This window comes from Mesoplodon bidens (genome assembly GCF_964165515.1).
Source record: "Mesoplodon bidens genome assembly, chromosome: 14".
Taxonomy (NCBI): Eukaryota; Metazoa; Chordata; class Mammalia; order Artiodactyla; family Ziphiidae; genus Mesoplodon; species Mesoplodon bidens.
The window spans coordinates 19,621,702-19,765,880 of NC_138170.1; the positions used below are offsets into that span (position 1 = coordinate 19,621,702).

Here is a 144,179-nt window from a genome sequence, read left to right on the forward strand (position 1 = left end):
TTTCCCAAGAGTTTAACCTTTGAACTTTATCCTCTCCCTCCACCACAGCGTCCTTTCTTATTGCTACCTCATGAACCAGGTATTTCCTCTGAAAGTCACATATGTACAGTTCTTGCACAGTAGTAGTGATGATGCCATTTTTTATAGTAATAATGGGGGGAAAATGCCCAACCCGACTTCTGTTGCGGTAGAAAAAGTTTGCAGTGATGATAAAGAATGAAGGAAAGGAAGCCAACTTCTCCACTAGGGAGAAAAATTCCACTTGTTTATATTGCTAACCCTAACCCAATAAATTCTGTTTAATCTGATGACATTTCACTACAACATAGTTTTCTTTTTTCTTTAAAAACAAGAAGACAAGAGAGAAGCAATGATTATGTTTTCATTTTTAAATTATGAAATATTTGAAGTTTTTAATGGAATAAAAGTAACATACAAAGGAGTTAAGCTAAAAAACCTGCACCCTTAACTGGCCAATTCTGCTCACAGCCACTTGTCCAGAACTAGTTGGCCCCAAGCATACCACAAGGGAGGTGGTGAAATTTGGGGGGCACATACACATTTAATAAGCGTGCATTGCCTCTGCCTTGTCATCTCAGTGTGGGCCTCTTTCTGGGCCCTTTTTTCTGTTCCTGGTCTGTTTGTATATGCTCACACCAATTCTTTAATTGCTATAGCTTTATAATAAGTTTTGATATTTGCTTTATGAAGTGCCCTGATCTAATTTCCTTTCCCAATATTTAAAAAAGGCTTTTTTTGGTCCTATCTCTTCCATTTATTTAAAACCAGCCTGTAAATTTCCATAAAAACTCCTGTAGGATTAAATCATTAACTCTATTAATCAGTTTGGAGTGGATTGAAATCTTTGCGATTACTGTTTCTCTATCAATTTACTTCAGTTTTCTTTAAGGTTTTCCATTAAAGTTGTATGATATTTTTCTACAAAGGTATTGCTTGTATTTTTGCCAGATTTATTCCTAGGTCCTTACAATTTTTGTTGCTAATAAAGATTTTACATGTACAGAAATACAACTCATTTTTGGATAGTAGTCTTATAACCAAGAGAGTAATCTTATTTATTGCTTGAAAAATTGGAGGGCTTCCCTTGTGGCGCAGTGGTAGAGAGTCCGCCTGCCGATGCAGGGGACATGGATTCATGCCTTGGTCCAGGAAGATCCCACATGCCGGGGAGCAGCTGGGCCTGTGAGCCATGGCCGCTGAGCCTGCTCGTCCGGAGCCTGTGCTCCGCAATGAGAGAGGCCACAACAGTGGGAGGCCCACGTACCGCAAAAAAAAAAAAAAAAAAAAAAGAAAAATTGGAGAACTCACCCAGAATACCGTTTAGGCAAAGTGTTTTCTTTGTAGAAATAGTTTAATATTGCATGGAACTATTCAGATTTTCTATTTTTTTCTCTAGTCGGTTTTGATAAATCATGTTTTTCTTGGAATTTATTCCTTTCATCTAAATTTTCAGGTTTATTGGCTTGAAGTGGTATTCTCTTGGTATTCGCTTGGTATTCTCTTATTTTTAGTTCTTGCCATATATATGTATCCCTGTTCATTCCTTCATTCCTAATAGTTTATGAAGTTTCTTTTCTTTCATCAGTATTGCTACAGGCCTGTCAATTTTATTAGTCTTTTTTTTTTTTTACCTGTGTGAGAGCCTTGCTGATCTGCTGTACTTTATTTTGCTTTCCATGTCATTAATGTCTGTTCTCAAATTTAATATTTTCTTCTTTTCCTTTCTTTAAATTTTTCTGTGTTCTTTTCCTAATTTCTTAAGTAGGGTGCTGAGCTCATTAATTTTAACCCTTTTTCTAATATATGATCTTAAAGCTAAAAATGCTCCCTTATATACTGTTAGTTTTTTATATACTGTTAGTTTTGATATGTAGTTTTTAAAAAGTATAATTTAATTTTAAATATATTCTAATTTCTGTTATTACCTTGAGTTAGGTAGAAGTGTATGTTTACATTTCCGAATATGTGTGTGTCTTTGTTATTCTCTCTAATTTAACTGCACTGTAGTAAGAGAATAGGGTCTGTGTCTGATACCAATAATTTGAAATTTGTTCTAAACTTATGGCCTAATTTCAGAGTCAATTTTAATAAATAGTACATGTGTCTTATTTTTAGTCAGCCTGAATACTTTTAATATTCTTTTACCCCTTACTGTGTTTTGATTTCCTTTCAATTGTTTAAAACGTATATATTTGCTTTATAGTCTATATTTGATCATTCAATATTTGAAGGTTTTTTTCTTTTGTCAGCCTGGTTCTCTTTTTTTTTTTTTTTTCTGTGAATGCTTAATAGCTTATGTACTTGTATGTTTTTAAATTTTTGATTGTGAAGTCATGTTTGTTTGACATCAATCAGTGGAAATTTTTTGAGGTCCATTTCTAGTGTCTTCTTCCAGGGAGTATTTACATTTCCCTCAGTCAGGAGACTTAGGACTACTTTAAATTGCCTTATGGCTTTTCAGAACATATAAAAGTGTGTAAAATCGGCTCTAACCCCTCACAAAGGTGTGCCAGGAGGCATGTATTTTCATGGGAGATGATAATTCTTTGTCAACCTTCACCTAGAGACAAGACTGAGACAACCAGTTTTCTCTGCTCTTTGTCTCTGGGATTGTCTTTTATGAGTTCATACTTCTAGAAAGTTTTTATCCTTTCTGTGTTCTATCTTTAAGTGTGAGATGCTTTTAATCTTACTCTTCATCCCATGTGGTTTAAATCTTTTTCCTCAGTCTATTAGCAGAGAGGTTCCTGAGTCCATTTGGTGGAAATCCCTGGTCACTGGCTTTTGATATAAGCCACTAAATATATCAATATTTGCATATAGGCATATAATTTATATTATATATGATTATATATATAATTTCAACCTTCTAGCATATAAAATGTTAATGATGACTGAACAAATAGTTTCTTTTCTTCCCACCTCTTTAGAAGAAAGATTTTTAAGGCAAAATCAAGCCAATATTTGTTGGCTATTTAAAGAACCAAATGTGAAGAAACAATGAAAGTAAAAGAGTTATGATGCCTATATGGACAGGGTGAGGGGGAGTTAATAATTGTCCCTGGTGATGAGAGTTAGGGGGACGTGTGAGTGTGGAGTGAGTCTGTGGGGGGAGCTGGAAGGGGGGCTCAGGTAGCCGAGTTGATTTTGTGCTGGTCCCCCGTACCCTGCTAACATTGGACATACATCTCCCACGTCCTCAGGACAGGATTCTGGCCCACATCCTGCTGTCTTTGACTGCAGGGTTCCTGAAAGCAGGGTTTTCAGAGCTGTATTCTCAGGCCAGTGCAGTACTTGACACCAGTTTGCAATAGAGGAATGTTGAACAACCACAGGGTGAAGTGCCCAGGGGACAGGTAAACTTGTTCTGAGCTGGGACAGGAGCCCGGGCTGGAGATGCAATAGCACCCGTCTTCCCGGAGGGGGAGGATTGAGGCAAAGAGGTGGGAGAAGAGCCTCACTTGACTTGGCAGGTGTGATTCCTGAGGAGTCATGGTAGCTAGAAGTTAGGAGGAAGATGAAGATTCAGAACACAGAAGAAATGTTCAGAGAGGGAGACATAAAACCAGGGTAGAAGGAGGTTGTTCTCTGAGTCAAATGTTCCCAAGGGCAAATTTTGCTTTAGGTGTATTTATGCGGCACATTGTTTTTTTAAATAAAAGAACAAAGTTAGAGATAACTAAACAATTCTATACGCCAGGCACTATTCTAAGTGCTTTACATGTATTATCTCACTTAAAATTCTCCATAACACAATGAAGAACATATAGATATTGTTGCTGTTTTGTAGATGAAAAACCAAGGCACAGAGAGGTTAAGAAACTTGGTCAGGGCCACACAGAGCTGGGCTGTTTGCCTAGAGACAGGCCTCAGAACAATAACCTCACATCCTAAACATAGGCCTGAGAAGCAAATGAATCATAGTCTCTGAATTTCGCAGAACCTCTTTCGGGTCATTTCACCCCATGCTTGCCTTACAGAACAGGGTGGTGGGTATGGGGAGAGGAGCCCTGTGGATAGCTCATGACCGTTGGTCTCCGGACTGCAGTTGGATCCTGGATTTTTCATTCCAGATAAGGGCCTTTCCTCTCTTGGTGATAGAAAGGGGAGAATATCATGAGAATAGCTTGTACAGAACCATCCCTTTAGACAAGAAGCACTCAGATTTCTTAGGTTGGCAGATGGAGGGGCATCAGAAAGAATAACTTGAAAGGAAGCATCACTTAGATCAACTTTTGGGAACATGATCAGTGAGGATTTCTCCACAGGGAGGGGTTTGGGGATGAAGTAAGGAGACTGAACTGACTTTTAAGGAGAAATATTTCTTACAAAAGAACAGGGTTTGGGCTTCCCTGGTGGCGCAGTGGTTGGGAGTCCGCCTGCCGATGCAGGGGACGCGGGTTTGTGCCCCGGTCCGGGAAGATCCCACATGCCACGGAACAGCTGGGCCCGTGAGCCATGGCCGCTGAGCCTGCGCGTCCGGAGCCTGTGCTCCACAACGGGAGAGGCCACAGCAGTGAGAGGCCTGCCTACCGCAAAAAAAAAAAAAAAAAAAAGAACAGGGTTTGACATTGAGTAAAAAACTGAGTACAGCCTCACGAGCCCTTTGTTAACCCATAACTATGTTTATAGACCTTTTTATTTTTATGATTTCTATAATTGAAACAATATTTGCAGTAAGCTGGAAAATTAATGTGTTTTTTGCTCATGAAATCTTCATCTAGGAGGATATAGGTCTAATAAACATGGGAAATGATGCTTTCTGGCTGCACACACACACACACACACACATACATGCACACCTTCCAACGCATTTGATGATAAAGGCTGTTAAATTTAAGTGAATCAACATGCTCTGTTGATTTCCTTGCACTGGATGCAGTGGTGTTTGTGGGCCATTTGAGCGTCAGCTACAGAAGGAGCAGGAGCACCTGACTGTTCTGTCTGTAGTCACTGAGTCTGTAGTGTCATATTCTGTAGATTTTTAGAGTTTCTATTAGAAAGAATGCATACCTTTGGTAAAACATCTATAGCATGCAGAAAAATATAACAAAGAAATCAACCCTGTATTATCAACAGTTCCTTCCTTTCCAAACAACCACTGTGAGTGCCAGGGACGTGTTATCCATCCAGACTTTTATTTTTTATTTTTAAATTTTTTCTTTATTTTTTATTTAAGTATAGTTAATTTACAATGTTGTGTTAGTTTCAAATGTACAGCAAAGTGATTCAGTTATACATGTGTGTGTGTGTCTATATATATATACACACACACATATATATTATTTTTCAGATTCTTTTCCATTATAGTTTATTATAAAATACTGAGTAGAGTTCTCTGTGCTATACAGTAGGTCCTTTTTGGTTATCTATTTTATATATAGTAGTGTGTGTATGTTAATCCCAAACTCATAATTTATCCCTCCCCCCATTTCCTCTCATCCAGACTTTTAAAATGTAGTGTGTGGATACAGTCTTTTTTCTTTTTAAATGTAAAATGAAAGCAAGAGTCAAGACTGTGAAAAAGGGGTAATGTGTCAGAATAGGAGGTGATATGCAGTACCTGGCACTAAAAATGATAGTTATAAAAGCCATGTAATAGCATAAAAAACCACTTATGATGTAATGTTAAATCAGAAGAGATTACAAAGACATATGTACCTAGAAAAAAAAAGAGTAGATGGAAATATTCCAAAATGCCAACAATGATGGGAATTTGGCTGCTAGATCATGAAGAATGTTTAAGTCTTTTCTTTTTTCCTTCTTATCTTCTGTATCATAGTTATATTTTTCATAACAAAATATTTTAAAAATCTGTACTAATTGGAATGTTTTGAACCTTCCTACAAACTTAGTGACACTAGTTAACTTGTGTCAAAGAACAACCAAAGACAGTGTTTTCATGTAAAATTTAATGGCACAGTAAGTTGGGCACATTTATTAGGCTGTTACTCATATTTAGAACTTGACACATAGTAAATATATCATCTTACCTTATTAAAAAACAATGACTTGCTCATTCACTGAAAGAGCTGAAAACCTCACCCAAAGTTCACAGATATATACAGTGAGGCACTGTGAATAGAGTAACCAAGAAATGTGTTGAAGTTTGAAGATCTGAATTCTAGTTGTGGATTTGTCCCCACTGGCCCTGGTTTCCTGTTTCAACATCTCTGGGGTAGGGTCTACGGTAGGGTCCCTTGGCCTGATGGCTTCCAGGTGTACAGATATCAATCCCCTCGACCTATGGGCAGGGTGGAGGGCTTGGCTGGTCTTCTCTGGCCAGGAGCAACCCTTGTTCTCATTTTCTCTGAGTGCCATGGTGGGAGAACATTTGGAAAACATTGCTCTGGAGGACAATCTCGAGAGTGACAGCCCTCCTTGTATGAGAAGTTATGCTTCTACCAGGGCAGCTGAATTCGCAGTCTCCCATCACACTTAGGGTTCACAGAGGACATCTTAGTCAGTTGAGACCCTAACATTTGTTTGGTTTTGTCCTCCACCCATGCTTTTGCTTTTTGTGTGCCTTGTCCTGTACTTACAAAATGAGGTTTGGGAAGTAAGAATAGGACTTGAGATTTGTCTCTGTTACATTTCCTATTGTTAGATTTGGCCATGACTCCATCCTCATGGGATCTTTTGGGATCCTGATTTGCTCACTCCGTGAATTCAAAGCCCATTTTAAGTGCTGGTCTCCCATCACGTGGTGAGCTGTGCCCTCGTGTTGTAGAACTCACTCTGCAGCTCCCAATTCCCTTCCCAATCTCTGGCTTGGGTTTGTGGCCCTGTGTTGTCTTGCACTTGTGACCCCTGGAAATATTACCACTTCCACACTCTTTGGGGTTTTTTTGCCCATGCTCACTTGGTAATTTTTTTTGGCTTCAGATTTCTGTTTTGCTTTTTAATCCTGAATTTGCTTTTTTTGGCAGAGGGGGGGAATATATCCCTTCCAACCACCCTTACCTCCTCTACTCTTGACTTGCTGCAGCCGGAGGGTGACCGTAAACTTGTCCACATCCATCCTAGCTGCCACTTTCCTGGGAAGGACCAAGTATGGCACCCGAGGTTGTCCACTGGTGACCACTCTTCACATTAACCCATTTGTCATGGAGTATGGGCGTTTAGGAAAGTGTGTTCTTCATCTTGCTCACAAGAAAGAGGTTTGAAATGTGTGTTCTTCATCTTGCTCACAAGAAAGAGGTTTGTAATGTGTGTTCTTCATCTTGCTCACAAGAAAGAGGTTTGAAATGTGTGTTCTTCATCTTGCTCACAAGAAAGAGGTTTGAAATGCTTTCATGAAATCCTGATTCATTAAATTCGCAGTATTCTGCCTAATCTCCACCTCTCTAACCCCATCAAATACAAGATTAAATGAGCTTCACCAGACTTGGTTCATTCTTAGTCACTTCGTGCTTTCTCTTAGTGATCATGGCTTCATTAAGTGCTAAAGACGATCGCTGTAATAATTCATCTAGAATCTTTCCTGTTCACTAATCTGTGCTTGCACAACCCCTCAGACCCAGTGATGGATGTGGGAGCTGTCTGGAGGTAGGCAGTATTAAGGGTTAAGTATTAAGTATTCTCCTAAGAGGCTTGGTAGGAAGCTGGAAGACAGAGTGTGACTTAGTGGTCTGGGAGAGTCATTCATGGAGATGATCTGTTTATGTGTCATTGCCTGGAACAGAAGTGAAATCAGCCAGATCCTCCCGGGGCATAACTACAAAGGTCACAAAGCAGCCGTTGTGTATAGCCTTCAGCTGAAAGGGACAAGGGTTAAACTAACAAAATGTGCCCTGGGAGGCGCACTTCAGAGAACATTTAGATCAGTGCTCCTCAAGCTTTACCGCTCACACAGTCACGTGGGGACTCTTATTAAAATGCTGATTCTGATTCAGTCGTTCTGGGGTGGGGCCTGAGAGTCTGCATTTCTAGTGCATTCCTTGATGATGTCTCTGGACTGTGGCCACACTTTGTGTAGCAAGGATTTAGATTATACTGTATTTCTTTCCAGATGGTAGAAACTGAAGTGCAGAGAGGCGAAGTGGTTTCCCCAAAGCCACATCCATGAAGTTAGAGCAGCCTCTTTCATCCAGGCCTCCTGGGGCCCAGGTCAGTGTCTAACTACAAAATTAATTACCAGATTGCTGGACCTAGTAAAGCAGGGTTTACCACCCTTTCTTAAGGACCCGTAGTATGTGGCAGGACAGGCAAGGTCAGATTCCAGGTATGGACATGCTTGCCTGAAGGCACACACATGCATACATATGCACATGCATGCACACACATGCACACACACGTATGTGCTTTGCATTCTTTCTCATTGATTATGATGTGTAGGAAACACATGGATTAAGGAAACACATGGAGAAATGGGTTACAGTCACATTAAAGATATTCTTAAATGCAGATCCATTCTGAATGTGTAAACTTTTCCATAAAAATATTACAGAAAAATATATGAGTTATTTCTGACCTATTAAGTATAAATACGGATGTTCCGGAGTTCTGCAAAGACCATGTCGCTGATAAAATCACGTCATAATGACGTCTTCTGAGAGTTTCCATGGTAAAAGCTACGGGCTTGGCTCAGTGAGTGCTGTGCTCCAGACTTTGTAAAGGATCTTGGAGTTTGGAGATTTTCCATGAACTTCTGGTACTGAATTTTTATTGCCAAGTCTGACTATTTGTTTTCCCTGAACTCTGTCGGTGGGGGGACTAAGCAACTGACAAAACCCAGGCAGGAGTGTGTGTATGTGTGTGTGTGTGTGTCTCCTTGTTGAGAAGCGGGAAGGAGGAAGGGAGACGTTGTCTGGAGTGGAAAAGAGGGTCAGAAAAATCCTGGAAACAAAATCTTTCCTCTCCACTAAATGTTCAGGTAAAGATAAACTGATTAGGGAAAACAAACTCCTATTTTGGGGCAAATACCTAGGATGGGTTAAACCTGCTAGTGTCTTGTCCATGGCCTCCCTGTCAACTGGGTAGTAAGTTTCTTGGGGACAAAAGCTGGGTCTTCCTGATCTTTTGTTGTTGTTCTTCTTCCAAAGAGCATTGAGAGGGTCTTGCCTTCAGTGGAAGCCAGAAGCATCTCTTCAGTGAAATATCATTCACCTTCCAGCATTAGTAGCACCTGGCCAGCAACGTGGGAGGTGCTAGTGTGTTTCTAAGGTTCTAACAGCTCAGATCAGCAAGGCTGCCCCTGGAGCTGGGGGTGGATTAGGCTCCAGAGGCCTCTGCTACTCCACATTGGAGGAAGGGTGGAAAGTTCCCCCAGCCCCCGACCTTAGAGGGTATCTCAGCTTTTTCAGTGAGGTTATGTCTTTAGCAGTCTGTTGACGCACCAGATGGCCTAGGCCTGAATAGTCACATGATAGGTAGGTTAAAAATGTCAGCAAAACCTCTACAGGAATGTTGCCTTAACTTTAAGACCATTCTGCTTATACTTAATGTTGGAAGTCCTGTCTACCGCTCAGGTGGAAACATTTGATCTCGCAATTAAAGCTCATTAGTCTACCAATTAGTCACAGCTACTTGTAATCATTTAGCATGGGAAAACATTCTGGGAGGCCCTCTGGAAAGGATACCGAGAAGGGTGAAGAAATTGCGGCGCTCTCCCTGAGTACATACTCCCTGTTCACAAATATTGATAAGTAGCACAGGTCCCTGGAAAGACTCAAAGAGCAAGGCCAGGTTGGGCTCCACCCGGGCTCCACCCTGCCCGGCTGAGGGAATCTTGGGGAAAGTACTTACCTTTTCCATGCCTTAATTGCCTTATCTGTAAAATGGGCTTAAAGGACTTAAAGTTCCTGGAAAAAATGCCTGATACATAAGTGCCCACCCTTGCTGTCTCTGTTATTATCATGGAGAGAAGACTTGGATTCAGGGCAGGGAGCATCACCCCAGGATGCAGTAGGGGGTATGTATGAGTGAACTGTGGTGAAGACCGGAAGTGCGGGGAGGGGGACGAAGAGGAGGGGGAGTGTTGTGCGTGTTGTGACATCACGTTCAAGAGGAGAAGGGGAGGGCTTCCCTGGTGGCGCAGTGGTTGTGAGTCCGCCTGCCGATGCAGGGGACGCGGGTTCGTGCCGCGGTCCGGGAAGATCCCACATGCCGCGGAGCGACTGGGCCAGTGAGCCATGGCCGCGTACACACACACACACAAAAAAAAAAAAGAGGAGAAGGGGAGACGGGGCAGGGTGGTGGCTGCAGAGCACGTGCAAACACAGGTTTGAAAGTTGTCTTCGGGAGAGAGTGGTGGCCCATCCAGGTTGGCGCGGGGGGTTCTTTTAAAGGGCAGTGGGACAAGGCGGAAAGGTATGCGAAGGTAGCTGCGGGAAGGCCTTGGGTGCCAGGAGAGGAGCTTTGGCCATTTTGGTCCTTGCGCTGCAGACTTTTGAGTACAGCTCTGATAGGCGGGGCCCGTGCTGTGTTGAGAACATGAATCTGGATGCCGGGCACAGGAGGGGCCGTGAGAGAGAAACAGAAGAGGGATTCAGCAGCACAGTCTCTTGGGGATGGATCAGGCCGCCGCCAGTGGAAGCCAGAAGCTCTGGCTACATTTCCCCGAATCCTCCCTGCCCTGATGGATTTTGAGCCCAGGGGTGACCCTTGGGTTTCCTCGCCTCCAGGATGCTGAGAAGAGATCCCTGCAGTGTTCCCAGGGCACATGGCAGGGGCGGTGGGCATAGTAGGAAGAGGCCCTGTGTCTGAAACATGCAAAGACCTGAATGAAGGGTCCTGCAGCATCGCTGGGAACTCCCATCTGTGGATGTCATTACAAGAGGCTTGGGAGGTTCGTAGAAGAGGGAGGGCATAGGAGACCCCAGGCCTGAGGACTGGTCCAGATTCTGATGACAGGAACTGTGACAGACGAGATGTCTGTGGGCCAACCTTGCCCACGTTTATGGCTCAGTCATTTGAGAAGAGAGACACAGCCTGTGAACTGTTAGGAGTGAATGCTCAGTGGAGAGTGTGGTATTTCGAAAGGGCTTGGCACGTTTTCTGAATGCTTCTGGCTGCCTGCCGGGCTCAGAGTTTCCTGTTTCTAGTTCCCCACATGTGTCACAGCTGAGGATTAAAGCCCTAAGAGGCATCACCGGAGCCCACTTTCTCCTTTCTCTCAGCCTCTGCACAGTTGGGTCTCCTGACAAGCTGTGAGGCATCCCTCTCCTATGTAGAGACCAGACCGAAAGCTGTTTGGGAAAGAAAAGCGCAATTAGCAACTCCATCCAGGGCTGACTTCTAAATGCACTTTTGTTTTTAATAACCACTGTCAACTCAGCGGGCTCCATCCAGGGACAGAAACCCTGCGGGCTGACCCTGACCTACCACCTCCCTTGGGGCCAGCCGTTCCCAAAGCCTCCAACCATAAGGAAAGGGGACGGTAAGATGATTGCTTTGCACTTTGGTTTTCATTTCTGTATTTTTTCCCCTCCTTTTCCCTTTGTTTACTTATACACTGATGAAGTATTTAAGAGGGGCAAATGGAATCTGATAAAATTGACAGTGTCATGCTGTTTGTTGAGACAAGATTTGAAGGATTTCTTGGAGTTATGCGGCTCTGTAGGCATATTTAACTCTAAGTGTGTCTGGAGCCCTATTAAAAGCTCACCTATGATTACATATGTTTTATTCCATGGAAGATTAACTATGAAATATGCGGGAGATATATTTTATGACTACATACTACCTATAAGCCATCAATAGTTATGTGTCTTTTGGTAAATCACGAGGTTTAACTGAAGGGTATTGTAAAGTTCTTTTAAAATGCTGTAGTAGATGTTAGAATTAAGACATTTAATGACTTTCCTTTATGCTTCTACAGTTCTAGAGGGGCATAACCTGGGCCTGTGTTTGGCTGAAGGCATTGCATTGCTACAAACAGATATCACCGATTGCATTTAAAATTATAATATATTGTATTAGCAAGATTTGTGCATGCTTCCTTCCATAAGAGCTTACAATGGAATCTTTTTTTTTTAACATCTTTATTGGAGTATAATTGCTTTACAATGATGTGTTAGTTTCTGCTATATAACAAAGTGAATCAGCTATACGTATACATATGTCCCCATATCCCCTTACTCTTGTGTCTCCCTCCCACCCTCCCTATCCCACCCCTCGGTCACAAAGCACCGAGCTGCTATGCAGCTGCTTCCCACGAGCTAGCTATTTTACATTTGGTAGTGTATATATGTCCATGCCACTTTCTCACTTTGTCCTAGCTTACCCTTCCCCCTCCCCATGTCCTCAAGTCCATTCTCTAGTAGATCTGTGTCTTTATTCCTGTCCTGCCCCTAGGGTCCTCAGAATCTCTCTTTTTTTTTTTTTTTTTTTTTAGATTCCATATATATGTGTTAGCATACGGTATTTGTTTTTCTCTTTCTGACTTATTTCACTCTGTATGACAGACTCTAGGTCCATCCACCTCACCACAAATAACTCAATTTCATTTCTTTTTATGGCTGAGTAATATACCATTGTATATATGTGCCACATCTTCTTTATCCATTCATCTGTTGATGGACACTTAGGTTACTTCCATGTCCTAGCTATTGTAAATAAAGCTGCAATGAACATTGTGGTACATGACTCTTTCTGAATTATGGTTTTTCTCAGGGTATATGTCCAGTAGTGGGATTGCTGGGTCATATGGTAGTTCTATTTGTAGTTTTTTAAGGAACCTCCATACTGTTCTCCATAGTGGCTCTATCAATTTACATTCCCACCAACAGTGCAAGGGGGTTCCTTTTTCTCCACACCCTCTCCAGCATTTATTGTTTCTAGATTTTTTGATGATGGCCATTTTGATTGGTGTGAGGTGATACCTCATTGTATTCTTGATTTGCATTTCTCTAATGATTAGTGATGTTGAGCATCCTTTCATGTGTTTGTTGGCAATCTGTATATCTTCTTTGGAGAAATGTCTATTTAGTTCTTCTGCCCATTTTTGGATTGGGTTGTTTGTTTTTTTGCTATTGAAGCTGCATGAGCTGCTTGTATATTTTGGAGATAAATCCTTCATCAGTTCCTTCATTTGCAAATATTTTCTCCCATTCTGAGGATTGTCTTTTCGTCTTGTTTGTGTTTTCCTTTGCTGTGCAAAAGCTTTTAAGTTTCATTAGGTCCCATTTATTTTTGTTTTTATTTCCATTTCTCTAGGAGGTGGGTCAAAAAATATTTTGCTGTGATTTATGTCATAGAGTGTTCTGCCTATGTTTTCCTCTAAGAGTTTGATAGTGTCTGGCCTTACATTTAGGTCTTTAATCCATTTTGAGTTTATTTTTGTGTATGGTGTTAGGGAGTGTTCTAATTCATTCTTTTATAGGTAGCTGTCCAGTTTTCCCAGCACCACTTACTGGAGGCTGTCTTTTCTCCATTGTATATTCTTGCCTCCTTTATCAAAAATAAGGTGACCATATGTGCGTGGGTTTATCTCTGGGCTTTCTATCCTGTTCCATTGATCTATATTTCTGTTTTTGTGCCAGTACCATACTGTCTTGATTACTGTAGGTTTGTAGTATAGTCTGAAGTCCAGGAGCCTGATTCCTCCAGCTCCATTATTCGTTCTCAAGATTGCTTTGGCTATTCGGGGTCTTTTGTGTTTCCATACAAATTGTGAAATTGTTTTTGTAGTTCTGTTAAAAATGCCAGTGGTAGTTTGATAGGGATTGCATTGAATCTGTAGATTGCTTTGGGTAGTAGAGTCATTTTCACAATGTTGATTCTTCCAATCCAAGAACATGGTATTTCTCTCCATCTGTTTGTATCATCTTTAATTTCTTTCATCAGTGTCTTATATTTTGTCTCCTTGGGTAGGTTTATTCCTAGGTATTTTATTCTTTTTGTTGCAGTGATAAATGGGAGTGTTTCCTTAATTTCTCTTTCAGATTTTTCATCATTAGTGTATAGGAATGCAGGAGATTTCTGTGCATTAATTTTGTATCCTGCTACTTTACCAAATTCATTGATTAGCTCTAGTAGTTTTCTGGTAGCATCTTTAGCATTCTCTATGCATAGTATCATGTCATCTGCAAACAGTGACAGCTTTAATTCTTCTTTTCTGATTTGGATTCCTTTTATTTCTTTTTCTTCTCTGATTGCTGTGGCTAAAACTTCCAAAATTATGTTGAATAATAGTGGTGAGAGTGGGCACCTTGTCTTGTTCCTGATCTTAGAGGGAATGGTTTCGGTTTTTCACCACTGAGAATGATGTTGGCTGTGGGTTTGTCATATAAGGCCTTTATTATGTTGAGGTAGGTTCCCTGTACGCCTACTTTCTGGAGGGTTTTTATCATAAATGGGTGTTGAATTTTGTCGAAAGCTTAAACCATTAGCCAGACTCATCAAGAAAAAAAGGGAGAAGACTCAAATCAATAGAATTAGAAATGAAAAAGGAGAAGTAACAACTGACACTGCAGAAATACAAAGGATCATGAGAGATTACTACAAGCAACTATATGCCAGTAAAATGGACAACGTGGAAGAAATGAACAAATTTTTAGAAAAGCACAACCTTTTGAGACTGAACCAGGAAGAAACAGAAAATATAAACAGACCAATCATAAGCACTGAAATTGAGACTGTGATTAAAAATCTTCCAACAAACAAAAGCCCAGGACCAGATGGCTTCAGAGGCAAATTCTATCAAACATTTAGAGAATAGCTAACACCTATCCTTCTCAAACTCTTCCAAAATATAGCAGAGGGAGGAACACTCCCAAACTCATTCTACAAGGCCACCATCAGCCTGATACCAAAACCAGACAAAGATGTCACAGAAAAAGAAAACTACAGGCCAATATCACTGATGAACATAGATGCAAAAGTCCTCAACAAAATACTAGCAAAGAGAATCCAACAGCACATTTAAAGGACCATATACCATGATCAAGTGGGATTTATCCCAGGGATGCAAGGATTCTTCAATATAAACAAATCAATCAATGTGATACACCGTATTAACAAATTGAAGGAGAAAACCATATGATCATCTCAGTAGATACAATGAACCCTTAAAAGCTTGAGCATGGTTGTTGTTGTTGTTGTTGCTGTTTGTTTTTATTTTTATTGGGCTCTGGAAACTTGGTCCCTTTGCTGGGCCTAGGGAATCACTCAGACACTAGGACTGGCCATCACCCCCAGAGCAGAGGCCTGTATAGCTCAGGGAGTCCTGGTCAGCCATCACTGTTTTCAGCATGCTTTTTCAGTGGCTTTGAAAATGTTACATCTGGAGTTGCAAGGAAGACTGTAGGCTCTCAGGGTTTGGACACCCTTGACCTCTATATGTCCTATAATAATGTTGTTGTGTGAAACAATAAGAAAATGGGACAGAATCTGAGATATTAAAGAAAGGAAGGAAGAAAACAAAAATGAGGTTAAGCATTCAATTCAATTCAACTTCAAACTTCCTCTTGCTCTTATGCCAAATGTGACTTTGCACTGTGGGTGTGAGGGTGTGAAGGGCTGGATGGTGGGAAGGACATTTCAAAAGGTGCAGCAAGTGACTAGCTGGTTTGGTGAATCACATGTCCACCCACAGGCGACTGGAGGTCACCATGTGTGTGCTGGGGGCCGGGGGGAAATCTGTGCTCACTGGAAAAGTGGGATAGTTGTGGAAAGGGAGGAGACATACCATCTGGAAGGAGTAGGGACACTTCTCGAGATGAATTTGATGTTCCTAATAGTGGTGATGAATTTTATTTTATTTTTAAAAATTTATTTAAAAATGTATTTTTTAGAGTTTCTTCAACATTTATTCCAATTTGCTTTATATTATTATACTTCTAATAGTTTTTCACAGTTACTTAAATTTAAAAGTTAACTTATAAATTAGTGCATTTTATTTTTAAAAAAATTTTTATTGGAGGGCTTCCCTGGTGGCGCAGTGGTTGAGAGTCCACCTGCCGATGCAGGGGACACGGGTTTGTGCCCCGGTCCGGGAAGATCCCACATGCCGCAGAGCGGCTGGGCCTGTGAGCCATGGCCGCTGAGCCTGCGCATCTGGAGCCTGTGCTCTGCAGCGGGAGAGGCCGCAACAGTGAGAGGCCCACGTACTGCAAAAAAAAAAAAAAAAAAAAAAAATTTATTGGAGTATAGTTGATTTAATGTTGTGTTAGTTTCAGGTGTACAGCAGAGTGAATCAGTTATACATGTATCCACTCTTTTTTAGATTCTTTCCCATATAGGTCATTACAGTATTGAGTAGAGTTCCCTGTGCTATACAGTAGGTTCTTCTTATCTATTTTATATATAGTCGTGTGTATATGTCAATCCCAGTCTCCCAACTTATCCTTCTCCCCTCCTTCCCCCCAGTAACCTTAAGTTTGTTTTCTACATCTGTGGCTCTATTTCTGCTTTGTAAATAAGTTCATTTGTTACCTTTTTTTAGATTACACATATAAGTGATATCATATGATAAAAAAGTATTTTTTATTGAAGTATTGTTGATTTAGAATGTTTCAGGTGTACAGCAAAGTGGTTCAGTTATACACATATATCTATTCTTTTTAAGATTCTTTTCCATTATTGGTTATTATAAGATATCCGGTATAGTTCTCTGTGCTATACAGTAGGACCTTGTTGATTATCTATTTTATATATAGTAGTGTGTATCTGTTAATCCCAAATTCCCAGTTTATCTCTCCCCCCCCTTTCCTCTTTGGTAACCATAAGGTTTTTTTCTATGTAAGTATATTTCTGTTTTGTAAATAAGCTCATTTGTATCATTTTTTTAAGATTCCACATATAAGTGATATCATATAATATTTGTCTTTCTCTATCTGACTTTACAGATAATCTCTAGGTCCATCCATGTTGCTGCAAATGGCATTATTTCATTCTTTTTTATGGCTAAGTAATATTCCATTGTATAAATATGCCACATCTTCTTTATCCATTCATCGGTCCACAAGTAGTGATGAATTCTGAAAGATGCTTTTGGCCTGTCTCTACCCAACATTCAGTTTTTTAAAAAATTTATTTTATTTATTTATTAGTTTTGGCTGCATTAGGTCTTCGTTGCTGTGCACAGGCTTTCTCTAGTTGCGGCAAGCGGGGGCTACTCTTTGGTGCACTGAGCAGGCTTCTCATTGCGGTGGCTTCTCTTGTTGTGGAACATGGGCTGTAGGCGCGTGGGCTTCAGTAGTTGTGGCGCGTGGGCTTCAGTAGTTGTGGCTCGCGGGCTCTAGGGCGCAGGCTCAGTAGTTGTGGCACGTGGGCTTAGTTGCTTCGCGGCATGTGGGATCCTTCCAGACCAGGGCTCGAACCCGTGTCCCCTGCATTGGCAGGCGGACTCCCAACCACTGCACCACCAGGGAAGTCCCAACATTCAGTTTTTAATCTTTAACGTACAAACCCTTTTGGGCACTGTTAACTTGCTGAGGAGAGAAACTCCACAGGCGAGGTCATGGAGTGGCTGTGATCCACTTCTAAAATATAGCAATTATACTCCAATAAAGATGTAAAAAAAAAAAAAGTACACAGACAGCACATGCTCATGGTCAAAAATAAAATTAAAAAAGAATACATAGAGATAAATGAAAAAGGTGAAACATAAAACCTAACATTGTGAGATAAATACTGTTAGTATTTTGGTGGGTATGGTTTCCTCTGAACACATTTACATTTTTGATAAAACATGCTTGTACTGTACATGATGTTTTATCACCTGCTTTTCCCTTTCAGCAATATGCTGTGAGTGTTTTGCCATGCTAATGTATTTCTTCCTACAAAAGCTTTTTAATCACATTACACAGATGACTTGTTAAATCATGTTGGTATATTTGATTTTTTCTTTTCTATTATTAGCATTCCCCAAACTAACATTCTTATAGGGAAACCTATGCATCTCTTCCTGATTATTTCCTTGGAATAAAATCCCAGAGGTCAAAGGGCACGAGCATATTTGAAGCTCTTGCTTCTGTTACTAAATTTTTCTAGGAAAGTACTAGTCATGTATACTCCCTCCAGCACTGTATGGACACCCTTTTCTCACACTTTCACCAACATTGGGTTTTTCACCTTTTTTTTTTTTCTAAAGTGTACTAATCTGATAACTGGCCAAGAGTATTCTGTTGTCTTAATTTGCTTCAAGGACACTTTTTGTGAAACCTTCTGGCTTCCCATTCTGCCCCTTTGGGTTCAGCTTCTTGTCTTTTTTTGGTTACATTATCAAACCAATCCTCTCTCACAGTAACTTTTGCCAACCTAATTTCTGAGGGCTTTGACCTCATTTGATGTCTCTCAGCAAGTCTGCCCAGAGTGTGTGGGAGTCAAATACTTTTGCTGACTTTTTATTTACCGTTTGAACAACTGAGGGCAAACCTCAGTCTTTATGATTTTATCTCCTTTTATCTCTACAATTTAGAGGTAAGGACTGACTTTCCACTCCACCACATGATCCTACTGGGAAGATAAAGAGAAAAGCTAGAGGAATGTTCTTTAAATAGAAAGAAAGTAAAAATACCAAATGGTACTATTACTAGTGTTAATATGAAGTTTACTTATAGCCTCACCTTATAGAGTATCTAGTTTTGGGAGAGCTGCGTGCTGACATTTTGACAATGTCTTCTAATTCTAAACTTGGAAGGTTGTGCGTGTTACAACATGTTTCTTGGTTCCTAGATTCAGTAGCTCATGGACATACTTTAGATTAAAAACAGGATTTATTTTGTTGCTTATTTATCTCACCTGCACATGGGATAATATGCCATTCTTCTCATATTGCATTTTCACCATCCACTTGCTTTACTCTGATCCCCAGTGAGAGCTTCTGAAAGGTAGGGGCTGGTTTTATGTGTTTCTCTCTCTCCTGGGCCTGGTTTGGGGTCTGACACCCTGTGAGGGCTTGATGGACGTTTCTCGCATGAGTCAGTGGAAGGGAGCTAGGAATGTTTTTACCCAACTCTGCAGGGAAATGAATATCCCCAAAGGAATTACAGAGGATTTAAAAATGGAGCTTTATCTGGGACATATTGTTTTCTTGGTTTAGTTTAGTGTGGGTTGGTTTCTGTTTCTACTGAGTAAGACTTTAAAGCTCTTAATGGATGTTAAGCAAATGAATACAAACCCAGGGTAGAATCAGGAAAACGGAGATCGCAGCTTTTGTAAGTGCAAACCCCATGGACTTGGCATGTATGGAAAGCTTTGCAGGAGGTACAGAGTTTTACTCTGACCCTCAGCTCAGTGGTCGGTTGTTAAAATTGGGATCAAATGAACATTTAGCAATGGTTTGAACCTGGTATTGAATAAGTAATGATGATGGCAAATAACCAATAGAGCACTTTCTACATGTGAGACCTGGTTCTAAATGCCCTGTGTACGAGGTAGTCTTTATTATTATCTTACTTTGCAGACTAAGAAATGTAAGTGCAGGGACACGATTTGCCTACAGTCACATCAGTACTTAGTGCACGACTGGGATTCATGACACGGTCTCATTCTAGGGAGAATAAATGAATAAAAACACATAGCTTGCATGCTTTTGAATAGATAACGCACAGTTTAAAAGGCTTTAAAAAGGTTATTCAGTGAAGTCTTTCCCTCTTTCTCACCAATAGGTTGATAGTTAATAGTTTCTTCCACCTCTTTGACACTGTATTAGTCAGGGTCTCTTTCTGGAGAACCAATAGGAGATTGATATATATGTAGATATGTAGGTATCGATATAGCTGTATCAATCTCCTCTTGGTTATATATGTGTCTATCTGTCTATATGTATCTATCTAGGAATAGACTTATTATAAGGTGTGGATTGACTTATGCCATCATGGAGGCTTGAGAAGTCCCAGGATCTGCCGTCTACAAGCTGTAGACCAAGGAAAGCAGATGGTGTAGTTAGAAGGTTGAGAGTTAGAGAGCAGTGGTGTAGACACCTGTCTAGTCTGAAGGCCTAAGAACCAGGAGTGCCAAGGGCAAGAGAAGATCGACATCCTCACTCAAGTTGTCAGGCAGAGTTAATTCAACCTTCCTCTGCCTTTTTGCTCTATTTAGGCCCCCAGAGGATTGGGTGGAGCCCATCCACACTGGGGAGGGCCATTTGCTTTACTCAGTTCACCAATTCAGGTGCTAATCTCTTCCAGACACAGACACACCAGCTATCTGGGCATCCCACGGTCCAGTTCAGTTGACACATAAAATTAATCATCACACATGCCAATGATGTACACTCATCTGTACCTGGTTCCAAATCTGCATCTAACAAGCTGCTTTTTAACCTTTTGCTGACTAATAACTTGTTTGCAGTCTTTTGCTATTACAGCCAATGTTGCAATGAATAACAAACAGCCATGCCTGTGTCATTTTGCAGAAGTGCTAGCAAGCGTATTTGTTGGCTAAATTCCTGGAAGTGGCACTGCTGGGTCAGAGGCTTGTGTGCATTTGTGATTTGCCCACCCACCTCCCATCAGGTTATAACAGTTAACACCTCTGCCAGGAATGTTTGAGAAAATGTTTCTCCACACGTCTGCCGACACAGTATGCTAGCAAACTGTGTTTTTGTTGTTGTTGTTTTAGCTTTGGTGGTCTTATAGGGGGAAGAGGTTAACTCAGTGTGTTTTCGAATTTTTCATATCTCATATCATAGCTGAGGGGTTTTTTTAGACTATTTTTTATTTTTTAAATTTTTATTGGAATGTAGTTGATTTACCATGTTGTCTTAGTTTCAGGTGTACAGCAAGGTGAATCAGTTATACATATACATATATCCACTCTTTTTTATATTCTTTGCCCATATAGGTCATTGCAGAGTATTGAGAAGAGTTCCCTGTGCTATAGAGTAGGTCCTTATTAGTTATCTATTTTATATATAGTAATATGTATATGTCAAGCCCAATCTCCTAATTTATCCACTCCCCCTTATCTCCTGGTAACCATAAGTTTGTTTTCTACATCCATGACACTACTTCTGTCCTGTAAATAAGTTCATTTGTACCCTTTTTTTAAGATTCCACATATAAACGATATCATATGTTTGTCTTTCTGTGTCTGACTTACTTCACTCAGTATGACAATCTCTAGGTCCATCCATGTTGCTGCAAATGGCAATATTCCATTCTTTTTTATGGCTGAGTAATATTCCATTGTATACATGTACCACATCTTCTTTATCCATTCCTCTGTTGATGGACATTTAGGTTGCTTCCATGTCCTGGCTATTGTAAATAATGCTGCAATGAACACTGGGGTGCGTGTATCTTTTTTTTGTGTGTGCGGGACGCAGGCCTCTCACTGTTGTGGCTTCTCCCGTTGCAGAGCACAGGCTCCAGACATGCAGGCCCAGTGGCCCTGGCTCGGGCCCAGCCGCTCTGCGGCATGTGGGATCTTCCTGGACCGGAGCACGAACCCGTGTCCCCTGCATTGGCAGGCGGACTCTCAACCACTGTGCCACCAGGGAAGACCCACGTGTATCTTTTTGAATTATGGTTTTCTCCTGGTATATGCCCAGGAGTGGGATTGCTGGGTCATATGGTAGTTCTACTTAGACTTTATTTTTTAAGAGCAGTTTTAAGTTTACAGCAAAATTGAGAGGAAGGTACGGAGATTTCCCATATACCCCCTGCCCCACACGTGTATAACCTGCTCCATTAACAGTATGCCTCCCTCCCCAGAGGGATACATTTGGTACAACTGATGAACCTACACTGACACGTCATTATCACCCAAAGTCCGTAGTTTACCTTAGGGTTCACTCTTGGTGTGGTACATTCTATGTGTTTAGACAAATATAGAATGACGTGTATGCATCATTATAGTATCATACAGAGTATTTTCACTGCCCTAAAAGTCCTCTGTGCTCTGCCTGTTCATCCCTCCTCCCACCCGCCCCCTGGCAACTACCGATCTTTTTATTGTCTCTATAATTTCACCTCTTCAAAATGTCATATGCTTGGAATCATACATTATGCAGCCTTTTCGGATTGGCTTCTTTTGCTTAGTATTATGCATTGAAGGTTTCATCATGTCTTATCATGGCTTGATAGCTCATTTCTCTTTAGCACTGAATAATATTCCATTGTCTGGATGGACCACTGGTGATTTATCCATTCCCTTACTGAATGGTATCTTGGTTGCTTCTAAGTTTTGACAGTTATTAATAAAGCTTCTATAAACATCCATGTGCAGGTTTTTGTGTGGATATAAGTTTTTGACTCCTTTGGGTACATACCAAGGAGAGTGATTGGAGGATCGTACTGTAAGAGTATGTTTAGTTTGGTGAGAAACTGTCAGACTGTCTTCCAAAGTGGCTGCACTGTTTTGCACCTCCTCCAGCAGTGAATGAGGGTCCCTGGTGCCCCACATCTTTGACAGCACCTGCCATCAGTGTTGTGGATTTTGGCCATTCTAATAGGTGTGTAGTGGCATTGAGATTGTTTTAAAACCAGCTGTGATCATGACAATTGTTTTTGGAGCCTCATGGGTGTCCAGCCTTGGGATGCTGCAGTAGGGCCGGGCACACAGAGGGGCCGGGCAGTAGCCCGAGTCCAGTGTGTGATGAGCATCGTGAAAGACACAGACGTTTGCTGAGACAGTGGCTAAGGGGCTGAGTCTACATTACCTGGTGACGGGGGGTCCTTGTGAGGAGGCGTGAGGTCTGAGGCAAAGGGCACAGCGGCATGTGAGCCCTGTGGGGGGGGCAGGAGAATGGGGCCAGATCACGGTGGTGTAGACAGAGATGGGACCAGATCACGGTGGCGTAGACAGAGACGGGGCCATGGTAAGGAGCCTGGGTTTTATTCTGAACTTCCCAGTCACAGGCTGGGGAGATGGTGCCAGAGTGTGTACAGTCTTACCTCCCAGACCACGAGTGCTCACCTGTGTGATATTAGAGAAGCCCAATCCCTGTGCCCAAGCACTGGGGGACGTCGTTGTATTTACCATGAGAGATGTGGCAGGGCGGACATTTCCACAGGGCTGGCACGCAGGACACTGTGCTGTCTCGCCTAGCCCTGGATTCCTGGGTGTGTGACAAGCGACAGGTGCTTTGCCTGAACGTGGCCGTGGAGACATTCCACAGGCACGCACTCTGCCTCTCCCAGGAATGAAACTAGGTGTACAAAGGGCGTTCTCGCCCATCCCCTCACGCTTTGCTAAATTAACTGAGGGTTTTGAGAAATGATTCATGAGTGTCCAGTCCGGGCTGAGCCCTGTGCTCGGTGCTTCCAGTGTCGAGAGGAGGAGGAGGAGGTGGAGGAGGTCGGGAAAACACAGAGGAAGAAAGTGAGCAGCAGCTTCTTACTTTCTTACTTACAGTTTCGAGACAGAATTAATGTCAGTGATCAAAAGGCAGGCAGAGGGGCAGCAAAGAGGCCCAGCCACTTCTGGTTCCAGATGAGAACTCCGGCCTTGCAGACCACTGCAGGGGCCTGTTTGGTGCTGGGGAGTCCATGGAGCTGGAGCTTCTCTTATATCCTTCTCTGGAGGTGCAGGTAGGGTGTTCCTTCTATCTTTAGAGGTGAAGAATCAAGAGCTTTCCTCAAGGCCACGGGGTGGGCCAAGGGTGGAGCTGGGACTAGCCCCTGATTCTGAGCTCTCTGAGGATGCTCTCCAAGCATCCCCAAATAGAGCAAAATTCGTCAGCCTCATCGTTGGGGAAGGCCTGGAGGAGAGGCTCTCTCTCTGCCCCGTATCCTCTTTCACTTTGGCCCTTCTGGTTCCATTATTATGGGGCTGCTTGGCTTCCGAGCCTGTAGCATTGGCAGGGCCCTGCAGAAGGGCTGGACCACACCCTCACGTGACTGATGGTTAAGGCTCTAAGCCCAGAGGTGCTTCTGTCTTGTGAAGAAACACAGGGGACTGAGGTCAAGTATTGTTGGTTGGGCTCTCAGGCCCCTATCTAGGGCACAACTGGTGATTTGTGACCAGAGCAGCGTGGGGATTAGCGTGCGTGTGCGTGTGTGTGTAGGTGGTGTGTCTGGATGAAGGCTTCGGGACCTGCTGGCCCAGAAGACGTGTTCAGGGATGCAGGTTTCCATGGAGATAGGACCACCTGGGCAGGAAGTGGGACAGCTGTGAGATCAGTTAACACCTCAGCTAGCTTTGCTTCCTGGTCCAGGGAGAAGAGAGCAGGGTTTGCTCCGGAGGAGAAGGGACTCCACAGATGAGTTCCAGATGCTCAACTTAGACAGAGGGGCCCAATCCAGCACAACATGGGGTGGGGTTGGGACTTGTCTAGTGATAATGATAAGGAGGTAAAAGGGGCAGCAAAGGAATACTTACAAGGCAGCCAAAGGAATACTTACAAGGCAGCCAAAGGAATACTTACAAAGGAAAAGTCCAGAAACATATTTATAAAACTTGAATGGCATCTGTGCTAACTGTAATTAAAATAAATATTTTAGGATTCATATATTTTAGGCTCTTGGTTTTCCGATATCGGTGTTCAGTGTGTTCATGGCAATGACTAAAACGTCAGTGAGAATATTAGCGAGTTTGATGTCTGAAGGCTTCAGACATTCTCCGAATCAATGAACAATTGAATAATCATGTTGCTATAGAACTAGGTGATGGCGTGATTGTGTCTTTTGTGGAGTTTTGCCTTTTTTATCATTTGAGGGGAAATTATTGGAAGTGGACACACTTATACATTATCCTCTTTTTTCTGAAGATGCTGAACTTCTTGGCTGAGGTAAGCAGTGTTGGTGTTTTTGACTGTATCCACTCAGCCACTTACACCAACAATATAGTCCAACATGGCTGCAAACCCAACACATTCCACAGCCATGGGTATGACCCCAGAGGTTGATGTGGTTTCCCTCATTCAATTCCTGGACTTAGTGAGAGGGCAGAACTTGACTGGAAATCGTGGGACGACTTTTCTCAGACCATTTATTACCTGGATTTCGATTGCTGGCTCTTTGACCTCTTGGCTCTGGGCAGATCTGCCGCCATCCTGAATGAACCAGGGTCAGCTGTCATCTGGCTCCTCCTGGCGACGTCTGGGTGCTTTACAGACATTACCTGTGCTCTGTACACAGGTCTTACTGTTTTCAATTTGTCCCAAAGGAAGATGAAGGCCAGAGGTAGCAGATTTAGGCAGGTACCATCTCCAGATGGTGGCAGATGAATGACAGAGTCAGGATTGGAACCTGGGTCAGTTGGGCTCCCAAACCTCTTCACGTTTCATTGTGCTGATATGATAACGGGACCCAAAGAAGGGAAGTGCTAGTCGATGAATAATTCTTTCTGAGATGTATTTGAACTCATATTTGTATGAGTGCTGAAGCTTTCAGAGTTCGTTCACGTGGGGAACATGATTAAGGCTCCCTTCTACCATTTCTTATGGGAATTTATCATCCAAGCTGGCACATGTTACCTGTAAGCTAGTTTTTAAAGAAGGCATTATGTACAAGGGTTATTTTCTAGCCTCTGAAATGGTCTGTAGATAATATTTAAGCTACAACCAATACAATACATATTATAAAGTAAAAATTCAACTATAACAGGAACTCAACAGATATTTCTCTGGAAGGATTAAACATACTCTGCCTGAAATAGGTGGGAGGAACCTGGTTTCACAGATTGTATCATCTCTCTGTTAATGAATCTGTACATCAATAAAAGAACAGATAACAAATGTTAATGAGTATGTGGAGAAAAGGGAACCTTTGTGCACTGTTGGTGGGAAAGTAAATTGGTGTAGCCACTTTGGAAAACAGTATGGAGGTTCCTCAAAAAATTAAAAATAGAACTACCATATGATCCAGCAATTCCACTTCTGGATATATATCCAAAGGAAATGAAATCAGTATCTTAAAGAGATACCTACACTTCCATGTTCATTGCAGCATTATTCATAATAGCCAAGATATGGAAATAATCTAAGTGTTTGTCAACAGATGAATGGATAAAGAAGATGTGGTACATACTGGACATACAATAGAATGCTATTCAGCCATGAGAAAGGAAACCCTGCCTTTTGCAAGAACATGGAAGAAGCTTCAGGGTATTAAGCTAAGTGAGATAAGCCAGACAGAGGAAGACAAATACTGTACGATATCACTTATATGTGGAATCAAAAAAAGCTGAACTCAGAGAAACAGAGAGTAGAGTGGCGTTTGCAGGGGCTGGGGAGTGAGGGAAATGGGGAGATGTTGGTCAAAAGGTACAAACTTCCAGTTATAAGAATAACAAGTTTGGGGATCTAATGTTCAGCATGGTGATTGTAGCTAATATATTGTATTACATACTTGAAAGTCACTAAGAGTAGATCTTAAATGTTCTCACCACAAAAAAAGAAGTGGTAATTATGTGATGGGATGGAGGTGTTAGCTAACACTATGGTGGTCATATCTGACAGTATAAAAATATATCAAATCAACACGTTGTACACCTTAAACTTACACAATGTTATATGTCAATTATATTTCAATTAAGCTGGGAAACAAACAAACAAAACAATAACCTGTTAAGCAATAGGCAGAAAGTCACAGCATTTCTTTCCTGGGGAGAAAATATATGATTCTAGTCAGGGGTGATAGAATGGGTACTTTGACTTGTTGATTTAAAAAATCTCATGTGATACTTGCCATGACAACCTCTTTTGAACAAATTTCCCTCAAGGTTTAAGCACTTCACTAGACTATCGCAGTGGTTTACTGAGCTGACTCACAGGGAGAAGGAGAGGTTACATTTTTGCTATTGTAATAATGTGGGAAATTACACCCCACATCACTCAGCACACTTGAATATTTCTCATCAACCTCAAATTCTGAGATTTATTTAACTGCAAGATCAGAGTTCTAGATTTTCTTTCCCAGTTGAAATGTTTAAGAAATTTAGGTAATGTGACATAGTATATAAAAACTAGGTTCATAGGAAAGTGAAAAATGCTGGGAGGGTGGCGGAGGAGGGGTGGTGGAGACAGACACTTCCTTTAGTCTGGAACTGATGTCTGGATCATGAATTATTGTTCCAGGGAAACCTGCTGTGTGTGAATAAACCCCTGAAGTTGGACTCTCTTCCTCTGCCTGGCCCCTGTTGGCCCAGTTGGTGTAGAAAATGGTGTTGCTGCATTAGGGGACCCACTCAGCTACGTACAAATATCTACTGACTATGATCACCCTCTGTGATCTAGGCCAGCCTTTGTCCATCTTGATTGCACGATGGAATCACCTGGGGAGCCTTAAGAACTACCTGTACCTGGGCCCCACCCCCCAGACGTTCTGATGGCATAGGTCTGAGATGTAGCAGACCTGGGCAGAAGGATTTTTAAAAAACTCTCCGGGTGCGAGTGTTATAATGTGGCCTGAGAATCACTGACCCGGTAAATAGACAGCCATAATTTACCCAAGTCAACAAGAAGCTGGCTAGAAGGAGGCTGTCCTGAGTGATTGTGAAATCCCTCTGCTGAGGTAATTTAGGTCCATTTCCCAGAAAACTTTGTTCCTGAACATGGTCACAGGTTCTCTGTCCCGTCCGTGTGGTTTGAATTTTCTAAGGGACAGTGGGCGTAAGTAGTGTAAATGGAGCCGCTTTCATTTATTCGGCAAAGATTTAAACATCTGCTCTGCTCAAGCTATGGTCAGTAAGGGAAAGAGCTTACCTTTCAGCATGTGATGAGTATCAGGGAGAGAAGAACTCAGCCATACGGAGTCCGGGGTGCTGGTGCCACCAGGGACAGGGAGGTGAAGCCAAGGGCTCAGAGGAGGTGGAGATAGTCACCCATTTCCCCTGGTTGGAGGGGTGGGAAAACTCTAGAATGCCCTCTGAAAGGAGCATACAGTATTGAGGATGGGCCTGGAAGGAGAAGGAGGAAGAAGGCTAACAGTCTGGGCAGAGGGAATGAGGGAACAGTGGAGAAACTGGCAAGGAGACTGCTTTTGTGATTTGACCTCAGCCAAGAAGCATCAAGGCAAGGCGGGGACCTTGTCAGAAAGATGGAGTCAGGGAGGCAAGGCAGGTCTGGAATGAGAGCCAGTGGTCTGGGCTTCATCCAGGGGAGTGGGAGCCCTGCGGGGGTGGGTTCTGACTGCCAAAGCCCAAGCAAAGGGCAAGTAGGGGCTGGCCTAGCACTCTTTATCCAGCTAATCTGGATGCTTTAGAAGAAAAGTCTGTGTTGGTCTAACCATCTCATTTGACAAAGTGGGAAAAACACCCACGTAGGTTCCACACGTCAGTTTCATGTCCACAGAGTGGGTGGGTTATTGCATTAGGGTGGTTCAGACCTTTCCTGATTGCTGCCTTATTCACCTCTCCTTTTCTCTAGCTTTGAGCACTACTTCCTTTATTCTTCTGCAGACCTCCTTCTGAGGGGGAAAATTGAAGAGCCTCCCACACATATAATCTTGTTGTCTCAAGTAGTGACAGTGAAACTCTGAGTAGAAAAAGATTCTCTGGTCATTAAGAGGCCTGATGGTTCACACGGTATTTTCTTCATTCTTGGCCACATTGACTCTTAAGTAAATATGGTAACTGCTTGTTTAAAAATTCTTTTCACAATACAATAATAACATTGAAAGGTCAGCAAGTTTTTGGCACAGATGGCCAACATACTTCTGCCAGTGATGTTTCTGGATTAATTTTATTGCTTCTAAATGTTCTTCAATGCATTTTGAGAATTTTATTTATAAGAAAGTGCTGTTAGTGGTTCTGTCTAAAAGGGGAGAGGAGGGAGAGCGATTTCCCTATAATTGAGATCACTTTGTCTAAGTTTGATTTTGAATTATCTCCGAGATAGAACAGATTGGTGGTTACCAGAGGCAGGGGGTGGGGAGGGGTGAAATGGGTGAAGGGGTCAAAATGTGCAAAGTTCCAGTTATAAAATAAATAAGTCCTAGGATGTAATATACAGCATGATAACCATAGTTAAGAATATTGCCTTAGATATTTGAAAGTTGCTAAGAGGTTAGATCTTGTAAGTTCTTATCACAGGAAAAGACATTTGTAACTGTGGGTGGTGACGGTTGTTCACTAGACTTATTGTGATCATTTCAAAGTATATACAAATATCCAATCATTATGTTGTACACCGGAAACTAACATGTCAATCATATTTCAGTTTAAGGGGTATTTATTTGCATTGTGTTGGACACATTAGAGGATTCCTCCCCTCCCCTCCAGCGCGCGCGCACACACACACGCGCGCACACACACACACACACACACACACACAGAAGGAGGATGCTTATGGTCCTGAAAACTCTCGGGTTCCCTTTTTCTCCCATTGGCAGAAAAGGGTGAAATCACATTAGCAGACTTGCTATGCTGGGTCCTAGTGTTTTCTGTATGACAAGGCTAACATTCTTCTAGATAAACTTTGCATGTCTATAGTTTCTCAGTTCTGCTTCTTACTGTTCTCACATTAATTCATAACCCCATTGCAATAAGTGTTTGACCTAGTTTGAAAGAATCTGGTCGTAAAGGAGGAAGGAAAAAGTCACTTCTTAAAGGTAAGACTTATTTATGTGTGAATCTTGGATGTGTGACAGAGTCGGGAGGTAAGATATTGAAAGGTCTTAGTTTTCGATATTGGGCAGTGTTGTCTCATATCTGCACCTTTTCTCATCAAACCGCAGGTCCAGTTTTGGACTGGGAAGGCGTCCTTACTCCAGGCTTGAAACTGTAACACATCCCCTACCTACCTTAGGGGACCAAAAATAGCAGCACAAAGCACCTACTATGTGCCAACTACAGCAATAGGCACTTTACCTGTATGTTTACCATCCTGGCCAGGTGGGCTCTGGTTTCCCCATGTGACAGATGGGGAACTGAGGCTGACGAAGCACCATTGGAATGGGTAGAGCTGGAGGCACCTTGAGCCTCTCCTGTCTGTGAGTTAATGTTGCTCGTGGCATCCCCGGCACATGCATTAGTGGCACCCCTGGCACATGCATTAGTGGCATCCCCGGCACACACATTTGTGGCTTAGCTCTTCTGTTGACATTGCAAAGTAAAGTGCCTGCATATGTTACTGTTAGTTGCCTCCAACTCTCAGATCTTTGAACAGCTGTCAACGTTTCACTTGAGCCACTTCTGCACTCACAGAGCCACCTTTGATTCTCCATCCTAACTTTCACCTGGCATGTTCCCTGCTTCTTTCTTTGTTTAGGTGAATCTCACCTTGTTCCAGAAAGGACTTGTTGCTCGTTTAAATGTTTGTCCAAGTCTCTATGGCCCCTTGGGGATGTGTGATATGGGTTTCTAGGAAATAACGCTTGTGTGCAGGGGACACTACTGGGCAGAAAACATTTACTCTGAGCACTTGAGTTTCAAGAGTTAATCTCATTTATTCAGACCTTGAAAAAGTGCTAAAACTGCTACCTCCTGGGAGATTTTCATTACAATCATGGTAAAGAATATGTTTGGAAAGTATCAAGGAAAGAAACATATATATATATATATATATATATTCTTTTAAAACTATACAATATATACTATATATATGTGTGTATACACACACACACACGCACATATCCTTTTAAAATTGTTCAAAATAAGTATACAGCTCAGCTGGGACCAAAGAAATGTTTATCAGAGGGTAATGGTAAAAGCTGTAACTTCGTGCCATAGTGAGATTGGAACTTTCTTTCAATAACTCAAGAATATCTAGTTAAAACATAAGCTCCTTACTGCACTTCAAAGATATGCCTTTGACCACAGAGGGTTTTTCCTCTCAAAACACTTAGTGCGGTCATGCAAAACTGGGATATTCACTACGGAAGCCAAACTGCACGTCCTTTGATCCGCTGAAAGTTAGAAAATAAATTTCATGCTGTCGGCAGGTTATTGTTTTAAACTTCACTGCATCATACTAACTTCTGGAAAGGAAACCCCGATGACACGGTTGCACGATGTGACTATAACCTTTACTGAAGCGCCAGGTGTTGAGAGACACACAGGTACACCTGGTGCCTGGTGGCCTTCTCGGCCCTGCAGGAACAGAGTCTAGAGCATCTTAAAGAAATTACATCGTGAGAGCAGACCCCGAGCTCTTGATTGTAGGCAACTCTCATGGTCCTAAATCCCTCCTCAGAGCCTGCGGGGGGCGCCTGCGGGAACTTGGGACCCCCAAGAGTTGTCCTGAAGTGTCTCAACTGGGACCTCCCCCCCCCCCCCCCGCCCTGCCACCCCACCCAGGTCTTAAGGCTTTCGTTCCTTTCACCACCTCCATGTGGTCATATTTTGCCTGGTTGGTTGGCCCCATCCGCCTGCATCTCTGTCCTGGGGGCTTTAATGTGAAAACATTTCAGCACGGAGACTTGGATGCATGTGTTGGGTCAGCATGTGTGTTGTGTGTGGCAGGTGTTGTGTTTGCTGTGTGTATGTTTTGTGTATGTTGTGTGAGTGTGTGGTTTTGTGTGTTTTGTGTATGTGGTATGTTGTGTGACTTTTCTGTGTGTGTTGTGTGAGGGTGTATTGTTTGAGCGTGCGTTGTTTGTCGTATGTGTATATTTTCTGTGTGTGCTGTGTAGGCCGTGTGGGCTTTGTGAATGTCTTGTGTGTTGTGTGAGTGCCCAGTGCCAGGCATGCATTTCACTGGGTGCTTGTTAAACATTTGTTAAATGAAGGAAAGGACACAGTTCTTGCCCCGTGAAGCCCATAGTGCAGACTCACAGGCTGGGCTGCCAGGTCCTCGAGGACACGGCCTACCTTGTGTTCATCTTTCTGTCCTCAGGGTCCTTCAGAGGGAGGCGACGTTGGCATACACAAGTGTAGGGGCGCTGGGGGAGATGGATATTGTGTAACTGGACACAGTTTTGCTCTCAGGCCCGGACTCCTTGAGGCAGACACTTATTTTCCAGGTTCGTGTCTCACATCCCATGGAAATCCCTTCTTTATTATGGTCACAGTTTACTGTTGGTTCACCCCCTGCACAACGTAGGCTCCATGGTAGGGCTTTTGCCTGATTCGTTCTCGGATCCATCCCAAGTACCTAGAACACTGCCCGGCAGGTAGTATGTGCTCCATAAATATTTACTGAATGAATACATGCCAGGATTAACGAGTTCCAGCATGCTTGGTCCAGGTCAAGGTTTTTAGCCCAGGGCAGGTATGACTATGTCTGTCACCGAATTTATTTTAAATCTCAGTAACTCTTGGGACCTGGCCTTTCAGGGCAACGCCCCTGGCTGCCAGGGGTCCTCTCCCTTACGTTGGTATGGCATCTGCAGGGATTGTGGAGAGGTCCCAGCCTGCCCCCCTCAAGGGGAGATGCCTCATCCTGCCGGGTCAGGCGGTAGCCCCTGTCCTTGGGTCCTTGTGGCTTCCTGTGCCCTGTGTGTCAGCTGTGGTGTGACAGGTCTCACCGGGTGTGGGCCATGAAGCTGCTCGGTGCCAACAGCCATGGGCCTTGCCATTGCGCCAGATGTGAGGCTCCTGGACTCCAGCTTCCTGGTCCCCGGAGCTCTTGGTGGCTTCTCCCACTCTGCTGGTGCCTCTGGGCTCTGGGATCCTTCTGTGCCTGGCTGGAAGCCGGGTCTCACTCTGCGCCCACCTTTCTGGGGCAATTGCCACCTCCCGGGCTCCCTCCGGGGAGGAAGCCACGAGCCCAGTGACCATAGGTTTCTACCCCCGCTTCCAGACTTGACCATCAGAGCTAAGCTCTTGCTTCCTCCTTTTTCTCTTTCTGCAGGCTCTTCCCATCAGCCACAGGCCGTGCCCTCCTGGGCCGGGTGGAAGGCCTCCCTGTCCTAGTCCAGCCCAGCTCCCTCTCTGGTGTGTGGGTCCACTCTTCCTGTCTGACTCTTGAGAAGTAAAGCCCAGTTTGAGGAGCTCCAGATAAATCCCTCTTGTCTCTCGGCAAAGCCTGGCACATTTTCCACCACATTTTAAGATACATCTTGCAATAGATGACAGGTCATAGTTACTTGTCAGCATTTTTTTTTTTTCCTTTCCCACTGCACCTATTACAATTAAGGACACTTGGCTTAGGCTATTGTCTGGCCATGGACTTAAACTCTACTCTGGCGTATTAAGACAAGCAATACCTTCTTTGTTCTAGCCTCCGTCTTCTTCTCCCCAAGGTAATGGATGCCTCTCCTTCAAAGGTAGGAAGCTACCAGGCAACCAGAAACAATTAAAGGGTGACCCAGAAAGAATATACATTGTTGAATACTTTCAAGAAATATAATTCCCAGTACATAAGATCGCCCTTTTAATCAGTATAAATGGCATTCCACCACCTTCATGCAATAGGCTGGCTTCCATGCTATATCCTGGAATACAGCTCAAGAGAGAAAAGAGCCTGAGGCTGCCATGGAGCAAGACATACGGACTCCTGGACAAATGCAACAGTGCCCACCCCGGCTATGCACCAGTCACAGCCACTGAGAAGTGCTGATGCAGAGTGGGGATGAAGGTCCCCAAGACGGATGCCATTAAACACTGGACCCATCCTTCTGTCTGATTCCTTGATCATTAAGAACAATTCCGATGCTATTGTGGTTTCCCACTGTGTCCTTCCTGGAAGAAGAAAACGTGCTGTCAGTAAATAATAATAGCTTGTCCCTTTGGAAGTTATAGGTTTTATTTTCAGCTAAATAGTCAGAGTTCCTTTCTGGACTGACACATCTGCCTCACAAGAACAGTATGTGTGTGAAACACCACCAAACCTGAATTCCTGAGTCTGTACAATGAGAGCCAGGCCCGAGGGCCCAGTGGATCCAGAGGTGAAGGCCATCGTTCAGGACACTTTGGGGTTAGCTGGATGTCCTTTTTAGGAACAGGTTAACCTCAAACAGTGCCTTTCTTTGAAAACTTCTATACTTAGGTCAGAGCTTTCTGTGTCAGTTCTTTCTCTGTCTCTGTCTCTCTCTCTCTCTCACACACACACACACACACACACACACACGATAACGAATGAGTGGACATGAAGTAGAGAGGGACCAAATTGTGTAATAACAACCAAATCTGAGAAAAAGTTCACTGTGAAGAGTGAGATGCGCTCGGGTGGATGTTGGTGATAACAAGCGATAGGATTTCGCAATGGCAAGACCCATGAGCTTGTTGAAATGATCTGCCTTTGCTCAAGCAAAACAGAGAGAAATTGTAGCCAACCTTCGGGGCTGCCACCTGGCTTCCGCAACAGCCTGGGCGGTTGCCTGGCAGAGCCTGAGGAGTCTTTCTCTCTTCTTATTTCCACTTCTTGCTTCTCTCTTTCTATGAAAACTGCCTTTCTTTGCATCTCTGGTTCATATAGAGGAAAACATAGCCGCCCCGCATGTCCCAGATGAATTTCTAAGCAGAATAGCACCTTCTTTGTTTTGGCTCCAACCGTGACTCATAGGATGTGTGTTTCAGGTTGGATGTAAAATTCTGGGGAGAGAGAAAGTGAATGCTCTAGCTTTGGGCCTAGCAAACGCTCTTGGCCCAGCCAGCCATGGCCCAGGGTATCATCCCTTCATCCCTAGGCCCACATCTATAGACGGGAAGTGGCGGAACAGGGAAGTTGGTTCCCTTACCTGAGAAATAGGGGTACACTGTACACTGAGTAGACACCAACCCAAAGACATTATATAAATGGAGCAAGGCTGAATGCGGCCTTGAGTTAAGTATTCAAATACATTCAGTCTGTTTCCTTAAGGTGACATTGCATTCCAATCCAAGGCGTGTTGATTCAGAGGATTACTTAGTAAAATGCCAAATTTCATCACTCAAAGACATTTAACCTCAGACGTTCCAATGCCGTGCTATGCTTATTATATGTAAAATTGTATTTATATCTTATTGGGAAAAGCATCATCAGCCCCACTTTGAGAAGCAAGGTGAGTTTTCTCATAAATGCATTTAGCTTTTTCGGAATGAAGTATTCCCAGAATTCTAGGCTTAAAACAAATTTGAGTAAATCAGAGCAGAAGATACCATAAATATTAATGGTAAATGAAAAGGCTGGGGGGAATACTTATGAATTATATCAATACTTTACATATATACAATGATAAAATGTTACAGTTTAAAATAAGGTACATTGATACAGTTGCAAGAAAATATAAAAATACAGGTAGTATCTCATATGGGTCTTTCTTGGTGGACGGAGAGCAAGGAATGAGACTTGGAAGAGACTGTAGAGGGAGATGAAGAATAAGAAGGAGAGGAAAAGGGGGCAAAGGATGGAAAGAGGAAGGGGGAGGGGAAAGTCCATCTAAGTAAAGCACTCAGATGGCAACGCCCACAACTGAGGCAGGAGAAGTTTAGCTGAGGATGGAGAGGAAGATGGCAGAATGGCCACCCTTATAGCTTTGGAGGATGATGACTGGGAGGATATCCTGGAGACTCCTTCTCGGCTACTCCCCAGCCATCTAGAACCCACTGATCATTTAGCAGGTGCCATCTTTTCTCTGTAGAGCAACTTGGTAGGAAAACCACACTAGAGGATTTTCTCTTGCAACTTCCCTCATTACCTCTGCATGAAGAATAATTCTCAGCTGGGATCTAGTCTGGTACAAACAATATCTCCTTTCCCCCTTGGTCAGAGGTCTTGGTAACCTTATTATTGTTTCTTGGACCGAGGGCTTCCCCAGGAATTGAAGGGAAGAGTTTCTGAGGTACGTTGAGAGCAGTCACATTTAGCAGCCAGTGTGGCACACAGGTGAGGGGTAGGAGGAAGGGAGATGCTTAAAAAGGAGAAGCACTAAACGTTAAGAGCTTCTAGCCCCACTGTGGCACTTACTGCCCAGCAGGGTCAGCCAGTGTGGTTATGTCAAGCCCTCCTTGTGGTCTTGACTGTAAACTGTCAGAGTTCACATTAATAAAACCAAGTTCTAAAAAGAAAGCTCACACTCTCTGTGCTTCAAAAGGAAAGCTGAGCAAAGCTGAGAGGGTCTCCTGGGGGCCCGTCCATGAAAATAGATCTCTTTTGTGATGCTTGAGACACTACAAGCATCTGGTTTGTACTGGAAGACTGGTTTGAATTTGAACTGGTTCTACTGGAAGACATTTAGGTCACAAACCTGGATGACGAATGGGATCAAGTCAAGGGTAAACAAACCAACAACAAGGATGAGCCAAAAAAAATAGTCTTTTCTCCTCCAACTAGTAGCTTTGTTCTGAGAGATGAGTTAAGAGGTTTATAACCATTTTTAAAAATTGAAGTATCATTAATTTACAATATTGTGTTAGTTTCAGGTATACAGCAAAGTGATTCATTTATACATATATATCTCTTCTTTTCCATTATGTGTTATTAGAAGATACTGAATATAGTTCCCTGGACTATACAGTAGGACCTTGTTTATTTATTTTATATATAGAAGTGTATATATGTTAATCCCAACCTCCTAATTTATACCCCCACCCCTTCCCACTATCCCCTTTGGAAACCATGAGTTTCTTTTCTATGTCTGAGTCTGTTTCTATTTTGTAAATAAGTTTATTGTATCAATTTTTTTATATTCCACATATAAATGATATCACATGATTTTTGTCTTTGTCTTACTTCACTTGGTACGGTAATCTCTAGGTCCGTCCATATTGCTGAAAATGGCACTATTTCATTCTTTTTTTATGCCTGAGTGGTGGCTTTGTTTTCAGGGATGAGTTAAGAGGTTTGGATCAGTGGTTCTTGGCTTCAACAGACTTAATGCTCTTTTCCTTAATGCATTTCTTTCTTTCTTTCTCTTTTTTTTTTTTACAACTTTATTGGAGTATAATTGCTTAACAATGGTGTGTTAGTTTCTGCTTTATAACAAAGTGAATCAGTTATACATATACATATGTTCCCATATCCCCTCCCTCTTGTGTCTCCCTCCCACCCTCCCTATCCCACCCCTACAGACGGTCACAAAGCACCGAGCTGATCTCCCTGTGCTATGCGGCTGCTTCCCACTAGCTATCTACCTTACGTTTGGTAGTGTATATATGTCCGTGCCTCTCTTTCGCTTTGTCACAGCTTACCCTTCCCCCTCCCCATATCCTCAAGTCCATTCTCTAGTAGGTCTGTGTCCTTATTCCTGTCTTACCCCTAGGTTCTCATGACATTTTTTTTCTTCTTAAATTCCATGTATATGTGTTAGCATACGGTATTTGTCTTTTTCTTTCTGACTTCACTTGTATGACAGACTCTAGATCCATCCACCTTATTAAAAATAGCTCAGTTTCATTTCTTTTTATGGCTGAGTAATATTCCATTGTATATATGTGCCACATGTTCTTTATCCATTCATCCGATGATGGACACGTAGGTTGTTTCCATCTCCGGGCTATTGTAAATAGGGCTGCAATGAACATTTTGGTACATGACTCTTTTTGAATTATGGTTTTCTCAGGGTATATGCCCAGTAGTGGGATTGCTGGGTCATATGGTAGTTCTATTTGTAGTTTTTTAAGGAACCTCCATACTGTTCTCCATAGTAGCTGTACCAATTCACATCCCCACCAGCAGTGCAAGAGTGTTCCCTTTTTTCCACACCCTCTCCAGCATTTATTGTTTGTAGATTTTTTGGTGATGGCCATTGTGACTGGTGTGAGATGATATCTCATTGTAGTTTTGATTTGCATTTCTCTAATGAGTAAAGATGTTGAGCATCCTTTCATGTGTTTGTTGGCAGTCTGTATATCTTCTGTGGAGAAATGTCTATATAGGTCTTCTGCCCATTTTTGGATTGGGTTGTTTGTTTTCTTGCTATTGAGCTGCATGAGCTGCTTATAAATTTTGGAGATTAATCCTTTGTCAGTTGCTTCATTTGCAAATATTTTCTCCCATTCTGAGGATTGTCTTTTGATCTTGTTTATGGTTCCCTTTGCTGTGCAAAAGCTTTGAAGTTTCATTAGGTCCCATTTGTTTATTTTTGTTTTTATTTCCATTTCTCTAGGAAGTGGGTCAAAAAGGATCTTGCTGTGATTTATGTCATAGAGTGTTCTGCCTATGTTTTCCTCTAAGAGTTTGATAGTTTCTGGCCTTACATTTAGGTCTTTAATCCATTTTGAGCTTATTTTTGTGTATGGTGTTAGGGAGTGATCTAATCTCATACTTTTACATGTACCTGTCTGGTTTTCCCAGCACCACTTATTGAATAGGCTGTCCTTTCTCCACTGTACATTCCTGCCTCCTTTATCAAATATAAGGTGACCATATTGCGTGGGTTTATCTCTGGGCTTTCTATCCTGTTCCACTGATCTATCTTTCTGTTTTTGCACCACTACCATACTGTCTTGATTACTGTAGCTTTGTAGTATAGTCTGAAGCCAGGGAGCCTGATTCCTCCAGTTCCATTTTTCGTTCTCAAGATTGCTTTGGCTATTCGGGGTCTTTTGTGTTTCCATACAAATTGTGAAATTTTTTGTTCTAGTTCTGTGAAAAAGGCCAGTAGTAGTTTGATAGGGATTGCATTGAATCTGTAGATTGCTTTGGGTACTAGAGTCATTTTCACAATGTTGATTCTTCCAATCCAAGAACATGGTATATCTCTCCATCTATTTGTGTCATCTTTAATTTCTTTCATCAGTGTCTTATAATTTTCTGCATACATGTCTTTTGTCTCTTAGGTAGGTTTATTCCTAGATATTTTATTCTTTTTGTTGCAGTGGTAAATGGGAGTGTATTCTTGATTTCACTTTCAGATTTTTCATCATTATTATATAGAAATGCCAGAGATTTCTGTGCATTAATTTTGTACCCTGCTACTGTACCAAATTCTTTGATTAGCTCTAGTAGTTTTCTGGTTGCATCTATGGATTCTCTATGTATAGTATCATGTCATCTGCAAACAGTGACAGCTTTACTTCTTCTTTTCCAATTTGGATTCCTTTTATTTCTTTTTCTTCTCTGATTGCTGTGGCTATAACTTCCAAAACTGTGTTGAATAAGAGTGGTGAGAGTGGGCAACCTTGTCTTGTTCCTGTTCTTAGTGGAAATGATTTCAGTTTTTCACCATTGAGGACGATGTTGGCTGTGGGTTTGTCATATATGCCCTTTATTATGTTGAGGAAAGTTCCCTCTATGCCTACTTTCTGCAGGGTTTTTATCATAAATGGGTGTTGAATTTTGTCGAAAGCTTTCTCTGCATCTATTGAGATGATCATATGGTTTTTCTCCTTCAATTTATTAATATGATGTATCACGTTGATTGATTTGCATATATTGAAGAATCCTTGCATTCCTGGAATAAACCCCTCTTGATCATGGTGTATGATCCTTTTAATGTGCTGTTGGATTCTGTTAGCTTGTATTTTGTTGAGGATTTTTGCATCTATGTTTATCAGTGATATTGGCCTGTAGTTTTCTTTCTTTGTGACATCCTTGTTTGGTTTTGGTATCAAGGTGATGGTGGCCTCGTAGAATGAGTTTGGGAGTGTTCCTCCCTCTGCTATATTTTGGAATAGTTTGAGAAGGATAAGTGTTAACTCTTCTCTAAATGTTTGATAGAATTCGCCTGTGAAGCCATCTGGTCCTGGGCTTTTGTATGTTGGAAGATTTTTAATCACAGTTTCAATTTCAGTGCTTGTAATTGGTCTGTTCATATTTTCTATTTCTTCCTGATTCAGTCTTGGCAGGTTGTGCATTTCTAAGAATTTGTCCATTTCTTCCAGGTTGTCCATTTTATTGGCATAGAGTTGCTTGTAGTAATCTCTCATGATCTTTTGTATTTCTGCAGTGTCAGTTGTTACTTCTCCTTTTTCATTTCTAATTCTATTGATTTGAGTCTTCTCCCTTTTTTTCTTGATGAGTCTGGCTAATGGTTTGTCAATTTTGTTTATCTTCTCAAAGAACCAGCTTTTAGTTTTATTGATCTTTGCTATCGTTTCCTTCATTTCTTTTTCATTTATTTCTGATCTGATCTTTATGATTTCTTTCCTTCTGCTAACTTTGGGGTATTTTTGTTCTTCTTTCTCTAATTGCTTTAGGTACAAGGTTAGGTTGTTTATTCGAGATGTTTCCTGTTTCTTAAGGTGGGATTGTATTGTTATAAACTACCCTCTTAGGACTGCTTTTGCTGCATCCCATATCTTTTGGGTCGTCGTGTCTCCATTGTCATTTGTTTCTAGGTATTTTTTAATTTCCTCTTTGATTTCTTCAGTGATCACGTCATTATTAAGTACTGTATTGTTTAGCCTCCATGTGTTTGTAGTTTTTACAGATCTTTTCCTGTAATTGATATCTAGTCTCATAGCGTTGTGGTCGGAAAAGATACTTGATACAATCTCAGTTTTCTTAAATTTACCAAGGCTTAATTTGTGACCCAAGATATGATCTATCCTGGAGAATGTTCCATGAGCACTTGAGAAAAATGTGTATTCTCTTGTTTTTGGATGGAATGTCCTATAAATACCAATTAAGTCCATCTTGTTTAATGTATCATTTAAAGCTTGTGTTTCCTTATTTATTTTCATTTTGGATGATCTGTCCATTGGTGAAAGTGGGGGTGTTAAAGTCCCCTACTATGAATGTGTTACTGTCGATTTCCCCTTTTATGGCTGTTAGTATTTGCCTTATGTATTGACGAGCTCCTATGTTGGGTGCATAAATATTTACAATTGTTATATGTTCTTCTTGGATCGATCCCTTGATCATTATGTAGTGTCCTTCTTTGTCTCTTCTAGTAGTCTTTATTTTAATAAAGTCTATTTTGTCTGATATGAGAATTGCTACTGCAGCTTTCTTTTGGTTTCCATTTGCATGGAATATCTTTTTCCATCCCCTTACTTTCAATCTGTATGTGTCTCTAGGTCTGAAGTTGGTTCCTTGTAGACAGCATATATATGGGTCTTGTTTTTGTATCCATTCAGCCAGTCTGTGTCTTTTCGTTGGGAGCATTTAGTCCATTTACATTTAAGGTAATTATCGATATGTATGTTCCTATTCCCATTTTCTTAATTGTTTTGGGTTTGTTATTGTAGGTCTTTTCCTTCTGTTGTGTTTCTTTCCTAGAGGAATTCCTTGAGCATTTGTTGTAAAGGTGGTTTGGTGGTGCTGAACTCTCTCAGCTTTTGCTTGTCTGTAAATGTTTTAATTTCTCCATCAAATCTGAATGAGTTCTTTGCTGCATAGGGTAATCTTGGTTGCAGGTTTTTCTCCTTCATCACTCTAAATATGTCCTGCCAGTCCCTTCTGTCTTGCAGACTTTCTGCTGAAAGATCAGCTGTTAACCTTATGGGGATTCCCTTGTGTGTTATTTGTTGTTTTTCCCTTGCTGCTTTTAATATGTTTTCTTTGTATTTAATTTTTGACAGTTTGATTAATATGTGTCTTGGCATATTTCTCCTTGGATTTATCCTGTATGGGACTCTCTGTGCCTCCTGGACTTGATTAACTATTTCCTTTCCCATATTAGGGAAGTTTTCAACTATAATCTCTTCAAATATGTTCTCAGTCCCTTTCTTTTTCTCTTCTTCTTCTGGAACCCCTATAATTCGAATGTTGGTGCATTTAATGTTGTCCCAGAGGTCTCTGAGACTGTCCTCAATTCTTTTCATTATTTTTTATTTTTTCTGCTCTGCAGTAGTTATTTCCACTATTTTATCTTCCACGTCACTTATCCGTTCTTCTGCCTCAGTTATTCTGCTATTGATCCTATCTAGAGTATTTTAAATTTCATTTATTCTGTTGTTCATTGTTGCTTGTTTCATCTTTAGTTCTTCTAGGTCCTTGTTAACTGTTTCTTGCATTTTGTCTATTCTATTTCCAAGATTTTGGATCATCTTTACTATCATTATTCTGAATTCTTTTTCAGGTAGACTGCCTATTTCCTCTTCATTTGTTAGGTGTGGTGGGTTTTTATCCTGCTCCTTCACCTGCTGTGTGTTTTTCTGTCTTCTCATTTTGCTTATGGTACTGTGTTTGGGGTCTCCTTTTTGCAGGCTGCAGGTTCATAGTTCCCGTTGTTTTTGGTGTCTGCCTCCAGTGGCTAAGGTTGGTTCAGTGGGTTGTGTAGGCTTCCTGGTGGAGGGGACTAGTGCCTGTGTTCTGGTGGATGAGGCTGGATCTTGTCTTTCTGTTGGGAAGGTCCACGTCTGGTGGTGTGTTTTGGGGTGTCTGTGGATTTTTTATGATTTTAGGCAGCCTCTCTGCTAATGGGTGGTGTTGTGTTCCTGTGTTGCTAGTTGTTTGGCATAGGGTGGCCAGCACTGTAGCTTGCTGGTCATTGAGTGAAGCTGGGTGCTGGTGTTGAGATGGAGATCTCTGGAAGATTTTCGCCGTTTGATATTATGTGGAGCTGGGAGGTCTCTTGTGGACCAGTGTCCTGAAATTGGCTCTCCCACCTCAGAGGCACAGCACTGACTCCTGGCTGCAGCACCAAGAACCTTTCATCCACACGGCTCAGAATAAAAAGGAGAAAAAGTAGAAAGAAAGAATTAGTAGAAGTAGAAAAAAAGAAAGAAAGAAAGGAAGAAAGAAGGAAAGAAAGAAAGGAAGGAGGGAGGGAGGGAGGAGGGTGGGAAGGTAGAAAAAAGAAAGAGAGATGATAAAGTAAAATAGAATAAAGTATGATAAAATATAATAAAGTTATTAAAATAAAAATAATTATTAAAAAAAGGAGGATAGAACCCTGGGACAAATGGTGGTAGCAAAGCTATACAGACAAAATCTCATACAGAAGCATACAGATACACATTCACAAAAAGAGGAAAAGGGGAAAAAATCATAAATCTTGCTCTCAAAGTCCACCTCCTCAATTTGGGATGATTTGTTGTGTAATGGAGGGAAGGAAGGAAAGAAAGAAAGAAAGAAGATAAAGTAAAATAAAATAAAGTTATTAAAGTAAAAAATAATTATTAAGAAAAAAAAATTAAAAAAAAACGGACAGACAGAACCCTAGGACAAATGGTGGAACCAAAGCTGTACAGCCAAAATCTTACGCAGAAGCATACACATACATCCTCACAAAAAGAGGAAAAGGGGAAAAAATCATAAATCTTGCTCCCAAAGTCCACCTCCTCAATTTGGGATGATTCGTTGTCTATTCATGTACTCCACAGATGCAGGGTACATCAAGTTGATTGCGGAGCTTTAATCTGCTGCTTCTGAGGCTGCTGGGAGAGATTTCCCTTTCTCTTTGTTCTCACAGCTCCCGGGTCTCAGCTTTGGATTTGGCCCCGGCTCTGCGTGTAGGTTGCTGGAGGGCGTCTGTTCTTCGCTCAGACAGGACGGGGTTAAAGGGGCAGCTACGCTGGGGGCTGTGGCTCACTCAGGCCGGGGGAGAGGGAGGGGCACAGAGTGCGGGGCGAGCCTGCGGCGGCAGAGGCCGGCGTGACGTTGCACCAGCCCGAGGCGCGCCGTGCGCTCTCCCCGGGAAGCCGTCCCTGGATCCTGGGACCCCGGCAATGGCGGGCTGCACAGGCTCCCCGGAAGGGGGGCGTGGACAGTGACCTGCGCTCGCACACAGGCCTCTTGGCGGCGGCAGCAGCAGCCCCAGCATCCCACGCCTGTCTCTGGGGTCCGCACTTTCAGCCGTGGCTCGCGCCCATCTGTGGAGCTCCTTTAAGCAGCGCTCTTAATCCCCTCTCCTCGTGCACCAGGAAACCAAGAGGGAAGAAAAAGTCTCTTGCCTCTTCGGCAGCTCCAGACTTTTCCCCAGACTCCCTCCCAGCTACCTGTGGCGCATTAGCCCCTTCAGGCTGTGTTCATGCTGCCAGCCCCAGTCCTCTCCCTGGGATCTGACCGAAGCCCGAGCCTCGGCTCCCAGCACCGCCCACCCCAGCGGGTGAGCAGACAAGCCTCTCGAGCTGGTGAGTGCTGGTCAGCACTGATCAGCGGGACTCTCTCTGCTTTGCCCTCCGCACCCCTGGTGCTGTGCTCTCCTCTGCAGCTCGGGAGCTTTCCCCCTCCGCCACCCGCAGTCTCTGCCCATGGAGGGGCTTCTAGTGTGTGGAAACCTTTCCTCCTTCACAGCTCCCTCCCACTGGTGCAGGTTCCGTCCCTATTCTTTTGTCTCTGTTTTTCCTTTTTTCTTTTGCCCTACCCAGGTACGTGGGGAGTTTCTTGCCTTTTGGGAGGTCTGAGGTCTTCTACCAGCATTCAGTAGGTGTTCTGTAGGAGTTGTTCCACGTGTAAATGAATTTCTGGTGTATCTGTGGGGAGGAAGGTGATCTCCACATCTTACTCTTCCGCCATCTTCCCTGGAAGTCTTTTAATGCATATTTTATAACATTCTCTTTGCTAAGTTATAATGAAATTCACTGATAACATATTCTACCTATACATGACATTAGACATGTAACTATATTATACTAAGCATAATGTGAAGGAGAAATGAAAGCTATTCCATGTTCAGTTCAACATGGACATTTGTGAGCACCACTGAACAGGGAGACAAAAGCCATCAGGTGTGCAGATACGCACAGACAAGTCTGTAATGTGGCAGCTGCAAAGCCAGATGGAAATAGTCTGTCCCTCTCTGGAGCTTCAGATATCATGCGTGGTGGAGCCATCATTGACTTTTCCCATGGTGAAAAATATTTTTTTAAATTTCAGGAAGAAAAGTTTTACTTCCTCTCAATTTTCATGGTAACTGCATTTCTGCAAAATTCAATATGTAGTAAAACTGCACCAAAATACTTCCTGTTTCTATGAAAAACAGAGTTAGGTTCCAGGCTCGGATTTGACCTACATTCAGGTTTTGTGGGATGTTTGAAAATTTGGTAGGATGGGGGGCAATTTGTTGTGCAGTGCTGTCCTGGGTGTTGCAGAACCTCTAGAAGCCCCAGCTTCTGTCCACTAAACAAGGCACCCTCCCCAACACAGGCCGACCAAAGTACCTCCGCCTCCACTTAAAACTCCCCTGGGCCAATGTCCTACCTCTCTGGAGGTCTCAGAGTCTCGTAGTCATGGGTTGGAAGGGTCCTTAGTGGTCTTCTCGGCTTGTTGGTTACCAAAGGTTGGTCTGGGGAGCAGCTGGTAGCTCTTAAGACATACAGATTCCCAGGCACCACCTGTAGAGATTCCACTCAGGAGGCAGGACTCTAGAATGTCCAGGAGACTCTGGTGCACAGCCAGGTATGGGGCCTCCTGACCCAGGTATCCCTTGCTCTTATTCACGGGGTCCCCTTCCCATATCTGGGGCCAGTGGCTGCCCAGCCTGGGTTTGAAGTCTCCATGCTTCAGTAAATGGCATCAACAGAGTCGCTTCTCTTTCCAGCCCACTTGTCAGCCCAGGAGGCAAAGCCAGGATTGGAGCAGCCGGTCTGATGCACACATTCCTGCTCTGGGCTTTTGCCCGCAGCAGCCCTGGAGATGGATGACTGGTGATTCAGACTTCAGCTTTCTCTGCTCTGCTCATTCCCCCACTGAGTCAAGGGTGAGAAACACTTTGCTCCAGGTCTCCATCCTTTGAAGTCCCATTGGCTGAGTCAGCTCCCCGGCTAACTTTAGAAGGATCCAATACAGAAACGTTGTCCTAAAACTCAAGACCTGTACCTTCATGGACAGTGCCCGGTGGGACAAAACAAAGACGGCTGAAGAGTCCTATCAGGGCTGTGAAAAAGAGCTGGGCAAGGAAGACAAAGTGTTGTTAAATGGAAGGGATGAAAAATACTGAAATCAAGCACAGGAGTTTTCAAAGTGCAGAGTTAAATGATTGGTTCATTTACTCATCTTACATAATATAAAATGCATCTACTACATATCAGGCTTTCTTCTAGATAATATGACAGTGAATAAAACAGACCAAAATCCTATCTTGCGGGTGCACACATACTAGTAGAAATAGAAGGTTAATAAACAAGATCATGACAGAATATGCACAGTAAGTTAGATGGTGACATGCTGTGAAGCACCAGTAGGGACTTCAGTAGGGTAGGAACGTGTGTGCATGTGTGTATGTGTGCACGTGACATCGTATGGCTTGGGATATCTCTTTGGCAATGCGGAGGGGAATTTCTTTGACAGTGGTGATCGGGAGTTCAGTTGTGCAGGAAGAACGGGAAAGAGAGATTGCAGTTGTTAAGACAGGAAATGATTCAGGTTTGGGTAAAGCTTTTTAACAATGAGAAATGAAGAGAAACAGAACCACTTTAGCATGGCAATAATTACATTTCTGGGTTTGCGTAAGGAATGTTGAGAAACTTCTGGTTGCAAACCAACATTTTGTTTCCCTGAAGCCCTTCGCAGTCTTTGAGTACTGTTTAGATTTCGGTTCCTTAGAGTTCTTCGTGATATTGACTAAATCCACTGTCCTATCACATGGAGACCAAGCTATTTGTACATCTCACACCTGACTACTTTAGACTGGAGTATTTGTGCAGAAAAACCCTGCTTCTTAGATGTGGCTTTGATTGGTGTTTTTGGAATGAGGGCCTTATCAGCTGTGGTGTATATACTAGTGTGTATAGTCTTTTTGCCAGAAATATTGACCCACTCTTTACCAGAAATATCCCTATTCCAAAATGATATCACATTAGGAGTTTATGGCTAATAATGCTTCAGTAATATTTGCTTATTTGTATAATATTCGGTTAAAAACACTCTCAGGCATATTCATTACCTGTAAGTCTCTCAGTAACTCTGTGGTTATCAGGGCAGGAATGTTATACCCTTTCCGTAGATTCAAAGAGGCTGAGCGAGTTACCCAAGTATAGGTAATGTATGGCAAATAATGATCCTCTCTACTGTTGACTATGTATGTGTCAGACGGTGTTTAAATGCTTTGTACATATTAACTTATTCAGTCCTCACAACAGCTCAGTAAAGTGGAGACTATTTATAACATCATTTCACCATCAAGGAAACAGACACAGAGAAGCTATGACTTGCTCAGCCCCACACAGCTCAGATAAGGTGGAGCTCAGAACCACCAGTGTCTACACTCCGAACCACCAGGCTATACTCCTTTTGTTCTGGAAAGCAGATCTCCCAGCTCCTACCTATTTTAGGGAGTTTTTAACTTCACAAACAATATCACCACAGCGGTGACAGATGTTGGAGCAGTTAAGGGCAGCAGTGTGGATGGGAAAGACCATCAATTTTGGAGAGTGACCTGAGTTCCAGTTCATTTGGTTATTTTGCAGTTGGGTGAGTTCCTTAAGCTCCCTAGAATGTCTGATTCTGTCTGTAAAATAAGGGAATAGTGATACCCCTCACAGCGTGGTGAGCATTAAATGGATGTCCTATTAAAGCATCTAACTTACTGTCGGACACGTAATAGGTGCTTGTTGCTTGTACATTTCCTTCCTACATAAAGGATCATCACTAGGCTTGGGTCAGAGGAACAGTAGGGACACGGTAGTGAAGTAAACTGGAAATGGCACTGGCTATTTTGCATACCCTTTGAGAAACTCAGGGTGGGACTTGTGTAACCTAAGAGAGCAGCTCAGATCGCAGTGGTGAGTGAGGGCACGGTTCCTCATGGGTGAGGCTTAGAGGGGCTGCTGTTCAGTGAAATATCATTTAAAAGTCTGGGTAACAGGTGAAGCAGCTGGTGCGGGGGTGATTCTCCCTTCCGACCTCTTGATCTGCCCTTGGTCCTTTTTTCTGGGAAGATGCTTCCCTGAACTACATGGTGGTCTCCATAGCGCTGCCCAAGCTTTAGGTAGAACAGAAGTTCTCAACTTTTGATTTAAGGACCCCTTCACTCTTCAAAATTATTGAGAACTCTAAAGAGATTTATTTACATGGGTTAACTATTGATATTGACAGTTTTAGAAGTGAACACAAATTTTAAAATGAATTTTTATTGATCATTCAAAAATAATAACTTCATTACCTGTTAACATAAGTAACATCTCTTTTATAAAATGATTAGATTTTTAAAGCAGATAGAAAAAATAGACTTTTTTCTGACATTATTTTACATTGTTCACATTGTTCTGGAAATCTCTTTAATATCTGGGCAGGAGACAGATGAATTCTCATGTCCACATCTGCATTCAGTCTTTGAGGTATTATACATCACATAGCTTTTTGCGAGAGAATGTGTGTGGAAAAGGCACAGATCATCTTTGAGTTAGTATCAAAGTAGTTTTGACCTTACGGACCCCCTGGAAGGGTCTCAGGGACCTTTGAGAACCACTCATGTAGAATATCTTTTTCTCTTTAAACATCTTTTTTCAACATTCTTACAATTTCTTCTCAACGCCTCCCTCCTGATGCCTGTATTCAAGTGATCATGATTGATAATAATTCTTTCTTCAGCATTCTTGGGTTTGGCAAGCCTGGAGATAGTGGATTCAGAGGTCTCCCTCCTTCTCTCCCTCCTTCCCTCTCTCCTTTCCTCTTCTCTTCCCTTCCTACCCTCCTTCCTTGCTTCACAACCTGGGGAGTTTTTCTGGTGCCTCCCGACTGGTCTTTGTGCCTCTAGAACCTGACAGTTGCCAGGCTGTGTTTTGCTTGACATCATTCACAATCTACTTCCTTCCACAAAATTCTTGGTCTTGGCTGACATTTATTAATTCTGGCTTATGTTTTATAAATATTTCAAAAATGTTTCCAACCAAAAATTTTTTTGAGATGTGTAAAGAATTTGTGGCATGTTCATGGCTGAGGGTAATATCTGTGAACTTCAGAAACTATGCAGCAGAATTCTGCTGCCAGCCAAGACTGAGTCACTGGGCCTGGATTTACTTTCTCACCAGAGACAACAACGAAAAGCACTATATAAAATACATGAAACCAGAGGTTTTCAAATACTGGACATCAGCCAGTGAAGGACAGTGATCCCTGAGAGGAAAACAAATGAGGTGGACCTTATGAATGCTCTTGGTCACCAACTGAGAGAACTTTCAGGCCATGGGAGGGTGTCCAGCCAATTTCCCTGGGGAAGGGGGATCCAGGCAGAGTTCAGCCAACTTCCTGAATGGGTAAGATGGAGCTGAGAGTTGAGAGAGACCAAGGCGGCTACAGTTCACAGAAAGGGTGCCAGAGGAGAGGGAGCTGGAACAAGAGAGAACTTCAGATCTGCAGAGGGCCCCCATTAAGAATCAGCAGAGGACCGCGCACCGTTGCTCGCTCTCTGGTCCCCGCGCAGGCCCTTGGGCACCCCGTAGTTGGGCAGCAAGATCAGCCTCATCTCCAAGGCGCAGATCTGCTACGAGGGCATTCTCTACACCATCGACACGGACAGCTGTACGGTGGCGCTCGCCAAAGTGAGGTCCTTTGGTACTGGAGACCGTCCCACAGATAGGCCTGCCCCCCCTAGAGAGGAAGTTTATGAGTACATCATCTTCCGGGGAAGTGGCATCAAAGATGTTACCGAGTGTGAACCTCCGAAAGCTCAGCATGCGCTCCCTCAGGACCTGCTATTGTTCAATCTTCCCTGGGCTGGGGCTCGGCCTCCTCCTTCCAGCCACACGTGCCTTCCAGCCCCTTCCGAGGGATGCCGCCCTACAGCCAACTGGCCGCCAGCTCCCTGCTCAGCCATCAGTATGCCGCTTCCTTGGCTTTAGGAACCGGCTTTCCGGCTGTCTCAGTCAGTAAGAGCCGCACGGTGGAGCAGGCTGTCCAGACTGGTTCTCTTGATAACTTGAACACCAAAAAGCTGTTAGCTGGCAAGGGCACCATGGGGATGCAGCTCAACGGGCACTTAGCCCCGCCAAGCAGCAAGGCTACCAGCGATGTAGCTCAGCCAGCAGCTGGGCAGACTCAAGGGCAGGTGAATGACGAGAACAGAAGACCTCAGGGGAGGCCATCAGGGGACAGACGAACAAGGAATCGCTGTAGAGGGCAAAGCCGTCCAACTACCGTCAAGGAAAACACAATCAAGTTTGAAGGCGACTTTGATTTTGAGAGTGCAAATGCCCAGTTCAACCGAGAGGAGCTGGACAAAGAATTTAAGAAGAAACTGAATTTTAAAGACGACAAAGCTGAGAAAGGGGAGGAGAAGGACCTGGCGGTGGTGACCCAGAGTGACGAGGCCCCTGCTGAGGAGGACCATCTGGGGCCCAACTGCTACGATGACAAATCCAAGTCCTTATTTGACAACATTTCCTCTGAACTCAAGACCCGTTCCAGGCGGACGACGTGGGCTGAAGAGAGGAATCTCAACACGGAGACCTTCGGGGTGTCGGAAGATTTCTTCGTGGCCGTAGTTTCCGGGGTGGATTTCGAGGAGACAGGGGCAGAGGTGCAACCCGTCGTAACACGACTTCCCACAGAGCTGGGACTGGCAGGGTGTAAGGAGGCAGCTGAAGGCTCTGGCTGAAGCAGCACAGACGCCAGACTGTGTCTACGAGGACGTTGGGAAACGCTGCACTTACTGCGGGAGACATGGGTCATTTCGTTTACTGAGTTTGGAAAATTCTCATGCTACTGCTTATGTTTTGGACTGAACTGAACTTGGACATGGTCTGAGTTAGAACCACTTTTTTGGGGGGACGTGTATATGGGAAACCTCTTTGAGGTATCTTGGCCTATTTTTCCATTTTAGTTGTGCACAGCCTGATTCTAAGGTTTTGGTATTTTGCAGAAAGCTTTCTAGAGCAAAAGCGTGATCCTTGCTTTGTGACCTTTTCTGGACAGTTTTGAATTTTAACGTGGAACCAAATCCCATTTGGTAAATGCAGCAGCAAAGCGCATCTCTGTAATCCAACTGGCCGCTGGTGCTGCTGGCCTGGCACTCACTGCCACAGGTGGGGGCCTAGGAGCCAGGCGTGGCCAGCATGGGGATATGGGGGGGGTGTAGGGCATGGAAAGTGGGGTGTCCCACAGATCATGTTGTAGAAGCAAACCAGACGACCCTGACATCCCAAGCGGTGACGTCAAGGTAGAGGGCTGGCAGAGGGCTGGTGGGGTCAGGGGTGCTGGAGGTATAGGATGGGGCCCTGAACGGGAGGGAGCTGGGAGCTGTCACTTGGAGTGTGGCTTCCATAGGAATCCGGGCTGGGGGTGAGCACCCAGGACAGGCTCTTCTGCAGCATCCCTCTCCCTCCTGCCCCCTCCCTGCCAGTCCCTGACCCAGGCTAGTCAGCAGTGGACTCTGGCCGAATACTGTTCGGTGTCTCATCCACTTGGAAATGAGCCAGTCTTTTTTTTTTGCAAGGTTGGTTGACCGAGAGCTTATTTCCTCTCAATTGTAAACAGTTCTGTGTTTTTGTTTTACTGGTGGGTGGAGGGAGGGTGGGGAATATAAATTTGTTGCATGAACAAAGGGATCAGACCTTCAGTAGAAGCATGTCCCTCTGACAGGGCATCGTGGTGAGCATAAGCACCTTGGTAACTAAATCCCTTTAAGTAGGCGTAAGGGTTTTAGTTCTGTATGGATTAAGTTACTGTAAAAGCTTAGGTTTATTTTTGTAGGAATTAATGGCTAAGAATTAGAACATAGCAATGCAGCTGCTCTGTTGGAGCAATGTAAACTTGTAATTATAAACAAACATGCAAACCTTTAAGACTCTCTTCTTCTCTGCTCTGAAAATAAATAATCCTGTTGACTCTGTTTAAAAAAAAAAAAAGAGTCAGCAGAGTACCAATATGCACACGTATGTGAGGAAATTACCTGAGGCCAGAAAAAGTACCAGCCTGAAAGGATTAGATGGTGCAGAAGGCCAGGAATGATTTCTATTCCTACCAGCCAGGCTGGAAAACCTAATCTGCAGGCATTTGGTAGAGGACTAAGAAGGATCATGCTTCAGCAGTGGGGCAAGATGAACCCTAGACCCAATGCTGCTGTGCCCCTGCCTAACGAGGCACAAAGCAGCACCCCAAATCATCAAACATTTCAAATGCATCCCAGAACACAAAAATACCCAGCATCCAACAAGTCAAAATCCAGAATGTTTGGCATCCAATAAAAAAAAAATCAGGTATACAAAGAAGTAGGAAAATAATGAGGACAGAGCTCAGTCAATCAAAACCAGCTAAGAACTAACACAGGTATTAGAATTAGAAGACGAGGACCTTAAAGTTTGTTATAACTGTATTCCATATGTTCGAAGAAGTAAGTAGTGGAATGGAAGATATGAGAAAGAAAGACCCACCTCTAACTTCTAGAGATGAAAGCTACCATGGCTGAGACGAAAATATATTGGATGAGATTAATTGCAGGTTAGACACTGAAGAGGATAGATGAATACATTTAAAGACACAGCAATAGAAGCTATCAAAATGAAACAGAGGGGAAACAAACAAACAAAAGAACAGAGCATCAGTGAACTTGGAACAATTTTAAGCAGCCAAATACACATGTAACTGAAGTCCCCCAAAGGAAGGGAGTAACAGAAGAAATATTTGAAATTAATGACCGGAATGTTTCCAAATTAGATGAAAATGATAAACCCATAGACCCAAGAACCCCAACAAACACAAAGAAAAATATCAAGTTTCATCGTAACCAAATTGCTTAAAGCCAGTGATAAAGAATAAAATCTTAAAATAGCCAGAGAATAAACACACCTGCAGAGGAATGAGGACGACAAAGTGGCAGATTTCTTACAGAAACAATGCCGACTAGCAGACGTTGGAGCCTTATTTATAAAGTACTGAAAGGAAAGAAGAACCCAAAGCCCTGTCAACGTAGAATTCTATACACACTGAAAATATCTTTCAAAAACAAAGTTAAACTGTTTCGAACATAAAAGGCTGAATTCATCACCAGAAGATCTGAACTACAGAAACATTAAAGGAAATCCTTTAGGCAGAAGGAAAATGATGATAGATACAGATATGGATCTATTCAGAGGAATAAAGACCATGAGAAATGGCAATGGAATTATTACTTAAACTTCTTTAAAAGAAAATTGACTGTTTAAACAAAATAATAATAGTACAGTGCAAGGTTTATAACATATGTAAAAGCAAAATGAGTGACAAAAATAGCACAAAGGCCAGGCAGGGAGAAATGGAAATGTATCATAAAGAGAAATTTTCATCACAAAATGTCTATTTAAAAAAGCAGAGGGTTTCCCTGGTGGCTCAGTGATTGAGAATCCGCCTGCCGACACAGGGGACATGGGTTCGTGCCCCGGTCCGGGAAGGTCCCACATGCCATGGAGCGGCTGGGCCCGTGAGCCATGGCCGCTGAGCCTGCGCGTCCGGAGCCTGTGCTCCATAACGGGAGAGGCCACAACAGTGAGAGGCCCGTGTACCGCAAAAAAAAAAAAAAAAAAAGAGAAGTGTCAAATCAATAACTTCAGCCTCCACTTTCAAGAATTAGAAAAAGAAACATTACACCCAAAGAGAGCAGAAGATAAGAAATAATAAAGATCAAAGCAGAAAGCAATTAAGTAGAAAACAGAAATACAATAGAGAAAATCAATGACACTAAAAGCTAATTCTTTGAGATCAGTAAAACTGATGAACCTCTAGCCAGAATGATTAAGAATAAAAGATAGAAGACAGAAATATCAATAGCAGGAATTAGGTGATATCACTGCACTACAGTAAAAATATTAAAATGATAACAAAATATTAGGAACAAAATTATACAAAAATTATTGACACTTAGATGAAATGGACAAATTCTTTTTTTGTTTTGTTTTTTTTTTTTTTTTGCTTTTTTGCGTTACACGGGCCTCCCACTGTTGCGGCCTCTCCCGCCGCGGAGCACAGGCTCCGGACGTGCAGGCCCAGCGGCCATGGCTCACGGGCCCAGCCGCTCCGCGGCACGCGGGATCCTCCCGGACCGGGGCCCGAACCCATGTCCCCTGCATCGGCAGGCAGACTCCCAACCACTGCGCCACCAGGGAAGCCCGGACAAATTCTTTGAATGACATAAACTACCAACCTCACTCAAGAAGCAAGAGATAACTTGAATAGCCCTCTATCTATTAAAGAAATTGAATTTGCAGTTAGAAATCTTTCCACATAGAAAACTTGAGGTTTAAATAATTTCCATGGTAAATTCTACCAAACACATTAGGAAGAAATAATATCAGTTCTGCATAAACTCTTCCAAAAAATTGAAGGGGAGTAAATATTTCCCAACTCACAAGTTCGTCCCAACTCTAAGAAGCTAGTATTACTTTGGAATCAAAACCGAAGTGAGAGAGTGGCATGGACATATATACAGTACCAAATGTAAAATAGATAGCTAGTGGGAAGCAGCTGCATGGCACAGGGAGATCAGCTCGGTGCTTTGTGACCACCTAGAGGGGTGGGATAGGGAGGGTGGGAGGGAGACTCAAGAGGGAGGGGATATGGGGATATATGTATATGTATAGCTGATTCACTTTGTTATACAGCAGAAACTAACACAACATTGTAAAGCAATTATACTCCAATAAAGATGTTAAAAAATAAAAATAAAAACATCTTAAAAAAAATACCAGCACAGGAAAAGAGAGCTATAGATCAATATTCCTCATGAACACAGACATAAAAGTTTTAAACAAAATAAAATCTAATTCAACAATGTATAAAAAGGCTAACACGTCATGGCCAAGCAGGCTTTATCCCAGGAATGCAAGGTTGGCTTAGTATCGGAAAATCAAGAAATGTAATTCACCATATTAATAAAACTAAAAAAGAAAAACCATATATCATCTCAACAGATGCATAAAAAGCATTTAACAAAGTCCAATGTCTATTCCTGATAAAAATTATCCAAAAATAAGGAATACAAGTATACTTCCTCAACCTGATAAAGAGCATCTATGAAAGATCTGTAGTTAACATCATACCTGATGGTAGAATACTGAAAGCTTTCCCCTAAGATCAGGAACAAGGCAAGAGTATCCACTTTTCTCGTTTCTATTCAGCATTGTACTAAAGGATCTAAAAAGTCAAGTAAAAGAAATAAAAGGCATCCAGATTGGAAAAGAAGAAGTAAAACTATATTTGCAGATATGATGGTGGTCTATATAGAAAAGTCTATGGAATCTATTTTAAAAAGCTACTAGAACTAATAAGTGAGTTTTGTGGGCCACAAGATCAATGTACAATATCAGTTGTATTTCCATACACTAGCGATGAAGATCCAGGATTGTAATTTAAAAGCAATACCCTTTACAGTAGGATCAACAGTATGAAAACTTAGAGATAAAATAGACAAAAGACTTACAAGATCTGCATGTGAGGTGGTAGCCATGGGAGACTGTCCTTCCCTTGAGCCCACGGTGGGCGAGGCACTGCTCTTGTCTGCTGTCTCTGCTCCCTGCCCTCCCTGGCTTATGCTGCTCTCTCTGCAGAGACTTTTTCAAGATCTTTCCCAAATTACTGGCTTTTACCGGGTCTTTCAGGTACCTAGCTCACTTCTTCTATACATGGAACAGGGAAAGCAGAAAAAAGCACTTAATCCTTTTTCACCCATCACCAATTCATTCCTGAGATGCTTTCCTTTTCATGAAGCAGCATAGGGAAAGAAAACTCTCATCCCAGGAAACTTAGGGCTTTCCTCTGCATTCAAAACAGCATGCACTGGGACCCCTTCTTCCTGCTCTTAGGAAAGCCTGGATTCTAGGTGGGCACCTTCTCTCTGAGACTGTTTCTCTGTGTCACTATTCCCATGGCCAGGTTGAGTTGGGCAACACCAAGTTACTTGATAAACACATGGTTAATATGTCAAAGCAATCACTGTAAGTGATGATTATTTCTTAGAGGATAACAGAAAGGAATGAGAAAAATATAGAGTGTGGTAAGATTTTTCAATTTCATTTGCTAGCATACTTGTATTTAAAATCTTTGGCCTTTTTATTTTAAATTGAAAGGTAATCAATGTTCTGCTGCTGATTTTATGGTCCTGTGACTAGGGACTACAGTGCTGCCTCTGCTAGAATTCATTGCGGGGCAGTAGAAGTATGGGGTGATACTTGCTATAAAAACTCCTGTACACCCTCCTCCTTAGCTGGTCTGTTGACTACTTCTGACGTTCAGGGTATTGCTATGGTTGATATGAGTGTTTTGGGACAGGGAGTGGAGGGATTCCCTTCCTCCCTCACAAAATACATGGTTTTGTAGTTTTTATTTCTCTAGTAAATATAAAATCTTATATTTACTAGAGAACTTTAAAAATACTTATATTTACTAGAGAAATAAAAAAATGTAGATTGGAAATGATTATAGGCAAAGCATTATATTGACGAATGTCAAGTAGTTATAGCAGTATACAAACTGAGAACATGAACTATAGAGGGAAGGGGTGAAGAGGTGGGGTTGGGCTGAGCCATGAAAGGCAGTCTAAATGATGACCTGGTTGGTTGAGAGGAAAGACGGAGGTATGAAGAGGTTTCTTGCTCAGGTATAGATTTAAAATGAGCAGATTGTCTATTTTGGATGAAAAGCAGCTGGCCAGAGAAGGACCCCCTATTCCAGAGGTCCTGAATTGTCTAGGCTTTAGAGCAGCAATGTCCAATGGAATATTTTGCAGAGATGGGAACATTCTATGACCGTGCTGTTCAATATGGCAGCCACTAATGATGTGTGGCTACTGAGCTCCTGAAATGTGGCTAGTACATCTGGGCAACTGGATTTTTTTTTTTTTTTTTTTTTTTTGTGGTATGCGGGCCTCTCCCGTTGCGGAGCACAGGCTCCGGACGTGCAGGCTCAGCGGCCATGGCTCACGGGTCCAGCCACTCCGCGGCATGTGGGATCCTCCCGGACCGGGCACGAACCCGCATCCCCTGCATCAGCAGGCGGACTCTCATCTCAACCACTGTGCCACCAGGGAAGCCCCATGGTTACTTCTTTTACTCAAAATAGTATATGTAAAGCTAAACCTATTGGACTATCTCATAACTCTCATTTTTCCTTTATTTGCTGGTGAGACAGTCGTAATCTTAAGGAACTCTCTAATTGGGTAGTGTTCAGAGGTGATGCTGGAGAAGGGAGATAGGCGTCATTTTAATTCATAGAGACTTTGCATGCTGGGCTGACTCTACATGGTGCAGGATGGGCCATGGGGAATCATAACACATTCCTGAGTGTGGTCATTGCTTTGCCTGTCTGTTATTGTGCTACAAACTCAGTGACTTAAACAACAGTGTGTTATTATCTCTCATGGTTCTGTGGGTTGATGGGACTCAGCTGGGTGGTTCTCCTTTGGGGCCTTTCCTGTGGATGTAGTCAGAAAGCAGCTGACTAGGGTTACTGGCTTAACATCCAAGATGGCGCTCCCATGGCTGGGGTGGGTTCTGGCTGTCAGCTGGGGCTGTGGACTGGGGTGCATCCATGTGGTCTTTATGAGCCTTAGTGTTTCTAATAGTGTGGCTGTCTCGGGAGAGTAATACTTCTTACCAGGTAGCTTTGGGCACCAGGAATGAGTGCTCCAAGAGACCCAGAAAGAAGCTGAAAGGTTTTTGATGATCTTGCCTCAGAAGTCCCAGAAATTTCAATTCCACCTTATCCTATTGGTTGGTGTTGGTTAAGTCACTGATTTGGGGGGGGCCAGATTCAAGGGGAGGGAATCTGACTTCGCCCCTTAATTAGAGGAGGAATGAAGAATTTGCAGCCATCTTTAATGTACTATTATAGTGATCATATTAAAAGGAAACCACTTAGAGAAATTAAATTGGCAGTTATATTCAGGAAGTATCAAAGAGTTGAGAGGCTGCAACATGAAAATATGGATTTTGGAAGGTGCTTGGGGAAAAGGGAAAGTGACAAAATTTAGGGATGAATTACAGAAACTTGCAGGGCACCAGTGGTGGTGGGACCATGTAGAATTACCAGGAAAGACTGTTAGACTTAAAACTGTGTTTAAGGAAAGCAGTACTTTTGTTACATAGCTTGCATATGACTAAGCACAAAGGTTTCAATTGGTCCTGCTTGGATGATGTGGGAAGCTGGTAATGGCTGCCTTTTGGATGGTGATGGATGATTTGGTCATTGGTGCTTTCAGTATTATGTTTTGAAGCAACCATCAAATCAAAGACAGCTGGTATAAAAGAGAAGGCCTGCCAGTCTGGTTCTGTTAGGTTACTAACAGTTCTTGGAAGTTACTAAGTCTATCGGCCTCTGGAACTTGCTGTGCACTTTCTGTGTTAACATGGGAAAAACCAGGTACAAGGAGCCTCTGTGGTCATTTGCCTTCATTGAACAAGGTGAAAGCTGCAATTGGAACTAAGGGTTGGCAGGGCAAAATGTCTATCTCTTCTTCATAAAGGAGGTTAAGAAATAGTTTATTGTCTGTGGAAGTCTTCTGATATTTTATACTTTCTCCCCAGCTCTCCTCTCTAGTGCACACGTGGCTGTCTGATTGGTAAAGGTCTTACAAAATCAGAGGAACTTGAGCAGAAAGATGGTCACAGAAGCCCACACAAGACTGCATAGAGAACGGGAGCCTTCAGCCGATTAAAACTGCGAAGTATCACATGGAAAGAGACATAGGTTTAAAAAGTGATTATTTGGAGCTCAGTGGATGGAAAATGTGTGAAAAGAGCAAAAAACTAGGCCATAGAAGGAAGTCCATCTAGGACAGTGGTTTTTAAATCTATCTCAGGGAACGCTGTGGTTCTGTGATCAGTTACTGGCAGTTCCATAAATAACAAAAAATAGGCGTAGCCAGAGTCACGGAGGCGCGAATGTAATTAAAAAAAAAATTTCCACAGCTGAAGTCAACTTAGCTCATGAATCCTCATTTCCATCTGAGGCCAGAAGAAAATCTTGCCAATGCAGAGTTGTTTAGCCTCTGCTGGGTCAAGGCTCCATCTCTTTGGGGAAACAGCACACTCTATTCAGAATTTTCCCTCTTCAAGTGGCTTTTTTTCTCTGGACAGTAATTGGGGTTCTTCAGGGGTGGTGGAGATGGAGGTATGGACTGCTTGAGGCTCGTCCTGGCATCTGGTAGGGCTTCTGCCTGCTGGTCAATCCTCTGGACTTACAGCCCTCAGCTGAGATCCTGCTTGCCCTGCTGGTCCCCAACTGCAATGGCTCATCTCAGTCCGACTGAAGCCCCCTTGGAGGGTCTGGGACTCTGAACACTCAAGGATACACTGGACTTAGTGAGGCAGCCCGGCCCTGGGTTCGGGCAGTTCTGCTGTCGGGCTGCCCCTCGGAACAGGCCATGCTGGACCCCAGACTTTGCCATGACATGGGTGGTGTCCAGGGCTACGCCAAGGGGAGCCCAGGGATGCCTCTCTCTTCCAGGGTCCCCTCAGTCTCTTCTCTTGGGAGGAGGCTAGGGTGTCTCTTGTTTGGTGGTGGTGGAGAATGGGGGTGCTGGACCCCCTCTCAGCGACCTTCCAGGGTCAGTAAACATCAGGCGTCTCCCCTCTGCTTTCCTTCTCACCTGCTGGTTAACTCTGCTTCTTTGGGTGGGAAAAATCTTTCATTCTTGACATGACCGTATATCCTTCTGAACTCGATGGTTTATAATATAAACTCAAGGCTCAGAGTTCTCCAACACTTTGGCTTTGGGGATTCAAGGAAACAAGCACACAAATGCTCCCTCTTTAAAGCTGTCAAGCCTAGTGTGAATGTTTATAATGGACAATCCTTCAAAGCGTCATGCCTCATAGGCCATGGGGAATGTCTTGTGTTTCAGATCACCAGAGCATGCTGTACTGGTCAGTGGGGTGCTATTTCGTGTGCATTATTAGATATTCCTCCAAAGAGGGTCATGTGATCTGAGCAGCTTGACAGGTCGGGGAGAGGCTGAAAATCCTCAGGGATATGGTCTCTCTTAAGGAAGGTGGCCCAGGGTGGTAGACAGTCAGGTCTCCCAAAGGTTAAGTTTCAGAGGTGGGAGGGTAGTGAGGGACACACACTCCAGGAGGGGTCCTGAGGCTCTGGGTGTTATTTCTGTTACTCGTGCGGTTTTGTCAAACACACCTGTCATCATTTTCATGAGGTGGTCTCTGAACTGAAGCACACGCCTGCATCCAGAGCATTTGTGCGGTGCTGAGACCAGAGCAGAGAGTGATGTAGGGTGACAGTCTCCACCTCGTGAAGCCTCCAACCCAGGGTGGAGTGAGGCAGGTGGACACACCTGTTACCTAGGAAAGGAAACAGAGGGAGGAGAATGCAGGGAAGGTGGTCAGCATCGCTTTGTGATGGAGGAGATGAATTCATGGTCCCAGTAGAGCAGTGGCTATAGGTGAGAAGGTCAGGTCTTCAGATCCCATCCCTATAACGGGGGGTGTTTGAGGGTCCCACCTGGGTTTAGGGGCCCCGGTGTCTAGTGGAACAGCTGGGGTGGGGGTAGGTGGGAAGCATCAAGAACATAAAAGAAAAATACAAGGAAAGTATAATTTTTTACTTCTACATTATTGCACAAATCAATTTTTCTTTCTACTTGTGAACTATTCAAAAATCTTCATTGTATAAATAGTAAGACAGTTTATCGCTTGTGGGATAGTTCTGCGGTGTCGAACTGTGTTAGTTTTATTCACTGACACTTGGACACACTCACTGAAGTATTTTCAGGTAGAGGATACAGAGGGAGGGCATCACTGTAGGAGCTTGGATGCACATTTGTTCACAATCCTGCGTGCACGTTGGAATCATCTGGGAGGTTTAAAAACCCTGAGGTTTGGGCCTCAGTTACAGAGTTTCTGATGGGACTGATCTGAGCGTTGGGTGGTCCAGATGCCCTCAGTGATTCTAACATGTGGGCCAGGTTTAGAGAACAGCCACCTAAACAGGAATAAACTAAGAGATGGGACATGTGATGAGTTCTCATAATACTATGTCACCAGCCCCAGATGTGAGCCAGTTCCTCTGAGAAAGAGGAACCATACATGCTCTAGAACCAGCTAAAATAAAAAGTGAGAAAATGTTATCATTCTAGGTCACAGGCAGCATTAGGGCAGAGGCGCTGTTGCTGCTGTATCGTTTATGCTTTTTTTCCATCGCAGAATTATCTGGGGCAGCTGAGGCCCAGGTTATCTCAATTCTTGAGTTTCTGATGTGGATATCAAGGGATGGGTTAGGGAAAGGAGTGCCTGCCCAGCTGGAAGGGATACAGGAAGGGGTGGTGTGTTCTATTAGGAAGGAAACAATCATGATTTACTCAGTGTCTCCTGGAAGGATTGCCTAGGTGGCTTTCAAAACAAGCTGGGGTCCAGTCACTTGCTGGAGGCACGGATTGGAAGGGGAAGGGCCGCTTGGAGCCAAGCGCGCGCTGCCAGGACCCCAGCATCCTCCCCCCCCCCCCAGAGGTCTAGGTGTGACCCATTCATTGCATTCCTCTGAGTTCAAAACGAACCGGTGGGGTAAGTAGGTTTTAAGCTTAAAAGCACACGAGGTCTGGCCAAGAAGTCTGGTATCAAGACTGTACCACTTGCACTGCTGCTTGTCCATTCAGGCGCTTAACTGTAACAATAAAAGTAGCAGGTGATTCGTGTAGTATCAACTCCGCGCCTGGCCCAGGTTTACAGCATTAAATCCTTTAATAGCCCCAACCGCTGCACGAGGTAGGTGCTGTTAGGATCCCTTTTCGCAGAAGAGGAAACGGAGGTTCGCACAAGTTCCGACTCGTCCAAGTTCACAAAGCTCCGGAGGCTGGCCGCCGGTCAGGCTCGGGGACAGAAGTGTGAGTGTCGCTGGAGCCTGGGAGCCCGGCGGGTCGGAAGCTCCGTTAGAAGTCGTGCCCAGGGACCCCGCCGTGGAGAGGCGCAACCGACTGGCGAGGTCTCGGTGAGTCGCTCCATCTCAGTCCGGGGGGAGCGCGCGGCAGCCGTCCGGGGTCCCCCGCGGGGATGCCCAGGGCGGGGGAGACGGCACCGTAAGTGGCTGGCGGTCTCCCCGTCTCCTGAGTGGGGCAGGGTGGGAGCCGTCCCCGCCCCCGCGGAGCCCGAGCCGCGCCTGCGCTTCCCCGGCGAGAGGGCGGAGTCGGGTGGGGGCGCACAGCCCGGCCCCGAGCGCGGGGATGTGATTCCCGCCCGGCTCCCAGGGCGCCCCCGCCCGGCCAGCCTCTCCGCTTGCCGCCCGCGGGGCGCCCAGGTAGGAGGACGCTGGGGCGCGGGGCCGGAATTCAGGCGGGTAGGGTTTGGGTGTGGGGGTGGCCACTGTGGCTTTGGCACCTTCGCGGAGTCCCCTTTCCCTGTGCAGAGCGCAGAAAGCGTCCTTTCTGTTACTCTTGGTTGTCAGTTTGTTGTGTAAGAAGGTGATGGTAGTTTGATTTGTGGGTTTATTTTTTTTGGGGGGGGTGGTTTTGTTTTTTCTTTCTTTTTTTTTTTTTTTTTGCAGTACGCGGGGCTCTCACCGCTGCGGCCTCTCCCGTTGCGGAGCACTGGCTCCGGACGCGCAGGCTCAGTGGCCATGGCTCACGGGCCCAGCTGCTCCGCGGCATGTGGGATCTTCCTGCGCCACCAGGGAAGCCCGGGTGGGGGTTGTTTTTATTCCTGTGTGAAGCGGGAGTAAAAGTTGTTCAAATCTGTCTTTGGGGAACTTGGCAATCTTTCTGGAGGGTTGTTCTAGGGTGTGTCTGTAAATTGCTTCCAGGCGTTTTAATCGGGCCAAATTCAGCTGATTTGGGAGTGGCCCTCTTTGGGGTTTAGGGTCAAAAGTGTTGTCTTCTCGAGAAGATAAGGTAGAATTCCCTAAACACAGTGGGGAAGGGTAATTTGTAGCCCCTTCAGATGAAGGATGATGCTGGGTGGTGTAGCTATGGACACCAGGAAGACACTCATTCACAGCAGGCATGTCCAGCACTTTACAGTTTATAAGGCCCTTTACACTTTTTTTACTTCAAATCTTTTTATTTGAAAGTATTTTGTATTTGATTTGTGTTACCAACACCCTAAGTAATTTTCTAATGTAAAGACAAGTTTGAAAAGGTACATTATTACATAGGAAGGGAGCTTTAAAAAGATATGGACCAATCCTGAAAGCAGCATGGCATGGAATAGTTATTTGACACTACATAGATTAGCACTTTGTCCATTTTGTCCATATGTATTATTTATAAGGTGCCCAAAATAGAAGGTTTAAAATTAGGTTAGTAATTGTTTTAATATTTCACATTTATTCAATTAAAAAGTAGTTACATTAGATGTCTTTGTATGTGTTTAGGTACATTTGAACATCTGCATGTGTCTGGAACTATTATATGTATATATACATATGTAAAGTTCCTGACACAAACCTGAATTCTAGGTGTCAACACTCCACTTTTTAAATAGGAAGAACCCGGGGCTTGGAGGAATATAGTGCCACAGAATAATGATTCCAGTCGAGGTCTGCGGGACTCCAGAATCTACTAAACTGCACCACTTTCTTCTGCCATGCTCGGGGGTCACATCCATTCAGTGTGGTCAAACACTGTACAGTTCTTTTAGATTTACTTAAAACACAGATGTGGAAATAGGTAGAATTGGGGTCTAACTGGTGAATAGGGAGATCTCATTTCTGAGCTCACATCTAGCCAGTGGCTGGGAATCCAGTGTGGCCTCGCCTGACCCAGAGGATAGAACTGGGGGGGCACCCGGCTGCAGCCCCCAGGGGGCTTGGCTGCTCTGCCTGAAGCAGAAACCAGCACATCTGGGGCCTGCAGGTCCGCTCTCTGCTAGGAGCCTCCGGGTTTGTGCTTTTGACACGAGCCTCCTCGAAGCCCCTTTACACTTACTGCTCTTTTATCCTCCCAGCAGTCTTGTGAGAGACATGCAGTTATCACCCTCCTGCTCCAGCAGAGGAAGCAGAAGCTTAAACAGGGTGGTTAACTTGTTGGAGGGCTGGCATCCAGAAGGAGACAGAGGCCTCTGGACTCCACACCGTATGGCTTCTACTTTATGGCAGGATAGTTCCCAGTCGTCCTGCTTTCCAGGGCTTCTGGAAGGCAGATGTGCAAAATGGGACTCTGGGACCGTTAAGAAAATGAGGAGAACTACGGGTGGTGCTGGGGAAGGTGGCTACCATTTCCCCACCCAATCTGCTATGCAGCTACAGGCATCTTTTTCTCTCTGGACTCCTTTTAGTTTCTTATCTAGTATATCCTATTTAGTATTTCATTTAATATTCTGTATTCGTATCCTACCTTAAGTTTTGTGCTAGACAAAAACGTGGGGCCTTTGGGATGGGATTTGATGGAGAAGGGGTGTGGGAGCCCTGATTTATTGTGACTTGTTTGGCTGGGTGCCATTTTGCTGTGTGGAGCATCTCGGGCACCTGAACATCCTCCCTGCGGTTCCAGAAAGGATACTTGACCTGAATTCTCACGTGAACTTGGCAGAGGCAGGAGAAACCCTCCCCGTTTCTAATAGGCTCTGCGGGGCCCTTTGTGGGCTTTCTTTTATGGTTCTGAAACACGTAGCATCTTGAGTAATTCCTTCACTGTTGGTGAAACACTATTTAATTTTAGATTCACTTAACAAATGTTTATTGGATGTCTGCTGTGTGCCGGGGACTGTTCCATGTACTGATGATAGAGCAGTGAACAAGATAGATGCAAATTCCTGTCCTCTAATGGATGGGAGTCCTCTGGGTGAAGTCACAGGACATTGGAGGTCTCTCTGTGTAATGAGGTTCTTGGAAATTTGCCCCCTTGGACAAAGTGGGGGGAAACGGACTGCCCTCAGGCAGGACATTACTGGTGATACTCTGGCTCGGCCGTGGCCTTGGACCGGGACAGATGGAGAGCCTGTGACTGGGATGCATCGGTGGGAGGTGTGTCCACCTGGAAGTAGGTAGAGAGGTTGTGGAGAGAACATGTCATTGATCAAAGTGGCAAAGCTGGACAATTGCAGTGAAGCTTACCATAGCATAGCGGGTAGGGAAGCGCAGAGGTTATTATTGTTATGGTACGTGATAGACTCAATGTGAACTTGCCGCTTTGAAGGACAGAAGTCGTCAGGGGCTCTGCCCCGTGAGGCTCCCCATCTGCTGCTGTCAAGCAAGCACCTGCTTGCGTCTTCCTCCCTTGGAGATTGTCAGGTGGGCCGACAGGGTCTGCACCGTCAGCAGCTTTGCTCCCTCTCTGCACCCACCCGCCCCGTTGCCTGCCGGGGCCCCAGGCAGCGCTGCTGCAGCCTCCTGGCCGTGGCATGCAGGAGCCTGTAGAGTGATCTCCCTAAGTGTGGGAAGAGGCTGGCCTCCTCGAGGCTGCGGGTCGCCGGCATACCTTTGGATACGGCGCTTTCCCCTCTTTTATGCCTGCAGCAGAGTAACAGAGAGAATTTTTTCATTCCTACCTGTTCTGGAAAGGATTTGTAAGATGCTATGGGTTAACAATGGGAAGAAAGTAAAACAAGAATGGAGACAAAGAGGAGTCTAGAAATGTATAAAAGGTAAAGCCTGATGAACTATGTGCTTGTTTTTATTGAAGTAGAGTTGACTTACAGTAATTCAGGTGTATAGCAAAGTGATTCCGTTATTCATATATATAGATATTCTTTTTCATATTATTTCCCATGATGGGTTATTACAAGATATTGAATATTGTTCCCTGTCCTTGTTGTTTAACTCTTTTATACATAGTAGTTGTGTGTCTTGTAAGGTGACCCAAGCGGGGCTGCAGGGGTGGAGGAAAGCACAGTGCCCGTCCCTGCTGGCTCCTTGCACCCCCCGGGGCCCTCCGACTGCTGCTGGACCGGACGGCAGAGCAAACGAACGAGCATCTCGGGGTGCGCCCGGGCCCTGGTGTTTCTAAAGCCCCCAGGGTGGTTCTAATGAGTAGCCAAGGCCGACAGCGACCACACACTTCCCTGCAGGCAGTGGGAGAGGGGACACCTGGCAGAGCACAGCTGCCCGTGTCTTCGAGATGAAAAGGAAGTCCTCAGGGGATGCAAAAGCATTCCTGGTAGAGAGAAGAGGGAACTCTCTCCTGAAGGTCCCCATTTAAGAGGTACAAAGAGTGAGTTTCAGGGCATCTCTTAAGCGACCCCCACTAAAAGTGCAGTTGGGTGCATTTCACCGGGACTCAGGGTGCCGTCGATGGGGATGGAGGAGCATCTTGGCGTGCCGGGCTCTGCATCTCTTGCACCCCAAACCAGAGGACTCATGGATCCCTGAAAATACAGCCAATGGCTCCTGACCAAGAGTCAAATTAAGAGTTAGGTGCTGTCACTTTATGTTTTTATATATATTTTTAACATCTTGATTGGAGTATAATTGCTTTACAATATTGGTTAGTTTCTGCTGTATAACAAAGTGAATCGGCTATAGGCATACGTATATCCCCATATCTCCTCCCTCTTGCGTCTCCCTCCCTCCCACCCTCCCTATCCCACCCCTCCAGTTGGTCACAAAGCACCGAGCTGATCTCCCTGTGCTATGTGGCTGCTTCCCACTATCTATCTACCTTACGTTTGGTAGTGTATATATGTCCATGCCACTCTCTCACTTTGTCCCAGCTTACCCTTCCCCCTCCCCATATCCTCAAGTCCATTCTCTAGTAGGTCTGTGTCTTTATTCCTGTCTTACCCCTAGGTTCTTCATGACCTTTTTTTTCCCCTTAGATTCCATATATATGCGTTAGCATACCTAAGTGTCCATCATCGGATGAATGGATAAAGATGTGGCACATATATACAATGGAATATTACTCAGCCATAAAAAGAAACGAAACTGAGTTATTTATAGTGAGGTGGATGGACCTGGAGTGTGTCATACAGAGTGAAGTAAGTCAGAAGGAGAAAAACAAATACCATATTCTGTCACTTTAGACCAGTGCTTCTCACCTCATTCGAAACCCAATACCCCCTTTGAATGCGAATATGGTAAACACCCTTTTACAATTCCAAAATGATATAATAAAACTTACCTACAACATAATTTCCAAATAATCAATATAATAGTAGATGTAAAGAATAAGTAATTTGGGTTAAAATGGTATATTCTGGTGTGTGAATGCTTGGGCAGAGCCACACCAGGACTTGTGAGGTCAGCGGTGCTTTATGCAGACCGAGTGTGAGGACATGAGGCGCTGCCCGTGATGAGGACTGACTCCTCATCAAGGTCTAAGTGGTGGTCAAAGGCCAGTCCTCCCTCTGTTATCACAGTGGTTGCATCCCCCGGAAAATTCAGGGGGATGAAACTGTGCCAACAAAATATATTTTACCTAAGTGGAGCATGGAGTGGGGTGCTAGGCTCCCAAAGTGGTAAACAATGCTTCTGTCGCCATGAATGTCTGCAGGACCCTGGAAGTCAAGGGGGATGAGGGACAGGTCTTTGCTGGGTAGGGCTGTTCCCGATGTGTAGCATCCATTGTCTCCACCACTAAATGGCTACCCAAAGGGTCCCCTTCCCCACAGTTTCCAAAACTCCCTCAGGGGAAATGCTGGCCCCATGGAGAACCACTGCTTTCACTGCATCACTAGGTGGTAAGCGATGAAAGCGCCAACGCAGGTGTGCACCCTGAAATAGCAGGGCACTCATAGTAGCAGGTGTGAGCTGGCCGGGGGGGGGGCATGCGCGTGAACTGTCAGAGGGTCGCAGAGGAGGTGACAGAAATCAGACCGATGAGGGCTGCATGCAGCGGGGGGGTGGGGGGTGGGGTGGGTGAGTGCTCAGAGGTACCCCGGAACTTTAGGGGGGATGGAAACAGTCTATATCCCAGTGGAGGTGCTCCTTGTATATACAGTTGGCACAGTTTATGGAACTGTTTATGGAAGTTCCAGTTTATGGAACTTAAGGTTTGTTGTGTGTTTCATCATATGCATGTTTTACTTCAATTAAAAAAACCCACAGGAGTGAAAACACTGGAAGATTCTTGTAGAGACTGTCTGGTCCTCTGAGACTCACCTGTAGTCGCCACTCTGAGAAGCGGGACTGTTCTCAGCCGACCAGAAGGCAGTGCTCGGGCCATTCTGTCTCTCACAGTTGACTTTTTGCAAGTCCTGTGTGGCCGGACTCAGTTCGGAGCCTTTGGCAAGTGTCTGGGTTGGGGCTATGCTTCAGGATGAGATTCTGGAAGGGACAAGGCAGTGTGCTTAAAAGGTCACCAGGGATGGAGACCAGAGTCACTTCCATCACCGGGTCTGGTTTCTCTTGTCCAGGAGCCCAAGGAGGGCAAAGTGGAGACCTTGCCAAACTCCAGCCTAGCGGTCAAGCCTACTCCTGTCTGTAGCCCTGTGCCTTATTTTCCCCTTTGCCCTTAAAACCCACATGACACCACCAATCTGGTGGCTTTGAGCAGTGTAAGAGCTGAATAACTTAGATTTCCTAGTAACACTGGAAACCTCTGTGGCTATTTTTACTTTATCTTCATGTCCTGTACATGATACCCTTATGATAAAAAAAAAAAAAAAACAACTTTCCTTGCCCCGTTTGGGTAGATAAGTCAAATAGTTCTGTGAGCTAGGCTTTTGGACCTGTCCCCTGAGAGGAAGATCACCAACATTTCAGGGTTTTTTGGATTTTCTGAGAGGATAAGTGTTCCTTTTACCTCTGTGGTAGGAGTGGTTTTGTATGCTCAGAGTTGTGGAAAGCTTTTTCTCGGGGGAAGATCCGTGACAGCCATGCCGACCACATAGTCAGGGTTTAGGATGTCTGTGTGTTGTTCATCTCTGCAGAATGGGAACAGTCATCATGTCATGTCGGGGGCACACCGTGGCGACCCCCGGGTGGTCACACTCATGTTCTCATTCCCCGTATGGAGCCGTCCTGGGGCCCCCTCCATCCTTGGGGCATCCTTGGGGCTGGCTGCTCTGTGTGTCTGGCCTGGTGGGTGTGAGTCTGTGGGACCCCAGTGCTTCTGTTTCTCATGGTTGGGACGGAATAGAGATGACCGCGGTGCTTACGTAGGATAGCGCCTCTCCGAGTTTACCTCCAAAATGCTCCTCTTGGGAAGTGAAGAGTAGATGCTCAACCCAGCACTGCACAGTATCACCTTAAGGGATAGTTCTTTGCCTCATGTTTTATCTCTTGGAGACTTTACTTTCCTCTTCATGACATAGCCCTGTATCCTCTAATATAAAAATGATAACTCCCCCTAGAAAAGCTTCAGGAAGAATCCTTACCCCTGGAAGACGGGTTCTGAGTTCCCTGGCCGTCTGCAGCTTCCTTGGGGGAAATTTGTGGCTCTAGTTTAAAAAAACAAGGACTTGTGTAAACACAGAATTCTAAAGTATTTCCCACCATCGTGTAGTTCCCTGGCTTTATAAGTTCCGAAAACTGACATTTTTGGTCTGAATAATATCGACTGTTTTATAGGTGGTTGAATGCTTGTAACAGGTGAACATCATAATTATGAGCTTCATTTTAATACCATCATCCATTCCCTGCGCATGTTTCCACTGATTTTCTTTTTTTTTTTTTTGCGGTACGTGGGCCTCTCACTGTTGTGGCCTCTCCCGTTGCGGAGCACAGGCTCCGGACGCGCAGGCTCAGCGGCCATGGCTCACGGGCCCAGCCGCTCCGCGGCATGTGGGATCTTCCCGGACCGAGGCACGAACCCGTGTCCCCTGCATCGGCAGGCGGACTCTCAACCACTGCGCCACCAGGGAAACCCCACTGATTTTCAGTAGAACATGTGCGTGGTGACATTTCATGAGCTGAAGAACCTGCCTTACAGTCCTTGCTTTCCCCAAGGGCTCATCCACTGTCCCTTCTTAGTTATAGGTGAATTAGTTGGAGCGTCACTCTCTGAATATTTTCCCATGATGTCCGATATACATGGAGGCCACGTTGACTAATGTTTGGGATGAGAAGTTGTAGTAAATACTGCCGCCCGTGTCTTTACGCGGCGCTCAGTGTGGAGAGTGAGTAGGCATGAGGTGGAAACGTGGACAGTACCGTTAGGGTTTCCTTTTATATTTAGGAGGCAGGGCTGTGCTACTTAAGGTCCCTGGAAGAGGATGGGGCCCCCTAGTGTTGTCATGTCTCTCCTTGGGTTTCTCCAGAAACTTCCCTTAGACCTGGCAGGAGAGATCCCACCCAGGCCCTGTACTTTGGAGGGTTCTGTTCGGTTTCTCAGAGCCGGCTGCTGGCCTCGGCATGGCTAGGAGTCTGTAGGGCCAAGAGGATGGTCCAGGGGCCCAAGAGCCCTGGAATTCCCTGCCCAGATAACCTGAACTTGGATTCCAGGGCGTGTGCAACCCTCTTTCCTTGGTTGTCCACTGGGGACTCCACTGCCTGAGGGCCTCCCTGGTCTGCAGAGTGGCCAGGGCCAGACGGGAGGATGTCTGCCTGTATGCACACTCAGGGCCCTCACAGTATGGGATGGAGCTGGGGGCAGGCCGGGGAGTCAGGCTTGGAGGTTACTGTAGATAGAAACTGCTCAAGCCCCACTGGGCACTGCCCCCTGTAGACCCTGTGTGGGATGGTGCACGCAACACCCGGACCCTGGGCCCACGCAACAGTGTGTCTTCATGCGTCTGGGGTGCATCTGCTGTGCGCCACCTCAGTCCTCTGCCTGGCTTCTGTCCTGGAGGGCAAGAGTCACAGAGAGGGGGAATTCCTCAGAAACATGAAGGAAATTCCTTAGAAACAAGAAGGAAATTCCTCAAGGATAAGAAGGCCTTAACAGATGCTCTGTGGCCACAAAGTAGGAGCAAATGCCCTGCCCCGCCCTTCACTGGGGCTCTGGGACTTGTGGAAATCCCTTGGGTTCTCATGACAGCACCCCACCCCCATGTCTCTTTTCCTTTGTCTGCACTGGGTGTGGAACTTCTTGCAGTGACAGGAAGGCGCTATGGATAAAGTCAGTCCTTCCCAGAAGGGGGGCTTTGGTTGGGGCCAGTACGCTCACTGTACATTCTGATGCTTAATCTCTGTTCTTATAAATTAGCTCACGTTGAAGTTTCTTATTCTGGGTCTGGGAGGAAATTGCTCTGTGCCTCACATTTGTACTTTCACTTTGTCTTTAATAAGCCACTAGCTTTCTATGTATGTTCCGTGTACCACATAGGCATGCTGTGATGTACTAGTTTCCAAACGGTGTCACCGAAAAGCAGTGGGAGCTGTGCTTGGGGAGCTCACAAGGGCTCGCTCTTGCAGCGAGCATCGTAGAAAGTCACGCCTTGTGTTTCCACTCCACGGTGCACTGTCTTGAGCAGGCCAGGCTGCTGGAGGTGGGGCGAGTGGCCGAGGCCTGTTGACCCAGGCCCCCCACGACGGCCCTGGGTCGGGCAGTGGGGTACCTCAGTGCACTGCTGCACCCCAGCACATCAGCTGGAAGCTGCTATGGAGAGGATGTTAGCAAGTCTGGGGAACTTCACATGTAGCATAGGCATCACTGCATCGAGGCAGGAAAGGAGACCGGGCAGTGTCTCAGGGCTTGTTCGTTGATCGGGGGAATTAATCATTTTACGTGGACAGTTCACCTGAAAAATAACATAGTGGAATAATTCGGCGACTCTTTGTTGTCCATATTTTCTAAAAGGATAATTTGAATTTTATTACAAATTGATTTCAGAACTCACCATGGACGTTGCTGAGTTGCCTCTGGACACAGATGGGGGGGGTGATGTTTACCCAGCATCCCTTCTGGCATTAAAGTGCTCCTCCTCCAGTCCTGCTTCTTCTGCCCTTTCCCTCAGAGCCGCCCTGCCTTCCAGCTGCGAGCCTTTGTCCCCCGCCTTAAGAAGTGGTCCACCTTCTCCAGGATGAGTCTCAGCCGGCTCCAGCCCCCAGGGATGGTTCCCCTCGAATTTCTCTTCTCTGACTCACACGTGCACCCGTATCGCATCCACCCCGCCCTCGATTCCAGGCGTGTTTTGGTCTCTTTTTGGTCTAGTGCAGAGATGGTGGGTGGGTTCCTTCCTCCGCTCCCTCCCTTTCTCTTTCCTTCCGTCCTTTCTCCCACAAGTATTTCTTGAGCTCTTCCCTCGTGCAGGATGTGTAGGAGCGGTCCCTCCTTCCAGGAGTTCGGGAGAGGAGTGGGTGTGCCCTCTACCTTCCTCTCCTGGCCAGGTAGGATAGTCCAGCGACCAGAGGAGCCGTCCGGCGTGGCCAGAGCCCTGCGTCCCCGCGCCCACGTCTGAGGCACCCGGTGCAGAGCGCCAGGGAGAACCTGTGTGACTTGGTGCTCTTGGCTGTGGAGGAAGGGGGGTGTGCAGGGGCCCCTGGGAGAGGCTCTTGATCAGAATCCACTCAGAGCTGGTCAGAAGTCACAGGAGAAGCCGGCCAACTAGGGAGGGTCACGTCGAATGGCAGGCCCGGGAGGCATTGTGCAGGCGCTGAGGGCACACAAGGGCACAGGCCTTACAGATGCAAGAGGGGAGCCTGCCAGGAAGGTGATGGAGGAGAGGGTGGACCCCCATCCCTGGGAGTCTGGAGGGAGGGGCGGTGGGTGCGGCCACGTGCTGCAGTGCCTTCCAGTAAGATGGGGTGGGGGGTCCTTTGCGTGGAGCAACCAGGAGTGTGTGGTGGCCTGGGCTGTGCATTTCACAGGGGCCGTGAGACTTGGGGGGCAGAGGGCAGGCCATTCTGCAGTGGATGTGAAAATCCTTTTAAGAAGTTTCTGGAGCAAAGAGGAAGAGGGAAAGTGAAGTGGTTAGAGGGCTGTGGGGTGTCCTCCCCTGCAGAAGGTTTCCTGGACCTTCCAAACAAATCCGGTCCGCTTGCCCGTCCACCCCTCCCCCAGTCTGTTAATTTCTCCCAGACGTCGTCCACGGGACTGCCATCAGCTGCGGTCATTCCGGGCCACACGACTGGAGGTGGGGAGGGCCCTTTGCTGGGCCTGCACATGGGAATATCTGGGAGGCTTGTCTTTGATCTCGTGTCCTGTTATGATTCATGATGACAAGCTCTGACACCTTGATGGGATGTCCTGTACTTTCTCTTAAGTCCAAAGGGAATACCAAGGGTGGCACTTAGCACATTTAGTCTAAGCAGAATGTTTGGCGTTGAATGAGGCTGTTTTATCCACTGGGCATTAAAAGGCCTTATGCTGAGGCCTTACAAACTTCTCAGAGGCCCAAGGAAACGATTCAGACCTGAGAAAAAAATATTGCACTCCAAAACACTAAAAGGAAACTGCAAAACCAGGGAATGAATGGTGAAACGTCTAGAGGACGTCACAGTAGGGCATTCCCAGCTCAGCTTTTTAGAAGTTATCTTAAGTTATGTAATTTGGAATGCCAGTGTGTTAATATGCTTGGTGCAAAGGAAGAGTGAAGATTCTGAGGGGATGACTGTTATTAAACAGGGCCTGGAAGGTTTTCCTGGCATCTGGTGTGTTTCCCTGAGCATTATTCTCCAGGTGCGTTAAGTGGTGGGCTCCCCGAGGTGTTCCGACTCATCCCTGTGTGCAGCAAAGTGCCATGTGTGTGTGTGTTGAATCAAAACAAACTAGAGGTTGTCATATATACACTATAGATACTATGTATAAAATAGATAACTAATGAGAACCTACTGGATAGCACAGGGAACTCTACTCAGCGCTCTACGGTGACCTACATGGAAAGGAAATCCAAAAGAGGGGATATATGTTTACGTAGAGCTGATTCACTTTGCTGTACAGCAGAAACTAACACAACATTGTAAAGCAACTTTACACCAATAAAAATTAAAAAAAAATAAAACTAGGGGTTGTCAGCCTCTGTATTCTTCACCCTTGACTTGATTTTCTGAAACTGTTTTCTCAAAGGACTGTGGAACACGTGCTTTTTAAACAGGTGACTCATCTTCGTAAGCTTGTTTTGTGTTTTTGGACCCCTTGAGATCTGTGTGGTGGTCGGGGACTTGACGTTCTTTGTTTCAGCTCATGCTTGTGTGTGTATTTCCTTCCCCAGGTAGATGCGCCCCCTGAAGATGGTGACTCCTTCCTGAGGAGCAGGTCACTTCTTACAAGACAAGGCCTTCTGCACAGTTACTGGGCTGATTCACCCCAGGGGACCGCTGGCCTTTTCTCATCAACAGCTGAAGTCCTCCACCCTGTTTCAGGTAGTTCTGGACTATTTCCCATTGTATACAGAATACTTTGGTTTTGGCGGTACATTTTTCTTTGGGACATCTCCGTGGTTTTATCTGATTTCTGAAGGGGTCTGTGAACCCATTAAGAAGCACTGCTCACTTGCTTTCTCAGGGTCACCTCCCCTTCAGCTTCAGCTGTGACCATGTGACCGTGGCTCCCAGTGCAGGGCTGAGCTGCCTCAATTCCAGATCATCCCGGGTTCCATGTCCATGTCACTGAATTTCCACCTCACAATCGAATTCTTGATTTCTGTTACATGGTCTCAGGAGACCCAGGCCGGTGGTACAGTGAGTGACACCCCCAGGCATCTCCTCGGCTGTGTGGGTGCCGGAACCTGCCCTCCTCACCTGCCCTGCCCTTGCTGGTCCCACCTGAGGGAATCAGGGCTGGTGGGTCCCAGACCCCTTCTCTGGCTTGCCTCTGAGTGGGACTCAGATATGCCCCCTTCCGTCTGTCTGTCACTGCTGGCCGCTCATGCCTGCATCCCTGCTCATCTACAGCCCTTCCCCAGACACCTCTCCCGTTTATATTCCACATGGGTGCCAAAATTTCCTTACAAAATGAAAATCTGATCGTAGACCACTCTGTGGCTTAAAACCATTAAGTGATTGTTTTGCCACCTACAAATGGCAGTCCCAACTGCTCAGCAAGGCTCTTCATGTCCTGGGCACTTTCCATCTCTCCAGCTTTGCCTCTTGGCACCTCACCTTTTTTTTTTTTTGGCCGCACCCAGCATGGCACGTGGGATCTTGGTTCCCCGACCGGGGATCGAACCTGCACTTCCTGCAGTGGAAGCGTGGAGTCTCAACCACTGGACCGCCAGGGAAGTCCCGGCGCCTCACCTTTGACTTATGCTCCGGAACATGATGAATCTCCCCCATGCTCTCCCCACCGTCAGGCTCATCTGTTCCAGAAGCCCTCCTGCAGGGCGTGTTAGGCCCTGTCTTCCCCCCTACCCGGGGCACCTCTCTCCCCATGGACAGTCAGTCCCGCATTGTGGTGTAACTCTGCAGACATGTCCACTCTCCCTGCTGGCTGGTGAGCTCCTCGAGCCCCTCGGTCATTATTCCTAATTTTGTTCCCAGGACCAAGTGTACACACAGGCATGTAGTAGATCTTCAATATACAGTTGTTGATTTGGCAGCAAATGAAGAAAGAAATGAATGGATATCTGAGAACATTTTACCGAAACTTACATCTGTCATCAGAGCATGGGGTGACTTATAATAACTAATTCAGAGTGTGACCGTTTGCCAGACAATGTTCTAAACCCTTCATGTGTGACAGCTCACTTAATCACAGCCTTCAAGGACAAATACTGTTATCATCATCTCCATTTTGTCCAAAGGGGGAACTGCAACACAGAGGCTGAACTTTTATCCAGTGTGCCATTGATGGGTATGTGGGATGTATTGCGTGATCACATGTGGCTGACGGCTAAATTGTGACCATCTTGAAGAGCAGGTTTTTGTTTTATATTTCACTTTATTTATTTTGAATTTTACGAATTATTTTTGTCCCTGGCACTAGCATATACAGCCTGGTATACAGGCTGTATATGCTGGTATACAGCAGAACACAAATGTTGTTGAGGGATTTTCTGATTTGGCCAGCCTTTCAAGGACTAGCAGGGTGAAGGCTAGTCAGGTTTGGCTTCACCCTTGGAATTTTGTATTGTTTTGGGACATACGGGGGTTTTTGTTCATTTTTTTGTTTAGTTTGGCCTCGGATGGTACGTCTTTACCTGCTTCCTCTACACTGTCCGCAGTCATGGGACTCTTAACCCCCATCCCATGGCCTGGAGCCAACCCCCTTGCCCTAGGATCCTGGAGACTGACAGGGATTCAGAAGGTCCCCTGCTGAGGGGAAGGGGCTTCTCTCACCCCCCTGCTTTTTCCCAGAGCAGTTCCAGGGCAGGCGAAGTAAAACCTGGACCCCTGGGGCCGGGCTCCTGCACTTTATGGACTATTAGATAGGAAGGGGTCTGAAGTCATCCAGCTCATTGCCAACTGTGCAGACGAGGAAACTGAGGCTCAGGAGGAGTTGTGTCCAAGATCGCACTGTCCTTGGACTTGCAATTATTAAACGTTGTTTGCCCACAATTAATTTGGAATTATATCTCCAGACACACTCTGTATGAATTTAGCCTGGCACCTTCCTTGTCTTCTCCCCTGCCCACTCATCGAACAAGCCAGAGCTTGTGACTAAATGAACTAACACCTGGCAGGGTTCAGTTGATTTTGTGGTGTCTTTAATAAACTAATGTGAGTAATGGATTGGCCTGGAACAGGTAATTGGGAAATGTTTTAACCCTTTATTTACTTTCTTCTATCATAGAAATTTAAAACACACTTCCTCAGGGTTACAGAAATAGTTAATAAGCCAGACTGCAAGACGTCAAAGCCTCCTATCTTATTTAATAATCTGAATACAGGTTCAAGGTAAATATGATAATAATATTCATAATCTAGACTAATTTGGGAGAAGGCTAATTTATGTGAGTAAAATGTCAGAATTACAGGATACTTAAGGAATGTGGTCTCATGGCTCTGAGGTAGGTTTCAAGGCTTGATTCAGGTATAGGGATCACTGTCCTCATGCTGGGGGGAAACTGAGGAGAATGCGAATGGGGGTGTCTCTCACGCTTAGATTGTCTTCATTTTCCCTGCATTTGCAGGCACACCTTGGAGATATTGTGGGTTTGGTTCCAGATCACCACAATAAAGCTTAAATTGCAATAAAGTGAGTCACACGAAATTTTAGTTTCCCAGTGCATATAAAAGTTATGTTTACACTATACTGCAGTGTATTAAATGAGCAATAACATTATGTCCGAGAAAGCAATGTACATACCTTCACTAAAAGATACTTTATTGCTAAAAAATGCTCACAGTCATTTGAGCCTTCAGCGAGTCTCCATCTTTGTGCTGGTGGAGGGTCTGGCCTGGTTGTTGGTGGCTGCTGACTGCTCAGGGTGGCGGTTGTTGAAGGTTGAGGTGGCCACGGCAATCTCAAAATAAGACAACACTGAAATTTGCCACATTGATTGACTCTTCCTTTTGCTTGGACACTTAGAGGCCATTGTAGGGTTATTAGTTGGCCTGATTTCAATATTGTTGTGTCTCAGGGACTAGGGAGGCCCAAGGAGAGAGTTGGGGGAACAGCCAGATGGTGGAGCAGTCAGCACACACACAATATTTATCAATTAAGTTTGCTGTCTCATATGGATGTGGTTCGTGGTGCCCCCAAAACAAATTACAGCCGTAACATCAAAGATCCCTCATCACAGATGAACGTAAACATAATAGTAACAAAAAAGTTTGAAATATTTTGAGAATTACCAAAATGTGACACAGAGACATGAAGCGAGTGGGCGCTGTTGGAAAAATGGTGCCGATAGACCTGCTCGATGCAGGGGTGCCACAAGTCTTCCATTTGTTAAAAAACACAGTATTTGCAAAGCGCAGTAAAGCGAAGTGCGATAAAACGAGGTATGCCTGTATTTAAAAAGCACGTTGTCTCTTTTTTTATTCCTTTTAATACCACTTCTTAAGTAGAACATTTTCCAGCTAATATTCAAATGATTGCATGTCATTAGAATCTGGGTTTGTGATGTCTTAGTTAAAATATTTTGTGTTTGCAATTAACTTACGGCTACAGAAAAGAATACAGGCAAATTTCATCTTCTGTAAAATGAAAAGGACAGCTTTTTTTTTGAAGCATGAAATTATGCGGTCTGCCCTGGACATTGCCCCTGAGGTCGGGTCGAGGGGATAGCTATTTCTTTAGTTCATTTTTTCACTCATTCTATGAGCACTTATCAAGGGCTTCTGAGTTCCCAGCACAGTGCTGGAAGCTGTGGGTGCAGTGATAGGCGGGTCATGGTTCCTGCCCCCATGAGGCTCCCTCTCCTGGGGTAACTGCAGTGAAAAGTGTGAAGACATTAACACAGGTTGCTGCAGGGGCCCAGAGAAAGACAGTCTGGCCAGGCAAAGGTTCTGAGGGCTCCCTGGAGCTGGTGGGAGGGGGGGTGACCCCAGCTGAGACCTGATGGGTGGGGAGGTACCTTCACCACCAGGTTAAGGGTGGAGGGAATAGCAAAGGCAAGGGCTCTGAGGTTGGAGAACTGGGCAAGGTGAAGGCTGACGTATGGACTGGGCAGGGGGAGAGGAAGGCGGAGGGTTGAGTCTGGAGGAAGCAGTCAGAGCCTCAACACAGAGGACCTGTGTGCTTTGCTGAGGGGTGTGGACTGTTCGGGGTGCACTGGGGAGCCGGTGAAGGCGCTTTGAACCGATCACTTGGTAACTATGAGTTTGTAAGATCCCTGGATTGAATAGAAGCCGTAAGTCCATAGGCAGAGAGACTGATAAGGAGCTAGTTGGCATAATTAATCCAGGAAGGAGCCGGTGACTGTTGAACTCAAGAGGCATCAGCAGTGCGTAGGAGTGAACCGGGCTGGTGTGGTGACCTCCGGAGCCGGACTGTTTAGGGCTGGTGAGAACAGCTCTGGGGATGGCGGGTCACTGAGCCCGGGTCTCTCGGGTGGGTGGGAGTGTGGCAGTGCTGCCCCTGTCACTAAGGTGGGGAGCATGGCTGGTGGGGAGAATGAATTTGGTTTGAGGCCTATGGAATATTAGGAATTCATAGGTTGTTGAATAGACTTGTGCATAAGTTCACTGGAAGCACAAGACTGGAATTTATTGCATGTAGTTGTAAGGTCCCCCTTCAGGAGCATGGAACAGGAACGTTCAAATCGGTAAAGGGGGCCATACTGAGCATTAACTTAATTTGGGCTTGAGAAGTTTAGAAAGGTAGGCAAAATGGAGTGATTTTTTCCTTTTTCAATTGATATTATTTTAGGGATGTTTTATGGATAAAGCCATGGGTGTGCTTTCCTTCCAGCATCAGTCAAATGCCTGATCTGATTATGCCCCCTGCCAAGTATATGGATAGAGTGTTAGGAAATTGAAATGCTAGGTTACCAGGACCTCAGTTTAATATGTAGCCCTATGGCTGCTCAATACCTGTTGTAGCTGCTGCTATGTTAGTGTGGCTTCTAAACCACTCAGAGGAGCTGTGGAGGTTTTGTCTATATTTTTGTTTTTCTTTGTGATAAGATTAATACATGCTTATTATAGAAATTTTAGATAAAAAGCCCCAGCAAGCCCCAGAGAAGGGCCAAACCAACCAACCACAAGAAGCAACCCAATTTTGATATACTGTTATTATTTCTTTTAGCCTTTCTGGTGCATTTCTATGCAGCTATACCATTTCATACAAATGGTTTAGTGTCTTACCTTATAAAGTGAAGGTGTGAGCTTTAGCAGGATCTGGAAGTATGGGGAGACTTTGCAAGTGAGTCCTGGCAGTGGGTACATTCCAGGTGGGGAACACATCCATGTAAGTAGAGGCACGATGGTTTAGGGTCTAGTGGGTAGTCTATTTTGGGTGTAGCATAGATTAGATTTGGGGGAAATTTAAATGGAAATGAACGTTGGAACAGTTGATGGAAGTTTTGTTAATCTTAAGTTGTGTGAGTTTGTCCCCAGTTCTGTTAAAAATCTTCATTCCCCTTTTCCCCAGTTTGCATCCAGAAGCATGATCACATAAATGATGTAGGAAGACTAACCCATCAGTGTGACTTGCGGGTAAGGGTGGGACCGGGGTGGGGAGTCTGTGTATGTAGTTTTAGAGATGTTTTTGGGAATAGTAACATTTAAAATTTTTCTTTCATTCCTCTGTTTCTCCAGGAGAATATGAAAGTATTATTCAGGCTTGTTTGTTTCATAGCTCTACTGACTTCTTCTCTGGAGGCTGGTGAGTTAAGCATTTCCTTGTGTTCCTGTCTGCTAAGAAAATCTGTGATTTAGAATACATGAAGTACCTTGGTTAACAGAGTCATTTTTCTTACGTGTGTTTGTGGATGCCCAAGTCACAGAACTGTATTGCTGGATGTCCTTTCAAGGTCTTTACTTTTCATTCTCTCATTTATACATTGGGAAACTGAAGCCCAGTGAGGTTAAGAGCCCAAGGTCATGCAGCTAGTTTCAGAGCAAAAGCTATAATCCACGTCACCAGTGTCTAGTCCAGGCCTCTTCCCACTTTGTTGCTGCTTGAAGAGTGTAATATGGGAAATCCTGGCTTTCATTCAGAAGAGGTGTTAAATGCAGTCTTTATGAACCACGGCTGGCAGTTCTTTGTTTTCTCCATTTATTCATTCTTTCTCTTCCCCTCTCCCTCTCTTGCTGCAAATGCGTTTAGCTCCTGCCGTGCACCAGGCACTAGCTGCTGGGGCTACAGTGGTGAATAATCCAGACAGAAATATCTGCCTGGGGTTTACATTCCAGTAGGGGAGAGAAACAATACATTACATAAGTAAATATATATTATGTCATATGGCGATAAGTGTGGAGAGGTAAAGAAGCAGAAAAGTAAAGTATACACTTTGGGGATTGGGGTGGTCAGAAGGTTAAATTTTTTGATAGTGTGGCCAGAAAAGGCCTCACTGAGAAGTTGACTTTTGAGTTGAACCTGAAGGAGCGGGAGGAGGGAGCTATATAGAGATCAGGTTGGGGGTGGGGAAATATTCTAGGCAGCATGTGCCAAGGCCCTGAAGCCAGGAGTACTGGCATGTTCCAGGGGCTGAAATCTGCTGTGGCTGGAGCAGAGGGAATGGTGAGGGATGTGGTACAGGGTGAGGTCATTAAGGTAATGGGGGGCGGTGGAGGTTTGACTGTGTAGAGAGCCTTGTAGACCTTTCTAAGGATCTTGGCTTGTACTCTGAGGTGGGAAGACTGTGTAGGTTCCCTGTTTAAAACCACAGAGGTGATCTAACTTTCCTTTTTTTTTTTGGCCACGCTGTGCGGCTTGTGGGATCTTAGTTCCCCGACCAGGGATCGAACCTGGGCCCTCAGCAGTGAAAGTGCGCAGTCCTAACCACTGGACCGCCAGGGAATTTCCATATTTTAAAGGCTCATTCTGGTTCTTATATTGTGAACAGATCCTAGGGAGGCAAAGGGAGAAACAGAGAGGCCAGTTAGGAGGCCATTACGGCAATCCAGGCAAGCTATGATGGTAACTTATTCAAGGGTGACAAGGAGAAGTGAGTCATCAGAGTTTGGATATACTTTGAGGACTGAGCCAGCAGGATTTGCAGACAGATTGGATGTGAGTGTGAGAAACAGAGAAGAATCAAGGATGACTAAGGGTTTCAGCCCAAGCACATGCAAAGTGGAGTTGCGTTGACGGGAGGGGGGAAGGTCACGTGTTCAGACTGAACATGTTAAAGTTAGATGTCTAAATAGAGATGTTGACTAAGCAGTCTGGAGCCAGGGGTTGGAAGTATAAAATTGGAGACCTTGGCAAGCAGCTGCTATTAGAACCCCGAGACTAGATGAGTCTACCTGGGGAGTGAGTGTGGTTAGAAAAGAACAGAACTTCAAGGAGTGAACCCTGCAGCCCTCCAGGGGTGGGTGGTCAGGCTTCCATTCATCCAAGAACCAGTGAAAGACTGGCCTGAAGTGTAGGAGGAGAACCAGACAAATGTCCTGAAAGCCGAGTGAAGAACGTGTTTCAAGGATGAGAATAACGTGTCCAATGCAGATGTGCTAAGTAAGATGACGTCCGAGAGTTGTCGATTTGATTTAGCAACTTAAAAGTCGTAGGTGACTTTGATCAGAACAGTTTTGATGGAGTGGTGGAGCAAACCCCAGATAAATAGGAGAGTGTGTTGAGCTGAGACCTTAAGGTTTACTCTTTTATCACTGTTATTGTTGCTGCTGTTACTCCTAGGAGCTAAATACTTACCAGTTCTCCATCAGTGCAGGTACCTTGCTGAGTGCCTAGCCACTTTTATTTCCATTCTGTTTTTAAATAGCTTTATTGAGGTTATAATAGACATACAATAAACCACACATGTTTAAGGTATACAATTTGATGTGTTGACATACATATCCACCCCTGAAACCATCATCACAATCAAGATAATATTGAATTGAGTATTAATTGGTTTGGAGAGAACTGGGCAGCTCCACAATATCAAGTCTTCTGATCAAGGAACAAAGTATAGACGTCTTCATTTTTTTTAGATCTCTTAAAGTTTATTTAAATACATTTATTTTGTAATTTTCATTGGATCAGTCTGATGCATCTTTTGTCACATTTATCCTAAATTATTCATATCTTGATGCTATTGTAAAAGGCATTTTAAAAAATCCAGTTTCTAATTGTTCTTAGGTAATATACACACACATTCAAATTTGCATATTCATATTGTATCCTACAGCTTACAAACCCTCTAGGTCTTCGGTAGATTTCATAGCATATTCTGTATAGATAATCATGTTGTCTGCAAATAAAGACATTTTACTTTTCTCTTCAATCCGTATGCCATTTCTTTTTCTTGCCTAATGCACTAATTAGATCTTCCAATACAATGTTGAATAGAAGTGGTTAGAGTGGACATTCTTACCTTGTTTCTAATCTTGTATATGATAGCTGTAAGGTTTTTATAGCTGTCCTTTATTAGCTTTAGGAAGTTCCCTTCTATTCCTAGTTTTGTTTTGTTGTGTGTTTTTTTTTTTGGATGTTGTGTACATCATAATGCACTGTCCTTATTTGATATATTGTAGCATTCAATTTGCTAAGATATTTTAAAGAAATTTTGCATCTATGTTCATGATGAAGACTCTTTTGTGGTTTTCTTTTCTTGGAATGTCTTTGTTTGGTTTTGGAATTAGAATAATACTGACCTCATAGAGTGAATTGGGAAGTGTTACTGACTCTTTAATTTTCTGGAAGAGTGTGTGTAAAACTGGTGTTGGTCCTTCTATGAATATACCAGTGAAGCCATCTAGGCCTGAAATTTTTTTTGTTGTTTGGAGGTTTTTAACTACACTTTCCATTTCTTTAATACCTGTAGGGCTATTCAGGTTATCTGTTTCTTCTTCAGGAAGATTTTATAGTCTGTACTTTCAAGGAATTTGCCCATTTCATTTAAGTTGTTGAATTTATTGGCATTAGGTTGTTCATAATATTTCCTTATTACTCTTTTCAAATCATTTTAATGAGAGATGTCACCTCTCTTTTTTTCCTGATCAGTATGGCAGGAGATTTATCCATTTTATTGATTTTTCTGAAAGAACTATCTTTTGGTATCTTTGATTTTTGTCTCTATTGTTTTTGTTTTCCATTTCATTGATTTTTCTCCTAGATCTATTACTATCCTCTGCTTACTTAGGGTGTAATTTATTTTCTAATTTCTTAAATGGAATCCGAAGTCATGATTTGAGATCTTTTTTCTTATACAGACATTTAGTGCTATCAACTTTCCTCTAAGTATTGTTTCCTTTTCATGCCATACATTTTGTTATGTTGTGTTTTCTTTATCATTCAGGTCCAAAGACTTATCTCCTAATCTCCTCCTTTATTTCTTTTTTTAAAAAAATTGATTAATTTATTTATTTTTGCTGCGTTGGGTCTTTGTTGCTGTGCTTGGGCTTTCTCTAGTTGTGGCGAGCAGGGACTGCTCTTCACTGTGGTGCACGGGCTTCTCATTGCAGCGGCTTCTCTTGTTGCGGAGCACAGGATTTAGGCATGCGGGCTTCAGTAGTTGTGGCATGTGGGCTCAGTAGTTGTGGCTCACAGGCTCTAGAGCACAGGTTCAGTAGTTGTGGTGCATGGGCTTAGCTGTCCTGAGGCATGTGGTATCTTCCCGGACCAGGGCTCGAACCCGTGTCCCCTGCATTGGCAGGCAGATTTTTAACTGCTGTGCTACCAGGGATGTCCCCTTTATTTCTTCTTTGATGCATGGGTGATTTTTTTTGTTTGTTTGTTGTTGTTTTTTTCAGCTTTTAAATACATGGGTGAATTACTAGATATTTTTCTGTTACTGATTTCTAATTTAATTTCATTGTCACCAGAAAACATACTTTGAATTCTTTTAAATTTGTTGACTATTGGGTTATGAGCAAGAATATGGTATATCTTGGTAAGTTCTTTTGTGTGCAGTTAAAAAGAATGTGTATTCTGCTGTTGTTGGGTAGGATTTTGTGTAAATACTGATTATGCCAAATTGGTTGATAGTGCTGTTCAAATTTTCTATATCATTACTGATTTTCTGTCTAATTGTTGTACTTGTTCTACCAATTATTATGAGGAGACTGTTGAAATCTCAGACTATAATTGTGGGTTTCTCTATTTCTTTTTGCAATTCTATCAGTTTTTGCTTCATGTATTTTGAAGCACTGTCAGTAGGTGAGTAAATGTCTAGGATTACTATGTACCTCTTGACAAATTACTCCTTTATCATAATTACATGACTCTTTTTAATCCCTGTTAATATTTTTCACTGTAAAATCTACTTTGACTGATAATAATAAACATTCAAACTTTCTTTTGAGTAGTGTTAACATGATATTTCTCTCCCCTCCCCGTTTTTACTTTTAACATATTTGTGTCTTTACACTTAAAGTGTGTTTATGTGTGAGTTCATGTGTATGTTAGCATATAGTTGGATCCTTCTTTCTTTATCCAGTCTGACTATCTCTGCCTTTCAACTGGGTTGTTTAGACCATGAAAAAAATATAATACAATTGTTAATGTGTTTGGGTTTTATTTTAGGATCTTGTTTTATTTTCACCTTGTACCATTAATTCTATGTGTTTTCTCTTTTTTGCTGCCTTTTGGATTAATTGAGAATTTTCATGATTTATTTTGTCTTCAGGGTTGGCTTATATTAATAACTTAAAAAATAACTACTCTAGTGCTTATGGTATCCATCTATGACTTACCACTGTTTACCTTCAGGTCATACTATACCAATTCACAAATAGTATAAAAAACTTAAAACAGTATATATCTGCTTCTCCCTTCCTGAACTTTGCCTTATTGTTTCCATACATTTACCTCTTTATATGTTATAAATCTCAAAATACATTATTTTTGCTTTAAATATTCTGTTGTTTTTAAAGAGATTTAAATAATAAGAAAAATTATTTTATGATCACCCATGTAGTAAACATTTCTGGTGCTATTTATTCGTTTATGTAGATTTATTTTTCATCTGACACTATTTTCTTTCTTTCTATAGGACTTCCTTACATGTTTTGGCAGTACAGGTGTATTGGTGATAATTTTTATAGCTTTTTATAAATATGAAAAAAGTCTTTATTTTGCCTCTATTTCTGAAAGGTACTTTCCCTGGATATAGAATTCTAGGTAGATGATGTTTTTTCTTTTAGTACTTATCTTTATTCTGCCCTCTTCTGGCTTGTATTGTTTCTGGCAAGAAGCTGCATCATTTTGGTCTTTGTTTGGTGTGCTTTTCTTCATGCTTCTTATGCTTGGGTTTTATTGTGATTTTGGGGTCTGTGGCTACATCATTTTCATAAGATCGTGAAAAATTTCAACTTGTATTTCTTCAAATATTTTTCCTGTTCAACCCACCTCTCCTGTTCTTCAGGAATTCTTATTACATGTATTGAAGTTGTCCTGCAGCTAACTAGAATCCTGTTTATTTCATTTTGTTATTTTTCTCTCTGTGTTTAGTTTTGAAGAGTTTCTAATGCTGTATCTTGTAGTTCACTAAGCCTTTCTTCTTGCAGTGTCAAATCTGCCATTAATCACATCCATTTTTTTTTAAAGTCAGCATTGTAGTTTTCATCTCTAGGGGTTTGATTTAGGTTTTTTAAAATAATCTCTTTCATTTCTCTACTCAACATGCTTGATCTGGCCCCTTGAACAAGTGGAACACAATGATAATAACTATTTTAATTTTTTCCATCTATTCTATTATCTGTGTCATTTATGGGTCAGTTTTGATATGACTGATTTTTTTCTCTTTATTATTGGTTTTATTATGCTGCCTCTTTGCATGCCTAGTAATCTTTGATTGGATGCTAGATATTGTAGATTTTACCATGTTGGGCATTGGATATTTTTTTATTACTAAAAATGTTCTTGAACTTTTTTCTTTTACAAGGTTGTTACTTGGAAATAGTTGATCCTTTTAGGTCTTGCTTTTAAGCTTTGTAAGTCAGGAGCAGAACAAGATTTATTCTAGGCCTAACTTGCTCCATCTACTGAGACAAAACCCTTCTGGGTTCTCTACCTGATGCCCCATGACTGATAAGATTGTCCATTCTGGCTGTTGAGAACAGCCACTATTCCCAGCATGTGTGTGCTCCGGGTATTATCCACTCTAATTCTTTTGGCAATTTTCACTCTGGCCTTGGGTAGCTTTCTTTCATGCTTCTGCTAATTGATACTCAGCTAAAAACTTGAGGGAGATTCTGTAGACCTCCAAAGCTTGCTTACTCTCTGTGTACAGCTGTAATCTCCTTGGTACTCTGCCCTCCACTCTCTTGGTTTACCTGGATTCCCTGCTCCATCTCCTCAACTCAAGAGAGAACACTGGGTTTTGCCTGCATTTCCTCCCAGCAACGTCATGGCCTAGAATTGCTCTCTACACAGTAATTTGGGAAAACCCTAGGGCTCGCCTCCTTTGTGTCCTTCATTCCCTGATGTTCGATGTCTTGAACATTGTTATTTCATATACTTTGTGCATTTTTTAGTTGTTCAGGTGGGAGGCTAAATGACGGTTATTCCATCTTTTTACTGAAGCAGCCATCTTTTCCTGCTACCTTATCCCCAATTTTTAGCTGAGTAAAGAGGGGAGCAGAGAGGTTAAATAACTTGCTCAAGGACACAAGTAGTAAGTGACATCCTGGATTTGACTAGAAATCTTTTAGACTTCCAAGATGATTCTCTTTATCATAAGGCTACTAACACTCTCACGTATAACACAAATTAATGTATTTAATAGTTGGTGTGTTTATATTTAGATATTACATGAAGAAACACTGAAATTTCTTATTGAAATGACTTTCCCTTTCTCCCTTCTAAAGATAAATGTGAGGAACGTGAAGAGGCGGTTATTTTAGTTTCGTCTGCACATGAAATTGATGCTCGTTCATGTCCTCTTATCCTAAGTGAACACAAAGCCCCTATAATTTGGTATAAAAATGATGGCAAGACACCTGTATCTACAGAAAGAGACTCCAGGATTCATCAGCACAAAGATAAACTTTGGTTTGTTCCTGCTGAAGTAGAGGATTCAGGATATTACTACTGTGCAGTGAGGTAAGAAAGGAATTAATATGTTACAAACATGTGTTGTATTACCTGCAATAGTTAAGGACAGAACAATCTTTTAATAAACCTATTCTGATTTATTTTAGCAATTCAACTTACTGCCTCAAAACTAAAATAGCTGCAGAGTTTGTACAGCATGAGCCTAACTTGTGTTACAATTCACAAGCCGTATTTACACAGAGACTGCTGATTCCAGGAGATGGACAACTTGTATGTCCTTATTTGGATTTTTTCAAAGATGAAAACAATGTGTTACCCCAAATACAGTGGTATAAGGTAATTTTATATTACATATGGCATTCTACTCATCTAGCAAATAAAATAGTTTTCTATCACAGACAATAGGATGAATCTGCAAAGCACTTTTTCCTTTGGCATATTATTTTGCCTTTGAGTGGTGAAATTTAATAGGATGTTTTTAAAAGGTTTTAAGACTGTACACATTTAATTTGCAGCTTAACTAAAACTATGTCATTTTTGTTTAATAAGGTAGAGTTGAGAAAAGTATAGTAGGCATAAAAGATGTTTAAAGATAAGGATGATTATAAATTTAGGGTTTTTAAGAAATAACTATTTGTTACAAAATATGCTATTTTGTGTTTTATTACAAACATTAAGTGGTCCTTGGATAGCCTAGTGGTTTCTCTAACTGTCTGAAAGGCGATTGGCCAGCACTCCATGGAATACATCATATTCTGGTATCTTTGATCTACCCGGCTTGTTGGAGCTTACATGGAGAATCATCTTGTAGAGGTTAAAAAATACAAAATAAATAATATCAGTGAAGAATGGAAGTATAGCATTACTAAGCATCTATAGTGTTAGCATTCTTTCCTCAAATGTTTTTCTCTTGCAAAGTAAGTTTGTCTTCACTTGTCTTCAAAGTGCAAGCCTCATAGGCATAAAAATGTAAATCCTGGGAATGTAATTATGACTTTGCAAAAAAAACTTGTATGCAAGGAACCTTTCTATTCATATATGTACGAATATAAATATGAATAATTGGTTTTCAATACTTCCTTCCTCTCCCTCTGTCTAGGATTGCAAACCTCTACTTCTTGACAATATAAACTTTGTTGGAATAACAAACAAACTCATCATCACGAATGTGACTACGGCGCATAATGGGCACTATACGTGTCATGCATCCTACACACACTTGGGAAAGCAGTATCATGTCACCCGGGCTATAGAACTCATTACTCTAGGTGAGTCAGAGCTCCAGTCCTAGGATTTTAAATCCAGGAAGGCCCAGAGACCATAACTCTAATATCACCTTCACTGTCTATGGAGGGACAAAATCCAAGAGAAGCTTGATGACTTGCCAGAGGTCACCTGGCTTTAGTTTAGTTTTTGTTGTTACGTGCTACGTATGTGTTTCTCATTCCTACTTCAGAGGTAGTGCTGATCAAACAGACAAGGATGAGCTATGTGTTCCAGCTGAACTAGGAGGCATGTTCTTTGGCCTGGCTAGAGCTGCTTCTCCAGAGGGTTCTCTGGAGAAGCACTGGAGGAACGACAGTTCTGAGATCCCTCACTTGGGCAGTCTTGAGTGTCTAGCCGTCATGGGCGTAATGGATGGATGCTAATGAACTTTGTAACAAGTTACACTCTTGCTAGATCTCTGTTAGTCCAGTCACTTAACTTCTCTAAGGCTGTTTCCTCCTCTAAGAAAATTCAAGCTTCCAAGCTTGTTGCAAAAGTGAGAGATCAAATGTGCTCAGCTTGTGGTCCTGTGCCTGGGGCCAAACAGATGAGAAATGAGTAGGTGCATGGTGATTATTCTTGTTAGTTTTCCTGAGGCTTCTATTAACCACATTTCATATTAAAAACTACAACAAAATAAAACCAAGGCACTCCTACAGGTTACCTGGGGATGGGCAGAATGCTCAACCTTTCTGTAAATACCAGGGTTTCCTAAGCTTTCAGGAAGATAAGAATAGAGTTAGTTTAACCAGGACTTTGAAAGTCAAAGCAGTCTCTATCAGTAATTACTCTGGGACAACAGGCATAAACAGGGACTATCCCTGTTTATCTGGGTAAACCTGTTTATCTGTTTAATCTGGGTAAACCCAGATTATGACCACTTTTCAGAGAGATACTTTTCTCATTTCTACAATAATTCATTTTTTTGTCAAAGGTTAAGTTTATTGTCTCAGAATCAATTCCTTCCCTACATCCTACAAGCATCAGTGACTCGTAAATTTCAGGAGTCCTTGAATCACAACCATCCTGAGTTCCTGAGCAGCCCCTCTCTGGTCATTGTATAGCTCTGATTTGTTTTTCTTGGAATACTGCAACCAGACCAGCAGAACAAATTTTAGGGAAAACAGGGCACTACAGAATTTTAAAAATAGGTCAAATGGGTTTTAAATACTTTCTGCCATCCTTTCTGATCCCTTACGTAGAAATAATATACTTAATCAGATGTGAGGTTGTATTTTGTTTTCTTCTAAAGGTGGATTTATAAATATTTATTGGGCATCTACTATGTTTCAGGCACTGTTCTAGGTATACATTAGGGAACAAAGGAGACAGTATCCTGCCCTGACGGAGCTAACATTTTTTTTTTTGACTGTGGCGGAATGAATACTGGGCATTCAAATTCATAGTTTCTCAGGCTTGGCCCCAGATCAACTCTTGAAGCCAATCTTCCTGTAAATAAAGGTCAGATTAATTTCTGGAGCTCCTTAGTATTTTTATGCTTATTTTAATAAATTATGCCAAAATGTTTGGCATTCTTCAATAACTGTGGCTTTCACTCTTGGGTCATTGTGAAAATTACTAAATACAAGCACGTCTAGCAATAGATGGCCTTCTGGTTAATAATGCTCCATCCAGGGAAGTCCCTTTCCACAACGACTCGGTTTTCCTGATTTGCATGAAGAGGGACACTTGTCTGGAGACCCAGGGCCTGGTGATGTGTGTTTTTTTTTGCAGCACCAAACTCTGGGTTCAGAAGGGCCAACTCTGTGGGTTTTGCTCTGGTCTCTGTGTCAGCCTCCTACCTTCACCTCTGGCCTTCTGTCTCCTGCTATATATGCTTTGGCCAGTAGAGGGAATATCGGGCAGATGCCTTGTAGTATATTTTTGGTATATTTTGCCAAGTGTGGTCATCACTTGAGATTCTGGTCTATAAGAGACCTTATGGATGTTTTTCTTTCAGTGAAATCCAGGAACAAGAGACCTGAGATTGTGAGTCCAGCTAATGAGACGATAGAAGTGGTCTTGGGTAAGTGGGCTACGATCAGGATATGCTGAAATCAGTATTTTTTGAACTCGAGATTAAGGTAAACTGTACCTTTACTGCACACAACCTAAGCTGTTTAGTGGATATATCTAAAGTTAGAGGGAAAGTGGCACAGATTATGTCTTAAATGTTTCTTTGGATTTCTTGCCTCTTATGGCAAACATCTAGCCATGTCTGATTGGCCCACCCTTACTTTCCTATGGACACTTATTACTCGTGAAGACATCAGCCAAAGACCAAGTTCAGGGACTTCCCTGGCAATCCAGTGGTTAAGACTTTGCCTTCTAATGCAGGGGGTGTGGGTTCGATCCCAGGTTGGGGAACTAAGATCCTACATGCCTCGCAGCCAGAAAACCAAAACATAAAACAGAAGCAACTTCAAATAAAGACTTTAAAAGCGGTCCAAATCAAGAAAATCTTAAAAACAAAGACCAAGTTCAATAGGCCTAGGAATAAGAAATGTAATTTATTTGGTGCAGGATGGATTTCTTATGATCAGAGTTAAGCTTTTAGGTAGAAGAGTAGGACTACAGGCCAAAAAGACAGTTATTCTAGAAAATTATTTTTCCAGGTTAGTGATAATGTTAATTTCAAGAATAAAGATGTAACACGATAAGCATTCAGATCTAAGCTATGCAATACAGTAGCCACTAGGCATGTGTGGCTACATACATGTAAATTTAAATTAAGTAAATTTATTTAGTTTAATTAAAAATTAGTCCCTCAGTCAAGGGCTGAAGAGCGACATGTGATTAGTGACTACGTATGAGACAGCACAACTATAGAACATTTTTGCCAACGCTGAAAGTTCTGTTGGAAACCACTGGTCCAAACATAAGCACAGATTTTTGTATCAGAGGATCAAAAATCAGGCTGGCATATAGAACTCTGTAATAGTAACTGCGTGATGACAAAGAGCAGTTGTACAGAGATTAGAAGGTAAAATGTGTGACCTCTGTACTTGGCCAAGTTGTTCCTCATGGTGGAAAGTAACATAAAGACATTCATAGATGTAAACAAAGATGTGAAAATTTTAAATATTGTCCCGTAGAATCCAGAGCAGGGTTTCAACCCTTTTCTCCCCATTATTGCTCCCCTGTAGTGCCTAACAAGCCATTTTTCCCCTAATCCTCTTTACTTTCTCAGATATTTAATACCCAGATATGCACTATGGCACTTTGAAAGGCCACAAACCATCGCAATAGCTAAGCTTTTCTTGCTCTCCTTGCTAAGAAACACATTTTGCCCTGTTGAGAAAGCATGCTTGAGGAATGTATACTTCAGAGCTCTAAAGCCTAGATTTGATCTACAATCTAAAAATAAGTTTACATTAGGAAATAATAATTTTAATATATCACATTGATCAGAGGCCTGATCACTATGGCATATGATTATCCTATAATCAGGCATTTATTTGATAAGATTTCATATTAATTACCAATAAAATGACTTAGAAAAATAGGAATTGAGGGATACTTTCTGCACTTAATAACATCAGTTCAAACCAATCGTCACCAACATTTTTAATGGTGAAACACTATATCGTGTTAAACCTTCTACAGGTCTAGGCCTTCTCATTGAAGTCAAGAGCAAGACAAAGATGCCCATATAACCAGTTTACCTAACATGTTCCAGAAGTGCCCACTAATACAAAGATAAAAGAACCAAGGCATGCTGACTGTAGGGGAGAAAAGAACTGTATTATTTTCAGATCATATAATTATGTACCCTACAAATATTGTATTGGCCAGATATAAAATTAATATTCTAAAATATTAGACTTATTTAGCAAAAACCAAGAAAACAATGGGAAAAGAGATCCTATTTGCAACAGTAAATGCCATAGAGATGTCTATAAGATAGCTTAGCAAAACCTTTAAAAATTATATTGGATTTATAAGGAAGAAAAAACCGACCAAACAAAAACTCCACAAACTCTAACCTATAAATCTCAAAAAACTGGGAGATTTAAAGCATACATTCTTAAAGGGATGGGGAGATGTTGTCTGCAGTGGGGAGAAAATTGGTTCTTAGGAGGTGAAAAAATCTAAATCAATAGATATAGTGTATATCTGTGGTATTAAAAATTCATGGAGAGTTAGGCAACTGGGATAAAAAAATCCAGAAAAGCTTCAAAGGGAGCAATAATAAAAACAATCTTGAGAAACACAAATTTAAGAAAAACTGTAATAAGGATGTGTATTTTTCCTATATGAAAAACTGGAACTTGTAAAGATATGGGCTCTCAACAGTAAGTTACAGATTTAATGGAATTCCAATAAAAATATGAATGGGCTTAAAAATTGGCAAGTGATACTGAAATTCACCTGGGAGAATAAAATGCTGAGATTACTAAGATAATACTGGGAAGAAAAGCGAAATGATATGAATATTTACCCTAAAACTACAATAATTAAGAGTGTGAAAAAATGTCGTGAAGAACCTAGGGGTAAAACGGGAATAAAGACACAGACCTACTTGAGAATGGACTTGTGGATATGGGGAGGGGGAAGGGTAAGCTGTGACAAAGCGAAAGAGAGGCATGGATATATATACACTACCAAACGTAAGGTAGATAGATAGTGGGAAGCAGCCGCAGAGCACAGGGAGATCAGCTCGGTGCTTTGTGACCACCTGGAGGGGTGGGATGGGGAGGGTGGGAGATGCATGAGGGAAGGGATGTGGGAACAGATGTATATGTATGACTGATTCACTTTGTTATAAAGCAGAAACTAATAAAAAAAATAAAAACTAAAAAAAAAAAAAAAAAAAAGAGTGTGGTACCCCTGGTGCCAGTATACACATTCAGATCAACCTAGAAAGCCCCAAATAAATAATTATTTTATAATTCTTACATAACAGATTAGTGAGGAAGAGATTTATTATTCAATAAGAGATTCTGGAATTATCAGTCAACTATGTGGATAAAAACATTAAGTTAAAGCTTTCTCTCATACCATACCCAAGTTATATTCTAGACAGATTAAAGAACTAAAACAGTCAAAACAATACAACAATGCAAACATCATACATACCTGAAAGAAAAAAGTACATGGAGTATTTTCCTGATTTGATGGTAGAGAGAGCTTTTCAACAACAAAAAAATAGTGAAGACATAGTATAAAACAATTGTAAATTTGGCCAAATAATAAAAATATATACACTAAAGAATTTCAATAAACAATAACAAAATGAAAACAAGCTCTGAAAGATATTTGCGGTAGTTTTCATGTATGATAAAGAGTTACCATCCTTGATAAATAAAGAGCTTCCATGCATCATATGGTTAATAATATGAGAATGCAGTTTAGTAATGGCCATTAGGAATAACAAGCAATTCTTTTTTTTTAAATTTATTTGTTCTATTTATTTATTTTTGGCTGCGTTGGGTCTTCGTTGCTTCGCCTGGGCTTTTCTCTAGTTGCAGAGAGCAGGGGCTACTCTTCCTTGCAGTGCACAGGCTTCTCACTGCGGTGGCTTCTCTTGTTGTGGAGCACCGGCTCCAGTAGTTGTGGCTTGTGGGCTCTAGGGCGCAGGCTCAGTAGTTGTGGCTCATGGGCTTAGTTGCTCCGCGGCCTGTGGGATCTTCCCGGACCAGGGTTCGAACCCACGTCCCCTGCATTGTCAGGCGGATTCTTAACTACTGCGACACCAGGGAAGCCCATAAAAAGCAATTCTTAAAAGAAAGGCAAATGAATTCTAAGCTTATGAAAAACATGTTAATTCCCCATGAGCTCAAGAAATGCAGATGAAAATTTAAATGGAATTTTTTTCTTCTCTCAGTTGACAATGACTAACCAAAAACACTTGGTATCTGGGCTTTTGGGGATAAATGACTCTTGCATACACTGCTGGACAGAGTGCAGACTGATATAGTCTCCCTTGGGACAGGGCGTTTGGCTTTTTTTTTTTTTTTTTTGCGGTATGAGGGCCTCTCACTGCTGTGGACTCTCCCGTTGCGGAGCACAGTCTCCAGACGCGCAGGCCCAGCGGCCATGGCTCACGGGCCCAGCCGCTCCGCAGCATGTGGGATCCTCCCGGTCTGGGGCACGAACCCGTGTCCCCTGCATCGGCAGGCGGACTCTCAACAACTGCGCCACCAGGGAAGCCCATGGCTTTTAAAAATATGTATCTCTTAACTCAATTCTTCCAGATTTTTATTCAGAGTAATACTTCAGGATATGTACAATGTTGATGTACAGGAACATTCATTGGAATGTTAATCATAATGAAAATTAGAAACAAATTATGTTTAGCAATAGGAAAGGAATTCATCATAATATGTCTGTATGATGGAATACTAAACTGCCATGAAATAGCCTATTTTGGAAGGCTAATCACGTGAGCCAAAATTCTCAATGTACAATAATTACAAATAGTAGACACTGACACCCCATTTTAAAAATTGCATACGTACACAGAAAGGTAAGGAATGACATACGTAAAGTTACGAATAGTGCTTATCTCTCGGTGGTGGATATAAGGGCAATTTCTTCTTTTTGCTTTCCTGTAATTTAAAATTTTTGTTCAACAGTCATTTATTAATCTAGATAGATCAGGTAAAAGTCCATTAATGTTATGATTAAAAATACATTCCTTTGCAGGATCCTGGCTCCAACTGATCTGCAATGTTACCGGCCAGTTGAGTAACTTTGTCTACTGGAGGTGGAATGGGTCAGCAATTAAGGAATATGAGCCTCTGATGATGGAAGAGTTTACACAGTAAGTATGCTAAGAGCCAGACATGCCATAGAGACATTTTGGTATTAAATTCCATGTCATACGTTATATAACCATTATGATTGAATCTAGTGGCAGTGATCAAGTTGGTCATTGATTGGTCCTTAACCCTTTGCTGCCCATATGGAGTTTTGCTAATCTCAGCAGGATTCATAAGATCTTGTCCAATGAAGGTGACAATACATGTCATTATGGTACAAATTCCAGACCACTTGGAAGGCCTTCTCGTAAATTCAGTTAAAAATGTTGCAGCATTCCCATGAAGCAATTGTCCTGAATTATCCTTCATGTCTTTCCATTTTTAAAGTAGTTTAGAAAAGACTCATTATTTGTGGCCAAGAATCAGGCACTCCCCTGCTCAGGTCTCTGATGGCGCCCTATTACTTCTTAGCATCACCTGCAAACCCTTTCCCATCTGTCCCAGTCTACTCTTGTTTCATATATTCTTTGTGCCCCATGGAGACCAGAATGCCTATGTCCCCATTTTCCTCCCTGGAAGCTGGTAATTTTATTTCTCTGTGCTAGTGAGTCTTTTACTAACAGTGGTCTTAGGGCTATGAAATATCAGATCAATCTTGCTAAAAGCCTGATTCTTATACCTGTGCTTAGGGCTGGTGATTATTTCTGCTGTAATGATAAACCAGGGATGCTTATCGTATCTATAATTGATGCTATTTATACAATTTTACTACTCTTTTGAACAGCATTCAGAATCCTTTAAACAAAAGAAGGAGTACAGTCATCGCACGGCTTAATATTACAGCAGTGGAAAGTAAATTTTTTCTACATCCATTTGTCTGTTTAGCCAAGAATACAGAAGGAAGGAGTACAGCATATATCCAATTAATACATCCAGGTAAACAACACAGCTGTTTATTTGAAATGCAATTTTGTTTTCCTGTAGTAAGATTTAATGACCTTGAGGTTTACAATGCTATTTCCTCTGTCCAGAATGCTCTTAGATTCCTCTTAACCTGGGGACTGCCATTTCTTTTTTACTTCCCAGCTGAACTATACTTCTTCTAGGAAGTTTTTCTGTCCAGCTGCCTACTCTTAACCCGTCTCTCTGCCCAAACAGATGAGGTATTAGGGCCTCTGCTATGCATATCCATATCTATATTAGTTTTCTTTACTTGAATATAAAGTCTGAAAAAAAACAACAATAAATTGTGTGATGTTGCAGATAGTTACTAATCATTTCTATTTCCAGAGCTAATAGCAACTTAAGTCTGGTCATCTAGATAGATCATCTAGATAGATCAGGTAAAAGTCCATTAATGTTATGATTAAAAATATTTTTAGGTAAACAACTACATGATGAATGCACAGGGGAAGCCTAAATATCCACTTTCCAGACAGGATGTTAGAAGTTACTGGTTTTCATGAATTCTGTAATCAAACACAATATTGGCAGTATTTGTGTTCCTGCTCACTGATTCATTTTTCTGCCTCATTTATTTTGCCATTGATCCCTTCTAGTGTATTTTTCATTTTCATTTAAGTTATGGTATTCAACTCTGGTTGCCTCTATATTTTCTAACTTTGTGTTAAAAACTTCTTTTTGCTCTGTGCATCCATTCTTTTCCCAAGTTCTTGGATCATCTTTGTGATCATTATATTGAACTCTTTCTTGGGTAGATTGCCTATCTCCACTTAATTTAGTTGTTTTTCTGGGGTTTTATCTTGTTCCTTCGTCTGGAATGTATTCCTTTGCTGTCTCGTTTTGTTAACTTTCTATTTGTATTTTTATGTATATGGAAGATTAGTTATGTTTCTTGGTCTTGGAGAAGTGGCCCTCTGTAGGGGATGTCCTATGTGTCAGTACACTCCCCTCTTGCTACCCAATGGCCTGGGACCAGCTGGTCCCAGGGTAGCTTCTGACCTGTTTGTGTACTCAGTTCCACAGGCTGTGGGATGATAGTTTTCTTGATTCTGGTGGGTGAGGCTGGTTTAGGGGCTCATGAAGGCTTCCTGGTAGGAGGGGCCAGTGCCTGACCACTGGTGGGTGCCGCTGGGGCTTGGCCCTCTGTGGGGCAGGGCCGTGTCAAGGGGAACATCTAGAGCTGGCTGTGGGCTCAGGAAGTATTTAGGCAGCTGTCTGCTGATGGGTGGGGCTGTGTTCCTGCCCTGGGTGGTCGTTTGGCCTGATGCAGCCCAGCACTGGAGCCTACAGGCTGTTGCAGGAGGCCAGGTCTTGATGCCAAAGACCCAAGCAAGATATCTGCCTCTATCAAGAGTTCACGCAGATGAACACTCCCAGATATGTCTGCCACCAGCTTTTATGATCCCAGAGGGAGCCACAGCTGCCACCTGCCCAGCAGACCCTCCAAACCAGCAGGTAATGACTCCTATGGAGTCACTGCTTTTGCCCTGGGTTTTGGTGTGCACAAGACCTTGTGTGCCCTCCAAGAGTGGAATCTCTTTCCCCCAGTCCTGTGGAGCTCCTGCAGTGGAGCCTCATGGGCCTTCAAAGCCAAATGCTCTGGAGGCTCTTCCTCCTGATGCCAGACTCCTAGGTCAGGGAGCCTGATGTGGGGCTCAGAGCTCTCATGCCTGTGGGAGAACTTCTGCAATATAATTATTCTCCAGTTTGTGGGTTGCCCACCCGGGTGGTATGGGATTTGATTATACTGCGAGTGTGCCCCTCATACCATCTCATCGTGATTTCTTCTTTAATTCCTTGGATGTAGAATGTCATTTTTGGTAGGTTCTACTCTTTTATCGATGGTGGTTCAGCAGTTGTGATTTTGGTGTGCTCGTGAGAGAACTCAAGGTCCTTCTACTCTGCCATCTTGTGTTTCTTATTCTTAAAAGGCTTCAGTGATTCCTCATGGCCTACTGGATATTTCAAGCCTCTTTCAAGTGTTATTCAGCTTTCTCTCCCTCCTCATTTCACTGATACTCTGCAGCATTTGCCAGCTCTCCTTAAAATTCTACTCTCTGCTTCTTGTACTTTCTCTTACTTCATTGTACCCTTATTTCCTTTGCTGTCTCCTTTTCTTTTTCATTGCACTAAAATTATTCTCCTCAAAATTTCACCATTAGAGTTCCTTATTTGCTCCATTAATAGTTTGTAAAATTGGTCTTGAGACCACTTATTTTCAGAATCATATAGGTTGCTTTTAAAAGTTCAGACTCATAACCTACCATGGGGCTGAAAAATTAGATTAGGAAGACCCAGTGGTGGAAGCCACTATTACAGAACAGAAAAAAGAATGAAAAATATGAGGACAGTTTACAAGACCTTGGGGACAATGTCAAATGCACCAATATTTGCATTATAGGGGTCCCAGAAGGAGAAGAGAGAGAGAAAGGACCTGAGAAAATAATTGAAGAGATAATAGCTGAAATTTCCCCTACCATGGGAAAGGAAACAGTCACCCAATTCCAGGAAGCACAGAGAGTCCCGTACGGGATTAAACCAAGGAGGAACATGCCGAGACACATAGTAATCAAACTGACAAAAATTAATGATAAAGAGAAAATATTAAAAGCTACAAGGGAAAAGCAGAAAATAACATACAAGGAAAACCACATAAGCTTATCAGTTGGTTTTTCAGCAGAAACTCTGTAGGCCAGAAGGGAGTGGCACTGTATGTTTACAATGATGTAATGGAAAAACCTACAACCAAGAATAATCTACACAGCAAGTTTATTCTTCAGATTTGATGGAGAAATCAAAAACTTTACAGATAAGTAAAAGCTAAAAGAATTCAGTACCACCAAGCCAGCTTTACAAAACATGCTAAAGGAACTTCTTTAAGCAGAAAAGGAAAGGCCACAACTAAAAAGAAGAAAATTATGTAACAGGAAAGCTCACCAGTAAAGGAAAACATACAGTAAAGGCAGGAAATCATAGACAGACAAAGATATGAAAACCAGTAATCAGGAGACTACAAATGCAGGATATTTAAAATGCATTTGAAATTAAGAGATCAGCAACTTAATACAATAATGTATATATATAGCCTGCTATACCAAGACCTCATGTTAACCACAAACCAAAAATCTACAATAGATATACACACAAAAAAGGAAACTAACACTAGAGTTAGTCATCAAATCACAAGAGAAGAGAACAAAAGAGGAAAAGAAAAAAAGTCTTACCAAAACAAATCCAGAACAATTAACAAAATGGCAATAAGAACATATGGACTGGCTGAATGGATACAAAAACAAGACCCATAAATACGTATATCATCTACCAGAGACCCACTTCAGATCTAGAGATATATACAGACTGAAACTGAGGGGATGGAAAAAGATATACCATGCAAATGGAAATCAAAAGAAAGCTGATGTAGCAATTCTCATATCAGAGAAAATAGACTTTAAAATAAAGACTGTTACAAGAGACAAAGAAGGACACTACATAATGATCAAGGGATCGATCCAAGAAGAAGATTTAACAATTGTAAATATATATGCACTTAGCATATAAGGAGCACCTCAATATAGGAGGAGAATGTTATCAGATATAAAAGGAGAAATTGACAGTAAGGCAATAATAGTGAGGGACTTTAACACCCCCACGTACATCAATGGACAGATCATCCAGACTGAGCATCAATCAGGAAACGCCTTAAATGGCACAGTAGAGCAGATGGACTTAATTGATAATTATAAGAGCATCCCATCTGAAAGCAGGGAATACACATTCTTTTCAAGTGCACATGGAACATTCTCCAGGGTAGATCCCATGTTGGGCCACAAAGCAAGCCTTAGTAAATTTAAGAAAATGGAAATCATATCAAGCATCATTTCCAACCACAACACTGTGAGATTAGAAATCAACTACAAGAAAAAAACTGCAAAAAACACAAACGTGGAGGCTATATTATATGCTACTAAAGAACCAATGGATCACCTGAAGAAATCAAAGAGGAAATAAGAAAAAAAAACCCTAGAGACAAATGAAAAAAACATGTCCATCCAAAACCTCTGGGATGCAGCAAAGGCAGTTCTAAGAGGGAAGTTTATAGTGACACAATCTTAGGAAACAAGAAAAATCTCAAATAACCTAATCTAATACCTAAAGTAACTAGAGGAAGAAGAACAGACAAAACCCAAAGTTAGTAGAAGGAAAGAAATCATAAAGATCAGAGCAGAAATAAAGAAAATTGATAAACCTTTAGCCAGACTCATCAAGAAAAAAGGGAGATGGCCCAAAGTAATAAAATTAGAAACAAAAAAGTTACAACTGACACTGCAGAAATACAGTGTCATAAGAGGATCATAAGAGACTACAACTAGCTATATGCCAATAAAATGGACAACCTAAAAGAAATGGACAAATTCTTAGAAAGGTACAGTCTTCCAAGACAAACAGTATGAAACAGAAAATATGAACAGACCAATTACAAGTACTGAAATTGAATCTGTGATTTTAAAACTCCCAACAAACAAAAGTTCAGGACCAGATGGCTTCACAGGTGAATTCTACCAAATGTTTAGAGAAGAGTTAGTGCCTATCCTTCTGAAACTACTCCAAAGAATTGCAGAGGAAGGAACACTTCCAAACGCATTCTATGAGGCCCCCATCACCCCGATACCAAAACCAGACAAAGATGCCACAAAAAAAGAAAATTACAGGCCAGTATCAGTGATGAATATAAATGCAAACATCCTCAAAAAATACTAGCAATCCAAATCCAACAATACATTAAAAGGATTATACACCATGATCAAATGGAATTTATACCAGGGATGCAGGGTTTTTTCAGTATCCACAAATCAATCAGTGTGATACACCACATTAACAAATTGAAGAATAAAAACCATATGATCATCTCAATAGATGCAGAAGCAGCTTTTAACAAAATTCAACACCCATTTATGATAAAAACTCTCCAGAAAGTGGGCATAGAGGGAACATAACATAATAAAAGTCATATATGACAAACCCACAGCTAACATTATAATCAACACTGAAAAGCTGAAAGCATTTCCTCTAAGATTTCCTCAGGAACAGTACAAGGATGCCCATTCTTGCCACTTTTATTCAACTTAATTTTAGGATTCCTAGCCAGAACAATCAGAGAAGAAAAAGAGATAAAAGGAAACCAAATTGGAAAAGAAGTAAAACCGTCACTGTTTGCAAATGGCATGATACTGTACATAGAAAATGCTAAAGATGCTACCAGAAAACTACTAGAGCTCATCAATGAATTTGGTAAAGTTGCAGGATAGAAAATTAATACATAGAAATCTATTGCATTTCTATACACTAACAATAGATCAGAAACAGAAATTAAGGAAACAATGCCATTTATCATCACATCAAAAAGAATAAAATACCTAGGAATAAACGTACCTAAGGAGGCAAAAGACCTGTACCCCGAAAACTATCAGACACTGATGAAAGAATTTGAAAATGACACAAACAGATGGAAAGATATACCATGTTCTTAGATTGGAAGAATCAATATTTTCAAACTGACTGTACTACCCCAGGTAATCTACAGGTTCAATGCAATCCCTATCAAACTACCAATGGCATTTTTCACAGAACTAGAACAAAAAAATTTTTAATCTCTATGGAAACACAAAAGACCCTGAATAGCCAGAGCAATCTTGAGAAAGAAAAACAGCTGGAGGAATCAGGCTCTCTGGCTTCAGACTATACTGAAAAGCTACAATCATCAAAACAGTATGGTACTGTCACAAAAACAGAAATATAGATCAATGGAACAGGATTGAAAGCCCAGAAATAAACCCAGACATCTGTGGTCAATTAAACAAAGGAAGCAATAATATACAGTGGAGAAAAGACAATCTCATCAATAAGTGGTGCTGGGAAAACTGGACAGCTACATGTAAAAGAATGAAATTAGAACATTTTTTAACACCCTATACAAAAATAAACTCAAAATGGATTAAAAACCTAAATGTAAGGCCAGATACTATAAAACTCCTAGAGGAAAATATAGGCAGAACATTCTTTGACATAAATCACAGCAATATTTTTTCCAATCCATCTTCTAGATAATGCCAATAAAAACAAAACCAAATGGGACCTAAGTAAACTTTAAAAGCTTTTGCACAGCAAATGAAACCATAAACAAAGTGAGAAAACGACCTATAGAATTGGAGAAATTATTTGCAAATGATGCATCTGACAAGGGATTAATCTCCAAAATACACAAATAGTCATACAACTCAATAATAACAAAAAAAACCCATTCAAAAAATGTGCAGAAGACCTAAATAGACATTTTTTTCAAAGAAGACATACAGATATAGCCAACAGGCACATGAAAAAATGCTCAACATCACTAATTATTAGAGAAATGCAAATCAAAACTACAATGAGGTGTCACCTCATTCTTGTCAAAATGGCCATCATCAAAACATCTACAAATAATAAATGCTGGAGAGGGAATGGAGAAAAAACCCTCATATGCTGTTGGTGAGAATGTAAATTGGTATAGCCACTATAGAGAACAGTATGGTGGTTCCTTAGAAAACTAAAAATAGAGTTACCATATGATCCTGCAATCCCACTTCTGGGCATATATCCAGAGAAAACTATAATTCAAAAAGATACATGCACCCCAATGTTCCTAACAGCACTATTTAACAATGGAAGCAACCTAAATGTCTATCAACAGATGAATGGATAAAGAAGATGTGGTATATATTTGCGATAAAATGTTACTCTGCCATAAATAGAACAATTCCATTTGTATCAACATGGATAGACCTAGAGATTATCAAACTAAGTGAAGTAGACCAAACAGAGAAAGACAAATATATGATATCGCTTATATGTGGAATCTAAAAAAAAAAAGATACAAATGAACTTGTTTACAAAACAGAAATAGACTCACAGACATAGCAAACAAACTTATGGTTCCCAAAGTGGAAGGGGAGGGCGGGGGATAAATTAGGAGTTTGGGATTAACATATACATACTAATATATATAAAATAGATAACCAACAAGAACATACTGTATAGCACAGGGAACTATACTCAATATTTTGTAATAACCTATAAGGGGAAAAAATCTGAAAAAGAATATATATATATATACAATATATATACATATCTAACTGAATTATATACATATTTGTATATATAACTGAATCACTTTGCTGTATACCTGAAACTAACATGACATTATAAATCAGCTATTCTCCAATAAAAAAATCTTAAAGTGTTTGTGAAATATTTTAAGATAATTTGTAGTTGAATTAAAATACAGTATTTATGAATGTGTACATGGAAGAAAATCTAAAAGAATCTATGGACAAACTATTAGAATTAATACTAAATGAATTTAACACGATCACTAGTGTATATGTTTATATATAGTATTTCTATGTATTTCTGCAAGTACCAACAAGTAAAAATTAAGTTTAAAAAATAACATTTACAGTAGCATCAAAAACTATCAAATATTCAGTATGTAGGAATAAATCCAGCAACAGCTGTTCAAAATCTGTGATACAAACTAAAAATACATTATTGAGATAAATTAAAGACCTAATAGATGGAGGGCTATACAATATCCATGGATTGAAAGACTGAAATACTCAGTATTATAAATATGTTAGTTCCCTTCAAATTAATCTATAGATTCAAAACAATGCCAATCAAAATCTCAGCAATATTTGTGCAGGTGTGGGTGTGCATTTGTGTGGGCATGTTGTTGTGGGCACGTTTATCCTAAAGGTCATATTGGAAATGTAAAGGGCCAAGACTAGTCAAGGTGGTCTTGAATAAAAACAACAAATCGCGAAGATTTACACTTCAGATATCATGATCTTGTACAAAGCTACAGTAATTAAGACTGTAAACGTGCACTATCAGTTGGGCCAATCGGATATTGATCTATCTTGAGTTCCACTTCATAGCCAGTTCAACTGCAGATGGATCAATGACTGAAATTGGAAAAGCAAAATAACAGAGCTTTCTGGATGCCTCCTTGGCCCCTGACATTTAGAAGGCTCCTTCTTTCTCTACTCTCCTCCCCCTTACCTCTCCACATGACTCCTCTGCAGTCATCAGATGAATAACTAGCATGTGAAGCTGGGAGGATGTGGAAGTGTGAAACACTGTCTGGCATCCCTAAACCCTTTTCTCCTTTCCTCCTGTCTTCAGCTTTCTCCACCTGACTCATCTACTTTTGTAGAACTTTTGTAGGCTTTTAAGTGACTCTGACTTCACTCGTAGTCCTATGGAATGCTCTATCCTATGGTCTTTGGTATTTTTTCTATGTTATTACATACGACTTAGGTGAAAATTTAATATAATGCACCTTAGTTTTATACAGTATCCATTCTCAATGACTTTGTACATTAGTATTCATTAATAAAAGATGATAATGAATGGGTTAATACTGTCTGGGATTTGGGATTACAGGCCAATCCCAAATATGATTTCTCTGGGATGATGTTTAATTTGCTATGCTCAATTTTTAAATTCTTTGGGTTCTAATATTTTTTCTCCTCTTTTCTGCTGTAGTCCCTGATTACCAGACGCCCACAATTGGTATATTTGTCATGTTAACATTGGTAATTACATGCTCTGTTTTCATCTATAAAGTCTTCAAGGTTGACATTGTGCTTTGGTACAGAGATTCTTTCTATGATTTTCTCCCAAAAAAAGGTACGATTTTGTATTCTATGCATTTTCTATGCATTTCTATGCATAGTATTTTCTTGTTGGGATAGTTAAGAGATGTAAAAGCTAACTAAGAGGGGTTTTATTTAAATTTTAAAATGAAATGTGGCATATACAAAATAACATAATTATACATAATTATAGTTTCTTAACCAAATAGACTGGATAGTATTATTTTCTAAGTATAATTATAGTTTCTTAACCAAATAGACTGGATAGTATTATTTTCTGAGTTACTGCTCTGGTGTTCATAATGGTGGGATAAACAGGCATTTAGAGCATCTGCTTATAAATCCAGTTATTCCGAAGCTGTGACTGAGGACTTGCTCTGTGCTGGGTAGAACACAGATCACCCCATGATCTGCCATCAAATGGAAGAAATGATGTCATTTTCACGCATCAGGGAAGCACTCTCTTTTGTTTAAACCTCACAAAAAACTAATACTACACTAATATATAAAAGGAAGAATGGATAGAATTCAGGGCTTAGACATTTGGGGAAGATGAGAACAGTGAGATAAGGGTAGTTCCATACTGAGGGGTAAAGAATGTTTGCATATGAGGGGACCATCGAATAATATAAGAAGAACTTTGTAGTAAAACAGAATAAATGTAAACTTGTAAAGAGATGAACACTCTAAAAAGGCATTATACTTTTGGTGTTGTTGCTTCATACCATTGTGCACAAAATTAATAATTAACTATGAAATGCATGTTTGCGATATTGACTTTACCAAATCTCATTTTTTTTCTTTTGGTTCTAAATATATTTCATTTTCTCTTTAGCTTCAGATGGAAAGACGTATGATGCATACATACTATGTCCAAAGACCCCTGGGGAAGGGTCCACCTCTAACTCAGATATTTTTGTGTTTAAAGTCTTACCTGAGGTCTTGGAAAAACAGTGTGGATATAAGCTGTTCATCAGTGGCCGAGATGACTACGTTGGGGAAAGTATGTATGCAAAGGAAAAAGTAATAGTCTTGTAAAACTAATTTAATTACTAAACTTGGGCTCCCTCTTTCTGGAAGACTGTGACCTGGGTGTACATATTTGACAATTTTAAGAGCCTCTTAAGTGGTGCATGATGACGATTGTCATATTAAATGCAAAGTGTTTACCTTTCTCATATTCTTTTGGGGCAACAATTAACTAAGTTTTATTTCGTTTTGGAAAACTTAACTAGTTAGACCCAGTAGTTACTTTACAACTGATGGTAAAATAGGAGTGATATAGATCCAGTGGTTTAACAAGAAAGTTTATAAATTTCTACTTAAAGTACTCCGACCCCTGCTCACTTTTTGTGGGTCAGTTTTTGATCTATTCTGTAAAATGAGAAACTCCTTCAATCTTAGGTAAGGCAAGAAAAAGCATTAGGAGACATAGGCCATGTGTGGGAAGAACCTTGAGGGGTTTTGGTTCTGGAGGGAATGATTGTAAGTTGAAAGTTTACTTGCTGTGCTTCGTGTTTTTCAGGCATCGTTGAGGTTGCTAATGAAACCATAAAGAAAAGCAGAAGACTGATCATCATTTTGGCCCGAGAAATATCAGGATTCTGCTGGCTGGGAAATTCACCTGAAGAGCAGATAGCCATGTACAATGCTCTCATTCAGGAAGGAATTAAAGTTGTCCTTCTGGAGCTAGAGAAAATCCCAGACTATGAGAAAATGCCAGAATCCATTAAATTCATTAAGCAGAAACAGGGGGCCATACGCTGGTCAGGGGACATTAGAGAAGGGACGCAGTCTACGAACTCGAGGTTCTGGAAGAGGGTCAGGTACCACATGCCAGTCCAGCGGCAGCCGCCTTTGGCCAAGCACAAGTTGCTGTCGCCAGCCACTCAGCTGGACTCTAAGGAGAAACGGCCACTGGAGGTCCATGTGCCCCTCGGGTAGCAGAGAAGCTTGGTCAAGAGTTCCTTGGTGATTCCTGTCTTCAGGCATTGCAGGCGGGGCTGGGCCTCACTGACTTGTACAGTCATACCACACACCTGTGTAGTCCCTTATCCCTGAGGTCACCTAGAATTGGATTGTTAAGGGAGCAGTATGTGGTGACAGTTGCCCTGTGGCCAGGGCAACTCAGAGCAGAGGGCTTGGGAAGTCCTTTAACAAGGCAGCAGATGCCCTGTCTGAATGTCTGAACTGCTGAGAAAAGGCACTGAGGCAGCAAACAAGAGGAATGAACATGCAGGAAATACCTTCTATAGACAGCTTTAGGAAGTCACCCACAGTCTGAGGGCAGGGCTGTGGCCCAGTCTGGGGACAGCAGGGTCACTGGTCCTCGAGTGGTTCTCTTGGACATTGCTGCAGGCACAGTGAGACCCATACTTCCCAGGGAAATTAGATGCATTCTTGGAGAACTTTCCATTTGCCTTGCATTTCCCATACCCCTTGACAGCTGGCAGTCACTTTCCAAAGATAGAATTTCACTTCACAGACCTTTAAAACTGTCATTTCAATGAACAAAGGACTTCTCCAGTATTAGAAAGGTTTGCAATAACCTGAGCTTTCTGCAGGAGAGAGAGTTTCAAGAGCAAGAGTTGCAAAGAATTGATCCACCTCTTAATGCCTTCCCCCTGGAATGACCATTCGGTTCCACCTTATTCTTCTGCATTTTACTTGACTCGTAACTTCTTTGGAAGGACAACTTCCAAGTCACCTCCTCCTTATACTTTGTCATACACACACGGCCCCAGATGAACCATCTTTCCCACAATGCTGCTCTGATCTCATCCTGCCCTTACTAGAATACTTCCACCGGCTCCTCCTGGTTCAGTAGCTAAAGCCCATGTTCTCCCACTAGCATCTCACCACCCCAACACAGCTGGACCCCTCTTGGTCCTGCTCTGCGAATCCCAAGTTGTGCACCTTCATACCTGCCCCCAGTGCCCCTCCATCTCTGCCTCTCCTTCCTGTCTCCTCTGACTGGAAATTCTCACATTTTCTCCAACTGACCAGAATTTTACTGAAACTCAAAATTTACTCCAAGTCACTTCCTCCAAGATATTTCCCCAAGAAACTGCCCTAAGGCACTTGCTCTCTTTTTCTCAGTCTGATTATACTTATTGTTGGCTGTCACTTTATGGGAAGTTTGTCCTGTCTCCAGCTAGGAGCCCTGCTCTCTGCAGGAGAGGTGTGGGTGTGTCTCTTTGTCAGAGGTGCCTTCAGAAGTAATTTGCACATATAACAGATTTGTGTAGTGCTTTATTGTTTAAAAATGTCTGCAGATTATCTTATTTAATTTTTGAAAATCTCTTCTAAGGTTTCCTCTAACCTCTTCCTTTCAGGCCTTCCCCATTAATTAGATTTTACTGCATTATTTGATGGTAAGTTTTTTGTTTGTTCTGGTCAGCCTAACTGTTTAAGTTTGCAAATGCAATGAAGTGTTTCATTTCCAGTTGTTAAAACTGGCTTAGCAGAATTTTTATTTTCCCCCTTCTGCCTCTATTTTATTTGCAATAAAAGAAAGGGTATTGAGCCATTTTTTCAATGATATTTTTGATAAATTATATTTGTACTGGTTAATGATGAAGGGTTTTTTTAAAAAACTTGTTTGTATAATTCTGTAGCAGATACCAAATATTTTTATATAGTAAGATGCCAGATTCATGTACAGCACATATCACTGATCAATGGACTGTACTTATTTTCCAATAAAATTGTCAAAACCTGGTATTGACCATTCTCCTTCAAATCTGTTTCTTTGCCGGCCCTCTCCTGAGTTTACCTGCACACTCCCAGGTCCCATAGAGAGTGAGGACACCTTCTGCCTGGGGAGGTCAGAGACCATTAGCTAACCAATGAGGGCTGATTCCCCTTTGTAGCCTCAGCTGTACTCCATCTGTTTGCTTGCTCCTAAAATGGATTAAAATGTGAGTCTTCTTATTAACCCTTTACCAGTCCAAAAACTGATAAGGGCAACCACTGTATAGACTTTTACATTTTCACCAGAAGGCCAAGACCCAGCACTGACCACCAGTGGGCAGACACTGGGCCCTCCCACCCAGAAGCATGAACAAGCCTCTAGACAAGCCTCACCCACCAGGGGGCAGACACCAGATGCAAGAAAACTACAGTCCTACAGCCTGTGGATATGAGTCCCCAAGCACAGGTCAGAACCTACCCTGGGACCAGCTGGCCCCTGGCCCTTGGGTGAAGAAAGGGAGTGTACTGATGGGACACATAGGACATTCCCTACAGAGGTCCACTTCTCCAAGTTTGAGAAACAACTAACCTTCCACATATATAAGAATGCAAACAAATTTAGATGAAATGAGAAGGCAGAGAAATATATTCCAGATGAAGGCACAAGATAAAACCCCAGAAGAACAACTAAGTGAAATGGAGATATGCAATGTACCCAAGAAATAGTTCAGAGTACTGATCATAAAGATGATCCAAGAACACAGGAAAAGAACAGATGCACAGAGTGAGAAGCTACAAGAAGTTTTTAACAAAGAGAATATATAGAGACAACCAGAGCTGAATAATACAAAAACTGAAATGAAAAATGCACTAGAAGAAATCTAGTGCAGAATAAATGAGGCAGAAAAACAGTAAGTGAGCTGGAAGATAGAGGGGTGGAAATCACTACCATAGAACAGAAAAAAGAATGAAAAGAAATCAGGACAGTCTAAGAGACTTCTGGAACAAGGTCAAATGCACCAACATTTGCATTATAGGGGTCCCATAAGAGGAGAGAGAGAAAGGGCCTGAGAAAATATTTGAAGAGATAATAGCTAAAAACCTTCCTAACCTGGGAAAGGAAACAGTCACCCAAGCCCAGGAAGCACAGAGAGTCCCATACAGGATTAACCAAAGGAGGAACACTCCAAGACACATAGTAATCAATTTAACAAAAATTGAAGATAAAGGGAAAATATTAACAGCAACAAAGAAAAAGCAACAAACATATAAAGGAATCCCCATAGGGCTTCAGCTAATTCTTCAGCAGAAATTCTATGCCAGAAAGGAACAGCATGATATACTGAAAGAGATGGAAGGGAAAAACCTACAACAAAAATACTCTACCCAGCAAGGTTCTCATTTAGATTTGACAGAGAAATCAAAAGATTTACAAACAAGCAAAAGCTAAAAGAATTTAGCATCATCAAAGCAGCTGTACAACAAAATGCTAAAGGAACTTTTGTAAGCAGAAAAGGCCACAACTAGAAACAAGACAATTAACAAAATGGGAAAGTTGCCTGGTAAAGGCAAACATACAGTAAAGGTAGGGAATCATCCACACACAAATATGATATGAAAAACAGTAATTGTGAGAGCAGGAGAGTACAAATGCTGGATATTTAAAATACATTTGATACACACTACTATGTATAAAATAGATACCTAATGAGGACCTACTGTATAGCACAGGGAATTCTACTCAGTACTCTGTAATGACCTATATGGGAAAAGAATCTAAAAAAGAGTGGATATATGTATATGTATAACTGATTCACTTTACTGTACAGCAGAAACTAACAACATTGTAAATCAACTATACTCCAATAAAAATTAAAGAAAATAAAATGCATTTAAAATTAAGAGGTGAGCAACTTAAAACAATCATGTATATACAGAGACTGCTATACCGAAAACTCATGGTAACCACAAACCCCAAATCTATAATAGATATACACACAAAAAAGAAAAAGGAATCCAAACACAACACTAAAGATTATCAACAAATCACAAGAGAACAAAAGAGGAAAGAAAAAATAAGACTTACAAAAACAAATCCAAAACAATTAACAAAATGGCAATAAAAAATACATATTGATAATGACCTTAAATGTAAACAGATTAAATGTTCCAACCAAAAGACAGACTGGCTGACTGGATACAAAAACAAGACCTGTATTTATACTGCCTACAAGAGACCCACTTAAGATCTAGAGACGTATACAGACTGAAGGTGAGGGGATAGAAAAAGATATTCCAAGCAAATGGGAATCAAAAGAAAGCTGGAGTAGCAATACTTAAATCAGACAAAATAGACTTTAAAATAAAGACTGGGCTTCCCTGGTGGTGCAGTGGTTGAGAGTCTGCCTGCCGATGCAGGGGACGCGGGTTCGTGCCCCAGTCTGGGAAGATCCCACATGCCATGGAGCAGCTGGGCCTGTGAGCCATGGCCGCTGAGCCTGCACGTCCGGAGCCTGTGCTCCACAATGGGAGAAGCTACAACAGTGAGAGGCCCACGTACCACACAAAAAAATAAAAAATAAAAAAAAACTGTTACAAGAGACAAAGAAGGACACTACACAATGATCAAGGGATCAGTCCAAGAAGAAGATTTAACAATTGTAAATATATATGCACCCAACATAGGAGCACCTTAATATATAAGGCAAATGTTACCAGACATAAAAGGAGAAATTGACTGTAGGGCAATAATAGTGGGGGATTTTAACACCCCACTTACATCAATGGATGGAACATCCAGACTGAATATCAATAAGGAAACTCAGGCCTTAAATGACACAGTAGACCAGATGGACTTAACTGATAATTATTGAGCATTCTATCTGAAAGCAGCAGAATAAACATTCTTTTCAAGTGCACATGGAACTTCTCCAGGATAGATCACATGTTGGGCCACAAAGCAAGCCTTGGTAAATTTAAGAAAACTGAAATCATATCAAGCATCATTTCTGACCACAACACTATGAGGTTAGAAATCAACTACAAGAAAAAAAACTGCAAAAAACACAAACATGTGGAGGCTAAATAATATTCTACTGAAGAACCAGTGGACCAGTGAAGAAATAAAAGAGAAAATTCAGAAAAAGCTAGAAACAAATAAAAACAAAAACGTGTTGATCCAAAATCTTTGGGAGGCAGCAAAAGCAGTTCTAAGAGGGAAGTTTATAGCAATACAATCTTACCGCAGGAAACAAGAAAAGTCTCAAACAACCTAACCTTACACATAAAGTGACTATACAAAGAAGAACAAACAAAACTCAAAGTTAGTAGGAGGAAATCATAAAGATCAGAACAGAAATAAATGAAATAGAAACAAAGAAAAAAGCAAAAATCAATGAAACTAAAAGTGGGTTCTTTGAAAAGAGAAACAGAGTGGATAAATCTTTAGCCAGACTCATCAACAAGAAAAGGGAGAGGATTCAAATGAATAAAATTAGAAATGAAAAAGGAGAAATTACAACTGACAACATAGAAATACAAAGGATCATAAGAGACTACAACAAACAACTAACTATATGCCAATAAAATGGACAACCTAGAAGAAATGGACACATTCTTAGAAAGGTACGGTCTCCCAAGACTGAAACAGGATGAAATAGATAATATGAACAGACCAATTACAAGTACTGAAATTGAATCTGTGATTTTAAAACTCCCAACAAACAAAACTTCAGGACCAGATGGCTTCACAGGCAAATTCTACCAAATATTTAGAGAAAAGGTTATGCTTATCCTTCTGAAACTATTCCAAAGAATTGCAGAGGAAGGAACACTTCCAACTCATCCAACTCATTCTATGAGGCCACCATCACACTGATACTAAAACTGGACAAAGATACTACAAAAAAGAGAAAATTACAGGCCAATATCCCAATGAATATAAATGCAAACATCCTCAAAAAATACTAGCAAACCAAATCCAACAATACATTAAAAGGATCATACACCATGATTGAGAGGGATTTATCCCAGTGATGCAAGGATTTTTCAGTATCTGCAAATCAATCAGTGTAATATACCACATTAACAAATTAAATAATAAAAACCATATAATCATCTCAGTAGATGCAGAAAAAGCTTATGACAAAATTTAACACACATTTATGATAAAAACTCTCCAGAAAGTGGGCATAGAGGGAAGCTACCTTAACATAATAAAGGCCATATATGACAAATCCACAGCTAACATCATACTCAGTGGTGAAAAGCTGAAAGCATTTCCTCTAAGATCAAAAACAAAACAAGGATGCCGGCTGTTGCCACCTTTATTCAACATAGTTTTGCAAGTCCTAGCCACAGCAATCAGAGAAGAAAAAGAAATAAAAGGAACCCAAATTGGAAAGGAAGAAGTAAAACTGTCACTGTTTGCAGATGATATGATACTATACATAGAAAATCCTAAAGATGCTACCAGAAAACTACTAGAGCCCATCAATGAATTTGGTAAAGTTTCAGGATAGAAAAATTAATACACAGAAATCTGTTGCATTTCTATACACTAACAATGAAAGATCAGAAAGAGAAATTAAGGAAATGATCCCATTTACCATCGCATCAAAACCAATAAAATACCTAGGAATAATCACACCTAAGGAGGCAAAAGACCTGTACTCCAAAAACTGTAAGATGCTGATAAAAAACTGAATACAACACAAACAGATGGAAATATAGCATGCTATTGAACTGGAGAAATCAATATTATCAAAATGACTATACTACCCAAAGCAATCTACATATTCAATGCAATCCCTATCAAACTACAAATGGCATTTTACACAGAACTAGAAGAAAAAAATTGTATGGAGACAAAAAAGACTCCAAATAGCCAAAGAAATCTTCAGAAAGAAAAACCGAGCTGGAAGAATCAGGCTCCCTGATTTCAGACTATACTACAAAGCTACAGTAATCAAAACAGTATGGTACTGGCACAAAAACAGACATATAGATCAATGGAAGAGGAAGGCCCAGAAATAAACCCATGTACCTATGATCAATTAATATACAACAAAAAAGGGAAGCATATACAATGGAGAAAAGACAGTCTCTTCAATAAGTGGTACCGGGAAAATGGAACTGCTAGATGTACAAGAATGAAATTAGAACATCCTCTAACACCATATACAAAAATAGACTCAAGGGCTTCCCTGTTGGCACAGTGGTTGAGAGGCCACCTGCCGATGCAGGGGACACTGGTTCGTGCCCCGGTCTGGGAAAATCCCACATGCCGTGGAGCGGCTAGGCCCGTGAGCCATGGCCGCTGAGCCTCCACGTCCAGAGCCTGTGCTCCACACAACGGGAGAGGCCACAACAGTGAGAGGCCCGCTTACTGCAAAAAAAAAAAAAAAAAAAGACTCAAGATGGATTAAAGACCTAAATATAAAATCAGTTACTGTAAAACTCCTAGAGGAAAACAAAGGCAGAACACCCTTTGACAAAAATTGCTGGAGTATCTTCTTGGATCCTTCTCTTAGAGTAATGAAAGAAAACAAAAATAAAGAAATGGGGACTAATTAAACTTAAAAGCTTTTACACAGCAATGGAAACTGTAAACAAATGAAAAGACAACATACAGAATGGCACAAAATATTTGCAATTGATGTGACTGACAAGGGATTAATCTCCAAAATATACAAACAGCTCATAAAACTCAGTATCAAAAAGCAAACAACCTCATCAAAAATGGGCAAAGGGCTGACTCTGAGAGGGCTCACGCCAAGGAGTACTTCCCAGAACTTCTGCTGCCAGTGTCCTTGTCCTCACAGTGAGACAGAGCCACCCCCTGCCTCTGCAGGAGACCCTCCAACACTACCAGGTGCACTTCTCTGAAGTAAGATGAGTTGTCAAAAATTCTGTGTGGCTTTGTTACATTGGGATTCACCAGAAATACATCTACACGTGGAACAACTCCTACAGAACACCTACTGAACGCTGGCAGAAGACCTCAGACCTCCCAAAAGAGGGGATTAAGAGTGCTGATTAAAGGAGCTCCAGAGACGGGCGCGAGCCACGGCTAACAGTGCGGACCACAGAGATGGGCATGAGACGCTAAGACTGCTGCTGCTGCCACCAAGAAGCCTGTGTGTGAGCACAGGTCACTAACCACACCCCCGTTCCAGGGAGGCTGTGCAGCCTGCCACTGCCAGGGTCCCAGGATCCAAGGACAACTTCCCCAGGAGAACGCATGGCGGGCCACAGGCTGGTGCAACGTCCTGCTGGCCTCTGCCGCCGCAGGCTTGCCCCGCATCCACACCCCTCCCTCCCCCCCACCCGGCCTGAGTGAGCCAGAGTCTGTGAAGCAGCTGCTCCTTTAACCCCGTCCTGTCTGAGCGAAGAACAGATGGCCTCCAGCGACCTACATGCAGAGGCGGGGCCAAATCCAAAGCTGAGAACCAGGAGCTGTGCGAACAAAGAAGAGAAAGGGAAATATCTCCCAATAGCCTCAGAAGCAGCGGATTAAAGCTCCACAATCAACTTGATGTACCCTGAATCTGTGGAATACATGAATAGACAACGAATCATCCCAAATTGAGGAGGTGGATTTTGAGAGCAAGATTTATTATTTTTTCCCCTTTTCCTCTTTTTGTGAGTGTGTATGTGTATGCTTCTATGTAAGATTCTGTCTGTACAGCTTTGCTGTCACCATTTGTCCTAGGGTTCTATCCGTCCATTTTTTTTTCTTTTTAAAAAAATGTTTTTCTTAATAATTATTTTTTATTTTAATAACTTTATTCTATTTTATCTTACGTTATTTTATTTTATCCTCTTTCGTCTTTCTTTCTTTCTTTCATTTCTTCCTTCCTTCCTTCCTTTCTTTTCTTCCTTTCTTCCTTTCTTTCTTTTCTATTTTTCTCCCTTTTATTCTGAGCCGTGTGGATGAAAGTCTCTTGGTGCTGCAGCCAGGAGTCAGTGCTGTGCCACTGAGGTGGGAGAGCCAACTTCAGGACACTGGACCACAAGAGACCTCCCAGCTCCACATAATAGCAAACAGCGAAAATCTCCCAGAGATCTCCATCTCAACACCAGCACCCAGCTTCACTCAACGACCAGCAAGCTACAGTGCTGGACACCCTATGCCAAACAAATAGCAAGACAGGAACACAACACCACCCATTAGCAGAGAGGCTGCCTAAAATCACAATAAGGCCACAGACACCCCAAAACACACCACCAGACGTGGACCTGCCCACCAGAAAGACAATATCCAGCCTCATCCACCAGAACACAGGCACCAGTCCCCTCCACCAGGAAACCTACACAACCCACTGAACCAACCTTAGCCACTAGGGACAGACACCAAAAACAACGGGAATTACGAACCTGCAGCCTGCAAAAAGGAGACCCCAAACACAGTAAGATAAGCAAAATGAGAAGACAGAAAAACACACAGCAGATGAAGGAGCAACATAAAAACCCACCAGACCTAACAAATGAAGAGGAAATAGGCAGTCTACCTGAAAAACAATTCGGAATAATGATAGTAAAGATGATCCAAAATCTTGGAAATAGAATAGAGAAAACGCAAGAAACATTTAAAAAGGACCTAGAAGAATTAAAGACGAAACAAGCAATGACGAACAACACAATAAATGAAATTAAAAAAACTCTAGATGGGATCAATAGCAGAATAACTGAGGCAGAAGAACGGATAAGTGACGTGGAAGATAAAATAGTGGAAATAACTACTGCAGAGCAGAAGAAAGAAAAAAGAATGAAAAGAACTGAGGACAGTCTCAGAGACCTCTGGGACAATATTAAACGCACCAACATTCGAATTACAGGGGTTCCAGAAGAAGAAGAGAAAAAGAAAGGGACTGAGAAAATATTTGAAGAGATTATAGTTGAAAACTTCCCTAATATGGGAAAGGAAATAGTTCATCAAGTCCAGGAAACACAGAGAGTTCCATACGGGATAAATCCAAGGAGAAACACGCCAAGACACACATTAATCAAAATATGAAAAATTAAATACAAAGAAAACATATTAAAAGCAGCAAGGGAAAAACAACAAAAACACACAAGGGAATCCCCATAAGGTTAACAGCTGATCTTTCAGCAGAAAGTCTGAAAGCCAGAAGGGACTGGCAGGACATATTTAAAGTGATGAAGGAGAGAAACCTACAACCAAGATTACTCTACCCAGCAAGGATCTCATTCAGATTTGATGGAGAAATTAAAATCTTCACAGACAAGCAAAAGCTGAGAGAGTTCAGCACCACCAAACCAGCTTTACAACAAATGCTAAAGGAACTTCTCTAAGCAAGAAACACAACAGAAGGAAAATACCTACAATAACCAACCCAAAACAATTAAGAAAATGGGAATAGGAACATACATATCGATAATTACCACAAACGTGAATGGATTAAATGCTCCAACCTGAAGACACAGGCTTGCTGAATGGATACAAAAATAAGATCCATATATATGCTGTCTACAAGAGACCCACTTCAGACCTAGAGACACATACAGATTGAAAGTAAGGGGATGGAAAAAGATATTCCATGCAAATGGAAACCAAAAGAAAGCTGCAGTAGCAATTCTCATATCAGAAAAAATAGACTTTAAAATAAAGACTATTAGAAGAGACAAAGAAGGACACTACATAATGATCAAGGGATCAATCCAAGAAGAAGATATAACAATTGTAAATATTTATGCCCCCAAAATAGGAGCACCTCAATACATAAGGCAAATACTAACAGCCGTAAAAGGGGAAATCAACAGTAACACATTAATAGTTGGAGACTTTAATACCCCACTTTCACCAATGGACAGATCATCCAAAATGAAAATAAATAAGGGAACACAAGCTTTAAATGATACATTAAACAAGACAGACTTAATTGATATTTATAGGACATTCCATCCAAAAACAACAGAATACACATTTTTCTCAGGTGCTCATGGAACATTCTCCAGGATAGATCATATCTTGGGTCACAAATCAAGCCTTGGTAAATTTAAGAAAATTGAAATTGTATCAAGTATCTTTTCCGACCACAATGCTATGAGACTAGACATCAATTACAGGAAAAGATCTGTAAAAAATACAAACAAATGGAGGCTAAATAATACACTACTTAATAACGAAGTGATCACTAAAGAAATCAAAGAGGAAATTAAAAAATACCTAGAAACAAATGACAATGGAGACACGACGACCCAAAACCTATGGGACACAGCAAAAGCAGTTCTAAGGGGGAAGTTTATAGCAATACAATCCCACCTTAAGAAACAGGAAATATTTCGAGGAAACAACCTGACCCTGCACCTAAAGCAATTAGAGAAAGAAGAACAAAAAACCCCCAAAGCTAGCAGAAGGAAAGAAATCATAAAGATCAGATCAGAAATAAATGAAAAAGAAATGAAGGAAACGATAGCAAAGACCAACCAAACTAAAAGCTGTTTCTTTGAGAAGATAAACAAAGTTGACAAACCATTAGCCAGACTCATCAAGAAAAGAAGGGAGAAGACTCAAATCAATAGAATTAGAAATGAAAAAGGAGAAGTAACAACTGACACTGCAGAAATACAAAAGATCATGAGAGATTACTATAAGCAACTCTATGCCAATGAAATGGACAACCTGGAAGAAATCGACAAATTCTTAGAAATGCACAACCTGCCAAGACTGACTCAGAAAGAAATAGAAAATATGAACAGACCAATCACAAGCACTGAAATTGAAACTGTGATTAAAAATCTTCCATCAAACAAAAGCCCAGGACCAGATGGCTTCACAGGCGAATTCTATCAAACATTTAGAGAAGAGTTAACACCCATCCTTCTCAAACTCTTCCAAAATACAGCAGAGGAAGGAACACTCCCAAACTCATTCTACGAGGCCACCATCACCTTGATACCAAAACCAGGCAAGGATGTCACAAAGAAAGAAAACTAAGGCCAATATCACTGATGAACATAGATGCAAAAATCCTCAACAAAATACTAGCAAACAGAATCCAACAGCACATTAAAAGGATCATACACCATGATCAAGTGGGGTTTATTAAAGGAATGCAAAGATTCTTCAATATACGCAAATCAATCAATGTGATACACCATATTAACAAGTTGAAGGAGAAAAACCATATGATCATCTCAATAGATGCAGAGAAAGCTTTCGAAAAAATTCAACACCCATTTATGATAAAAACCCTGCAGAAAGTAGGCATAGAGGAAACTTTCCTCAACATAATACAGGCCATATATGACAAACCCACAGCCAACGTCGTCCTCAATGGTGAAAAACTGAAATCATTTCCACGAAGATCAGGAACAAGACAAGGCTGACCACTCTCACCACTCTTATTCAACATAGTTTTGGAAGTTTTAGCCATAGCAATCAGAGAAGAAAAGGAAATAAAAGGAATCCAAATTGGAAAAGAAGAAGTAAAGCTGTCACTGTTTGCAGATGACATGATACTATACATAGAGAATCCTAAAGATGCTACCGAAAAACTACTAGAGCTAATCAATGAATTTGGTAAAGTAGCAGGATACAAAATTAATGTACAGAAATCTCTGGCATTCCTGTACACTAATGATGAAAAATCTGAAAATGAAATCAAGAAAACACTCCCATTTACCATTGCAACAAAAAGAATAAAATATCTAGGAATAAACCTACCTAAGGAGACAAAAGTCCTGTATGCAGAAAATTATAAGACACTGATGAAAGAAATTAAAGATGATACAAATAGATGGAGAGATATACCATGCTCCTGGATTGGAAGAATCAATATTGTGAAAATGACTCTACTACCCAAAGCAATCTACAGATTCAATGCAATCCCTATCAAACTACCACTGGCATTTTTCACAGAACTAGAACAAAAAATTTCAAAATTTGTTTGGAAAAACAAAAGACCCCGAATAGCCAAAGCAATCTTGAGAACGAAAAATGGAGCTGGAGGAATCAGGCTCCCTGACTTCAGACTATACTACAAAGCTACAGTAATTAAGACAGTGTGGTACTGGCATAAAAAGAGAAAGATCAGTGGATCACGACAGAAAGCCCAGAGATAAACCCACGCACATATGGCCAACTTATCTTTGATAAAGGAGGCAGGAATGTACAGTGGAGAAAGGACAGCCTCTTGAATAAGTGGTGCTGGGAAAACTGGACAGTGACATGTAAAAGTTTGAGATTAGATCATTCCCTAACACCATACAAAAAAATAAGCTCAAAATGGATTAAAGACTTAAATGCAAGGCCAGAAACTATCAAACTCTTAGAGGAAAACATAGGTAGAACACTCTATGACATAAATCACAGCAATATCCTTTTGGACCCACCTCCTACAGAAATGGAAATAAAAACAAAGATAAACAAATGGGACCTAATGAAACTTCAAAGCTTTGGCACAGCAAAGGAAACCATAAACAAGACCAAAAGACAACCCACAGAATGGGAGAAAATATTTGCAAATGAAGCAACTGACAAAGGATTAATCTGCAAAATTTATAAAGAGCTCATGCAGCTCAATAGCAAAAAAACAAACAACTCAATACAAAATGGGCAGAAGACTTAAATAGGCATTTCTCCAAAGAATATATACAGACTGCCAACAAACACATGAAAGAATGCTCAACATCATTAATCATTAGAGAAATGCAAATCAAAACTACAATGAGATATCATCTCACACCAGTCAGAATGGCCATAATCAAGAAATCTAGAAACAATAAATGCTGGAGAGGGTGTGGAGAATAGGGAACCCTCTTGCACTGCTGGTGGGAATGTGAATTGGTACAGCCACTATGGAGGACAGTATGGAGGTTCCTTAAAAAACTAAAAATAGAACTACCATATGATCCAGCAATCCCACTACTAGGCATATACCCCGAGAAAACCATAATTTAAAAACAGACATGTACCAAAATGTTCATTGCAGCTCTATTCACAATAGCCCAGAGCTGGAAACAACCTAAGTGTCCATCATCGGATGAATGGATAAAGAAGATGTGGCACATATATACAATGGAATATTACTCAGACATAAAAAGAAACGAAACTGAGCTATTTGTAATGAGGTGGATAGACCTAGAGTCTGTCATACAGAGTGAAGTAAGTCAGAAAGAGAAAGACAAATACCGTATGCTAACACATATATACGGAATTAAAAAAAAATGTCATGAAGAACCTAGGGGTAAAACGGGAATAAAGACACAGACCTACTTGAGAATGGACTTGAGGATATGGGGAGGGGGAAGGGTAAGCTGTGACAAAGCGAAAGAGAGGCATGGACATATATACACTACCAAACGTAAGGTAGATAGATAGTGGGAAGCAGCCGCAGAGCACAGGGAGATCAGCTCGGTGCTTTGTGACCGCCTGGAGGGGTGGGATGTGGAAGGTTGGAGGGAGGGAGATGCATGAGGGAAGGGATGTGGGAACAGATGTATATGTATGACTGATTCACTTTGTTACAAAGCAGAAACTAATAAAAAAAAAAGAAATGAAAAAGGAGAAGTAACAACTGACAGTGCAGAAATACAAAAGATCATGAGAGATTACTACAAGCAACTCTATGCCAATAAAATGGACAACCTGGAAGAAATGGACAAATTCTTAGAAAAGCACAACGTGCCAAGACTGAATCAGGAAGAAATAGAAAATATGAACAGACCAATCACAAGCACTGAAATTGAAACTATGATTAAAAATCTTCCAACATACAAAACCCCAGGACCAGAAGCCTTCACAGGAGAATTCTATCAAACATTGAGAGAATAGCTAACACCTATCCTTCTAAAACTCTTCCAAAATATAGCAAAGGGAGAAACACTCCCAAGCTCATTCTATGAGGCCACCATCACCCTGTTACCAAAAACAAAGAAGGATGTCACAAAGAAAGAAAACTGCAGGCTAATATCACTGATGAACATACATGCCAAAATCTGCAACAAAATACTAGCAAACAGAATCCAACAGTACATTAAAAGAATCATATCACATGATCAAATGGGGTTTATTCCAGGATGGCAAGGATTCTTCAATATATGCAAATCAATCAACGTGATACACCATATTAACAAATTGAAGGAGAAAAACCATATAATCATCTCAATAGATGCAAAGAAAGCTTTCGACAAAATTCAACACCTATTTATGATAAAAACCATGCAGAGAGTAGGCATAGAGGGAACCTTCCACAACATGATAAAGGGCATATATGACAAATCCACAGCCAACATCATCCTCAATGGTGAAAAACTGAAAGCACTTCCACTAAGATCAGGAACAAGACAAGGTTGCCCACTCGCACCACTCTTATTCAACATAGTTTTGGAAGTTTAAGCCACAGCCATCAGAGAAGGAAAGGAAACAAAAGGAATCCAAATCAGAAAACAAGAAGCAAAGCTGTCACTGTTTGCAAATGACATGATACTATATATAGAGAATCGTAAAGATGCTACCAGAAAACTACTAGTGCTAATCAATGAATTTGGTAAAGTCGCAGGGTACAAAATTAATGCACAGAAATCTCTGGCATTCTTGTACACTAACGATGAAAAATCTGAAAGTGAAATCAAGAAAACAATCCCATTTAGCACTGCAACAAAAAGAATAAAATATCTAGGAATAAACCTACCTAAGGAGACAAAAGACCTGTATGCAGAAAATTAAAAGACACTGATGAAAGAAATTAAAGATGTTACAAACAGATGGAGAGATATACCATATTCCTGGATTGGAAGAATCAACATTGTGAAAATGACTCTACTACCCAAAGCAATCTACAGATTCAAACTACCTATCAAACTACCACTGGCATTTTTCACAGAGCTAGAACAAAAAATTTCACAATGTGTATGGAAACACAAAAGAACCTGAAGAGCCAAAGAAATCATGAGAATGAAAAACGGAGCTGGAGGAATCAGACTCCCTGACCTCCGAATCTATTACAAAGCTACAGTAATCAAGACAGTATGGTACTGGCCCCAAAACAGAAAGATAGATCAATGGAACAGGATAGAAAGCCCAGAGATAAACAAACGCACATATGGTCACCTTATCTTTGATAAAGGAGGCAGGAATGTACAGTGGAGAAAGGACAGCCTCTTCAATAAGTGGTGCTGGGAAAACTGGACAGGTACATGTCCAAGTATGAGATTAGATCACTGCCTAACACCATACAAAAAAATAAGATCAAAATGGATTAAAGACCTAAACCTAAGGCTAGAAATGATCAAACTCTTAGAGGAAAACATAGGCAGAACACTCTATGACATAAATTACAGCAAGACGCTTTTTGACCCACTTCTTAGAGAAATGGAAATAGAAACAAAAATAAACAAATGGGTCCTTATGAAACTTCAAAGCTTTTGCACAGCAACGGGAAACATACATAAGACCAAAAGAAAACCCTCAGAATGGGAGAAAATATTTGCAAATGAAACAGCTGACAAAGAATTAATCACTAAAATTTATCAGCAGCCCATGCAGCTCAACAGCAAGAAAACAAACAACCCAATCCAAAAATGTGCAGAAGACCTAAATAGACATTTCTCCAAAGAAGATATACACACTGCCAAACAACACATGAAAGAATGCTCAACATCATTAATCATTAGAGAAATGAAAATGAAAACTACAATGAGATATCTTCTCACAGCAGTCAGAATGGCCATCATCAAAAAATCTAGAAACAATAAATGCTGAGAGGGTGTGGAGAAAAGGGGACACTCTTGCACTGCTGGTGGGAAAGTGAATTGGTACAGCCATTATGAAGAACAGTATGGAGGTTCCTTAAAACACTACAAACAGAAGTACCATAAATCCCACTACTGGGCATATAGCCTGAGAAAACCATAATTCAAAAAGAGTCATATACCATAATGCTCATTGCAGCTCTATTTACAATAGCCAGGAGATGGAAACAACCTAAGTTTCTTCATCCGAATAATGGATAAAAAAATGTGGCACATATATACAATGGAATATGACTCAGCAATAAAAGGAAACGAAATGGAGCTATTTGTAATGAGGTGGATAGACCTAGAGTCTGTCATACAGAGTGCAGTAACTCAGAAGGAGAAAGGCAAATACCATATGCTAACACATATATATGGAATTCAAGAAAAACAAAACATGTCAGGAATAACCTAGGGGTAAAAGAGGAATAAAGACACAGACATACTTGAGAATAGACTTGAGGGTAAGGCGAGGGGGGAGGGTAAGCTGGGACAAAGCGAAAGAGAGGAATGGATATATATACATTACCAAACGTAAGGCAGATAGCTAGTGGGAAGGAGCCCCATAGAAAAATGAGATGAGCTCGGTGCTTTGTGACCGAATGGAAGGGTGCGATAAGGAGGGTGCGAGGCAGGGACATGCAAGAAGGAAGGGATACGGGAACAGATGTATATGTACAAGTGATTCACTTTGTTATAAGGCAGTAACTAATACACCATTGTGAAGCAATTATACTCCAAAAAAATTTGTTAAAAAAAAAAAACATCTAGAGAAGAGCTAACAACTATCCTTCTCAAACTCTTCCAAAATACTGCAGAGAGAGGAACACTCCCAAACTCATTCTATGAGGACACCATCACCCCGATACCAAAACCAGACAAGGATATCACAAAGAAAGAAAACTACAGGCTAATGTCACTGATGAACATAGATGCAAAAATCCTCAACAAAATACTAGCAACCAGATTTCCCCAGTACATTAAAAGGATCATACACCATGATCAAATGGGGTTTATCCAGGAATGCAAGGATTCATCAATATATGCAAATAAATCAACGCGATATACCATAGTAACTTATGGAAGGAGATAAACGATATAATCATCTCAATAGATGCAAAGAAAGCATTTGACAAAATTCAACACCTATTTATGATAAAAACCCTGCAGAGAGTAGGCATAGAGGGAACTTTCCTCAACATAATAAAGGGCATATATGACAAAACCACAGGAACATCGTCTTCAATGGTGAAAAACTGAAAGCACTTCCACTAAGATCAGGAACAAGACAAGGTTGTCCACTCTCAGCACACTTATTAAACAAAGTTTTGGAAGTTTTGGCCACAGCAATCAGAGAAGGAAAGGAAACAAAAGGAATCCAAATTGGAAAAGAAGCGGCAAAGGTGTCACTGTTTGCAGATGACATGATACTATACATAGAGAATCTTAAAGATGCTACCAAAAAACTACTAGTGCTAATCAATGAATTTGGTAAAGTCGCAGGGTACAAAATTAATGCACATAAATCTCTGGCATACCTGTACACTAAGGATGAAAAATCTGAAAGTGAAATCAAGAAAACAACCCCAATTAGCAGTGCACCAAAAAGAATAAAATATCTAGGAATATACCTACCTAAGGAGACAAAAGACCTGTATGCAGAAAATTATAAGACACTGATGAAAGAAATTAAAGATGATACAAATAGATGGAGAGATATACCATGTTCCTGGATTGGAAGAATCAACATTGTGAAAATGACTCTGCTACCCAAAGCAATCTACAGATTCAATGCAATCCCTATCAAACTACCACTGGCCTTTTTCACAGAACTAGAACAAAAAATTTCACAATTTGTATGGAAACACAAAAGACCCCGAATAGCCAAAGCAATCTTGAGAACGAAAAACGGAGCTGGAGGAATCAGGTTCCCTGACTTCCGACGCTACTACAAAGCTGCAGTAATCAAGACAGTATGCTACTGGCCCCAAAACAGAAAGATAGATCAATGGAACAGGATAGAAAGCCCAGAGATAAACCCACGCAATATGGTCACCTTATATTTGATAAAGGAGGCAGGAATGTACAGTGGAGAAAGGACAGCCTCTTCAATAAGTGGTGCTGGGAAAACCGGACAGGTACATGTCCAAGTATGAGATTAGATCACTCCCTAACACCATACACAAAAATAACCTCAAAATGGATTAAAGACCTAAATGTAAGGCCAGAAACTATCAAACTCTTAGAGGTAAACATAGGCAGAACACTCTATGACATAAATCACAGCAAGACGCTTTTTGACCCACTTCCTAGAGAAATGGAAATAACAAAAATAAACAAATGGGACCTAATGAAACTTCAAAGCTTTTGCACAGCAAAGGAAACTATACATAAGACCCAAAGAAAACCCTCAGAATGGGAGAAAATATTTGCAAATGAAGCAACTGACAAAGGATAAATCGTCAAAATTTATAAGCAGCTCATGCAGCTCAATAGCAAGAAAACAAACAACATAATGCAAACATGGGAAGAAGACATAAATAGACATTTCTCCAAACAAGCTATACACGTTGCCAACCAACATATGAAAGAATGCTCAACATCATTAATCATTAGAGAAATGAAAATCAAAATTACAATGAGATAGCATCTCACTGCAGTCAGAATGGCCATCATCAAAACATCTAGAAACTATAAATGCTGGAGAGGGTGTGGAGAAAAGGGAACACTCTTGCACTGCTGGTGGGAATGTGAATTGGTACACCCACTATGAAGAGCAGCATGGAGGTTTCCTAAAACACTACAAAGAGAATTACCATATAATCCAGCAAACCCACAACTGGACATATACCCTGTGAAAACCATAACTCAAAAAGAGTCATGTACCAAAATGTGCATTGCAACTCTATTTACAATAGCCCAGAGATGGAAAAAACCTAAGTTTCCATCATCCGGTGAATGGATAAAGAAAATGTGGCACATATATACAATGGAATATGACTCAGCAATAAAAGGAAATGAAATTGAGCTATTTGTAATGAGGTGGATAGACCTAGAGTCTGTCATACAGAGTGCAATAAGTCAGAAAGAGAAAGACAAATACCGTATGCTAACACGTATATATATGAAATTCAAGAAAAAAAATGTTACGAATAACCTAGGGTTAAATCAGGAATAAAGACACAGACATACTTGAGAATGGACATGGGGATATGGGGAGGGGGAAGGGTAAGCTGTGACAAAGCGAGAGAGAGGCATGGACATATATACACTACAAAACGTAAGGTAGATAGCTAGTGGGAAGGAGCCCCAAAGACAAAGGAGATAAGCTCGGTGCTTTTTGACCGACTGGAGGGGTGCGATAGGGAGTGTCGGAGGGACGGAGATGCAAGAAGGAAGGGATATGGGAACAGATGTATATGTACAAGTGATTCACTTTGTTATAAAGCAGAAACTAATACACCATTGCGAAGAAATTATACTCCAATAAATTTGTAAAAAATAAAACATTTAGAGAAGAGCTAACACCTATCCTTCTCAAACTCTTCCAAAATATAGCAGAGGGAGGAACACTCCCAAACTCATTCATGAGGACACCATCACCCCGATACCAAAACCATACAAGCATGTCACAAAGAAAGAAAAGTACAAGCTCATATCACTGATGAACATACATGCAATATTCCTCAACAAAATACTAGGAAACAGAATGCAACAGTACATTAAAAGGCACATACACCATGACCAAAAGGGTTTTATTCCAGGAATGCAAGGATTCTTCAATAAATGCAAATAAATCAACGCAATATACCATAGTAACAAATTGAAGGAGAAAAACCATATAATCATCTCAATAGATGCAAAGAAAGCTTTCGACAAAATTCAACACCTATTTATGATAAACACCTGCAGAGAGTAGGCATAGAGGGAACTTTCCTCAACATAATAAAGGGCATATATGACAAAACCACAGCCAACATCGTCCTCAGTGGTGAAAAACTGAAAGCACTTCCACTAAGATCAGGAACAAGACAAGGTTGCCCACTCGCACCACTCTTATTCAACATAGTTTTGGAAGTTTTAGCCACAGCCATCACAGAAGGAAAGGAAACAAAAGGAATCCAAATCAGAAAAGAAGAAGCAAAGCTGTCACTGTTTGCAGATGACATGATACTATACATAGAGAATCCTAAAGATGCTACCAAAAAACTACTAGTGCTAATCAATGAATTTAGTAAAGTCGCAGGGCACAAAATTATTGCACAGAAATCTCTGGCATTCATGTCCACTAATGATGAAAAACCTGAAAGTGAAATCAAGAAAACCATCCCATTTACCACTGCAACAAAAAGAATAAAATAGCTCGGAATATACCTACCTAAGGAGACAAAAGACCTGTATGCAGAAAATTATAAGACACTGATGAAAGAAATTAAAGATGATACAAATAGATGGAGAGATATACCATGTTCCTGGATTGGAAGAATCAACATTGTGAAAATGACTCTACTACCCAAAGCAATCTACAGATTCAATGCAATCCCTATCAAACTACCACTGGCCTTTTTCACAGAACTAGAACAAAAAATTTCACAATTCGTATGGAAACACAAAAGACCCCGAATAGCCAAAGCAATCTTGAGAACGAAAAACGGAGCTGGAGGAATCAGGTTCCCTGACTTCCGACGCTACTACAAAGCTGCAGTAATCAAGACAGTATGCTACTGGCCCCAAAACAGAAAGATAGATCAATGGAACAGGATAGAAAGCCCAGAGATAAACCCACGCAATATGGTCACCTTATATTTGATAAAGGAGGCAGGAATGTACAGTGGAGAAAGGACAGCCTCTTCAATAAGTGGTGCTGGGAAAACCGGACAGGTACATGTCCAAGTATGAGATTAGATCACTCCCTAACACCATACACAAAAATAACCTCAAAATGGATTAAAGACCTAAATGTAAGGCCAGAAACTATCAAACTCTTAGAGGTAAACATAGGCAGAACACTCTATGACATAAATCACAGCAAGACGCTTTTTGACCCACTTCCTAGAGAAATGGAAATAAAAACAAAAATAAACACATAGGACCTAATGAAACTTCAAAGCTTTTGCACAGCAAAGGAAACTATACATAAGACCAAAAGAAAACCCTCAGAATGGGAGAAAATATTTGCAAATGAAGCAACTGACAAAGGATTAATCTTCAACATTTATAAGCAGCACATGCGGCTCAACAGCGACAAAACAAACTACCCAATCCAAACATGGGCAGAAGACATAAATAGACATTTCTCCAGAGAAGATATACACACTGCCAACCAACACATGAAAGAATGCTCAACATCATTAATCATTAGAGAAATGAAAATCAAAAGTACAATGAGATATCATCTCACAACAGTCAGAATGGCTATCATCAAGAAATCTAGAAACAATAAATGCTGGAGAGGGTTTGGAGAATAGGGAACACTCTTGCGCTGCTGGTGGGAATGTGAGTTGGTACAGCCACTATGAAGAACAGAATGGAGGTTCCTTAAAACACTACAAATAGAAGTACCATATGACCCAGCAATCCCACTACTGGGCATCAACTTTGAGAAAACAATAATTGAAAAAGTGTCATGTACCAAAATGCTCATTGAAGCTCTATTTACAATAGCCCGGAGATGGAAACATGCTAAGTGTCCGTCATCCAATGAATGGATAACGAAGATGTGGCACATATACACAATGGAATATTAGCCTTAAAAAGGAACGAAATTGAGCTATTTGTAATGAGGTGGATAGACCTAGAGTCTGTCATACAGAGTGCAGTAAGTCAGAAAGAGAAAGACAAATACCGTATGCGAACACATATATACGGAATTCAAGAAAAAAAAAACATGTCATGAATAAACTAGGGGTAAAACAGGAATAAAGACACAGACATACTTGAGAATGGACTTGAGGATATGGTGAGGGGGGAGGGTAAGCTGTGACAAAGCGAGAGAGAGGCATGGACATATATACATTACCAAACGTAAGGTAGATAGATAGTGGGAAGGAGCCCCAAAGAAAAAGGAGATGGCCTCGGTGCTTTGTGACCGACTGGAGGGGTGTGATAGGGAGGGTGGGAGGGAGGGTGATGCAAGAAGGAAGGGATACGGGAACAGATGTATATGTACAAGTGATTCACCTTGTTATAAGGTAGTAACTAATACACCATTGTGAAGCAATTATACTCCAAAAAATTTGTAAAAAAATAAAAAATCTACAGAAGAGCTAACAACTATCCTTCTCAAACTCCTCCAAAATACAGCAGAGGGAGGAACACTCCCAAACTCATTCTATGAGGACACCATCACCCCGATACCAAAACCAGACAAGGATATCACAAAGAAAGAAAACTACAGGCTAATGTCACTGATGAACATAGATGCAAAAATCCTCAACAAAATACTAGCAACCAGAATTCCCCAGTACATTAAAAGGATCATACACCATGATCAAATGGGGTTTATTCCAGGAATGCAAGGATTCTTCAATATATGCAAATAAATCAACGTGATATACCATAGTAACCAATTGAAGGAGAAAAACCATATAATCATCTCAATAGATGCAAAGAAAGCTTTCGACAAAATTCAACACCTATTTATGATAAAAACCCTGCAGAGAGTAGGCATAGAGGGAACTTTCCTCAACATAATAAAGGGCATATATGACAAAACCACAGCCAACATCGTCCTCAATGGTGAAAAACTGAAAGCACTTCCACTAAGATCAGGAACAAGACAAGGTTGCCCACTCGCACCACTCTTATTCAACATAGTTTTGGAAGTTTTAGCCACAGCCATCACAGAAGGAAAGGAAACAAAAGGAATCCAAATCAGAAAAGAAGAAGCAAAGCTGTCACTGTTTGCAGATGACATGATACTATACATAGAGAATCCTAAAGATGCTACCAAAAAACTACTAGTGCTAATCAATGAATTTGGTAAAGTCACAGGGCACAAAATTATTGCACAGAAATCTCTGGCATTCATGTACGCTAAGGATGAAAAATCTGAAAGTGAAATCAAGAAAACCATCCCATTTACCACTGCAACAAAAAGAATAAAATAGCTCGGAATATACCTACCTAAGGAGACAAAAGACCTGTATGCAGAAAATTATAAGACACTGATGAAAGAAATTAAAGATGATACAAATAGATGGAGAGATATACCATGTTCCTGGATTGGAAGAATCAACATTGTGAAAATGACTCTACTACCCAAAGCAATCTACAGATTCAATGCAATCCCTATCAAACTACCACTGGCCTTTTTCACAGAACTAGAACAAAAAATTTCACAATTTGTATGGAAACACAAAAGACCCCGAATAGCCAAAGCAATCTTGAGAACGAAAAACGGAGCTGGAGGAATCAGGTTCCCTGACTTCCGACGCTACTACAAAGCTGCAGTAATCAAGACAGTATGCTACTGGCCCCAAAACAGAAAGATAGATCAATGGAACAGGATAGAAAGCCCAGAGATAAACCCACGCAATATGGTCACCTTATATTTGATAAAGGAGGCAGGAATGTACAGTGGAGAAAGGACAGCCTCTTCAATAAGTGGTGCTGGGAAAACCGGACAGGTACATGTCCAAGTATGAGATTAGATCACTCCCTAACACCATACACAAAAATAACCTCAAAATGGATTAAAGACCTAAATGTAAGGCCAGAAACTATCAAACTCTTAGAGGTAAACATAGGCAGAACACTCTATGACATAAATCACAGCAAGACGCTTTTTGACCCACTTCCTAGAGAAATGGAAATAAAAACAAAAATAAACACATAGGACCTAATGAAACTTCAAAGCTTTTGCACAGCAAAGGAAACTATACATAAGACCAAAAGAAAACCCTCAGAATGGGAGAAAATATTTGCAAATGAAGCAACTGACAAAGGATTAATCTTCAACATTTATAAGCAGCACATGCGGCTCAACAGCGACAAAACAAACTACCCAATCCAAACATGGGCAGAAGACATAAATAGACATTTCTCCAGAGAAGATATACACACTGCCAACCAACACATGAAAGAATGCTCAACATCATTAATCATTAGAGAAATGAAAATCAAAAGTACAATGAGATATCATCTCACAACAGTCAGAATGGCTATCATCAAGAAATCTAGAAACAATAAATGCTGGAGAGGGTTTGGAGAATAGGGAACACTCTTGCGCTGCTGGTGGGAATGTGAGTTGGTACAGCCACTATGAAGAACAGAATGGAGGTTCCTTAAAACACTACAAATAGAAGTACCATATGACCCAGCAATCCCACTACTGGGCATCAACTTTGAGAAAACAATAATTGAAAAAGTGTCATGTACCAAAAAGCTCATTGCAGCTCTATTTACAATAGCCCGGAGATGGAAACATGCTAAGTGTCCGTCATCCAATGAATGGATAACGAAGATGTGGCACATATACACAATGGAATATTAGCCTTAAAAAGGAACGAAATTGAGCTATTTGTAATGAGGTGGATAGACCTAGAGTCTGTCATACAGAGTGCAATAAGTCAGAAAGAGAAAGACAAACACCGTATGCTAACACATATATATATATTAAATTCAAGAAAAAAATGTTACGAATAATCTAGGGGTAAAACAGGAACAAAGACACAGACATACTTGAGAATGGACATGGGGATATGGGGAGTGGGAAGGGTAAGCTGTGTCAAAGCGAGAGAGAGGCATGGACATATATGCACTACCAAACGTAAGGTAGATAGCTAGTGGGATGGAGCCCCAAAGAAAAAGGAGATAAGCTTGGTGCTTTTTGACGGACTGGAGGGGTGCGATAGGGAGTGTGGGAGGGACGGAGACGCAAGAATGAAGGGATATGGGAACAGATGTATATGTACAAGTGATTCACTTTGTTATAAAGCAGAAACTAATACACCATTGTGAAGAAATTATACTCCAATAAATTTGTAAAAAAAAAAACATTTAGAGAAGAGCTAACACCTATCCTTCTCAAACTCTTCCAAAATATACCAGAGGGAGGAACACTCCCAAACTCATTCTATGAGGACACCATCACCCCGATACCAAAACCAGACAAGCATGTCACAAAGAAAGAAAACTACAGGCTAATATCACTGATGAATATACATGCAATATTCCTCAACAAAATACTAGCAAAAAGAATGCAACAGTACATTAAAAGGCACATACACCATGATCAAAAGGGTTTTATTCCAGGAGTGCAAGGATTCTTCAATATATGCAAATAAATCAACGTGATATACCATAGAAACAAATTGAAGGAGAAAAACCATATAATCATCTCAATAGATGCAAAGAAAGCTTTCGACAAAATTCCACACCTATTTATGATAAAAACCCTGCAGAGAGTAGGCATAGAGGGAACTTTCCTCAACATAATAAAGGGCATATAAGACAAAACCACAGCCAACATCGTCCTCAATGGCGAAAAACTGAAAGCACTTCCACTAAGATCAGGAACAAGACAAGGTTGCCCACTCGCACCACTCTTATTCAACATAGTTTTGGAAGTTTTAGCCACAGCCATCACAGAAGGAAAGGAAACAAAAGGAATCCAAATCAGAAAAGAAGAGGCAAAGCTGTCACTGTTTGCAGATGATATGATACTATACATAGAGAATCCTAAAGATGCTACCAAAAAACTACTAGTGCTAATCAATGAATTTGGTAAAGTCGCAGGGCACAAAATTATTGCACAGAAATCTCTGGCATTCATGTACGCTAAGGATGAAAAATCTGAAAGTGAAATCAAGAAAACAATCCCATTTACCACTGCAACAAAAAGAATAAAATAGCTCGGAATATTCCTACCTAAGGAGACAAAAGACCTGTATGCAGAAAATTATAAGACACTGATGAAAGAAATTAAAGATGATACAAATAGATGGAGAGATATACCATGTTCCTGGATTGGAAGAATCAACATTGTGAAAATGACTCTACTACCCAAAGCAATCTACGGATTCAATGCAATCCCTATCAAACTACCACTGGCATTTTTCACAGAACTAGAACAAAAAATTTCACAATTTGTATGGAAACACAAAAGACCCCGAATAGCCAAAGCAATCTTGAGAACGAAAAACGGAGCTGGAGGAATCAGGTTCCCTGACTTCCGACGCTACTACAAAGCTGCAGTAATCAAGACAGTATGCTACTGGCCCCAAAACAGAAAGATAGATCAATGGAACAGGATAGAAAGCCCAGAGATAAACCCACGCAATATGGTCACCTTATATTTGATAAAGGAGGCAGGAATGTACAGTGGAGAAAGGACAGCCTCTTCAATAAGTGGTGCTGGGAAAACCGGACAGGTACATGTCCAAGTATGAGATTAGATCACTCCCTAACACCATACACAAAAATAACCTCAAAATGGATTAAAGACCTAAATGTAAGGCCAGAAACTATCAAACTCTTAGAGGTAAACATAGGCAGAACACTCTATGACATAAATCACAGCAAGACGCTTTTTGACCCACTTCCTAGAGAAATGGAAATAAAAACAAAAATAAACACATAGGACCTAATGAAACTTCAAAGCTTTTGCACAGCAAAGGAAACTATACATAAGACCAAAAGAAAACCCTCAGAATGGGAGAAAATATTTGCAAATGAAGCAACTGACAAAGGATTAATCTTCAACATTTATAAGCAGCACATGCGGCTCAATAGCGAGAAAACAAACTACCCAATCCAAACATGGGCAGAAGACATAAATAGACATTTCTCCAGAGAAGATATACACACTGCCAACCAACACATGAAAGAATGCTCAACATCATTAATCATTAGAGAAATGAAAATCAAAAGTACAATGAGATATCATCTCACAACAGTCAGAATGGCTATCATCAAGAAATCTAGAAACAATAAATGCTGGAGAGGGTTTGGAGAATAGGGAACACTCTTGCGCTGCTGGTGGGAATGTGAGTTGGTACAGCCACTATGAAGAACAGAATGGAGGTTCCTTAAAACACTACAAATAGAAGTACCATATGACCCAGCAATCCCACTACTGGGCATCAACTTTGAGAAAACAATAATTGAAAAAGTGTCATGTACCAAAAAGCTCATTGCAGCTCTATTTACAATAGCCCGGAGATGGAAACATGCTAAGTGTCCGTCATCCAATGAATGGATAACGAAGATGTGGCACATATACACAATGGAATATTAGCCTTAAAAAGGAACGAAATTGAGCTATTTGTAATGAGGTGGATAGACCTAGAGTCTGTCATACAGAGTGCAATAAGTCAGAAAGAGAAAGACAAACACCGTATGCTAACACATATATATATATTAAATTCAAGAAAAAAATGTTACGAATAATCTAGGGGTAAAACAGGAACAAAGACACAGACACACTTGAGAATGGACATGGGGATATGGGGAGGGGGAAGGGTAAGGTGTGACAAAGCGAGAGAGAGGCATGGACATATATACATTACCAAACGTAAGGTAGATAGATAGTGGGAAGGAGTCCCAAAGAAAAAGGAGATGGCCTCGGTGCTTTGTGACCGACTGGAGGGGTGTGATAGGGAGGGTGGGAGGGAGGGTGATGCAAGAAGGAAGGGATAAGGGAACAGATGTATATGTACAAGTGATTCACCTTGTTATAAGGTAGTAACTAATACACCATTGTGAAGCAATTATACTCCAAAAAATTTGTAAAAAAAAAAAAATCTACAGAAGAGCTAACAACTATCCTTCTCAAACTCCTCCAAAATACAGCAGAGGGAGGAACACTCCCAAACTCATTCTATGAGGACACCATCACCCCGATACCAAAACCAGACAAGGATATCACAAAGAAAGAAAACTACAGGCTAATGTCACTGATGAACATAGATGCAAAAATCCTCAACAAAATACTAGCAACCAGATTTCCCCAGTACATTAAAAGGATCATACACCATGATCAAATGGGGTTTATTCCAGGAATGCAAGGATTCTTCAATATATGCAAATAAATCAACGTGATATACCATAGTAACCAATTGAAGGAGAAAAACCATATAATCATCTCAATAGATGCAAAGAAAGCTTTCGACAAAATTCAACACCTATTTATGATAAAAACCCTGCAGAGAGTAGGCATAGAGGGAACTTTCCTCAACATAATAAAGGGCATATATGACAAAACCACAGCCAACATCGTCCTCAATGGTGAAAAACTGAAAGCACTTCCACGAAGATCAGGAACAAGACAAGGTTGCCCACTCGCACCACTCTTATTCAACATAGTTTTGGAAGTTTTAGCCACAGCCATCACAGAAGGAAAGGAAACAAAAGGAATCCAAATCAGAAAAGAAGAAGCAAAGCTGTCACTGTTTGCAGATGACATGATACTATACATAGAGAATCCTAAAGATGCTACCAAAAAACTACTAGTGCTAATCAATGAATTTGGTAAAGTCACAGGGCACAAGATTATTGCACAGAAATCTCTGGCATTCATGTACGCTAAGGATGAAAAGTCTGAAAGTGAAATCAAGAAAACAATCCCATTACCACTGCAACAAAAAGAATAAAATAGCTCGGAATATTCCTACCTAAGGAGACAAAAGACCTGTATGCAGAAAATTATAAGACACTGATGAAAGAAATTAAAGATGATACAAATAGATGGAGAGATATACCATGTTCCTGGATTGGAAGAATCAACATTGTGAAAATGACTCTACTACCCAAAGCAATCTACGGATTCAATGCAATCCCTATCAAACTACCACTGGCATTTTTCACAGAACTAGAACAAAAAATTTCACAATTTGTATGGAAACACAAAAGACCCCGAATAGCCAAAGCAATCTTGAGAACGAAAAACGGAGCTGGAGGAATCAGGTTCCCTGACTTCCGACGCTACTACAAAGCTGCAGTAATCAAGACGGTATGCTACTGGCCCCAAAACAGAAAGATAGATCAATGGAACAGGATAGAAAGCCCAGAGATAAACCCACGCAATATGGTCACCTTATATTTGATAAAGGAGGCAGGAATGTACAGTGGAGAAAGGACAGCCTCTTCAATAAGTGGTGCTGGGAAAACCGGACAGGTACATGTCCAAGTATGAGATTAGATCACTCCCTAACACCATACACAAAAATAACCTCAAAATGGATTAAAGACCTAAATGTAAGGCCAGAAACTATCAAACTCTTAGAGGTAAACATAGGCAGAACACTCTATGACATAAATCACAGCAAGATGCTTTTTGACCCACTTCCTAGAGAAATGGAAATAAAAACAAAAATAAACACATAGGACCTAATGAAACTTCAAAGCTTTTGCACAGCAAAGGAAACTATACATAAGACCAAAAGAAAACCCTCAGAATGGGAGAAAATATTTGCAAATGAAGCAACTGACAAAGGATTAATCTTCAACATTTATAAGCAGCACATGCGGCTCAATAGCGAGAAAACAAACTACCCAATCCAAACATGGGCAGAAGACATAAATAGACATTTCTCCAGAGAAGATATACACACTGCCAACCAACACATGAAAGAATGCTCAACATCATTAATCATTAGAGAAATGAAAATCAAAAGTACAATGAGATATCATCTCACAACAGTCAGAATGGCTATCATCAAGAAATCTAGAAACAATAAATGCTGGAGAGGGTTTGGAGAATAGGGAACACTCTTGCGCTGCTGGTGGGAATGTGAGTTGGTACAGCCACTATGAAGAACAGAATGGAGGTTCCTTAAAACACTACAAATAGAAGTACCATATGACCCAGCAATCCCACTACTGGGCATCAACTTTGAGAAAACAATAATTGAAAAAGTGTCATGTACCAAAATGCTCATTGCAGCTCTATTTACAATAACCCGGAGATGGAAACATGCTAAGTGTCCGTCATCCAATGAATGGATAACGAAGATGTGGCACATATACACAATGGAATATTAGCCTTAAAAAGGAACGAAATTGAGCTATTTGTAATGAGGTGGATAGACCTAGAGTCTGTCATACAGAGTGCAATAAGTCAGAAAGAGAAAGACAAACACCGTATGCTAACACATATATATATATTAAATTCAAGAAAAAAATGTTACGAATAATCTAGGGGTAAAACAGGAACAAAGACACAGACACACTTGAGAATGGACATGGGGATATGGGGAGGGGGAAGGGTAAGGTGTGACAAAGCGAGAGAGAGGCATGGACATATATACATTACCAAACGTAAGGTAGATAGATAGTGGGAAGGAGTCCCAAAGAAAAAGGAGATGGCCTCGGTGCTTTGTGACCGACTGGAGGGGTGTGATAGGGAGGGTGGGAGGGAGGGTGATGCAAGAAGGAAGGGATAAGGGAACAGATGTATATGTACAAGTGATTCACCTTGTTATAAGGTAGTAACTAATACACCATTGTGAAGCAATTATACTCCAAAAAATTTGTAAAAAAAAAAAAATCTACAGAAGAGCTAACAACTATCCTTCTCAAACTCCTCCAAAATACAGCAGAGGGAGGAACACTCCCAAACTCATTCTATGAGGACACCATCACCCCGATACCAAAACCAGACAAGGATATCACAAAGAAAGAAAACTACAGGCTAATGTCACTGATGAACATAGATGCAAAAATCCTCAACAAAATACTAGCAACCAGATTTCCCCAGTACATTAAAAGGATCATACACCATGATCAAATGGGGTTTATTCCAGGAATGCAAGGATTCTTCAATATATGCAAATAAATCAACGTGATATACCATAGTAACCAATTGAAGGAGAAAAACCATATAATCATCTCAATAGATGCAAAGAAAGCTTTCGACAAAATTCAACACCTATTTATGATAAAAACCCTGCAGAGAGTAGGCATAGAGGGAACTTTCCTCAACATAATAAAGGGCATATATGACAAAACCACAGCCAACATCGTCCTCAATGGTGAAAAACTGAAAGCACTTCCACGAAGATCAGGAACAAGACAAGGTTGCCCACTCGCACCACTCTTATTCAACATAGTTTTGGAAGTTTTAGCCACAGCCATCACAGAAGGAAAGGAAACAAAAGGAATCCAAATCAGAAAAGAAGAAGCAAAGCTGTCACTGTTTGCAGATGACATGATACTATACATAGAGAATCCTAAAGATGCTACCAAAAAACTACTAGTGCTAATCAATGAATTTGGTAAAGTCACAGGGCACAAAATTATTGCACAGAAATCTCTGGCATTCATGTACGCTAAGGATGAAAAGTCTGAAAGTGAAATCAAGAAAACAATCCCATTACCACTGCAACAAAAAGAATAAAATAGCTCGGAATATTCCTACCTAAGGAGACAAAAGACCTGTATGCAGAAAATTATAAGACACTGATGAAAGAAATTAAAGATGATACAAATAGATGGAGAGATATACCATGTTCCTGGATTGGAAGAATCAACATTGTGAAAATGACTCTACTACCCAAAGCAATCTACGGATTCAATGCAATCCCTATCAAACTACCACTGGCATTTTTCACAGAACTAGAACAAAAAATTTCACAATTTGTATGGAAACACAAAAGACCCCGAATAGCCAAAGCAATCTTGAGAACGAAAAACGGAGCTGGAGGAATCAGGTTCCCTGACTTCCGACGCTACTACAAAGCTGCAGTAATCAAGACAGTATGCTACTGGCCCCAAAACAGAAAGATAGATCAATGGAACAGGATAGAAAGCCCAGAGATAAACCCACGCAATATGGTCACCTTATATTTGATAAAGGAGGCAGGAATGTACAGTGGAGAAAGGACAGCCTCTTCAATAAGTGGTGCTGGGAAAACCGGACAGGTACATGTCCAAGTATGAGATTAGATCACTCCCTAACACCATACACAAAAATAACCTCAAAATGGATTAAAGACCTAAATGTAAGGCCAGAAACTATCAAACTCTTAGAGGTAAACATAGGCAGAACACTCTATGACATAAGTCACAGCAAGACGCTTTTTGACCCACTTCCTAGAGAAATGGAAATAAAAACAAAAATAAACACATAGGACCTAATGAAACTTCAAAGCTTTTGCACAGCAAAGGAAACTATACATAAGACCAAAAGAAAACCCTCAGAATGGGAGAAAATATTTGCAAATGAAGCAACTGACAAAGGATTAATCTTCAACATTTATAAGCAGCACATGCGGCTCAATAGCGAGAAAACAAACTACCCAATCCAAACATGGGCAGAAGACATAAATAGACATTTCTCCAGAGAAGATATACACACTGCCAACCAACACATGAAAGAATGCTCAACATCATTAATCATTAGAGAAATGAAAATCAAAAGTACAATGAGATATCATCTCACAACAGTCAGAATGGCTATCATCAAGAAATCTAGAAACAATAAATGCTGGAGAGGGTTTGGAGAATAGGGAACACTCTTGCGCTGCTGGTGGGAATGTGAGTTGGTACAGCCACTATGAAGAACAGAATGGAGGTTCCTTAAAACACTACAAATAGAAGTACCATATGACCCAGCAATCCCACTACTGGGCATCAACTTTGAGAAAACAATAATTGAAAAAGTGTCATGTACCAAAATGCTCATTGCAGCTCTATTTACAATAGCCCGGAGATGGAAACATGCTAAGTGTCCGTCATCCAATGAATGGATAACGAAGATGTGGCACATATACACAATGGAATATTAGCCTTAAAAAGGAACGAAATTGAGCTATTTGTAATGAGGTGGATAGACCTAGAGTCTGTCATACAGAGTGCAATAAGTCAGAAAGAGAAAGACAAACACCGTATGCTAACACATATATATATATTAAATTCAAGAAAAAAATGTTACGAATAATCTAGGGGTAAAACAGGAACAAAGACACAGACATACTTGAGAATGGACATGGGGATATGGGGAGTGGGAAGGGTAAGCTGTGACAAAGCGAGAGAGAGGCATGGACATATATGCACTACCAAACGTAAGGTAGATAGCTAGTGGGATGGAGCCCCAAAGAAAAAGGAGATAAGCTTGGTGCTTTTTGACGGACTGGAGGGGTGCGATAGGGAGTGTGGGAGGGACGGAGACGCAAGAAGGAAGGGATATGGGAACAGATGTATATGTACAAGTGATTCACTTTGTTATAAAGCAGAAACTAATACACCATTGTGAAGAAATTATACTCCAATAAATTTGTAAAAAAAAAAACATTTAGAGAAGAGCTAACACCTATCCTTCTCAAACTCTTCCAAAATATACCAGAGGGAGGAACACTCCCAAACTCATTCTATGAGGACACCATCACCCCGATACCAAAACCAGACAAGCATGTCACAAAGAAAGAAAACTACAGGCTAATATCACTGATGAATATACATGCAATATTCCTCAACAAAATACTAGCAAAAAGAATGCAACAGTACATTAAAAGGCACATACACCATGATCAAAAGGGTTTTATTCCAGGAGTGCAAGGATTCTTCAATATATGCAAATAAATCAACGTGATATACCATAGAAACAAATTGAAGGAGAAAAACCATATAATCATCTCAATAGATGCAAAGAAAGCTTTCGACAAAATTCCACACCTATTTATGATAAAAACCCTGCAGAGAGTAGGCATAGAGGGAACTTTCCTCAACATAATAAAGGGCATATAAGACAAAACCACAGCCAACATCGTCCTCAATGGCGAAAAACTGAAAGCACTTCCACTAAGATCAGGAACAAGACAAGGTTGCCCACTCGCACCACTCTTATTCAACATAGTTTTGGAAGTTTTAGCCACAGCCATCACAGAAGGAAAGGAAACAAAAGGAATCCAAATCAGAAAAGAAGAGGCAGGGCTTCCCTGGTGGCGCAGTGGTTGGGAGTCCGCCTGCCGATGCAGGGGACACGGGTTCGTGCCCCGGTCTGGGAGGATCCCACATGCCGCGGGGCGGCTGGGCCCGTGAGCCATGGCTGCTGGGCCTGCGCGTCCGGAGCCTGTGCTCTGCAGGGGGAGAGGCCACAACAGTGAGAGGCCCGCCTACCGCAAAAAAAAAAAAAAAAAAAAAAAAGAAAAGAAGAGGCAAAGCTGTCACTGTTTGCAGATGACATGATACTATACATAGAGAATCCTAAAGATGCTACCAAAAAACTACTAGTGCTAATCAATGAATTTGGTAAAGTCGCAGGGCACAAAATTATTGCACAGAAATCTCTGGCATTCATGTACGCTAAGGATGAAAAATCTGAAAGTGAAATCAAGAAAACAATCCCATTTACCACTGCAACAAAAAGAATAAAATAGCTCGGAATATTCCTACCTAAGGAGACAAAAGACCTGTATGCAGAAAATTATAAGACACTGATGAAAGAAATTAAAGATGATACAAATAGATGGAGAGATATACCATGTTCCTGGATTGGAAGAATCAACATTGTGAAAATGACTCTACTACCCAAAGCAATCTACAGATTCAATGCAATCCCTATCAAACTACCACTGGCATTTTTCACAGAACTAGAACAAAAAATTTCACAATTTGTATGGAAACACAAAAGACCCCGAATAGCCAAAGCAATCTTGAGAACGAAAAACGGAGCTGGAGGAATCAGGTTCCCTGACTTCCGACGCTACTACAAAGCTGCAGTAATCAAGACAGTATGCTACTGGCCCCAAAACAGAAAGATAGATCAATGGAACAGGATAGAAAGCCCAGAGATAAACCCACGCAATATGGTCACCTTATATTTGATAAAGGAGGCAGGAATGTACAGTGGAGAAAGGACAGCCTCTTCAATAAGTGGTGCTGGGAAAACCGGACAGGTACATGTCCAAGTATGAGATTAGATCACTCCCTAACACCATACACAAAAATAACCTCAAAATGGATTAAAGACCTAAATGTAAGGCCAGAAACTATCAAACTCTTAGAGGTAAACGTAGGCAGAACACTCTATGACATAAATCACAGCAAGACGCTTTTTGACCCACTTCCTAGAGAAATGGAAATAAAAACAAAAATAAACACATAGGACCTAATGAAACTTCAAAGCTTTTGCACAGCAAAGGAAACTATACATAAGACCAAAAGAAAACCCTCAGAATGGGAGAAAATATTTGCAAATGAAGCAACTGACAAAGGATTAATCTTCAACATTTATAAGCAGCACATGCGGCTCAATAGCGAGAAAACAAACTACCCAATCCAAACATGGGCAGAAGACATAAATAGACATTTCTCCAGAGAAGATATACACACTGCCAACCAACACATGAAAGAATGCTCAACATCATTAATCATTAGAGAAATGAAAATCAAAAGTACAATGAGATATCATCTCACAACAGTCAGAATGGCTATCATCAAGAAATCTAGAAACAATAAATGCTGGAGAGGGTTTGGAGAATAGGGAACACTCTTGCGCTGCTGGTGGGAATGTGAGTTGGTACAGCCACTATGAAGAACAGAATGGAGGTTCCTTAAAACACTACAAATAGAAGTACCATATGACCCAGCAATCCCACTACTGGGCATCAACTTTGAGAAAACAATAATTGAAAAAGTGTCATGTACCAAAATGCTCATTGCAGCTCTATTTACAATAGCCCGGAGATGGAAACATGCTAAGTGTCCGTCATCCAATGAATGGATAACGAAGATGTGGCACATATACACAATGGAATATTAGCCTTAAAAAGGAACGAAATTGAGCTATTTGTAATGAGGTGGATAGACCTAGAGTCTGTCATACAGAGTGCAATAAGTCAGAAAGAGAAAGACAAACACCGTATGCTAACACATATATATATATTAAATTCAAGAAAAAAATGTTACGAATAATCTAGGGGTAAAACAGGAACAAAGACACAGACATACTTGAGAATGGACATGGGGATATGGGGAGTGGGAAGGGTAAGCTGTGACAAAGCGAGAGAGAGGCATGGACATATATGCACTACCAAACGTAAGGTAGATAGCTAGTGGGATGGAGCCCCAAAGAAAAAGGAGATAAGCTTGGTGCTTTTTGACGGACTGGAGGGGTGCGATAGGGAGTGTGGGAGGGACGGAGACGCAAGAAGGAAGGGATATGGGAACAGATGTATATGTACAAGTGATTCACTTTGTTATAAAGCAGAAACTAATACACCATTGTGAAGAAATTATACTCCAATAAATTTGTAAAAAAAAAAACATTTAGAGAAGAGCTAACACCTATCCTTCTCAAACTCTTCCAAAATATACCAGAGGGAGGAACACTCCCAAACTCATTCTATGAGGACACCATCACCCCGATACCAAAACCAGACAAGCATGTCACAAAGAAAGAAAACTACAGGCTAATATCACTGATGAATATACATGCAATATTCCTCAACAAAATACTAGCAAAAAGAATGCAACAGTACATTAAAAGGCACATACACCATGATCAAAAGGGTTTTATTCCAGGAGTGCAAGGATTCTTCAATATATGCAAATAAATCAACGTGATATACCATAGAAACAAATTGAAGGAGAAAAACCATATAATCATCTCAATAGATGCAAAGAAAGCTTTCGACAAAATTCCACACCTATTTATGATAAAAACCCTGCAGAGAGTAGGCATAGAGGGAACTTTCCTCAACATAATAAAGGGCATATAAGACAAAACCACAGCCAACATCGTCCTCAATGGCGAAAAACTGAAAGCACTTCCACTAAGATCAGGAACAAGACAAGGTTGCCCACTCGCACCACTCTTATTCAACATAGTTTTGGAAGTTTTAGCCACAGCCATCACAGAAGGAAAGGAAACAAAAGGAATCCAAATCAGAAAAGAAGAGGCAGGGCTTCCCTGGTGGCGCAGTGGTTGGGAGTCCGCCTGCCGATGCAGGGGACACGGGTTCGTGCCCCGGTCTGGGAGGATCCCACATGCCGCGGGGCGGCTGGGCCCGTGAGCCATGGCTGCTGGGCCTGCGCGTCCGGAGCCTGTGCTCTGCAGGGGGAGAGGCCACAACAGTGAGAGGCCCGCCTACCGCAAAAAAAAAAAAAAAAAAAAAAAAGAAAAGAAGAGGCAAAGCTGTCACTGTTTGCAGATGACATGATACTATACATAGAGAATCCTAAAGATGCTACCAAAAAACTACTAGTGCTAATCAATGAATTTGGTAAAGTCGCAGGGCACAAAATTATTGCACAGAAATCTCTGGCATTCATGTACGCTAAGGATGAAAAATCTGAAAGTGAAATCAAGAAAACAATCCCATTTACCACTGCAACAAAAAGAATAAAATAGCTCGGAATATTCCTACCTAAGGAGACAAAAGACCTGTATGCAGAAAATTATAAGACACTGATGAAAGAAATTAAAGATGATACAAATAGATGGAGAGATATACCATGTTCCTGGATTGGAAGAATCAACATTGTGAAAATGACTCTACTACCCAAAGCAATCTACAGATTCAATGCAATCCCTATCAAACTACCACTGGCATTTTTCACAGAACTAGAACAAAAAATTTCAC

General features: G+C 41.6%; 1 protein-coding gene and 1 pseudogene across 11 annotated transcripts; both read left to right on the forward strand.

Moving 5' to 3' along the window:
• The first annotated feature begins 8,789 nt into the window (after window positions 1-8,789).
• On the forward strand, window positions 8,790-107,923 carry IL1R1 (interleukin 1 receptor type 1). 10 transcript variants are annotated; one of them, XM_081254237.1, is made up of 14 exons: window positions 10,193-11,401; window positions 45,027-45,185; window positions 73,303-73,453; window positions 79,068-79,132; window positions 79,235-79,301; window positions 86,390-86,624; window positions 86,723-86,912; window positions 87,676-87,844; window positions 89,803-89,868; window positions 94,491-94,608; window positions 95,331-95,482; window positions 104,093-104,236; window positions 105,038-105,205; window positions 105,728-107,923. In XM_081254237.1, the coding sequence occupies exons 2-14, from the start codon at window positions 45,126-45,128 to the stop codon at window positions 106,144-106,146; spliced, it is 2,004 nt and encodes a 667-aa protein (XP_081110363.1). In that variant the 5' UTR covers window positions 10,193-11,401; window positions 45,027-45,125; the 3' UTR covers window positions 106,147-107,923. The 10 variants fall into 10 exon arrangements, 9 of the variants coding, with proteins under 9 accessions (XP_081110370.1, XP_081110365.1, XP_081110368.1 ...); XM_081254244.1 differs by lacking the exons at window positions 10,193-11,401; window positions 45,027-45,185 and adding an exon at window positions 8,790-8,896; XM_081254236.1 differs by lacking the exons at window positions 10,193-11,401; window positions 45,027-45,185 and adding an exon at window positions 10,088-10,147.
• On the forward strand, window positions 49,026-53,903 carry LOC308627827 (protein LSM14 homolog B-like; annotated as a pseudogene). The gene is made up of 2 exons (XR_014017914.1): window positions 49,026-52,724; window positions 53,473-53,903. The product of XR_014017914.1 is annotated as a protein LSM14 homolog B-like (transcript).
• Window positions 107,924-144,179: the final 36,256 nt, after the last annotated feature.

What these genes read in the sequence shown, in the direction of transcription:
- IL1R1 (XM_081254237.1), top strand. Translation starts at nt 45,126, where the DNA reads ATGACTGGTGATTCAGACTTCAGCTTTCTCTGCTCTGCTCATTCCCCC. An exon ending in CCCATCAGTGTGACTTGCGG is followed by an intron (nt 79,133 to 79,234) that starts GTAAGGGTGGGA and finishes CTGTTTCTCCAG; the next exon opens with GAGAATATGAAAGTATTATT. An exon ending in TATAGAACTCATTACTCTAG is followed by an intron (nt 87,845 to 89,802) that starts GTGAGTCAGAGC and finishes TTTTTCTTTCAG; the next exon opens with TGAAATCCAGGAACAAGAGA.